The sequence below is a fragment of the Erithacus rubecula genome (assembly GCF_903797595.1).
Source record: "Erithacus rubecula genome assembly, chromosome: 29".
NCBI lineage: Eukaryota > Metazoa > Chordata > Aves > Passeriformes > Muscicapidae > Erithacus > Erithacus rubecula.
The window spans coordinates 2,034,663-2,178,841 of NC_136681.1; positions in this window are offsets into that span (position 1 = coordinate 2,034,663).

A 144,179-nucleotide genomic window follows, 5' to 3' on the forward strand; every position below is an offset into this window, starting at 1 on the left:
AACCAAGAAGGAACTAATTCTCTGTGGAATGGGGAAAAAATGGGAAGAAAAAGACATAAACCAACTTCCCACAGATTTTCAAACACTGTGGTGCTCAGTGAGGCTCTGATTCTCTGATGGAAAATCTTGTTTTCCAAAATAATTAAACTGGTAACCAGTTAATTGGTAACTACCCAAGCCAGGTTTGTTCTCCAGAAATGGCCACACCTTGCACAGAGGTTGGTGAGTTCTTACTCCAGGTACAAAAATGGGAATGGGGCTGCTCTAAATCTGCCCCCTAAGCCCAGTCTGTGAGGAAATCTCTGCTCCTGTACCATAGAGGGGGAGTCAGAAAGAACTAAACATGTTTGGACTCAGCAACTTTCAACATTTTTGGAGAAATTAAAACACTGAAGAAATTTCAAGGGTCTAAACCAAGTGGTAACAAGTAGTAAACGATTTTCAGTTCAACAACTTGAGGTTCAGCCTCTGTTTTCCCCCAGCCCTTGACTTTCACAGGGAATTTCAACGTGTCCATCATAAATCAGTTCTTTTCCAGAGCTGTGGTATATCCTGGGATATAAACAGCAGGAAAACAGAGCAGGGAGGGATTCCTGCCCTCTCTCAGGTGTCTGAGGGAAGCAGAGACAATCCCTGAGGATAAAGAGACCCAGAGGTGGCTCCATTTCTTAGCAGGGCAGATGGGGCTCCTGAAATCCCCATTTGGAATTAGGGATTCATGGCACAAAGTGAGAAACACGGAGCAGGGAGCCAAGAAACTGAAAAAGAATGTTACAATAAGTCTTAGTAAATGGATCTTCTTTTCTGGGAAAGACCTGAGAAAGGGCAAAAGTAGATTAAATTAAAAAAAGGAAAAAAAAAAATTGAAAAATAAGAAAAAAAGGAACATTCTCTAAGGGTTTTTTTCACCCAAGGGAAGGTTTCAAACCCAGTGCAGTTATTTGCTCAAATGAAATTAAAGACAAGCTTTAATAAAGTTGGACAGGAGCTCATTTCCCACTCCCAGCCTCCTGTGCCAAACTCAGGTTGCACTGAACAACACCCTGGCTTGTGAGGGAATATTTACAACCCTTCCTGGGTGGAAAACAGCCTTAGCAAGACATAAATTGCCTGGTTTGGAGATACAAAGAATAAATAGGGAGTGAGGAGTTCAATGTGTTTTTCTCTCAGCTGAGCTGTTTTGGATTTTTATTTGATCCTGGAAATTCCTCCCCCTCCAAGTTTCAACAGGTAAATTTTTGCTTTTCTAAGAGTTCCTTCCCAGGACAAAATCCACCTGTTGTGATGTCTTATTTTGGACACCTCATCCTTGTACCTGAAAGGATTCAAGGGAAAATCATCAATGAGCACTGGAACTGAGCCCTGTCAGCTGTCAGAGCTACAAGGCAGCTTTTTCCATATTTTTCCATATTTTCCCTATTTTTCCCTGCAATTCCTGCATGCCTGAACACTTTCACTTGGCTTTCACCCCTACTAAGAGAAAGCAGAGCATTGTAATAACCAGAAGGTAAATCAAGATATGACAAAACCCTTCTTCAAAAGACATGAGTGCACTTCAATTAACTCGTGGATTTTGCTGCACTAATTGTTCCCATTATGCTAATATCATAATTGCAGCCATTTTCTTACATAATCCTGCTGCTGCTCACAGAAAAGGAGAGGAAGGAATCTGAAATGTGCCCTGAGAAGTTTTCAAGGCAGAGAACAGGGGGTACAGTTAATTTGGGAGCATTTTTTGCCACAGTCAGTTGAAGCAACTCAAGTCATTAATTCTTTGTGAAGTTCAGGAAGCCAAGCTTTTAAATCTTAATTAAACAATGCTCCCCTCCCAAAACAGCCTGAATAGATGTTCTGAACAGACATTACAATGATTTTTTTTTTCTTTGCAATGGAATTGCTAATGGATTAATAAGTGGGAAGACTGCTTAATAGGAGAGTGCTGGTTATTAATAGGATTGGTAACAGCACAAGGTTTGGGAAGGAAGTCTGGTTAATGATCTCAGAGTGAGGTACAGGCAAAGAAACTGTGAACATCCTGCTGGGAGTGTCTCTCTTGTCCATTTTCCACTCTTTTTCCATACTCTCCTCTCCTCAACACAGGAACACCAATTTTACACAAATGCAGAGGTGATTTCATCAGCCTTTAACTGTTCCTCCTCTGTGCCCTCACTCTGCTTTAATGCAACAGTGCTGTGCCACCCTGGAGTTGTGACAAATATTGAAATTCTTGTCATGGTCACATCCTAGAGACATTTCCCAGTGGCATTTCTGCTCAGCTCTCTCAGTTTGCTGGGCTGGTTGAAAAGATCCTTTCCCAGTGGGCACCCGAGTCTTGCATCCTCCTGGAACAGCAGCTTTTGATAGATTTTCCCCTGAAAAATTCCACAGGAGGGCAAAAAGGGGGGGAAAAAGCCCCTAAAAACAAACAGGACAGAGATGAACTCTGCTTGAGAAGGATTAAATGTGACCTGAATTCATGGTGGGACCTGGGCAGGTTCTGTGCTGAGGGTGACAGCTCAGTGACTGCAGGAGTTGTTCACACAGATTTTCCTCTTAGGTCAACTTTTGATAACTCCATAAAATCTGTGCCAGCCCAGGAGCTCAAGAGTGAAAATCAACCCCCTAAATATTACCTGGAGTGAATCAGGGCACATCTGACTAGAGGGAAAATGTTCCTCCTGGCATCATCTGCCTGCCTCTGGTGCTAATAAACCATAATTCCAAACGACTTGTAAGCTGTGTAAATAATGAGTGACCTCCCATTAAGGGCTGCTAAATGAATGAGCTTCCTGCAGTTCCCACTGCAGGACCAGTGATGGAGAGTGGCTGATTGTGGTCTGTTCTGAGGGTGATTTACATCATCCTGGCTCTGTAAAGGGGAATTAAGTGAACATAAATGTGATCTATGCCCACTTTAAGAATCCCTTCCAGCCTGGGTGTTGAATAAAGGGAGCTTACTGTAAATAAGGCTGAGAAAAATGACATTCTGTTGCTGTTTTGGCAAGAGAATGAAGCTCAGTAATCCTCAGGGGGTGAGGGCTGGAGCAGAGGAATTTCAGCTCCTGGGCTGAGAAAGGGGACAGGATCCTCACAAGGTATTTGCACAATAAATTCAAGTCTCTTTGGCCAGGTGACTGAAAAGCAGCTCCTGGTGCCTTTCCTGCTTAGGAAAATGAAAGCTGGGAAATGTGAACCCAACACCAGGAAGGATTCTGGTAGCACTGAACTGCATTTCATGGCCAGAAAGTCATATCTGTGCAGTGGCAACAACAAAGCTCCCCTTGGCAAAAGCTGAGAAATAAAAGAAACTAAAAATTACCCCCAGTGACAATTAAGAAATTAAAGAAACAAAAAAATGCAAAATTTCTGACTGATTAAAAAAAAAAAAAAAAAAAAAAAAAAAAAAAGCAGAATACAGCATATTCCAAGATGGTTTTAATCCAATAAAGACCCAGCAGGTCCCCAGTTCAGGTTGTCAGACATTCCCAGAAACACCCAGACACAAACTGGGGCTGCACCAACCCAGACTCACAGCCCTGCCCCAGCTTTTTACCAAAGCAACTTTCCTGATGCCCAACTGCACCACAAACTCATCTCCAGGCTGCAAAAGAGAGCAGAAGAGAGCAGGTCACACACTGAGCAAATGACAGAATTCCCTGCAGGTGACAAAAAGCAGCTTGTCTATCAACAGCCTCTTTTCGTGCCTGACTTCCAGACATATTATCTTTGCAGAAAGTGAAACGTGGCTAATGAAAGAGGGGAAAGCAGAGCCTGTAAACAGCACAAAGCAGATCTCCCAGGCTGCCAGGCTTCAGTGGAGTGGAAGGAGTTGAGTGCTTGTGCTGTGGGCTCCAGGCTCTGCAGGGCAAGGACTCTCAGCCCAGGAGAGCTCACACTGCCAGAGCTGCTCTTGTCCTAAAATGCTCTTAAATCTTCTTCTCCCATTCCCTCCCACTGCTTCCTTCCCTCCCACACAGATCCCAGCTGCAGATCCAGGAGCTTGACAACAACCCCACCTGACTGGGGGCTTTGTTTGATGCCTCTCATTTTCCCTATGTGTCACAGCTCGTTTCCACAGCTGCTGCTCCCACACTTGGAAATTTATCCTGAAATAATCAGGATTTGTGTGAAGACAAAGCCCTGTGGTTTGGATAAAGCAGAGGACAAGGTGTTTACTCCAAAGGTGATTTGAATGCCCCTGGATCCCTGGAAGTGCCCAAGGCTGGATGGGGACACCTGGGACAGTGTGAGGTGTCCCTGCCCATGGCAGGAGTGATCTTTCAACCTAAATAATTCCAGGATTCCATGTGCAGATTTATATTGGTGTCTTGGGTTGCATTACAGGATGGGGCCAAAAATGTGAATTCTGTCCCCATCTGCTGCAGCCGGGTGTGGCAGTGACCCTGATGGGACATATTATCTGCTAATGGGCCATCTTTAAACCAGCTGGGCAATCATCTTTATCTTTCCCATGACCCACCCTTCATCCAGGAGGTATCACCTGTTAATGGGCCATTGTTAAAAACTGGGTGTGGCAGTGACCCTGATCTCCTGGCACACATTCTCTGCTAATGGGCCATCTTTAAATCAGTTGGGGAATCATCTTTATCTTTCCACACCCCAACCTCCCTCCAGGAGATATCTCCTGTTCATGGCCAGTGAGTCCCAGTGCATGACTGATAAAATTCCATCATCCCACTGGGAGATGCTCCACCCAGGGGGAGGAGCCAAACATTTCCTACCCAGATAAAAACTGAGATTTGGAACAGCAGAGCAGCCTTTCCCACTGGATTCCAGAGGAAAACCAGACCCTTCCACACCATCCCTGGAGCTTCAGAGGAAACTGCACCTTCTCCAGGAGCACTGCTCCAGCTGAGCCACATCTGCCCCTGCAGGAGGATGCAGCACCATGGAATGGGACTGTGCCACCACCCTGACTGACTGACGGGTGTCAGCTTGGATTCTGACTCTGGCAGTGTTTGGGATTGTTCTGTGTAATACTGCATTTCTATTGTAATTTCCCTAGTAAAGATCTGTTATTCCTAATTCCCATATCTTTGCTTGAGAGCCCCTTAATTTCAAAATTATAATAATAATTTGGAGGGAGGGAGTTTACATTCTCCATTTTAAAGAGAAACTTCTGCCTTTATTGGCAGACACCTGTCCTTCAAACCAGGATAACTGGATATTTAGGTTGGATATCAGGATAAGTTCTTCCCTGTGAGGGTGGTGAGACCCTGGCACAGGTAATTCCATAGATGCTCCACCCCTGGAATTGTCCAAGCCAGGCTGTACAGGGCTTGGGGCACCCTGAGACAGTGACCATGGCAGGGGTGGATGATTTTGAATCATCACTGGATGATTTTTAAGGTCCCTTCCAACCCAAACTACTCCATGATTTTTGTGTTTTGGGGGTGTTGGGACTCTGTGCACCAGAACAAGAACAAAGATCAAGCAGTAATTTTCAAAGAATATTTTTGCCAATATTAGGGAATCGCCGCCTCAGAGCAAAGATTCTGAAATACGGAGCAGTAGTTAAAATGTAAAAATGGAGAGATTTTAATCAAGATATGGAGGTGTCTCTCATGCCTGTTTTAAGGAGAAAAGCCACTTGAATGAGGATGAACAGATGGATATTGGGCAGCACTGAAAGACAGTAATGAATAACCTCAAAATTAAGAGCAGGAGAAAGTAGAGAAATCTTTGATGTTGTTTTCACCAGGTGAGAGTAGAAGAGTTTTGTGTTTTATGAGAAGGTGACTGTAACCCAAACCTCATGAGAAAAACTGGTGTCAGCAATGTGAGGTCAAATTTCAGAAGCTGCTGCTGATTTATCATCATTCCTTCCCAAAGGAGTGCAGATTTAGCACTGCAAAGTACACCTGGATTCTAAAAATACACCTGGAGTCCAAAAATACACCTAGGTTCTAAAATGTACATGGATTCTAAAAATGTACCTGAGTTCTGAAAATACACATCGATTCAAAAAACACATCTGGATTAAAAAAATATACCTGGATTCTGAAAATACTCATGGATTTCAAAAAACACACCTGGATTCTGAAAATACTCAAGGATTTAAAAAATACAACTGGATTCTGAAAATATGCCTGGCTTCAAAAAATACACCTGGATTCTGAAAATACACCTGGATTATAAAAATGCACTTGCATTCAAAAATATACCTGGATTATAAAAATATACCTGCATTGAAAAATACACCTGGATTATAAAAATATACCTGCATTGAAAAATACAGCCAGATTATAAAAATACACCTGGATTCCAAAACCACACCTGCATTCCAAAAATACCCCAGAATTCCAAACCCACAGCTGGATTCCCAAACCCCTCCTGCTCTGCACAGCTCCTCGTGGCTGCTGCTCTGTGCCTGAGTCAAAAGAGAGAGGAAACTTCTGCTGCTGCCAGTGAAATCTGGATGAAATCCTCACTAACAACAGGAACAAGAAGTTCATCTGAAGCCTTTCCTGTCAGTTCTGTTCCAGTCTCTCTTCAGTCACTCCAGGCTGCACATGCTTAGTTCTGTTGGAACTGAGCCTCAGGAAAGAGGACAATTTACCTTAAATTCACCTTAAATTTACCTTAACTTCACCTTAAATTCACCTTAAATGTACCTTAAGTTCACCTTAAATTTACTTTAAATTTCCCTTAAATTCACCTTAACTTCACCTTAAATTCCCCTTAAATTCACCTTAATTTCACCTTAACTTCACCTTAAATGTACCTTAAGTTCACCTTAAATTTACTTTAAATTTCCCTTAAATTCACCTTAACTTCACTTTAATTCCCCTTAAATTCACCTTAATTTCACCTTAACTTCAAATTTACCTTAAATTCACCTTAAATTCACCAAATGATTTCCCTCCACTAAAACAACTTTATGGTCGTGGAGCAGCTGTCCCACACAGCAATCCAGCCACCTCTGCCATATTCCATGGCCACCATTATTTATAAATAAATTCAGTAATTAAGATTCAGTTTGATGACCTTGAGCAGCCCCTGGGGGTTCACTTTTCCCTTTTTAAAATACACTTTGGGTATCTTGAATTACCCTTTAGGTAATGTGAGAGAATCATGACATTTACCAGGAAAAAAATCCTTAACTTGAGATTAACATCCAGAAACGATTAAGACTCATTTGATATTTAACAGCACTGCTTTACATTTAATATTTGAAACCAAACACCACCAATAAAACTTTAAAAAACCAGGAGAATCAACCCCTTCAGCCTTCCCTCCTAACTGCAAACAATAAATCACGGGCTGTTAAGGAGTTTTAAGCCATAAAACTGCAAATCAGGCGTTTTGTGCTGCAAATCGATTTCTATTGAGAGCTCTCCCTCCGTGCAACTCCATTTGGAGCTGCTGGGGGCTGCTAACAGAGTTTGCAGCATCAAACACGGATGGCAGGAGCTAATCTGGCTCTCTGGGGGCAGCCCTTGCATCTGCAGGAGAAATGGAATTTTGGGGTGGTTTTTATATTTTTTTAAATTTTTTTTCCTAAATGCAAAGCAGGTAAAATCGAAAGCAATTTGTGCAGAATTGAAGCTGCAAGTTAAAGTGCTGCTGCAATCCATCTCCAAAAGTTCAGCTCTGCTCTACTTGAATTTTTCTTTTTCATTTGTTTTTAGCATTTATTACAGCAGGGAATGATGATGCCTCAGGAAAGGGAGATTTAGTGCTTGTACAGGAACAGGAGCAGACCAGAACTAGGAGCACTTGTGCTGCCTGATGCCAAATAATATCTTTGCCTGATTCTGAAATGCACTGAAAATAAAAGCTCTGCATTCATGCACTACATTAGCACTGAAAAGGAGCCCCAGAGAACATCTCATTTCTACAGCGTGGATTATCAAGCTGCCAAGAAAGAACTACTGCAAACTGATTTTATGATGCTTGTTACTGGCTGATAAAATTTATGTTGTCACGCAGCAAACACAGATTCTTAATACTTGGATAAAATAGCAGTTGTCATAATGAAATCAGGCTGCCTGGGAGCCAAAATAAAACAGAAATGAAAGGGAGATGGTGCTTTAGACAATTTTGGGAGTTCAGTGGAGACAGAAAATATTAAGACAGACCTGAGCTTGTTCACCTTCTCATCACAGCCAAATTGGATTAGTGGGTGCCTGGTTGTTTGTTCCTTTGTTTGGTTCCTGTCTGCAGTGAAGGGACTGGTTCAGGATTGCCAGGAACGAGAAGTGATTGGAAAATTCTCATTCTGCATCCTCAGGGAGAGGATGCCAGCCCTGAGATGTGTGGGTTCTCTGGGTGAATTAAATTGCAGCAGTCACACAGTTGAAGTTAATTGCCTGACCCAGATCCTTTTCTGGGTTAGGATTGCACTGCTTATTCCAAGAAAAAAAATGCCACACAGATATTCCCAGTGGAGACACTGCAGGTACTGAACTTTCATCTGGAATTTCCTCAGACCCAGAACAATTTCAAACACTGGAATTTTATGATTTCTATGAAATCTCAGCCCCATAGGAGAATTGCACCACCAGCTGAGTGGGGACAAAATTTCCCCAAAATTCATTGTTTATAATGCAGAATGTGCCTAATTAATGTTCATATAATGACTTGTTTTCCTGAGGTGCAGCTTGGGTGCAAAGTTGTTTTAAGCCAAGCACACCAAGGATGCACAGACCCCTCACCATCCTCTCTGCTCATATGTGGGCCTCACATGCACATGAAGACATTTACTCACTCCATAAAGTTTATAAAGGCATCACTGAATAAAATTAAAGGTATATTTTCTTCCAACTGATCTTTTTAAAGTGGGTCATCATGTTGATTTAAGTAACTGCAATGGTGCCTGTGAATGTTTAATGAAAATAAAGGCCAGTGAGGAACAGGCAAAGACAATTTATTCTCCCATTCCCATTTCACTGAGGTTCTTACTCACAGCTGCAAAGCCACTTTCAGAAGTCATAATAAGATCATTTCCTCTCCTCCCCCCTTCCCCATCCCTTTTATTCTGGGAAGATTAAAAAGAATAAAAGAATCTGGTCATAAAAAGGGACAAGAATCACAGTGGCTCTAATCCCTGTCCAGCCTGCAGAGTGTGGCTCAAAGGAGTTTTGTCCCTGGAATTGTGACATTCCCAAGCAGGTCACAACTCTGAGAGGTGACCCCATCACCACCCTACAGAAACCAGCCTTGAACCACAGCAGTGACAAAGCAGAGGAGCAGTTTGGGTTCCCAAACTCTTTTTTGGAGCTCTGTGCCCCACATCCATCACCCTGGGGCACATCCCACACACTCCAGGTGCTTACACTGAGTTTATTCCTCAGCATCCCCCCAAAGAGAGGGGTTAAAGCCAAGGGAAATTTGCTTTATTAATTATTTATTACTTATATTGGCAAATCACTGATTTCCTCCCCCTTCAGGTGTGTGCACTGGGGAGTGACAGCAAAAAAGCATCAAATTTTACACCAAAGGCTCTGAATTAAAAGAGCAAAAAAAAAAAAAAAAAAAATGAAGATTTTGTGATGTGACTGCAAAGCTGGACAGGGCTGGGAGCAACCTGGGCTGCTGGAAGGTGTCCCATGGATGAGCTTTAATGTCCCTTCAATTCAAACCACTTGATGATTTTTTGATTAAACACCACCCCAAAACCTCAATATTTCCACCAGCCACACTGGTGAGAATTCTGAGAATTCAGATGGAATTCACACTGTGGTGAAGGAGAGATGTTAAACCCCACAATTACCTTTGGGCTCCTCCATTTGCAGTTATTTGAGCCTGATTTTTCCCATAAACATTAAACTGTGACAAACCAGTGTCACATGAGAGACCTTCAGTAAATCAAACCTATTTTTTCTGAGAGATCCATTAATAGTTGTTATTAAGCAGAGGAACATAAAGCAGCATTTGTTGAATCACAGCTCAAGTGGCCTTTTCATTATGGGCTTCATCTGCCACTGCTGACAGAAACAGGGGCCAGGATTGAGCTAAATTGGGTGTTATTGGCAGGGCTGAAATAAAAAAAAAAAAAAAAAAAAAAAAAGACTGATTTTTTATTAAAAAATAAAAATATAAAGTCTGTCCAGGACAAGATAATACCCAAGAACCATCATCCCTGAAAGACTAATGGCTTTCCACACTAAAGCATTGGTTCACATGTACAAAATTCCCATTTTTATCCACGTTGCCATTTTCCCAAGTGCAGAAAATGCCCAGGGAAGGAATTCCAAGGAAAAGAGCCAGAGCCCTTGCAGAGCTTAGAGGGGCAGCAGCTCCAGGTCTGTGAAATCCTGATTTGTTCATGGCTACAAACCCTTGAAAGAAACATCATTACATCTGGAGTTTGCTTTATGAGCCTTGAGTCAAGTTTGGATTGTTAGAGGGGTTTTATGGATGTCTCTGGCACGAGCAACAAACCTGGAATTTGGATTGCACTGGTGCTCACAAAAAAGCAGGAATTTACTGCTCTGTGTTCCCAGCACCTCATAAACTGACCTGGAATGGGTTTGAGGTTTAAAGGTGACAAATCCCAGGTTGGATCTGGAGCAGGAGGCTCAGGGCAGCTCAGAGCCCTCCCTGCTTGGCACTGAGTCCCCTCTGCAGGTTCACTGCCCAGCAAACCAGGAATTTATTTATTTTTATTTTATTTTCCTAAAGGAATTGATGCCCCACACACCGGGAGTCCATCACCTCAAAAACCTTCAAACAGCTTCTTGACAAACCCTTTGATTCAGAATTTAGGAAAATCAATCATTGCCACTTAGATTAAATCTCAATGCCACTTTTGGACATTGGACCCCCCTGTTGGTTCCTGAAGCTCCTATTCCAAATTGTGCCATTTCTGATGTTTATCTCTGGCAAGGAGCTCAAGTGACAGGAATTCTCCTCCCAGTGTGCCAAGTTATTTATTGGGTGGCCTCAGGGAAGGTCATCTTCTTTTTCTCACTGTTTTATTTATTTGCTCTATAAATGTTATATATAAAACATTATTGGCTTCCTTTGAGAAGTTTTTTGAGGTCTGGGAATGAAAAGCAAGTGCTGTTGTTATTCTCAGATGAGTTGTTCATCTGCTCCTGTCAGACAATTCTCTCCTTTTTGAGAGGAGTTCAGGAAAAACAAAACATTGGCATTTGCATGAGTGGCACTGGTGTTGAAAACACACATCATCCTTTGTGGTTATAAAAATATATACAAACATAAATAAATACCCTTTGTGTCCCACGGGGGTAACAAAAATCATCTCCAGTGGTGGATGGGGCTGGACCTGAAAGCTCCAGCAGATTTTCTATTGAGTTAAACCAACAAAGCAACACTGGCTCCTCTAACAGGGGCTCAGGCTGGAACAATCCCCAAAATCTGAGCCAAAAACAGCAGCAGAACTGCCCAGGAAAGCAGAGCTGGTGTGGGTCAGACCCACACTGGGCTCTCATCCCTCGCCCCACACTCCAGCTAAGAAATCTCTTTAGGGCTCCTTTACAAAAAGAACAGTTTGATTAAAAAAAAAAAAAAATTGAATAAACCCAGCACTGTCTGCTGCACAGACAGGTTCACACCCAGGTACCCTCCCTGGCACAGCCCTGGGCTGGTTTTTCCCTTTTAATTTCCCTCATGAACATGCTGAGTGTCCCAGCTCCACATTCCCACAGCACCAGTACAGCAAAATCCACCCTGGAAGGAAGGAGGAGATCAGGAATCACAGGAGGAGATCAGGAATTACAGAAAGAGATCAGGAATCACAGGAGGAGATCAGGAATTAAGGGGGAGATCAGGGAGCACTGGAGGAGATCAGGAATTACAAAAGATCAGGAAGGACAGGAGAAGGAGATCAGAGATTATAGGAGGGGGAGATCAGGAATTACAGGAGGAGATCAGGAATCACAGAAGGAGGAGATCAGAAATCACAGGGGGAAATCAGGAATTACAGGAGGGGAAAATCAGGGAGCACAGGAGGAGATCAGGAATCCCAGAAGGAGGAGATCAGGGAGCACTGGAGGAGATCAGGAATTACAGAAGGAGATCAGGAATTACAGGAGGATGAGATCAGGGAGCACTGGAGGAGATCAGAGAGCACAGAAGGAATTCAGGAAGGACAAGAGATCAGGAATCACAAAAGGAGGAGTTCAGGAATCACAGAAGGAGATCAGGAATCACAGAAGGAGGAGATCAGGAATCCCTGGAGGATCACCTCTCTCTCCAGACCCCTGTCTCCAAGCAGTTCTTGTCAGACACCCCAAGGATGCTGCTGAGCCTCCTCTCCCAGCTCTGTCCCTGTGCCACTCAGAGCAAGCAGCTTTTCCTCACACAGCCCAGCTCTGTTTTCCAGCTCTGTTTTCCAGCTCTGTTTTCCAGAGGCAGCACTGGGAAGGTGCAGCTGGAGCTGAGGAAGGATCCTGAACTCACCTGGCACAAAAATCCTGCAGGTGCCCCCTGATTTCTGCCCTTGGCTTTTCATTGCATTGAGTGCACGAAATTCACCAAAAAGCCATTTTTGACAAGATCAACTTTGGTCAATTATTAGAGCCTGACATCCTGGTGCTAATTAATCAGTGAGTGATTATCTCTCTTTGGGGTGTCAGGACAATGACTTCGTGTTGTATTTAATGAAAAAAGCTGGAGCTGCACAGCTACAGCCCCTGTCATGCTAGATTAGCTGTGTGTTAATTGGATTAAATTACCTAAAGTAAGTTATGAAATGTTTGACCAGTGCTGCTACACAGCAACAAAATGATGATTTTTCCTGCCTGTCAGAGCACTGCAGGATGAGAATTTGTGTTTTTTCTGAGCTGAAGCAAAAAAACTCCAAAGGAGAATAAACCAAGGTCCTTGTCACCTGCCCCCCTTCTCTTGGCAACTCAGAATTGGGAGGTTTTTTTCTCTCCCTCTCTAATTAATCCCTTAAAATATTCCCATATTAACCCCTTGCAGTCTCAACAAAACACCCAATCTTGTTTCCCACTGAGGGGAATTCCTGAAAGTGTTAATTTCTAAAATATTAATTATTTCTGTCAGAATGGTGTCCAAAGCCTCTCAAAGGTGTTTGACCCACCCACATTTGACTGGAACCAGCTCTAACCAACAAGATCAAGAGCTGCTCAATCAGAGCAGCAAAATGGGAACAAAAGTGTGATTTTAGGGTTTGTCTTTGAGAAAGTCCAACAAAAGAAAATGCCTGAAAAAGAGATTTTTTTCCTCTTTTTAAACAGACAGAGGATGCCTGGAGCAGAGGAAATTACTGGCTCCCCACCAGATCTGAGAGTCATGGGCTGAGGAATTCATTAATTTTATTTAATTCTATATAAATTTTCAATTTTAATTCCATTTTAATTTTATTGATTTTAAATTTGAATTTAAATTTAATTTAATTGATTTTTAAATTTAATTGTCTATTAATTCAATTTATTATTTATTTTGCTTTTATTCCTGGATATTTTGAGGCCACTCAAGGCTCAGACTTTCACATCCCAAAATCTTGGATTCAGTTCCAGCAGAGGATTATTCCAGGTGTGTTGCTGCCATTTTGAGCCCATCCTTGTCACAACAGGGGGATGAAAAACTGACAATTTATGTCTTAAACTGAAAAAGGGAGGAAGGGAGATGACAACAATTTTCCTTCCATGAGACAAATGTGCTCCAAGTGTGGAACTAAGCTTGGCTTTGAGGGTATTAACAACATGCTGGGATGTCCAACACTGTAAAAAACAGTTGGTTTAAGTGGCTGAAAAATGGTAAAAAATGTTCTTTATTTTGTCTGGCCATGGGGTGTGATCAGTGCCCAAGGTGGGCAGAAAACACCACAGAAAAAAAGGGATTTTCTGCTAATTCCTGTTCCCCATCCCACCCAGAAATTCAGAATGTCCCCAAATTTTTAATACTCCCAAAATGCAGCCACAACAGGCACTGCCAGTTCTGTCCAAAGGGAAGATTAGGATTTTAAAAATCAAACACATCAGCTTTAAATTATATTATTTCATTTCTTTAATAAGGAACAAACATTATATATTATACATTTTATACACCATTTATTTTCTGCACAGACTCTTTCATGCTTAGGAATGAGGAAACTTACAACAGAACCTTCAAATAAAACATTAAATTATGATGGGTAGGACAAGGAAATGAGGGTCCCTCAAGCCTGGAGTTCCCAGAGAAGGCAAATTATTAAAGCTGAGTACTTGGTTTTAAATAAATAAATAAATAAATAAAATAAATAAATAAATAAATAAATAAATAAATAAATAAAAAATATAAATAAACAAATAAAATAAAATTTGGTGGTTTTCTTCTTAGAAGAAATAGGGAAGAAAAAAAAAACCCTCTTTGTTTTCACCTTTTCAGGCCAAAAATTGGAACACAGCCTGTGTTTGAAAAGTCTTTCCAAACCTGCACAACAAGGCAAGTTAAATATCAACAACTTCCCTGCAGGAAATTCCCCATCACACAGGGGTTTCCTCTTTCCCAATTCCCTCTTTTAAAATTTCCCAAGGTGACAAAGTTCTCAAGGACAGCTGAATTTCACCCTCCAAGGCCTCTTGACTTCCCTGGGATTTTGCCTCAACACTTCAGGCTCCTTCCAAAGCAATTTTGTTTGCCCCAGCCCCAAATAAAGAATTTTTTTCAATCCCATTTCTGTCTATAAACAGAAATAAATAAAAAGTCTCCCACTGGCCAAAGTTGCCACTCAGAAAAACCCTCAGGAATTAATTTTCTTTCTCTTTAACTGCAAAGAACTCTAGGAACAGCAATATGACAATTTCTTTCCAATCTCTCCCTTCTCACATGGAATATTTTGGGGGGTTTGAGATGAAGTTTTTTTATTCTGCTGTAGAGATTTGTTTCATGAGCATTTTCAGAGTAAAGAGAGTTTCCTAAAGCCAAGTTCTCTCCCAGGACACCTCTGGCCTGGTTCTCCACTCATTCAGAATAACACAATTCCAGAAAAAGCTGTTCAGATTTTCTTGCTATTCCCAAGTATTCTCCTCTCTTCATAAAAAAATTAAAAAAAAAAAACCCTAACAACCAAAAAGCACAACAAAGAGAATTTTCCTAAAGGCATCAAAGTACACAAGAAAAGATTTCCACATTTTTGTGTGCAGGCTCAGAATTCCAAGGGGTGCAGGAAAATGAACATTTAGGGATTTGCAGATGCCTCCTGAGAACCAGGTGGTGAGGAACAGAAAATGCATCTTCAGAGGTAACTGAGATGGAAAAATAACAAAGGAGCTACAAATGATTGCAGGTTATTTCCTACAGAGCCTGGAGATTCTGGCTGCAGTTAAACAGCAGCTGGAAAATCAGCTCGCAGTAAATTCCATATCAATCATTGATGGGAATTATGGAATGGTTTGGGTGGTCAAGGACCCTAAAAAATTCCAGTGTCACCCCTGCCATGGGCAGGGACATCTCCCAATGCTCCAACCTGGGCTGGGACACTGCCAGGGATTGGGAAACCTCTGCAGAAATGCCACCAAAACAAATAAATCCTGAATTAAACCCAACATTTTCCCTCTGCCAATGCACCAAGTCACAGAAATTGGGCTGAAATAGAGTCACAGATCCCACCCAGGATCTGAAGGGGGATTCATCCAGGGCAAGGAGGGATTGGTTCAGTCTGGAAAAAGGGAACTTTAGGTTAAATACACAGAAAATAATTCCTCCCTGTGAGGAGGGAGGGTGGGAAGGGCTGGGATGGGATTCCCAGAGGAGCTGTGGCTGCCTTGGATCCCTGGAAATGTCCAAGACAGGTTTTGGACAGTGGAAGTGTCCCTGCCATGGCAGGGGTGGCACTGATGTGATTTAAAATCCCTTCCAACCCAAACCATTCCAGGATTCTGAGATTTTGGATTCTCACAAGAACTTTTTGTGTTCTGTGATCAATGTTCTCATGCTGAGAAATGCCTTTGTTACCTTTAAAACAAACACCAGGCATCAAATTAATATTCAAAGAACACAAAACCACTTCAAATTAATATTCAATGACAACAAAACCCCTCCAGAACTGTTGATATTTAGGCAGCAGGAGGGATTCTGTGTCCCCAGCTTTGGTTTCAGCAGGATCTGGGTCACCTTCATCTTCATCATCTTCTTCATCTTCATCTTCATCTTCATCTTCACTCCCTCACTGCCCAGAACAGAACAAAAATCATCTCAGCACAGGGAGGGAAATAAACTCATCCAGTGGTGGGGGCTGAAAATTGGGAATTCCTTAATCAAGGTTGTCCTTCTTGAGCTGCTGAGAAACACCCAAATTTTCTATTCCCCACCCTGACATTTAAGAGAATGAAAAGCCTCTAATCCCTTTCATAACTTCAGCAGCAGGGAAAAAAAAATTATCAGCAGACCTTGATAATCTGTCTAAAGGGTCTGCTGGAATTCCTGTGCAGGGAAAATGAAATATTCCAAGCATTCAAGGGAATGTGACATAAATTTGGCCTCTTTATTTTAAGTTTTTATTAAATAATGATCAATTACTGTGAAAAATCTGTGGAGGAGATGGATTCTTACACCAATCATATCACTGGGCAGGGAGTTGAAGTAAGACATGATTTGAAATATTAAATTTAATATTTGCATCTGGATTACACACGTTGAGTTTGGGCAGCTTTGAACTTTTTGAGGGTTTTTTTTTGAACAGTTTGAGGTTGGATTATTGGAAGAAAAGCAGGATCCACTCAATGGTTTAGGAAAATCAGGTACCCAGTCCTCAGGATCTTTTGGAAAATCCAAAAGTAAAGAAATTATCAGCTGAAGGATTTTGTGAGTGATGGGATTTAATTCCTTTTTCTCTGTTCTTATCAGGACAGGCTGAGCTCACACAGCTGCAAAGGCTCTGCAGAGAATAAAGGTTTGGGGAGGAAATAAAATTATAACATTTTTATTTATGAAAATTTTTATTTATCAAAGTAATGAAAAAGCACAGCATGGTCATTTCCCAGCCCTTTCCTCTTTGTTTTTTAAAACTGAGTTGCCCAAATTTTACAAACTGAGATGTTTTGGGTGATGGTGGTGTTGTTTTTTTTTTTTTTTTCTAATTAATAAAAAATATTTATTTCATACCATTTTTATGTTTGACTTTCCAATAGCACAAGCCTTCTTGCTGGAGAAAATTCCAATTTTTCCATAGAAAGGCAGAACCCTTGGGTGGAAAACCCAGGGATTTTGACTCTGCATTGCCATTTGCTGATTTTTTAATTTTTCTTCCCTTCTCCAAGATGCAAATTAACAAAATTAGGGCACATCCCTGTGTAATAATTTGTAGAAATCCCATTAAAAAGTTGAATTTGCTGGAGCAGAGCACCCCAATCTAATCCAGCTCCCCTTGGCTCAGGCTGTGATTCCTCAATCCTTTGCAAGGGATGGCCAGAGCAGGAACTCACTCAGAATCCCCGGAATATTTGGAATATTTATTAGTTATATATATATTTAATTATATATAATAATATATATTATATTATATATTTATTTATATATTTAATTGTATATATGTATTTATGTATTTATATGATATTTATATATTTAAAATAGAACATTTATTATTTATTCCAGAATCCCTGGAATATTTGGAATATTTATTAGTTATATATATATATATAATTTTACATAATAATATCTATTATATTATATATTTAATTATATATGTGTGTGTGTATATATGTATTTATTTATTTATAGAATATTTATGTATTTAAAATAGAACATTTATGATTTATCCCAGAATCCCTGGAAGAGTTGGAATATTTATTAGTTATATATATATATTTAATTATTATTAATAATATATATTAAATTATATATTTATTTATATATTTCATTATATATAATAATATATAGTATATTATAGTCTTATTTATATATTTAATTATATATATGTGTGTGTGTATATGCATTTATTTATTTATATAACATTTATATATTTAAAATTGAATATTTATGATTTATTCCAGAGTCCCTGGAATATTTACCAAGAAAAAAAATTACATTTTGAATTATAACCTTCACACTTAACTTTGGGGGTTTTTTTACCCCCCTGCACAGAAATAAACTGATTTTCTTTGAAATTTTGTAGAGTTTACACTGAAACTCCCACGTGAGAGAACAAAGCAAGCTGGAAATAAATTCCTTTATCAATCACACATTCCTTTATCACCAGATCACACACCAGAGAGGTGAAATAATTCAAAATAAACAAACAAAGGGAGTTTGTGCAGTGCCCTGCAAATTTCCATGGAAAATTTTGGGGGGAAAACTCCCGAATTTGTCCCAGTGCAGGGAAATGACACCTCCTGTCCCCATAAACCCCCAGTGATCCCAGAGGAGAAAAAACAGCCAATTATCCAAATAAATTGTGACTGGAACACAATTTATCGTTTTATTCTTGCCTGGAGGGGTTTTTGAAACTCTCCCTATGAAATTGTCTCGTAAATAATTCACTGGAAGTGATTTACTTTGGGAGGAACTTACAAGGGAGAGACTTTCAGAGCAGTGTGTTGTCAGAAGTTGTTTAAATTATTTAATCCTAAATTCCAAACAAATTGACTTAGATCAGGTTTCAATAGCAATTAGCAACAGCTGCTGATTCCTTTGGGTGTTCAGTTAAATGCATGGAAAGGAGGAAACAACATTATTTCCTCCTCCACTCCTAAAAAAAAACCACCAATAAAACAAAAATCCATCTCTTCACTCCTTAAATAGTTGTGGTACAATTAAAACTTCTGCAGTGGACACAGGAAAAAAAAAAAAAAAAAAAAAAAAAAAAAAAAAAAAAAAAAACACCAAAGTGTGGCTCTGTTTAATTAAAAAATAATCAAGGCAAAAGGAGAGAAACCAATCCTAAATCTGATCATTTCTCCTCTTCTGGGCAATGGGACAGCAGAATTGATTTTTAAGTTTTCTGAATTTCACCTTGGGAGAATTTAAACTGGAGAGACAGAAATTAAAGTGAGTTATGTTAAGCAGAGAGGTTAAAAAGTCCCAGCTGGCTCCAGATCTGTGGCTCAGTGCAGGCACTGCCCAGAGCATCCCTGGGTGTAAAATTGGGATGAGGCTTTGCTTTCCCTCAGCTGCTGAAGGGATGTGACCAATAAAATATTTCAGATTTGAAACTTCTGAATGCCAGCCTTAAAAATGCCCCTGAATGGTTTAAGAGAAAATAAAACATATATTCCAGGGACTAAATATCAGCTGTTTGAACATACTCTGGAATGCAGCCAGAAAAATGGAAAATACTTGAATAAATCTAATTTATGGTGCTTGTCTGACTGGATTCTCCTCTATCCTTTGCTGTTGTTTTCTTGCAGTTTTTCCTGTACAGATATTTTCCAAAAAACAGAAATATTTACAGAACCAGCATCTCCTGAAGCCACCTCAGCCTGGTGCAGAGCTTTGATATCAAACTGATATCAAAGCCTGGAGGTGCTGCAGGGTGATTTGGAATGCCCAAATTAAAGCCAGGTCTAAAGGAGCCCATTTTCACTGGCCACAAGCCACCTTTTCTCAGCATCCTGAACCCCTGGGGGCTCAGAGGAGACAAAGGGAGATCCCAAATTTCAGAAACTGGAGCCAGCAGGAATTGGCACAGAAGTGGGGTTTTTGGCTCATTCATACACACAAAATGCTTTTTCTTGAACTTTTTCTTCTTTAATTCAGAGAGTTAAACATGACAAAAATTCAGAAAAAAGCAGCAGAGCTCTGCTCGTTCCTTCTGGGGTTTCTGTGTCTCCACAGTGAAGGGAGGTTGGATCAATTCCATTCCAAACTGAGCTTGCCTTGCTCCTTTCCCTCCTTCCTTTTGGTTTTACAGACAGACCAGGAATGCTTAAATCAGATTTAACAGGGATGGATCCAGAGGGGGAACCAGGGCTGGGGCAGTTCCCTGCCGTGCTCATCGACAGCTGGCGGCTGGTGCCTTTTTGGAGGAGCAAACAATTATTTTTTTCAAGTGAATCCAGTGGGACAGACACTCCTCAAACCTTCCTGGAGGGAATTCCTTGGTCAGGATGGAGCAAAAGGAGCTTGGGAATGGTTTTATCCCTGCATTTGGGAATGTGCAGAGAGGATTTCCCCAATTATTCACGGCACTGTCAGCCTCGATTTCCACCTGGGACAGAAAAGAGGCAGCAGATGCTGTTAGTGAAGAAGAGCAGGGAAGGAATTAAAACAAGGAGCCAGAGCTGCTGAAACAAAGGTTTGCATGATCTGACTCAGGCAAAACAGAAATAATTAATCGAATTTTTCCCAGGAATATTAATCTATTTTTTCCCCTGCTCCAAGGGATAATCTCAACTCCTGATTTTTCCATCAAGCCCCTTTCAGAAGTTTTGTTGCAGCTTGAACTCTATCCTTTCTTTAAAAAAAAAAAAAACAAAAACCTTTGGCTGCATTCTTGTAAAATACTCCTGTAAAATTTCTTATAAAAAAAATGACAGGGGTAAATAGCAATTAATTAAAAATTAATTTAAATCTTGCTGGTAAATTGAATTTCTCCCAGCTGAGGTAGAACACAGTCGTGTCTCAACACTGCTTGTTTGGTTTTTTTTTTGTTTGTTTTTTTGTTTTGGTTTTTTTTTTGCCTCATTTCCTCGCCCTGTCCATGGTGCTGATGCAATCAGGGCAATCCTTTCTAAAGCCCCAAAACAGGGAGGGGGAACCTGCATCTGCATTTCCAGGGCTGGGATTCCACTCCTGAAGGGCAAATCTGCCCCCGCAGCCTTTAATAACGGGGAAACTCGGGCCTGGGGCTTTGGGAAATAATTCTGTGCTACTAATCCTAATCTTTAGATGGGATTAGATACAAACATTGCAGATTTTAATGCTGCAGTAATCACAAAAGTGGAACTTTTTATAGAAATAGTCTAAAGCTCTTATCAAATATATGCTCTATTATTTATACCCAAAGTCCCAAATCCATATTTTATGCAACTTCCAATTACTCTTCTAACAGAGCCCTTATTAATTTAAAAGCAGTGATACTTGATCACCTTTGAACCCAGCAGATGGCTCAGTTTTGGCAGCTGGAAACACACATTAACTCTTGCCAAGTTGGCCAAAAACACCTCAGAGGTTTTTTTAACCACACCACCCTCTTCAGAACTGGTTCCACGCTTAAAAAAAAAATATATAAATTATGAGGTGCTGAGGTGATGCCTGGAATAGAAGAAAGAGGCAGCTGAAGGTTTGAGAACAAAGCTCTGAAATTAGAAGGGTTTTGGTGGAACACGGAGAAGAAAAGGAAGAGATTAAGCAAGTGGAACAAGAGAAAAATATTGAATTCTGCCTTATAAATAAATAACAGGAGAAAAATGTAAGAGAGAGCAGGAGACAAAATTCACATTGTAAGGAACAGCAGGAGCAGCTCACACTGTGGAGTTCAAGGTGAAGTTGATTTTTTAAATATTCCAGGTCGACTCTTGAGCTTCCTGTTCAGTAGAATCAGGTGGAAAATCTTAAAATTTTCTCCTTTTTTTTTTTTTTTCTGTAATGCACAGCAAAAAATCATTTAAAAAAACTGACCCAAAACCACAGAAAAAAACCAAAACTACCTGAAGGAAAATACTCAACCCATAGAAAATCTGAATTAGCAGCAGCTGGTTAATATTGGATTTTGAAGACACACATGGGCAAGGAATTTTTGTGGCTCTGCATTCACCCTGGGAAAAAAAAAATTAAAGATACTTAAAAATACTGTCATTACATGTGAGAAAAGAGTTAAAATAAGTAATTGCTGATTAAGGCAAGAGGTGGAAAGGAGGAGCTCAAAGTTCCTTTCCCTGCACTGGTTTAAAAAAAAACCCAAAAAAACAAAAAACAAAAATTCAGCCAATTATTTATTGCAAAAAGGATTTAATTCAAAAACAGGAAACAATTCCTTGTTATGTTCATAGTCAGGAGCTTTAAACTGAATGAAAAATTCCAAAAAACTAAAAAAAAAAGGGAAGAAATCACATCCCATTTCCAAAAGTGGGATTTTTAACCCAAAACCCACACGAGAAAAAGCCACTTATGAAAATTCCCTGCTCTGGAAATTCAGGATACTTTCATAATTTTCTTTCCAATTGTCTCAAGTTTCCTCTTGTCTCTCTCTCAAAAGAAAAAAATAATGAAATCCCAGCTGAATTTTGACCAAGATTTAAGTGTGAAAATCCTCTTGGGTTGGAAGAGCTGCAGTTCCCAAAAAATGAATTAAATTCAATTTTCAGGTGTGTTAAAACCACACCTGGATTGTCTGGTTGAGAATTCTGAAGGATTCTCCATCACCCAAAAAATTCCTGGAGCCATCAAGAGGAGGGAACCCCTAAAAATGTCCCATTTAAGGATAATTTTGGGGTGCCAAAGTTACTAAAAAGGGCTGGTGTGAAGTTACCTTGGTTTGAAAAAAAAAATAAATTGTATTTTATCACGAATATTTCCAAATTTAGAAGAATTAAGGAAGAAATGTGTGGAGAGAATGGAAATCTATCCACAAACTGAAAAATTAAAAGTACCTTTACCTCTTATTTTGTCCTTTTTTATTGAAAATTAAAATAAAATCAACACCAAATCTCTTTGATTTCAACCTCTGGGTTGTATCTGTCAGCAAATAAATATAAATAAAATAAATAAAGGTCATTGCAGTGTGTGCAGATAATGCCAAGTTCAGCTGGTGAAAATATAAAAATAAATATAAATGAGCCCAGAGATTAAAAGAAAATCCTGTCTGAAAGGATTATTAGGAATAATTTGTTATGTTTTCCTCCTAATTACTGGAATTAATAACAATAATATCTCCTCCACTCCCAGGATTAATGGGAGATATTTCCTTTCTTGGTAAATCTTTTTTCCAGCCTAGAAGTTTTTTGGTTTTTTTTTTTTCAAAGCCCCATTTTTAAGAATTTGTTTCAAACATGGAAATGGATGAAGTGTTAAAAGTTTATAGCGAAAATGATGGATATAGAAATGTACAGAAATAATTAGAATATAGAGATATGTAGAAATAATCTACCTCTTTTTTGGTTTAACAGATGAATAATCATTTTTTAAAAAGAGAAGCCAGAAAGAAGAAACAAAACAAAATAAAATAAACTTTAAAAAGATTTCCAAATATTAACTTGAAGATGACTTGATATAAATAAATAACGAAATAAAACATCCATTAACTTTGTCACATCCTTAAAACAAATGTTACAGCAATGGTAATTGTGCAATTAAATTACCAAACTTTTCCATCTCCTTGATTCATTAATGCTCAAAATGCAAACCTGCTGCAGCAAATATGGAATTAATAAGGAATTGGGCTTATAAACCATATTTTTGTAATTTATTTGCCAGTTCATTAAGTAGAAACAATCAAAAAGCAGCACAAGGAGCTCTGGGGGATTTTTTTTTCTGTTTATCCAGGTAATTTCCCAAAAGTGATGGATTGCTTTGTGTTTGTTGGGGTGTTTGCTATTAGCAGAGGATATTAATATTAATATAAGATTATTACAGAAAAATATGAGCTGTATAATATAGAAATATATAGTGAAAAAAGATATAATTAACTATAATAATATATAGTATAGAATACATAATATATAATATATAATATAAATATATAAATAAATAAATAACAGGACATATATATTTTATTATATATATAATATATTATATATACTATATACAGCAAACAAACCTCCCCTGCCTGGACAACTGTTGATTTTAGAAAAAAATAATTAAAAAAAATTACAGAGAAGGTTCTGACCTCTGGAAAATGTCCTGCAAGATGGAACAAAGAGAATTCCAGGCTGGAAGGACCCTAAAGCTCATCCAGTCCCACCCATTGCCATGCCCTGGGTGGGATTCAGTTTTCCAAGGGTCAGCTGACAGATTTTTCTTGAAAAATTCATCCTGAGGATTGATGGATTTCAGCTGGAATTCCTCCATGCAGATGCTTTTATCAGTTTATTTCAGTGCCCCCAAATATCTCAAACTGGAATAAAAAGAGGTTATTCCCCTGGTTTTTATCCCTAGAGATTTAATAAGGATAAGAAAATTCAACTAACAAAATAATTCAAATTATCTGCTTGTGAATGTATGCAAGGAGAAATATCCCAAATGAAAAAGTTCAGGGCTGTCACAATCCTGGCTTTATGAATTCTGGGATTAGGGATATAAATGGGAAATTTTAGGATTTGGGACTGAAGGATCTTACAGTGGGTGATGCAGAATCAGAGCCACCAATGCCATGAGATAAAACCCAAATCTAAGAAAAAACTGGTGCTCAAAGTTCAGAATAATTTGAAATTCCTGCAGCAGTGAAAAAATCATGTCCTTTTTTAAAACTGCCCGAAAAGGTGATAAAAGTGATGGCAACACAACCAAAGCTTTGTGTATCTAAATTAAAGCTGCCTGATAGGAGAGTTCACAAGAATAAAGTTCTAATAAAAATTAGATTTAGATATTTAGATTAGAGAGATTTACACCAATAGAGTTGCAAACCAGCACTGCTCAATTCTCATTCCACACCCCACCCCCCAAAAAAAAGAAAAAAATCAGCACAATCCACAGAAGTAAAAATAAAATTGGTGGAAGGCCAAGGAAAGGTGTCAGAATTTGCCATTAGCAAAATCATTGCTCTTTCCAGGGAGCAGTTTTAAAAATAAACAGTTTAGAGCTTTGTTTTAAGAGGCAGATTTCAGCAGGAAAACTCTTCTCCCTGGATCCCTGCCACTCTGCTGGCTGCTTTAGGAAGTAATTTGAAATATTAATCCAGCAGTTTATCCTGGCCAGTTGTGCAGACACAGAGCTGAGTGTGCCAAGTTCAAGCTCCCAGGAGAGCTTTTGCTGAGCAGGACTGGGAAAGGGAAAAAAAAAAAATAAAATAAAAGCACAAAGAAAAATTGCTGCTTTGAAGGAAAAAGGGAGAGACAAAGGCAAAGAAAGATCTGAAGGGGCTTTTCTGTCTTGGCTCCATCTGGAGCTCTGAGTGTCCATTCCTGGCTTTAAGGCAGAAAAAAAAAATATTAACAGGTTACAGGATAAATCTTCAGCCACACTGCAGAGTTTTTATTCCAGAATTTTTCCTTCCCTTTGTTATTGATTCCTCCCTTCCCCAGCCAAATCTGAGTGTTTTGTGCATTTTCAGTTTTTTTGCTGTCTGCTGGAAATTCCATCATTCAGATAAATAAAGAGATGAGTGTTAACATCAACTGAGACTTCCAGAGAACTCCTTAAAAACTCCTGGATGTGAAGTTGTTCTCAGGAAAGCCCAGGTCAGGAGGGATTCACCGAGTCATTGAAATCCAAGGGATTTTAATCTGGATCCAGTGATGCCAAAATCATGGCTTGAAATTCCTGTTCCATCCTCTCTGCCCATCTCTAGGATTGCAAGTGCAGGATGCACTAAAAATGTTCAGGCTGCAGTAAAAATTCTGCCTTTGTGTAAATTTAACCATGAGCCCTGCACAGACAATTTTAACTTCCCACATTAACAGAATTGTGTCTTTGATTTTACACTTCAAAACCTCCTCTTTTTCTGTTCCTCAAGGGCTGGAGATTTTGGTTTTTAATTGCCTCTGGAATGGCACACTGTCATTTAACCCTCTTGTTCAGTCTAATTTTCCACCTTCTCTATTTTCACACACAATTGAGCTGACTTACAGCAAAATAGAATTTATTAAGCTGAAGACAATGTGGGTAATCAACATAATGCACTGTCTGCTAATCCCTGGTTACTCCATTTATTTTTTTACTGTTTATTCGACTTTTGGTCCACATTGTTGAGCAGAGAATATGGATTTTTTTTTTTCACTGAGGAGAGCCATTCAATTGGAAAATGTGTGTGATACTTTGGATGTTGTGTGCAGGAATTCCAGCACAGCCCTGGATAAAAGGACCATCCATCAAATCCAGGCAAGAACTTCCATTCTCAAGGCTCTGAAAATTCCTTTTTCAAGAGTCTGGACAAAAAAACCCCAAAGTGAGGTGCTGCCTAAATGCACCTAAAAAGTGTGATCAGAAGGATGGGATTATTTATTTTTTGAAGGAGATACAAATCCAGCTGTTTCCCTCTGAATTTAATTTCAGTTTTTTGCTATTTCTAATGGACTGGTCATTCTATTTAATTCCTGTTTCAGAGCCATGCCTCACTTAGGGAAATCCAGATTTTTCTGAGCAGAAAAACATCTCCATGGGCTCTGAGTTGAAGCAGAAGGAGCTTCCCCCTTCTCACATTCTCCATGGCAATGATGGGGGATCAGAAATGCTGGTGCAGATCAGCCTGTGGCTCCTGGGGGGCTTCAAGGAAACCTCAGATAGACCAAAAAAACCCCTCAAATATTGACAAGCAGGAAAACTGCACTGGCAAATCCCTTGTCTCACTGCTGAGACCAAAAAAAAATTACAAATAATTAAAATTAATCCTTTTATTTGTACAATTTATCTTACTTTTTCCAGCCTCTCTTGCTCTATAAAAAAAAAATCCCATTTTCCTCTTCCTGCCCAGCTTTGCTGCAACACCAAGGACCAGAGGGAAGCTCCAGGTGAATTTGCAGATCACAAATATCCTCTGGAAACTCCATTTAACAGGAGATTTAAAAAAAAAAAAAAACCAGGAAAATAATCCACTTGGTGCAGAACCTCCAGGAGGGTTTGAGCACTCAGAGCCCACTGGAAGTTTCTGGAATTAGAACCTGGAGGTGACCTTCACCCAGGAGATGAATAAAAAACAACATTTATTCTCTCTCCATTTTTTTAAAAAATTTTTTTTTACAGTCCTCCTGCCAGGTAAAAGGGTTGAAAAGGAACACAACAAGGACATGTTTTGCAAATTAAACATTAGTGATGCGTTTCTGGGGGGAAATAAACAACTTAGAGAATTCTCTTCAGCTTGAGCTCCCTATCAGCTAAATTGGATCTTGTCTGTGAGGGAGATAAAATCACCAATTGCCTATCTTTAATCTGGGATTTAATAACCCCATTTTTCTCCCAGCCTGATTGCATTTCTGCAGTTTGTCAGGCAGGAGGGTTTGGGTGGTTTTTGTGGGGAGCAGGGAGGGTTTTTTATTTACCTCCACAGCATCTTCCACCTCACCTGGAGCCAAGAGATGATGTTTAATGACCTTGCCACCCATGGAAACAAATCTGACACAGTGTGCAGGCTGCACATCAACCCTTTGCTGTTCTCTAACAAAAGCATTCGAGTGAAATTTTGTTTCATTTATCCACAGAACCATAAATCACAGACTGGTTTGGGTTGGAAAGGACCTGAAATATCATTTTGTTCCAAACCCCTGCCACGGGCAGGGATGAAATGCAACATATAACTTCAGGGGAGTTAGTTTTCTAGAAAAGAAACAATAAAATTTCTGTAGTTTCTGTGGTGTAATTTAAATTTGCTGCAGTTTAATCTAGTGAAAAAATAAAGTCACCCTGCAGGACAGAACTGTCCTGGCTGGGGTCTGCACACCCTCAGCTAAAAGCTGAATAAAGTGATTTAAAATCCAAAGGTTGGGATTCACCCATTAACCTCAAAGGGGTAATTTGGGCCAATGTTTTGCTTCTTCCACATATCTGAATTCCTAAATATTCCCTTTCCATTTTATTTTCCTAAAAGTGGCTGAAATCCTTATTTCAGTGCTGTTTTGGGCAGCTGTCACTTGTGACTCCTGTAATGCAGCAAATGTTCCTCACCAAGTAATTATTGTTTGAGAGAAAAAAAAAATCCATATGCAAAATTTCCTGTAAGAATTTATTGTCTTCCCTGTTATCCTGGAGAAAAGGAGATGCAGAGATGACGGGAGGGGTTTAGGCAAATTTAATCACACATTTATCCCATTTTCCCTTTGAATTTCCAGTGGAATTTACCCCATTTTCTCTCTGTTTTTATTGGGATAATTCAGCCCAGCTGGATTTCTCTGGGTCAGAACCCACTGGTTTGGAATGACAAAGATTTGGGTAGAAATGGCCTGGTACCAAAAAAAAAACAAAAAAAAGAAAGAATAAAAAGCATTTTCAGCTTTGTGAAATTGTGAAAATGCACAATGTAAGCACCCCTCCAAATGCCTTATAAATCTGCTTTATATAATGGAAATAATAATAATAATAATAATAATAATAATAATAATAATAATCATAATCATAATAATAATAATGGAAAACTCAGTTGATTCTTCTCCAGTTCCTGCAGTAAGGATTTCTTGGAAAAAACTGTCATTTTTTGACAAATACAATCTTTCTGCTTTGCTCTGTAATCCTGCTCTAGGCCTAGCAATAAAAAAAGAAAAAAAAAATCTTAATAGGCCCTTCACAGATAATATCTGAACTGGAATTACTTCTTTAAAGCCTGGGAACATTTTTCACATTAAAGCACTGATGTCACAAAAAGAAAACCCCAACAAAACAAACAAAAAAACCACACAAAAATTTCATTTGGTGCAATTTTTAAGTGTCTGTAACTTAAATGCAACTTATTTACCCTGAATCATCCCTTATCATGCAGTGAGCAGCAAAATATTTTTAATAAAATTGTTTAATAAAAAAAATAAAAATCAGATCCAGCCCTGCAGCTCAAGGAAGAAATTTCCCTGACATCCCATTCCTGCAAAGAAAATGAATCTTTGTGCTTGGAAATGCTCAGGTTTGTGAAAACCCAAAGAACTGAAAATTTACAGCAATCTGCCACTTGGTTTTCTGAGAATTCTTTAAAAAAAACCCCAAAAAACAACAAAGTGTCAGTCATTACAAATAATTATTGTGGAATTTATTATTTAAGATCTGCTTGTGTGATTGCTCAGTGTATATTCAGTGTATTCAGATAAAATATACATAAAATACACCCAAAATATATCCAATATACACCCAAAGTTCACCTAAAGTACATCCAAAATACACCTAAAACACACCTAAAACACACCTAAAATATATCCAAAATATACCCAAAATATACCCAAAATACACCCAAAATACACCCAAAATACAACTAAAATACAGTAAAATGCAGCCAAAATACACCTAAAATACACCCAAAACACACCCAAAATACACCCAAAATACACCTAAAATACACCTAAAATATACCCAAAATATACCCAAATTACACCCAAAATAGACAAAAATACAATTAAATACAGTTAAATGCAGCCATAATACACCTAAAATATACCCAAAACACATCCAAAATGCACCTAAAATATACTCAAAATATACCCAAAATACACCCAAATTACACCCAAACCTAAAATATACTCAAAATATACCCAAATTATATTCAAATTACACCCAAAATACACCTAAAATATACTCAAAATATACCCAAATTATATCCAAATTACACCCAAAATACATCCAAAATACACATAAAATGCACCCAAAATGCACCCAGTATACACATAAAATACAGCCAAAATACACCCAGAATACACCAAAAATACACCCAAAATTCACCTAAAATACACCCCAAATAAACCCAGATTACACCCAAAATACACCCAAAGATCTCTGAGGTTTTTTTATTCTGTTCCTGTCCCCACTCACCATTCATTTCTGGAGACATCATTGGGAATATCTGTGAAATCCTGCAAACATTTGCTGAGCTGGGTAAAAAGAAATTTAAAAAAAATAAAAATATTATAGGCATGTAACGAGCTGGGTGTGGAGTTTATTAATTAGGAGAAATCCCCCTTGGGAATTACTGTCAGATTTTGGGGCAGAAAGGGGAAAATTCCTTTATTTGTGTTGGTGTTTGACAGGAACCCAAACCTGGCAGGTTCTGGGAATCACCATGGGAATGGGGCTTGGGTTTTATTCCAATTTATTGATAATAATTTGATTTATTTATGGTATCCCAGCAACTGCAGGAGTGGGCAGGTTTTTCCCCTACAATCCTGGTCATGCAATGACCCAAAGGGGAAATCACCTTTAATCTAAAACTTTCTCAGTTCACCCTTCTTATATACTGAAAAAAATCACTTTGAATTAATTCATATTTCAAAGGAAAAGGCATCAATCTGTTATTCCAGTCATACATAATCCCCCTAAATCCAAATTAGTTCCTCTAAAAATCAGTTCAGACTCTATTTACCTTCTGCAAAGAGAATTCATACCACGTATTAAAAATAAATCATTTTCATTTCAATGACTTTAACCAAAACATCCCATACAGAAAGAAATCATTTCACTTCCACTGACTTCAGCCTTACATCCTGACCTCCCAAATTATTTAAAAAGAGGAATTTAGATGTTGCCCCAATTAATACTGCACCACTAATGAACTTCTGTGCAGGGAGAAGAGTGAGATGAGAGTTCTTTAAACCAAGGCAAGCAGCCTGAGAAGCAAAATCTCAGTCTGAGCCTCTTTGTTCCTCAGCTCTTCATGTGTGAAAGGAATAAAGAACTTGCCTGTGTCCCAGGGCTGTTGTCAGAGTAAGAACATTAAAGATTAAGAGTGGCTCTGATAGTTCAGTAATGGAGGACAATAGCTAAGATAGTATTTCATTTATTCAAAGCTCTACAGAAACTGCACAGCTCCAGAAATCCTGCAATCCACCCCTAAAAAAGCTAAAGCACTCCTAAATCATCCTAAATATATGACCAAGCAGGGGTTTGTGGCAGAGTGTAAAACAGCTTTGTTCTTAAGAGGAAAAGTGGCACTTTTATCATCCCTCCTCTTTTTATTCCCCCACTTTTATCCCTGTGCTGGTTTCCACTTTGCTTTGTCAGGGAAGTCAGTGCAGCTCAAACCTTGCTGGGTAAATAGGAAAAAATGTGTTTGCATAATTCTGCCTAAAATAAGATCCAGCCCTGGATGGCTGCTCACTGCAGATCCACATCAAAAAAACCAGGCAAAATCAACACCAAATATTGACCAGGGATGAGAGAAATATGGAACAGCAAGAACTCCCAAACTTTGGGAACTTCCATGTGAGCTCTGCATGTGCTCAATGCAAGGACAAAGTGAATTATGATATGAGTGTTTCACCGTTAATAAATATATCAGAAAAAAGCTTTAAATGCCTCTGCTCTGCTTGTGATTTAAATGGAGCTGGGTGTGAAATGAGACACAGAATAAGGTCAGGCAAATTAGCTCACAAGTCTTAAATAAAGCCTGGGCAGTTTCCTAATTCTGCTTCCAATGAAAAAGTCAATCCAAGAATTTCCTGCGTCACTCAGGGATTCAGCTCCTTGGGGTTCTCCACTTTGAGGGGTTTTGCTTTGCATAAATGTTTGAAGAATTATTAAAAAAAAACCCAACAAAACTGCTCCAAAAATTCCAGCACAATCCATCAGGAATTTGGTGACTGAAACCATCTCACCTCCATCCCTGCCAACCTTGTGTCCTCCTCCCAAAAAAACTCAACCAGAGATCACTGAAACCATGAAAAGCTGCTCAGGAGAAGGAATTTTTAATGCATTTAACCTGTTTTTTGTCAAACCACTTGGAGAGATAAAACATCCAGAATGGACATTTTGAATGCAAAATTAAAAATTAAAAAAAATAAAAAAAACCCCCAAAAACCACAAAGAAGCAAAAACACATTAAAGACAGGACACACTTCTTTTTCTTACTCTCCTCCTTTGGAGAAGGAAGAATGATCCACAATCCTTTAATCTGCTCTGCCTTCATTCCATGACATTTTTCTGAAGAAGAATGAGGAGCAGGCAGGGAATGAACCTGCACAGTTTACAGAATACACCCAAAATACACCCAAAACACACCCAAAATATACCCAAAATGCACTCAAAATGCAGCCAAAATATAACCAAAATGCACTCAAAATACACTCAAAATACACTCAAAATACACCCAAAATACACCTCAAATACACCCAAAATGCATCTAAAATACACCCAAAATACACCCCAAACACACTCAAAATACACCCAAAATATACCCAAAATGCATCTAAAATACACCCCAAATACACCCAAAATGCATCTAAAATACATCCAAAATACACATAAAATACATCTAAAATACACTCAAAATACACCCCAAATACACCCAAATTATACCCAAAATGCATCTAAAATACACCCAAAATACACCCCAAACACACTCAAAATACACCCAAAATATACCCAAAATACACTCAAAATACACCCAAAGTACACACAAAATGCATCTAAAATACACCCAAAGTACATCCAAAATACACCCAAAATACACCCAATATACACCCAAAATATACCCAAAATACACTCAAAATGCACCCCAAATACACACAAAATACACACAAAATGCATCTAAAATACACCCAAAGTACACCCAAAGTACACCCAAAATAAACCCAATGTACACCCAAAATAAACCCAATATACACCCAAAATATACCCAAAATACACTCAAAATGCACCCCAAATACACACAAAATACACACAAAATGCATCTAAAATACACCCAAAGTACACCCAAAGTACATCCAAAGTACATCCAAAATACACCCAAAATACACCCAATATACACCCAAAATACCCTCAGTTTCCCTGTTTCTCTGGATAAATATCCCAGTGTCCAAGGCAGCTCTCTCAAATTCCCAAACTCTCTTTTGTGCTGCTCTTCAAGGAAAAAAAAAAAAAAAAAAAAAAGTGCAAATCCCTTCTTTGGTTCCTTGGCTTTGTCTTCGTTACTTCCTTGGTTTGTGGTGGAAAGAGAATAAAAACTCAAACACCCACAAACTTTTCCCCAATTTTTTTTTCTGGTTTTTCTGTTTTTTTCTTTTCTGTTTCAGCTTTTTTCAAAGTGGAGAATCATTGGCAGCAGCATTTCTGCAGCTCCTCCTTCCCTAAACACCCTAAATCCTTCACTTTTCACTTTTATTTAAACCACTAACTCCATTTTTTTTTGTGCAAATTGGCTCTTTTAGAGTAGAGCACAAACCTGGAAGAGTGAAAATTCTATTTTTTTCCCATCCCAGTCAGGGACACTTGTACAAGGGAAGGCACTCCTGCATTTATCTCATTTTCTGCATTCACATGTGCTAAATGGAATTACAGACATAATTACACACTGTGTCAAAAATAACTCCAGCTAAGCACAACCACCTCTGCTTCCCCTAATTTTTTAATTTATTTTTTTTTTGCTCCTGTTAAGGATAGGCACAAAAATTTTGCAGGAATGCAAATGAAGAGCTTGTTTATTCCAAATGATCAATTAGGGTAATAACTAATACAGAGGCAAGTTAAATAATAATTAGCTATTATTATTGCTGCTGGGAAAATAATATTTCAAGTATATCTGGGGAAAAAAACACGGAACATCAACATGTTCAAAGTCACACCAGGAATTCCCCTGGGTCACAAACCAAACAAAAATTCCTTTCCCAAGAGTTGAAATTCACACCAGGAATTCCATTGGGTCACAAACCAAACAAAAATTCTTTTCCAAAGAGTTGAAATTCACACCAGGAATTCCATTGGGCCAAAAACCAAACAAAAATTCTTTTCCAAAGAGTTGAAATTCACCCCAGGAATTCCCCTGGGTCACAAACCAAACAAAAATTATTTTCCAAGAAGTTCAAACTCACCCCAGGAATTCCATTGGGTCACAAACCAAACAAAAATTCATTTCTAAGGAGTTCACACTCACACTAGGAATTCTCCTGGACCAAAAACCAAACAAAAATTCCATTCCAAGGAGTTCAAACTCACACCAGGATTCAATTGGGTCACAAACCAAACAAAAATTCCTTTCCAAGAAGTTAAAACTCACCCCAGAAATTCCCCTGCGTCACAAACCAAACAAAAATTCATTTCTGAGGATTTCACTGGTTCTGAGGTGCCATCCCAAGGGCTGTGACAGCTTTAAGAAGTAAAAAAGTGTCACAAAATTCACCTTTCCACCACTTGCAGACCCTTGGGAAGTCCAGGCTTCCAAACATTTTCTCCTTTCATGAAAACAATTCCTTGATTCCCCCTTGAAATTCCTGTGAGTATTTGGGTGTTTTAAAATATAAATTCTCTGGTGGATTGTGACTCCAATTAGTGGATTGGCTGATTTTCTCTAATTACAACAGTTTGTCACAGGGCTGTTTTCTCTAATTGGTCACCTCAGGAATATAAACTATAAAATATCAGTGGATTTACAGGAGTGTGTTTAGAAAACTCCCCTGAGCACTCTGGAGCTCTCCAAAAGTTCTCCAGCACTTTTCCCTTTTCCATGGAAAATCCTTTTCCCTTTTCCATGAAAATTCTCATCCCTCAGGCTCTGGGGTCCAGACACAACAATTCTGAGGCCAGGGGAAGGCACAGGAGTTAAAATATTTATTTTCAGCTCTGTCACCACCCCTGGGGGACTCATTTAGCCTTTGGCATCTCACTTAACTCCAGGGCAACATAATTAATTCAGATCTGTAATTACACATTCATTTTCATCAGGGGACTGCAAAAAGAATCCAGAATTTTGTTTATTGCCAGTAATTCCCAAACACCAGAGGTCACAGCAGTGCTTTCAGTCTGCTCAAGGCCAGCATTTTAAAATATATTCACTATAAAGGGAATTTGGAACACAAGGTGTGTTAAACGCACAGGAAACCCCCATTTTCATATCACACAGCACAGTATCACATGTTATTATTAAAATAATAAATAAATAAATAAATAAAATAATAAATAGCAAAATAATAATTTTTCCAAAGTCTCTTAGGGTGAGAATTGAAATTTGAAAATCGAAATTTTTTTGTGAAAACAAAGGTCAATCCTGCAACCTCCTCCCTGGGTGTCACCTTCTCCTGTTTTTTCAGGAACAGGAGCTCTGCATTTCCTCTTCCCTGGGTGTCACTTTTCCTTGTTTTTTCAGGATCAGGAGCTCTGGATTCTCTTCTCCCTGGTGAAAACCTTTTCCTGTTTTGTCAGGAATAGAAGCTCTGGAATTCCTTCTCCCTGGTGAAAACCTTTCCTTGTTTTGTCAATATCAGGAGCTCTGCATTTCCTCCTCCCTGCTGTTCTCTCCTGAAACAGCCAAACAATCTTGTAAAATGCTCCTGTTGCCCAAACACCCCCATTTTTTGCTCTATTTAATTTAACACGATTTCTCCTGTTCCTACAAGTTCCGGCCACTTAACTCCTGAGCTGTTTGTGAGGGCTGGAACAGGAAGGGGCCAAGTGCCATGGCAGTAAAATCCTTTAATTCCAACTCAGCAGAACACAGCCAGGACTCCACCTGCTGCACCAGCAGCTCCCTGTTCAGGAGATTTTAGGATCCTGAGAGAACAGAGAAATAGAACTTTAAAGAGCCAAGTGCCATAAGAACCTAAACACCCCACTGAGACTTGTGTGGGAGCCATATAAATAAATTCTGCACCTGCAAACAATGAAATTTCATTTTCTTCCCTCCCCCCCCCCCCCCCCAATCTTTGGATCTAAGTCTCAAATTTCATTTAATTTGGTGCCAATAAGCATCAGCCTATAATGGCAGGCTGTGGTCTTGAGAAAGAGACAGAAATGGCTCAGAGAGCAGATTTGCCCTCTCAGGGCTAGTTTATCTCTGCTTGGGCACCAGATTTTATCTATTTGGGGAAGCTCAGGGGAGAATTGGTTGCCATCCAAGCTCCCTGACAGAGTTTGTAGGAAGGTGGGGACCAGGCTCTGCTCCCAGGTAAAAGGTGGAAAACAAGAGGGAAAGGCCTCAGGTTGTGCCAGAGGAGGTTCAAGTTAGACATCAAAAACATCAGCAGGGATTTCTCCATGGAAAAGTTTCCAGGCCTTGGAACTGCCCAGGGAAATTTGGATTCCCCATCCCTGGAGTGTCCAAGGTCACACTCAGAGCTCTGGGCTGGGACAAGGTGGGGATTGGGCACAGCTGGGACTCGATGACCCTGCAGCTCCTTTCCACCCTCAGGGCTAAATCTCCTCTGCTCTCAGCAGAAATAATTCTGGTTTTGGAGGTGGAAAGTGGCTCTGTGGATTTTTCTGGCATTGGGATTTCCCAGCAGGAAGCACCTGAGGGGTTTGGGGTGGAGCACAGTCCCCCCCCAGGTACCAAGGACACCTGGCAGAGCTGACTGAGCTCCCTGCCTCGGGTCCTTTCTGATTTCTGACACTCAGCCAGGCTGAGCCTGTGCCAGGATCTCAAGTTTAAAGGATATCAGAAGAGACAATGTGTGACTCCAGCTGCAGTGGCTCCATTTCACAGACAGAACCTGGCACAGAACCAACCCAACCCAACCCAACCCAGCTCCCTGCTGCACCCAGGGACAGTGGCACAGCCAGGACAAGGCTCCAGGACAGCCAGCAAGGGGTTAAACCCCACATGAAGGCAGAGCTGAGCACACAGACAGCTGCAGGCTCAGAGCAATGAGCACAGCTCTGATCCCCAGCCTGGAGGAATTCCAGGATCCCTGCTCAGGGAGCACATTTTGATAATGAAGCTCCTCAGGGCAGGGATCACTGCTGCAAGAGGAAAAAGTGAAAGGTTGAAATGGTGAGAGGAGCTGGGCTGGAGCCTGTTTCCAGCTGGGATAACTCAGACACTGCCATTTGTGCATTTGGAATGAAAAGGGGAAATTCCTTCTCCTGCCCTCCACCAAATTGAGGTGCTGGAGTTGTTCAGACAAGGACAGTGCCTCAGCTCTGATGCAAACACACTTCAGTGCAAGGTTAAAGATTTCCAGTGCAGACAAAGAATTCTGGAATGCAGCTTAGGGAGAGAAGGGGCTGGAAATGGTTTTGTACACCACAAGAAAGCCAATTTGGAGCTTGAAGCAGAGGAGGAAATGATAAAGGTAATATACTTGACAAAGTTTCCCAGGGATACACACTGGAGAAATCCATCCAGACCATTTATTCCTCTGTGAGCAACTGGAAAGACTCATTACAGATTCTGCCTTTGTTGCTCTATAGAAATGAGAATGCTAATTGGTTTACTTGAAGTTTAATTGAAAATTAATAGAATTTCACCAGAGATTTGCAGCATAGGACTGGAGTTAAAATGACATTTGATTAAAGTCACACTAAAAGCATACTCAAGGACATTCTGAAGACAGCAGCAATGGCATTCCTTTTAAAATGGAAATAAACATTTATCATTAGTAGAAATCATTGAGAAAATCCACTGTTTTTAAGGACCATGGTAACTTACAGTGATATTTTTACCAGCAACTCTCTGTCCCTTCTTGTGTTTTCAAGGACTCCTCCAAGTGCTCCTGCACTGTCTTTATCCTATATTTAAGTCCAGATACACATTTCCCCAGAAATATTAACATGCAAGTTTAAGAATAGAATCCTGACCAGGATTATACAGGAAAATTCCAGGGGAATCCTGAACAAATCAAATAAAAGCTTTTATCTGCAGGTGACAGGAACATCAGGAAACAAGAGACATTCAGCTGTTGCTTTCCTTCAGAGAAATGAGGCCAGGCTTTTCCCACTGGCTGGAATCTTCATAAGGATTTGGGAAATAAATAAATACTGAACACTGTCTTAAAGCACCAGTTTTCCGCAATGGAATTGTCACAACAGAAGTTTTAAAGGATGAGAAATTTTTTTTTTTTTTTTTTGCCAACTGCAGGAAAAAATTTCTTCTTGGACATCATAAACCAGAGGTTTGAAATGAGTGCACCTCCGTGCAAATTAACTGCATCAACTGAATATTCATTTGATTGACTACAATTATATTTCCTTTATCATTACTATGGTAACTGTTTGGCTGGAATTTGATATTTACTTGAAACACGTTATCATTTCAATACTATCACAAAAGTAGGTCATTAAGCTGCCATCCCCACAAATGCATCTGCACACTTGCAAAACCTCCTGACTTAATTGCTTTCCTTTCCAGTCAAAGCTAAATCACCCCTCCAAGAAAATTTCTATTGATCTGAAGCACAGGGCCATTGTCCCCAGCACTGCCAGCAGAAAATAAAAGACATTTTCTCAAATTATCAGCTGCAGTTGTATCACTACAGAGCCTTTGATCAGGTCCAAAGAAAGAGAATAAAGATTTATTGGATATTTAACAGCGTGCTTTAACTTTGCCATTTCTGTTAATGACAAAACCAGATTTTGCTGGATGTTCAGTGGGTTTTTCTATCCCAGGAGAACACTGAGCACCCACATCTTCAAAAGAACTGGCACCAGGACAAACTGCCTGAGCTGTGCCAATTAAGGCACTGATGACAGTGTCACTCCCCAGGTCAGTAATGGCCAGGGCATGTTCTAGAATTCAATCTCTTTGTAACTCACATTTTAATATTTGAGAATCGTTAGTTTTTTACTGTCTGCGAGTTGCCAATGCTTCAGTGGCTTATAATACTTACAAATACTTAGACAAATTAAAGGATTAATTTCTACTCATTAAAATGCCCACACAGGGTTGTTGCACCCCAAGTGTTTACAATGAGCGATATGATAATTGTGTTTAAAATCTCTGCTTCCAGTTTCCAACTCAATTGCTGCTTTTGTATAATTTTTATTACTAATTAAAGGAACTCTATAAAATGCATCCCTTCATGATGCAGGCAGACACATCACCAAAGCTTTACCATTCATTTCTGCTGAGATTTTGTGGTTTTCAGCATCACAAAAAGTCTCTAAAATTCTCCATCAGAATAATGGCCTGGATAAAATGGGCCTCAGGTCTGTGTGGTCTCTTTTTACGACAAGTGAATTGAGCAAGGATGGAGTCAGAGAGCTCAAACACGAGTAATTCCATCAGAAAAGTGCATTTCTTTCCTGAGTTCTCCTCCCACCAGGAGGAATCCAGTCCCCAACAGGGGATTCTCTGATTGTCACCCAGGCTCCAAATGCAGCAGCTTTGGCACCAGCTCTCCCCAGCAAATACTTTCCTGGACCTGCAGCCCAGAAAATAAATTTCAGCAATAGAATTCCTGTCTTGTGTCTAAACCAACAGCTAATTTTTTGGCACAGGGATGCATCTTCTCTGTCATGTTCTAATGTAGCACAGAGCAGATTGGAACCCGCCTGGAAAACTGAAAATCTCAAGTCTTGGAAGAGGTAAAACCCCTTAAATTATACCCAATGAAGATATCAGAGATTTGTTATGTTTTACAGAAGTGGAACCTCATTCCCTGTTGAAAGACGAGATACCAGACTTTGGAATTGGTCTATCACCAAGAATTACAGCTGCAGCATTATCTGTACCAGGAAATGTTCCCATTCCTCCCATCACAACACCCCCTCCTCTGGTATCTCTCTGTAATTTGGCCTCCCAGAAATGACTTCCCAGAGAAAAATGAATCAGAGAGGTGTGATAGTGCTAAAACAATTCTCCAGAGTTTCCTGATGAAAAATGCCTGAGCATAAATCACTGAGAAACTGTGCAACCATCTCTGCTCACACAAAGGGAAAGTTCAGAATCAGAGTTCTGTGGCTGTGAGGATAAACAGGGACCAGAACTGAGCCAAGGTACAGGACAGAGCTGGGATTTGAACCTGGACACATCCCCCATCAAGGGATGAGTGATAGTGAAAACAGCCCCAGAAATAATTAAATTAATAATAATAACAATTTAGGAACAACACAAGCCCCCAGGAAAACTCCTCCAACACTGCCCATTCAGGAAGTAAAACATTTAGAGTTTGTGCGGATTTAAATCCTTGAGCTGCCATGGGAAATCCTATAAATAAGGGCAGCAAAAGAATTTCCGAAATGTTCCTCATTAATTCCCCCTAATTTCCCTTATTAGCTTTGATTTTCACACTTGTCCTTTTTCATGCCTTTCATGCAGCACATTTGGAAATTGAAGGCAATGCAAGCAAACAGCAGAATCAGTTCTCTCTCCCTCATTATTGTTTACAGTATTTGAGATTTCACTCTGATTTTCACAGCCCTTGCTGAATTTCAATCTCCTTTCTCCAAACAGCTTTATGGGGCTTTTTTCCCCATTCCCCAAATTATTTTGTTTTGTTCATGCTCCTTTCCCTTAGCTTTGCAAACCAACTAATCCTTTTCATTTCAAACTCATGTCATTATTAAAGCCTCTTATTTTGCTGTTGGGCTGCATCTGTTCCAGAGGCAGATTCCAGCCTTCTACTCAAGTTTTACACCTCATAGTTTAACCTGTTGGTCGTATTTTGGATATAATAAAATTGTCTGGGGTTTTTTCTTACTGCACCCTGGTGTCCTAACTCAGGCAAGGAACTCCTGAGTAATCATGTTTAATTTCAGAAGTGAAGGTCAAACTGCAGAGGATCCACTGCTCTCACCTCCATCAGAGTTCAAAAATAAGGGGAATCAGCTGTCACACAGCTCAAATCCCTTTTTTTTTTTTTTTTTTTTTATTTTATTTTTTATTTTTTTCTGGATCAGTGGAAGGAAAATCCAAGCACACCTCCTGGATGAGCAATGGCAAATGTTTAACTCAAGGAGTGCCATGGCAGCGAGGGCTGGAGCCAAGAATTAACACCCCAAAATTAGATACAGACACATTTAATTGAGATACAGAGACCTGGCTCAGGCTGGAACTCACACAAAAACATTCACTGGTGCCATAATCACTCCCCAATTTCAGGGCTTGGCAGCTCATTCCTTTGGGGAATCCCTGAGTGAAACATTTTTCCCTGTAAATATTTCATGAATCCCATCCCTGGGAAGTTCTCAGCAGCACTTGTATGCACGCAGTGTCTGAGTGGGGCTGTCCCAGAAGGCAGCTGCTGATCAGGGCGTGGAATAACCTGAGCTGAGCTGGAATCTTTGATCAAACATGAGGAGCCAGTGTTCAACAGTTGTAAGGGAAGGAGAGCAAGGAAGAGATGACACCAGCCCAGCCTTTTCATTGTCACTAAGTCCCTGTGGGAAAAAAAAAGGTTATTTGCCAGTAATTAGAGTATTACTTACTAAGAGAGATCAGTATTCTATATTTCTTTGTATTTCTTACTTTATTTCATTCTGTGTTGAACAAACCCCCACATTCACATCATTCCCTGACAAGCAGAGGAATCAAACACAGGTTTGGTTCTTAGACAGCCAAAGGTGCTGGTGGGGGAGCAGGGGCACTGCCACTTTGGGATGCTTCAGGATGTGCCACTGTGGGATGGCTCAGCTGCCCTAAAAACCACACAGCTCTGGTTCATGAGTGGGCTGTGAGGGAATGTGAACAGAGAGCTCAGAGAAGGAGGCTCAGAAGCTTCGTGTTTCTGAAAGGCTTTTTAGAAATATCCCAATTCTGGGATATTTCACAGGTGTGTACATCACACACAGGCTCATCCAGGTGAGGGATGGCTCAGGGGTTAAGATATTTCTTCATGGAAAGGGTGGCCAGGTCTTGGTGTTGGGGTTCTGTCTTGAGTTGCAATACAGGATATGACCAGAAATGTGAATTCTGTCCCCATCTGCTGAAACCAGCTGGGGCAGTGACCCTGATGGGACATATTCTCTGCCAATGGGCCATCTTTAAACCAGCTGGGCAATCATCTTTATCTTTCCCATGACCCACCCTTCATCCAGGAGGTATCACCTGTTAATGGGCCACTGTTAAAAACTGGGTGTGGCAGTGACCCTGATCTCCTGGCACATATTATCTGCTAATGGGCCATCTTTAAACCAGCTGGGACAATCATCTTTATCTTCCCACAGCCCATCCTCCCTCCAGGAGATATCTCCTGTTCATGGCCACTGAGTCCCAGTGCATGACTGATAAAATTACATCATCCCACTGGGAGATGCTCCACCCAGGGGGAGGAGCCAAACATTTCCCACCCTGATAAAAACTGAGATTTGGAACAGCAGAGCAGCCTTTCCCACTGGATTCCAGAGGAAAACCAGACCCTTCCACATCATCCCTGCACCTTCAGAGGAAACTGCACCTTCTCCAGGAGCACTGCTCCAGCTGAGCCACATCTGCCACTGCAGGAGGATGCAGCCACCATGGAATGGGACTGTGCCACCACCCTGACTGACTGACGGGTGCCAGCTTGGATTCTGACTCTGGCAGGGTTTGGGATTTGGGCCATCTTTAGTGCAGATTTCAGGACTTTTTTGGCCATTTTTTGTGCGCTTTTTTTGGGATTTTTGCATTTCTTAGTATGAATTTTCAATTCAGTACAAATTGTTCAGCTTGCTGTTTGTTATTTTCTAGTATTAATGATTTTTACTTCCAGAACAATTGGGTCAGGTTTTTTTCTGCATAAAATCACCAAGTTCAGTGCAGCCACCGACCTGATAGCCAGGCTAGGAGGGTTGGAGGTTTCACCTTGGAACTGCCCAGGGGGTTTGGAGTCCCCACCCCTGGAGGTGTCCAAGGATGGCCTGGAGGTGGCACTGGGAGCTCTGGGCTGGAGACAAGGTGGGGATTGGGCACAGGTTGGATTTGATGATCTGGGAGGGCATTTCCAACCTCAACAACTCTGAGATTCTGTGACATTTTACTTTCCAAATCATAAAGTGACACTGCCCAGCTGGGGAATCCCAGACACAGCACCACTCACATTCACCCCTTTGACCTCCTGATTCTCTCCCTGTTCAGGGAACAGGAGCCTTTTTCCACCCCCCCCAGACCCTGCAGACACAAACCCAGAGCAGCACTGGGGCTTTGTGCATAACACAAATCACTAACGAGCAGTAAAACGGACAGGAGCAGTAATTACACGAGCTAATGACTGCTCCAAGCTGGGCACTGCGTGTGCATTATCACAGTGATTCACTCCAGAACATCTTCACAACAACATTTCCTCTGGAATATGCCCCTGCAAGGTCAAGCAAAAACAAGAGCGCGGCGAGGAGGAAATCTTTGAGATGAGCACTCGGGGAACCATCAGCAATCCAGGCAGCACCAAACACTCTGTGGAGAACACAGGGTCCCCAGCCAAGTGCTCAGACAGAAACTGGTCAACCAGGAACATCTGAAACCAATTACTCCTCTCCCAAGGCATTGTAATGGAATGATTATGCAAGAGGATGGAGAGGGGAGAATTAAATGCGGTGGAGGCAGCGTGGGAGGACAGCAGCTCACTCAGTGATAAGATGTACTCTGTGCTTTTAATAAATAGCAACAAATTGCACATAACCAGTTAAAGTTGAGCGCTGAGGCAAGTGCTTTGCTGAACTGGGTCCAATAAACCTATTCTGATCCTTACCGCCTTCAAAAAAAAAAATAAAAAAGAAGAAATAAAAATAAAAATTTCAGTGAGCAGGAAGGTGCCAGGTTATTTCTTGTTATCTGACATATCTCAGAAAGGGAGCTTGTCACCAGCTCCTCAAATTGAGTCATCAGGCCTGAAATGCCTGGCTTAAAATACTCCTTTTTCTGCTCAGTAGCATGTGCACGTATGTGGTTCTGATGTAGGGTTTAATGCACGGTACAAAAGAATTTCTAACTGCAGCAGTGAAACACAAAGTTCTCAGGAGAGACACAGAGACCAAGGCTCCTCCTGGAGCTGCATTCAGGCTTGTTTCAGGTCTTGTTTTTATTATTATCCATAACCTTTTCACACAATCTGGCATGAAACAATTCTGACAAGTTTATTAAAGCCTTTTGTTGTTACACTTGACATTTATGAAGGGGAGATGATAAATAAGCGGAGGAATGACATGTTTGCCAGAAATGCAGACTCTGGTGAGAAAGGCTTCTCCCCAGCCTCCCTTTTTAATGAAATCTACCCTCTGCAGTCATTCCTGTCTCTCTAGGAGGGAAAAAAAAAATCCAGTTTTTCTGCACTTGAACAGGTAGTTTGATCCTGCTTTTGAATTCCAAACATCACGACTTCAGTTTCCAAGCCACTGAGGTCTTATGCAAGTGAAGATTATAATTTAAGCAACAACACAAAAGGCAGTGAGTTTTAGTGTAGTAAAATTATTAATGATGAAATAATTTTGACACCAACTGGGCTGGTTTGGGAGCTCACTACACTGCAGCCACTCCCAGGATCCCCAGAGAAAACACAGGAAAGAACATGAGAAATCTGCATTATTCCACGCACAGATCCAGGAATTATATGGAAAAATCTACTTACACTACTCCATGTCTCAAAATTTTTGATGCAGAAATAGTAAAAAGTAATTAGAATAAGAGTAGACATGTTTTGGGTCCTAAGGAGGAGCCATGGAGGCTCGTGCTGGGCATTGCTGAGTGATTTCCTTGTCATTATTGGGTTATTTAAAGGATGGAAGTGATCTGTGTCTGAAAATGGGCTTTGGGAAAATGGAAACTTCCTGTGGCACTTTCAGCCAGAAAAAAATTTAAAAATCATGGTCAGGCAGCAACAGCAAACACAGGCACCTCAGAATTCCCAGTACAGGGGCTCTGGAGTCCAGGAAAACTTTAATAAACTTCAAGTACAGGGATTTTCTTTGGGATAGAAGTTCTGATTTGGATTGTGTCGAACACTGTGAATTGGTCCCAAAAGCACCAATGTCAATAGCAGGGGAATGATCCAGCTGAGCAAGGGGCTGAGGTTGGTGCCACCTTTACTGGCCTTGGACAGTGCTGAGCACAGGCAAAAATTCAAATTAGACTCTGGAAGATCAGAATTGTATTGTTAAAAATACAGGAAATATTGAGGGTTTCTGTATTTAAAAGGATGTTGAAATTCTGTCACAAAGCAAAGACATTACAATATGTTTTTTTTCTGAGACTACTGAAAACTGACATGAATAGAAATATAATTATTGCTGGGAATCTTTAACCTTGTGCAGGAAAACAACATAAAAACACAGAGCAAATCCCAAATGTGACTTAACACAAAATTCTCCCCAGACCTTGCACCAAGGGAGGACTCAGTGTCAGCCAGCAAAGCCTAGCAAGGTGATTTTCTTTCATATCATGATTTAAAATGACAATAATTAAAATTATTTCAGTTAATGAGAATCAGTTTTAGTTTTATACAATTTAACTGTTTGGTTGTTAATCATTTTAAGAACTAAGCCTGCAGTATCTGCATTCTATTGGAGTTTTTTTTGAGCATAAAAATCTTACCATATTCTCAATTAAACCTGCATGGAGGCACCTTTGATCTCTACAATATTAAAGTACTAACTAGAAACACAATCAAAGTAAGATTAGAATTGTTATTACCCTGACAGTGCTAGAAATTATTCTGGCTGTTACAAATTAAACAGAAAAAAAAAAAAAAAAAAAGCAAAACACTGAACTCAGTGTGTCCCTTGTGGGACATTTTGCCTTTTCCTCCCAGGAACATTCCAGGGAGTTCTAAATAACCCCATGTACAACATGGCTGCTTTTAAATCAACCTTACAGAATGTCATAAAAGTTGATTCAGAAGACAAATTTGGCATCATTTGCAATCACACAGCACATCCCGAGGTCACATCAGCCTGTGCTGCTGAGAGATTCTGAATTTCATATGCAGATGCCAATGCCAGAGACTGGAATAATATTAAATAGTGAGGGAGTGTCATAAAAACACACCTAAAGAGATAAAAAATCCCTTTACAAGCAGCCAAACCGGGCAAGGAAGCAATCCCATCCCTTCTGCACATCCACAGGTGTTTGCAGGTACCTTCCAAAGATGGCCTTGAATTTTTTATTTAAAAAAATAAGAATAAAAAAAGGAGCAGTGGATGAGAGAAATCAAAGCAGCAGGTACTTAATTTGCACATCCCTTTGATGATCAAAGCCTTGCTCAGGGTGCACAGCAATTCTGATCTGACAAAGCCACGTCCTTGTCTAGAGCCCAAATCTCCAGCTCCAATCTCATGGTGGGAATGGGGCAGAAAAATCATAAAATCCTGGCAGAAAAACATAAAATCCTGGCAGAAAAAACATAAAATCCTGGCAGAAAAATCATAAATCCCGGCAGAAAATCATAAATCCTGGCAGAAAAATCATAAAATCCTGGCAGAAAATCATGAAATCCTGGCAGAAAATCATGAAATCCTGACAGAAAAACATAAAATCCTCCAAAGCTTTGGGGTACAAGGGACCTTAAACCATCTCCTTCCACCCAACAGAATTCTGACCAACAAAACTCCAAAAAGCTATTTGTTTTTTTTTTTTTTTAGGTTTCCCTTCTTGCAAGTTTTAACAATGGTGTTTAATACTTGGCTGGAGGTTTTAGGACAATAAATTTAGGCAAATCTCTGCTGATTCCAAGCAGAAAGATTCGACCTTTGCCAAGGCAACTCCTGGGAGAACAGGGATGATGTCTGTCATGGAATGAGTATTTCTGCTTTTTTATTCCAGCCTTTTCTGCCTCTTCCCTAGGCCTGGGAGATGAGTCATTAATCCGGTATTTAGATGATGTTCTGAGTAGCCTTGCTGAATTCCTTCTGTGTTTTTTGGGCTGTCAGGACGTGCACAAAGCCATTGAGAAGGCTCTGAGGACTCTGCTAATTATCTCCGAGCAAACAACGCTCCTCAGCTGGAGCAGCTCCGTGGAAAGCCTTTGGTATTTTTAGTACAAAGTCTCTGCTGCTTTTCAGAGGGTTTTAGAATATTGCTTTGCTTTGAATATTGAATTGTTGGAGGCTGAAATAAAGTGTTCTCAGCGGGGGTCAGGGCCACCTTTTCTGGTTCTGCAATCCCCCCGTGGTGTTTCACAGCCAGCTCTGAGCCTGGGCACAAATAAATCCATTCCCAAGCAGCCTTTTCTGAGATCAGAGTCCTAAAGGTAGAGGAGGAGGTGGGGGTGCTCTTAAAATCAATTAAAACCAATCATTGAAGAACAGCTACAGTTGCTGGTGCTCCAAACTTGGTTTTCCAAACTTTTGAAAAATCCATCTGCTGCTCCTCCTAAGGAGATCATCATGGCACGGGGTTGGGGAAGATGACAAATGAAATGGTAATTAGAAAATAAAATACTGAAAACATGTTTTAAAATGGAAAATAATGTCAAGCCAGTCAGGTTCAGTCCTTGAAAAGAAACATAATGCAAAGTAAATTAATAGGCATAATGAGATAAATGGATCCAATTGTCAGGTGAGCCCAAATTAGTTCCCAGTTGACTTAAAGAAATTTGGGGCTGTTAACCTTAAACTGAGAGAAATTTTCTATTTTAATTAGCTCATGCAACAGTTAAACAGCAGTGGCATTTGAGAGATCAGGTGAACATTTCTCATCTTTAACGTTTCTTTATTCTGAAATAATTTTGCTGGTGAGGTGAGGATTGACATCAGTTTCTTTACTGCAGCATCTCCAGCAACCACCAAAACAAAATTTCCCAAGTTCATGATCCTTTTCTGGAAGAACTCACCACTCACAAGGTCAGATGGATGCAAACCCCACACAGGGAATAAATGGAGCTGCAGAGGCAAAGCTCAAAACCTACTGGACTGGAAATGTTTTCAAAAGAAAAATTGAGGATTCTGAGTGTTTAAATGTGCAAGGGTGACTGTGGATTTGCACAGCTCCCAGCACTTCTTTGGGGACCACAGACACCTCCCAGCAGAGCTGAGGGAAGACAACCCCTTAATCTGTCTCACATTTCACAAATGATCCAGGTCATCCATGAGCCTGTTCCTCCCAGGTCCCTTTGAGCAGATCCACACAATAAATGTGCAGGACAGAAGCTGGATCAGATGAGATCCCACTGCTTTGGCATTTTCCAGTATCTCAACCTGCCCATTGCCCGTGGCACTGAGCCAGGCTCTGCTCCCTGTTTCACAGCAACCCCCAAACAGGATCTTGCAGCTCCAGGGCAGTTTTATGGCAGAGGATTTCTGTTTTTGCTAGAAATCCCTTTTCCTTTTGTGAGCTGTAATTCCCAGGAGTACAAACCAGCCAAGTTTGCCTTACAACCCCCCTTGCCAGGAGGCTGAAATTGTGATTCTCCATGGTGCCAGAGGAGCACAGGGACAGGCAGTGAGTGCCCCATCAAACTGGGAGTCCTGAGGCTTTCCATGAACCCCTGTCCTACCCCTGGGCTCCCTCCCCAGCAGCTCAGGGAGAAATAAACCCAGCTCAGACAAGTGATGCCCTCCCAGGGAGTCCTGACTGATTCTCTCCCGTGGGGCCAGGATGCCCTGTCCAATCTGCTCCTGACAGACAGCTTCAAACCACAGCTCCTCCTCCCTGCATGTGCCCACTTGTGTCAGGAAAATGACCTTGTGTCAGGAAAACCTCCATCTGCATCATATTTCTTTTTTCTTTTTTTTTTTTTTTTTTTCCCTGCTTGTTGCTTGCTCAGAATGAAGAGAGGTGCCCAAAATAGCACAGGATATTCATATTTACAGCTGCATAAACCACCCAGCATTTCTTCTGCTGAGCTGCTCTGTCCCATCTTATTCCTCTTCTGGCCCAGGAGATGAGGGTATTTCATTACCAGGTGAAATAATTCCCCTCTGCCAAATTGATCAAGTTCTTTGCCATCTCCAGAAGAAAGCAGTTCTATTAAACATGGATTATTAACAATAATAAATGCTTCAAAGCCCTGGGCACTGCTCACCAGCCACGGGGAAAGCATTATCATAAAACCCACATTCTTAAATTCGAAAGGAATAAAGCTTGGAGCCGGATTGGTGGCAATGGCAGGGATATCTATCAGGGAAGCCCATTATGATGAAGAGAAGCACTTAGAGCACAGAAGGGCTCTGACAAAAAGCAGTCAAAACGTTTTCATCAAGGATAATGGATCTGCTCTGCAAATCCCAGCTCACAAACACCCCAACACACACACACAAAAGCCTTTCTCCATTTTATTTGCATCTTGTTCAAGTGGTTACAAGGATGTTGAGTTAATTTTCTCCCTTTCTCCCCTTAGAGCACCATCTCACACAGAGAGCTCAGGGCCTTTATTCCTGAGCCTCAGGCACTCAGGGATCTCTGTCCCTGTTCCATCAGCTGCAGCCAGAGCAAAAAATCAGGATGATCCATGGGCTGTCCCAGCAGGACTCTGCCAGCACAGGAACCGTTGTTCTGCTGCTCTGCCAAAAGCCTCAGCTCACAAAGGAAGGGAAAAGGAGAAAAAAGGGATTCTGCCACACTCAGGTGAGAGCAGAGCTGCTCCAGTCCTGGGTCCCAGCACAGGGAGGATGGGGGAATGTTGGAGAGAATCCAGAGGAGGCACCAGGATGAGCAGAGGGATGGAGCAGCTCTGCAGGGAGGGTTGGGATTGTCCAGCCTGGAGAGGAGGAGCTTTGGGGTCACCTCATTGTGACCTTCCAGTGCCTGAAGGAGCTGACAAAGATGGAGAGAGACAATTTCCAAGAGATGGAGTGAGAGCACACAGGGAATGGCTTCAAACTGACATAGCCTTGGGTGAGCTGGGATGTTATTGGGAAGGAATTCCTCCCTGAGAGGGTGTGAGGGGCTGGGATGGGATTCCCAGAGGAGCTGTGGCTGCCCCTGGATCCCTGGCAGTGCCCAAGGCCAGGCTGGGATAACCTGGGACAGTGGGAGGTGTCCCTGCCATGGCAGGGGGAGCACTGGGTGGGATTTAAGCTTCTTCCAACCCAAACCATTCTGGAATTCTGTGATAATTCAGACATTTGAGTTAGAGTTGAACAGAAACCCCTTAGGCTCTGTCACCAAAGAACTTTACAGAAGCCTAAATGAGGATCTCATATTTTTCTAACTTTTTTTTTTTTTTTTTTTTTTGCCCTGCAATCCCCATCACAGAGACACCCTCAGCTTCAAGGTGCTGATTTGAGGAATAATTCTGGGAACTCCTCCCATATTCACAGAGGATCTGCCACCTGTGGCTCACCTGGGTGACATGGGGTGACACAGAGCAGAGCAGCAGAACCCAGAGAGGAGCAGAACCCAGAGAGGAGCAAAACCCAGAGAGAAACAAAACCCAGAGAGGAGCAAAATCCAGAGAGGAGCAGCTGCTTTTCCCAACCAGCTGGGCCCTTCAGCTTGTGCTCAGCAGATGCTGCTGCCCTTTAACTGATCCCTGCAAAAGGAATCCACAGGGAAACCCTCCTGAGATAGAGAAAATTTGGTTTCTTGTGCTAAACCTAGAAATCCTGAAGTATGGGATTGAAAAAAAAAAATGTAAGGGGGGAAAGAGCTGAAAGCCAAAGCAGCATCCATACCTACACAAATCCTGACAACTCCAAGATATCTGAACAGCACGGGAAACTAAAAACACAAACCAAAATAATGTCAACTATTTCTCTTTGTCTTTCTCTGAGCCTGAAAGGGAACAGAGATGAGTCAAGCTGCAACAGCTTCTTGGAAGAGCAAGTAATTGATTTATTTTTATAGCCTTGTTTTGTCCCCTTCCTTCCTCTAAGACACATAGGGCACATAGGGGAAAAAAAATTGGGGAAAGGGCAAAATAAGTCAGTCTGGCTGGTGAGAGCCAGAGGCAGAAAATTAAACCAGGCTGAAAAAAAACCCCACGAAGAGCCAGTGGCTGGGGAAGGGTCCCTGGACAGGGACTGTGTGGTTTGTGACAACTGTCCCTGCACTCTGCAGCTGTGGGAGCAGATGGGGAAATTCAGAGATTGAAAAGAAATGAACAATCTCACCAAGCTTTTTTCTTTTTTTTCTTTTTTTTTTTTTTTCTTTTAATAATTAGAAAGTAATAAAAATTCAGTTCTCAGCATTAATTCAGCAGTGGAAATGAGCTGCATGAGGGAGGGAGGTCCAGAGGCTTTTGAACCTGTGAACACCTTCAAAGGGTTTCCCAAAGTTTGGCTCCAGGCTGGGCTCAGCTGCAGGAACTCAGAACCCACAGGGAGAGTTTCCCTCTCAATATATTATTGCAAAAACAAATGGATTAGCTGAGGATTCAGGAGAGATCCTGGATCCACTGACTCATCCTCCAATTCCTGGATCCCAGGATCCATCAGCACAATTCTTGCTGCTCCAACACTTGTATTTCATCCCCATTAAACTACTCTAAATAAATCCATTCAAAATCCATGAAATTCAGGATTTGAGCTGCTGCTTTGAGGGAAACACAAACAGAGCTTTGGAAGAACCAACAGCTGAGCCCAGAGACCTTTTGTGCACATTTATCCTGGTGTTCCCTGAGTTTAATGGATCTCACACATTTTCACACTGGCTGTAGGTTTTTTAAAGGATTTCTGCATTTCATTTCCTTCCTTTCTTGTTTTAGCTGCCTTTCATGGCTCTTCTGCTTCCTAGAAAACTCTGAAGTCTGTACTTCATTAGCAAGAACAAACTTCCAGAAGGAAATATTCCTCTCAATTTGTGAGGGAAATCATCCCTTGAACCTTTCCCAAGACAAACTTTTGCTTATAGAAATGGGAGAAGGAAACAAAAAGAGTTCAGATTTGGGTTTCAAAGGCCTGCTTTCCACATGATAGAGCCTGGAATAAAAGCATATCAAACAAAACTGTGTTTGAGGGCTAAGCATGAAAGAAGCACAGACTGAGCACAAAACTCCTCCAGCCTCTCAGGACAGATCCTTAAACTCCAACTCTGCCTCACATCCTTGCCCCATTTATTACCTGTATTTTCAATATTCCAAGAGACACTTTAATCACCATGCTGTGCTTTAATTGTTATTAGCATTTAGATTATATGGTAATCTTGCAGCCAGAAGTCAATATTAAATTACTGCCCTTGCCTGCTGAAGAGTAGTATATAGAGAGAGAACAGAGCTGAAATGTGGTTTAAAGTTTCAGTTCAATTTTATGTCCTAATTACTCTAGAATGTTATGAAAGGCCTGTAACATCACACCATATATTGCTGTCATCCCAGAGGCAGCTTTATAGGAGCATTTCAGAGTTACTGAGCTTGTTACAGGGAGCATCACTGAAAGGAGAAACTGCCCCTTGTTCACAATCCCAGCTGGGTTTGGGGGTCCCATCCATCCCCAGCCTCTGGGTTTTGGAGCTAGGCTGGATTGTAAGAGATAGAGACAGGAGAAGAGCTTGGGGGTTGGTTCTCCAGCTGCTGTGGTTCCTTCCAGAATCCCAGAATGGGGTGGAAGGGATCAGCCAGTCCCAGGTGCTGTGCAGAACCAGATCCTGCCAGAATCCCAGAATGGGGTGGAAGGGATCAGGCAGTCCCAGGTGCTGTGCAGAGTCAGATCCTTCCAGAATCCCAGAATGGGGTGGAAGGGATCAGCCAGTCCCAGGTGCTGTGCAGAACCAGATCCTGCCAGAATCCCAGAATGGGGTGGAAGGGATCAGGCAGTCCCAGCTCCTGCCCGGGCAGGGTCACCTGGAGCAGGTGACACAGGCACACAGCCAGGTGGGGATGGGATTCTCTCCAACAGAGAGGGAATCTCTACATCCTCCCTGGGCAGCTTTTCCAGTGCTCTGCTACCCTCAACATAAAGAAATTCTTTCTTACACTGAGGTGGTATTTCCTTTTTTAATTCCTGACCTTACCCCTTATCCTGTCTCTGAGCATCACTGGGCAGAGCCTGGCACCCCCCTGACCCCTGCCACCCCAAACCCAGCCAGGGCAGCTCCAGAGCCTTGGGATCCAGCTCCCCCACCCTGCCCTAGTAAAGATCTGACTCCAAGCACAGGGTTTTATTTAATTTTCACCGGGGAATGGAGCACAAGTGCTGTCAAACCCAGCCAAGCACAAGTTCACCACCTGCCCTGCTGAGGAGCTCAGACATTCCTTGGGGATGACATCCAGCTCTGTTTTCCTGCCTGCACACAGCCCTGCATGAGATTGGAGCTGGCAAGGGTGAGCAATGGGCTGGGGGTTTGCTGTTTGCTGCCTGACTCAGAAACATCCCCTGGATTCCGTGCTGCTCCACGGCAGCACAGCACTGAGACAGCAAAACAGCTCAAAGCTGAGGATTGCACTGGAGGAAAGGGAAATCTCCACTTGCCTCGTGGTAAGATGGCCAGGTGTGATGGTTTTGAAAGCAAAACCAGTGAGAAACTCACCATCAGAAGTACAATTTAATAGGAAAAAAAAGGGAAAAAATAAAATACATGCAATAGCACAAAAGAAAAACCACTGACAGAGTCAGAATACAACCTGACACCCCCCTAGTTAGGATGGAGGTAGCAGTGCAGATGAAGTGGTTTTGTTGAATAAGTGATCCTGTAGAAATACTGACAGTGATCCTGGTAGCTCTTGCCCTCTGAAATCCAGTGGAAAAAGCTGCTCTGGTGCTGCAAATCTCAGTTTTTATCCGGGTAGGAAATGTTTGGCTCCTCCCCCTGGGTGGAGCATCTCCCAGTGGGATGATGGAATTTTATCAGTCATGCACTGGGACTCAGTGGCCATGAACAGGAGATATCTCCTGGAGGGAGGATGGGCTGTGGAAAGTTAAAGATGATTGCCCAGCTGGTTTTTAACATCTGGCCCATTAACAGGAGATATCTCCCACAGAGATAAGAATAACTGCCCACCTGGTTTAACAGATGGTGATAGAATCCAGATCTTTGGGCACATCTTTACCTTGTACCCTGGGACACCAGGGAACAAGAACAGAACTTGTGTGACAGCCTGCTGTGCACAAACATCTCCAGATATTCCAGATATTCCATATATTCCTACTCCTTCCTTGAGAACATGGCTTGGAGAGTTTTCCTCATGTGGACATTTCCTCCCTTCCATTGTCTGGACAGAACTGAGACACACATTCAGCTTTCTTTGCCACAGCCTAGCACAGAAATGTGACTCAGGAGACATCCAAACGTTTCTGTTCAGTTTGATTTTGAATAAATCCAGCAGTGCAAATGTGTCACTTCCTGTGGGTTAACACACACTGAGAGCTGGCACAGCTTCACCAGAGAAATGAAAATATCATCACTTTAACACTGAATCCTCCTATTTCTTTAGCTTAATATCTTTAGATATTAATATTTTGGATTTTGTACTCCACTTCTGCTCCAGGCCAAGCAGTCCACAACCACATTACTGTGCCTTCTCCCCAGTTCTACATTTACCCTCTATACTCATCCTGTATTATAAAATTATAAAAGGATTCCTGGAGATATCACATTAATTTATTTTATTTGGTGTTGCTACTTCTCCATGTTACAAAGAGCTTTTCAATTCCTGCTTGGGCAATGTCTCTTTCACCAATAGCTTTAGTATAAAATTCAAGGCAAGCCTGGGTTCAGGTTGCTTTGAAACCTGCTTAAACCTAAGCACATTCTACTCCCAATTATATCCTTTGATTATCTTGATTCTAATTTAACACTGATCAACAAAACTAAACCTTGCAATTTCTCTTTTTTTTTTCATTTGGAATTCTTCTCAGACCAACAGCAACAGACCAGGTGCCAAAACTACCATGAAATAATGCAAATTCTCAATATTTCCCAAAACCCAGCATGTGTTTTAAACCCTTCATATAAAGAACTACACTTAGATATTTCTTAATCATTTTACAGAGAGAAATCAGGGTAAAATTTGGAATTTTTTACTGGGGATGAAGGCCCTGGCATGAAGCTGTGGCTGCTGCATCCCTGCAAGTGTCCAAGGCCAGGACTGACACTTCTGTCATACTCAAAACAACCTCTGCAGATGAAATTCTGTTGTAAACGCTGCCTGATCCCAAATATTAATGGAATATACATCCAGCATAATTCTGGCTCAGGTTAATTTATTCTACACTACTAACACAGCATTCAAAATATAATAAAACCCCCTGGTATAATTGCTATTGCTGTAAACCCAAATGATTGGTGACAGCTTTACAGTCACCTGCTGCAGGAAGGGGATAAAGCCCATTATTAGCAGATGATGATCTAAAAGTACCTGTGGAAGAAAGAGATTTTTCTTACAGATATCCTGCTAAAGGCAGGGGAAAAGGGGCTCTTTGCATGGAGTTAGACAAATCCTGACCAGATTTTTTCCATGGGAAAATTGACCTCTCCCTGGGTCTGGAAATATCCATCACTGTCAAAGTTTGGGATATCTTTGGGTATGTGTGGCTTAGAAAAATGATAATATTCTTAATATCCATGTAATTATGTTATTTATGAAGAGGCTTTGCTCTCATTTGTACCAACCACACACCAGAATTATTCCCATCATTCTCTCCATGATACCCCTTTCAACTGCAGGTTTCTGGATGCCAGAAGGGTTTCATTATTTAAAACCTCTGAAAAATCAGGGAGCTGAGTGACCCCTGCTCCTCACCCCCAGAGGAACAGTCACATCACTGTATTTAAACAACTGGACACACTCATTTTTCAATGCAGCTTCTCTAAATCTAGTAGCCCCATCAAATCAAAACTAAAAAATGTTCCTCAGCCATGAGGCATTTTCCCTGCTGCCAGAGCCCAGTGCTGACCCAGAACTCAATTCCCTCCCTGTTCCTCAGCCAGGCACTGACCCAATCTGCCTCTGCCTCACTCCAGGAGAGCTGATGAGGCAGGAGGCCAAGGAAAAAACAGCTCCAGGTAACACAAATTCCCTCCAGTCAGTGGTTTTATGAGGATATTCATGTCCATGAAACTTCCAAAGTCAAGGCTGCAATGATAATTCTATAGCACAGGGTGTAGCATCCAAAGTTTGGCTTGATACTTTATTTATACACTGCATGGAATTAAATAAATAAATAAAAATTAGATAAATAAGTAAATAAACAATTAAATAAATAAGTACATAGATATATAGATGTATAGATATATATATAGATATATAGATGTAAAGATGTATAGATACTTAGATATATAGATATATAGATATATAGATATATAGATAGATATATAGATATATAGATATATAGATATATAGATATATAGATATATAGATATATAGATATATAGATATATAGGTAGATAAATATATGGATATACAGATATATAGATATATGGGTATATAGATATATAGATATATAGATATATAGATATATATCAAGAGGAAAAAGCAGAGCTCAAATTCCCTCAATAATTCTCTCCCATGATTATACACAGACATATTTTTTTTTAAATTAACCTTTGGGGATAAAAAAATAAAAATAATTATAAAACACTAAACAAGGTTTTCATTAGCTTTTAATTAAGTGCATTTACTAAAGCCTGAATTATAATTTTAGATATTAAGTACTTTAAACTGAAGATTTTTTTTTTTTTTTTTTGCAAATGTGAAACTTCAGTTATGTTTGTGATGGAACTGGGGGGTGAGAAGTGAGGGGGTTCCACATCCTGCATGCTCTCCTGGAGCAGCTCTGCTCCAAAAATTCCCCAAGAAATAAAAAGCTCCTGTGTGTGGATTGACAGGTAGGGAAGTGCCAGGCTGGTGGAGATGGCAATTATTAATTCTGCCAATTCCACAATCTGGAGATTTCCAAGTGTTTTGCAAACATGAGTAGATTCAGTTTCCTAATTGTTTGTAGTCTGTAATTAATTCCTCTCACCTTTGCACAGCCAGGGAAGATGAAGAGTTTCTGTCCTGCTGAGGGAAATGAATCCCTGGGGAGCCTGTCCCCATCTCAGCTGCCACCCCTGAATTTTGGCAGAGCCAGCTCCAGTGCACCAGGCCAGCAGGAGGATTTTGGGAGCCTCTTCCAGGCTCAGCTTGTGCCAGGAGAGGTTGAGGTTGGATTATCAGGAGAATATTTTCACTGGAAGAGTTGTTAAACATTGGAACAGAGTCCCAGGGAAGGGTGGAGTCCCCATCCCTGCTGGGGGCTCAGCATCAGGCAGATGTGGCACCTTTTGATACCATTTATGATATAATTTATATGATTATAATAAAATCATTGTATTATTTATGATTTCTGATATTATTTATTATATTATTAAAGATATATTTATAATATTATTGATCATATTATTTATTATATTATTTATTATATTGTTTATTATATGATTTGTGGGCACCCAGGGCTTGGCTGGAGGTTGGACTGGATGATCTTTGAGGTTCTTTCCAACCTGAATGATTTTGTGACTTCTGGAAAAAGGGGGATCTTTGTTGAGCACTGCATCACAGAGGATCCAAGCACTCAGAGCAATGGCACAAGCTCCAAGCCCCTCCTGTTCCCTCAGCACAGGATTTGTGCCTGCTGTCACCTTGTTCTGCCCTTTGCAAGGTGGAGAAATCCTCTCCAATATGCTTGGACACATCTGTTGCAAGTAAATGTGTTTTAAAAAAAATAAATAAGCCAACAAAATATATTAAAACAAGCATTAACAGTTGGGCTAAAATGCAGGCAAATCTAAAGTTAAGTCTGTAACTCCATCCTGTGGTTTGTGGGTATTACAGCACATTCTTTTAAATTCAGGGACACAAATATCTCTGTTCTACTCTCTGATTTGCCTGGGAATTGGAGAGCCATTCAAAATTTCCTTTGGAATGTCCTTCCTCATGCAGGTGAGCCTTGCCAAATTCTTCAGATCATTCCTCTGTGACTTCTTTGGGATATTGAAGGAGAAGAGGTTCAGCCTGAGCTTGTCCAACACCACAAGGTTCAGGTGGACACAGGTCCCCAGCCTGACTGAATCACCCCAGGTTCCTGATTTAATTTTACACATGGACCAGCTTAAGGAAGGGAATTCTCTCCACCAACTTCACAAAACCAATGGAAAAAATTCCAATCTGCTTTTAAGGAGATGCCATTTGGAAATGCAAACCCTGCCAGGGCTGTGTGCTCCACCCAGCCAGGTGGGAGAGAAACCTGGATCAGGATACTCAATTCCTGAGGGAATGGAGAATTTAGAAATCTGTCCTGATCTCACGTTGGCACTTTAATGTTTTATTTGCCTGCCATTCATCCATCCACCTCTTCCCAGTGTTTTGAGCTGGGCAGTGCTGGGAGCACACCCAGTGTCTGCTCAGGGAGGGAGCACAGAGCTCAACCTGGAGCCCTTCAAAGCCCTTCAAACCCCTCCTGCAGCTTGGCTGCTGCTCCTGTCATGAGCCTTGGGATATTTCTAAGCAATATTTGCCTTGAAGTCTCCCAGTAGCTGGAATATGAGGATGTGTAATTTTAAAAAACTGCAGAAAAAAAAGCAGCAGGGACCAGAGGAGTGGGACTGAGAGACAAGAGGCTCAAAAAATAGGCTAAAATAAAATAAATTCTTTCTAAATAGGTACTGCCACTAATCTCAACTTCTGCTTCAGGAAGGAAGGAAGGAAGGAAGGAAGGAGAAGGAGAGGGAGGGAAGGAGGGAGGGAAGGAGGGAGGAAGGAGGAAGGAAGGAAGGAAGGGAGGAAGGAGGAGGAAGGGAGGGAGGAAGGGAGGGAGGAAGGAGGGGGGAGGAAGGGAGGGAAGGAAGGAAGGAAGGGAAGGAAGGAGGAAGGAAGGAAGGAAGGAAGGAGGAAGGAAGGAAGGAAGGAAGGGAAGGAAGGAAGGAAGGAAGGAAGAAGGAAGGAAGGAAGGAAGGAAAAGGAAGGAAGGAAGGAGGAGGAAGGAAGAGGAAGGAAGGAAGGAAGGAAGGAAGGAAGGAAGGAAGGAAGGAAGGAGGAAGGAAGGAAGGAAGGAGGAAGGAAGGAGGAAGGAAGGAAAGGGAAGGAAGGAAGGAAGGAAGGAAGGAAGGAAGGAAGGAAGGAAGGAAGGAAAAGGAAGGAAGAGGGAAGAGAAGGAAGGAGGAGGAAGGAAGGAAGGGGAAGGAAGGAAGGAAGGAAGGAAGGAAGGAAGGAGGAAGGAAGGAAGGAAGAAGGAAGGAAGGAAGGAAGGAAAGGAATTGGAAGGAAGGAAGGCATGGAAGGAGGAAGGAAGGAAGGAAGCGAAAGGAACCAGGAAGGGAAGGAAGGAAAGGAAGGAAGGAAGGAAGGAAAGGAAGGAAGGAAGGGAAGGAAGGAAGGAAGGAAGGAAGGAAGGAAGGAAGGAAGGAAGGAAGGAAGGAAGGAAGGAAGGAAGGTATCAAGAGGAAAAAGCAGAGCTCAAATTCCCTCAGAATAACCCTCTCCCATATTTATACACAGACATATATTTTTTTTAATTGACCTTTGGGGATAAAAATAATTAAGAAATTATAAAACACTAAACAAGGTTTTCATTAACTTGAAATGGTTTGAAATGGAGAAAGGAAAGGTTTAGATGAGATTTTAGAATGAAATTCTCCCATGGGACATCTGTGGCTGCCCCTGGATCCTGGAAGTGTCCAAGGCCAGGTTGTCCAAGCTGGAATACCTGATCATTTTCCCAGTGCCTGTGCCTGTGCTGAGGACACCATTGGGAACAAAAACCTGCTAGTGAGGAGACAGAAAACTGCTGGTGAGAGGCATTAAAGAACCCCTCAGTCACTGACTGGACAGCTAAAGTGGATGAGGGAATGAAAATATCACCTCCCACCCCCTTTTATCTTCAGCCTCATTTGTCCAGTTCACTCATCCTCTTGTTTTGATGCCTGTTACAACCAGGTACACAAAGTCCAACTTAATTCATAATGATAAAAACAAAAGATAAAAAGGACTCCTGCTCACTACATGTTACATTCCAGTTTTTTTTTTTTTTTTTTTCTTCAGGCAGCTTCTCAGCATTATGATTTTTTCAGCTCTAAACAAAGCTGTTGCTGAAAAGATTCTGAGTGACAGTGGAAGGAAAGGAGCTTCATCACAGCTGTGTGTACCCACAGAAATTTTTAAGGCAGACAAGCAAAGGGAAAAGCAATAGTTATCCACCAAAACAAAGCAGTGCCTCTTGAAAGGAAACATCACAGCAAATAGCAGAGATTTTCACTCACCCAGACATTAAAAAGAAATCTTTTTTTTACTTGGCAGAAAAAAAAAGAGACAATCATGTGTCTTGATTTCCCAAGCACAAGGAGTTGATATTGAAAGAAGGGCTGTCAATTTAGCTGAAGACAAGAAATGTCCTTTTCTAGCAGTGTTTAACATGCACTCATGAATTCTGTATGAACACCAGAGTCCTTGCTGGCTGAGGCAGTGAGTGCACCTTCCCATTCAGTGCCAGCAATTCAAACATATTTTGAGCACCACCTTCCCTCATTCTAGAGAACAAAACACAGGTGAGTGACTTTACTGAGAGTCCATGAGAAACCTGGCAGCAAAACTGCTCAAAAGCAGCACCAATCTCCACCTGAAGGTGTTGGATTTAATTCCCAAACTTCAATGAAGAGCTGTGAAATCAGAGGAGCTTTCCAGAAATCTGAGATGTGGGATGGGAGAGAGGAGAGCAGGGACATTTGGGGGCATTGCCTTCCTTCACTTGCAGCTGGTTGATCCTGAAATCAGAGCAGGGAAAATCCCTGTTCTTCCACCTTTGCTGATGAGGCTGGGACTGAGAATTCCTGCATTGCTGGGAAGGAATTCCAAGCTTGGCTGCTCAATTTAATTCCTTATCAGATATGAAGTTATTTAAATCAACTCCCTGTGAGAAGGACACAACTTCCAACCAGGACATGGCCTGTCCTGGCCAAAAGGCCAAATCTGCTGATTAATTGAAACAGAAAATACTAAATTTGCTCATTAATTAAAATAGAGAACATAATGGTAAGATTATAATCCTAATATTACACATCTTGTTGTTTGGGTGGTTAGAGTTTATTTCTTTTTTTTTTTTTTTAATAAACCACAATCCTCAAACCAGTGAGTTTTCACCCTTCCTGTCAGAAGCCTGTTTGCAATGCACATTGAGCTTGCTCTAAAGAGAAGCAAAGTTCTCACATCCAGATTTGTCCATTTAAGCTCACATCAATCTCAGCTTTAATTTTTGCCTATTCCTGCTTTTCCCTGTACACACCCACGTGCTGCTGTGATAAGCCAAGGAAGCAGGAGCGTTCCAATCTCTTGTTAATCATTTCCTAAACCACGCTGAAACCTCTGCTCTGCATCTGTTTCTGTTTATCTCCTTCAGATACAAGTGCCTGGAATTGTAAACACTTTTCCAGACAAGGTTTTCCCAGAGTCACACACAGCAGTACCAGTTCTTCCTTATCTCACTTCTATCAAGATAAAAAATCAGTGACACCAGCTGTGGTGCTCTTGATCTATAACACAGACATTCCTCTACCCAAGAGCCAGAAACAAACCCCACTTTGCTGTGGTTTTTCCTGGTGTGTGTGTGCCCAATGCAATTCCCAGTGTTTCACCTCCTGCCCAGCTGCAGTGCTGAGGGAAGATGCTGCCACTCTTTACTCACAGTGAATTTGCACCAGGATTAGTAAAAAAACAACAGAAATCAGCAGACCTCAGCTGCTCATGGCACATGGGAGATGTGGAACCTCAGATGGGAAAAAACCAGTTGGGATTGATGTGTGTTCATGGAATCAGAGAATATCTGTGGGAAGGGACCCCAGGGATCTCTGATCCAACCCCTGCCCTGCATAGACCCCCCAAAATCCCACCCTGGGAGGGTTTTCCAAACACTCCTGGAGCTCTGGCTGCCTCAGAGCTGTGCCCAGCACCCTCTGGGGTAAAGAACCTTTCACAAAATCCAACCTAAACCTCTCCTGACAGAGCTCCAGCCTTTCCCTGGGTCCTGCCAGAGAGAAAAACATTTTGACCAGTCCCACTAAAATGATGCCAAAGCCTCCTCAGTACTCCTGTGACACCCAATTTCCCAAATCCATCCACATGGGCAACAACAGCAAAACCGCTCTTAACACTGCCAAGATTTTATTGTCAGACTCCAGGAAACAGGGATATCAAAAGTGGGAAAGCAGAGCATGCCACCACTCCAAATCCCTCTTTTACAGCAACATAAAGTGGTCACCTAATGCAGCACTATCATAAAATTAAATCACACTCACTTGTCATTGTGTACGGGCCCGACCGACAGATTAAAAACTACACAGCAAATATCATTTCCCCGAGTGGAGGGAGAAGAGGGGGGTGAAATATCTTTGTCTGCAGTGTCTGCTGAGTCCTGAGCCCTCGTGGTAATAAAGCAGCAGCCCCAGGAAGAGGATTTAGCAGTGCCTGCCCTCGGGGCACAGGCAGCACTTGGCCTCCCCCTGCCAAGGGAAACAGGATTTCAGCAGCCTGCCAAGGTTATCCTTCTTCTTCGGAGAAATCCTGGCAGGGGGAGAGCTTTCCAGGTTGGAAATTTAATAAATGTGCCAGTTGAGAGAAGAAAAAATAGTTTTTCCTGCTGTAGCCTGAGTTCAGGGAACAGCTCCTGCTGCAGCTGCACCCAATACCCACCAAAGGCTGCAGAGCATCCAGTGCACCCACAGGAACATTTCCACCAGGAATATTCCCACATGGAGCCAGCAGGACACTAAACAGCATCTCCAGCCCCTTGGAACAGGGGCTGTGTGTGCCCAAGGCAGCCAAAACACACCTGAGGGGTCTGTTCCCAAAACACACCTGAGGGGTCTGTTCCCAAAACAGGAATATTCTGAGTTTGGACTCAATTATCAAGCTCAGCTCTTGAATGAGTGACCCGTCTGGGGGTCAAATTCTGGAATTATCAGCATTCCATGTCCCCCACAGCAGGAGCCCATCTCCAAATCCCAAAACCAGTTCCAAAGCTCCCTGGAGGTGGCCAATCTGTTGGGATGTGTAAGCAGCAGTGGGAATAAAGGGATTGCCAAAATGATCAGGGCTGAGAGCAGGGAAAACTCTGCTCAGCTCAGCCCAAAGCTCCCTGAGCTGCAAAGTGACATCAGGGGCTTCTGACCCCTCCAGTCTGTAGGTTCAGCTCTTCCTGGGACTTTGCCAAAGGGATAAACACATGGAAAAGTGAGGAATTGGGCACAAGGATATCCCCCTCCAAAATCCTGCTTCGCCTTTCTGTGGGATCCCTGGGCTATGACAGCTGAAAAAAAACCCCCTAAATTGTGATTAAAACCTTACTAATTTCAGCACAGAGTCACCTTAAACCCCTTCCAGAAAGCAGCAGTGCCATAACTCAGAGACTCATCCTAAATAAAGGTGCAGGAATTCTGTGCCTTTCCCGCAAATCGTATTTCCTGCACTGGCTGTGTGCTGTGGCACACGCTGCTGGCTTTATTGATTAGAAGGTCTGTTAAGATTTATCAGACTTGATAATGCACTCTACTTGATTAGGATTTCCAGCTTCAGAGTCAATACAGGTTTCATGTGTGATGGAAAGCTCTTGGATTCGCTCTGTTCCATTTGGAAATTTGACAGGGAATTGTCTTAGGCGCAGTATCGGAGAATCAGAAGCACGGCACTTCAAAAATTAAAGAAGTAATTTTTTGAGAAATTAAAGAAATGCATTTTGAGCAGAAAGGCACCTCCACCTGTCAGTGCTACAGGAAGATGAGAATCCCACTCTGGGCAGAGGCAAGAAATGGGAAATTCAGACCTCTAGTACAGTGATTATTCCTACTTCAATATCCTGAGTCCTTCCCTCTGTACAGGATGAACTGCATCTAATATTCTACAGCCTCTTTGTAAAGGGATTTTTTTTCCTTGTAATGAAAAAAATCACCTTAATTAAGCAGCACCATGAATAGAAAGGCTTTTAACAAAACCCTCATGAAAAAGCTATACAATATAATCTAAAAGCTATACAATATAATACATGCCAATATTAATAGACATGTTTGTGTATTAACATTTATAAATTTGCTCCTTTTTAAAAGGATGCACCCGAGTGAGGCATCTTCATCTTGTGAATTCACCCACCCATCTCTGACAGCAAAGCTGATTTTTCTCTCTTTAGCACTTGTGGTCAACTGCATCAATATTTCTGTGCCCACATAATGCCAGAAAAAAATGATGGCATTTTAAAGCTTAAGCAGCTGCATTTCAGTCCAGCAGTTCTTTATCAGGTTCAAAGGAGAGGGAGATTTGTGGTGAGGCTCCATGCCTGCATTGATCCTCCCTCATTTCATCTGGGCTTGTGTCCTGGTTTGAAGGACAGATGTCTGCCAATAAAGGCAGAAGCTTCTCTTTGAAATGGAGAATGTAAACCCCCTCCCTCCAAACTATTATTATTATAATTTTGAATTTAAGGGGCTTTCAGGCAAAGATATGGGAATAGGAATAACAGTTCTTTACTAGGAAAATTAAAATAGAAATGCAGTATTACACAGAACAATCCCAAACCCTGCCAGAGTCAGAATCCAAGCTGACACAGTCAGTCAGTCAGTCAGGGTGGTGGCACAGTCCCATTCCATGGTGCTGCATCCTCCTGCATTGGCAGATGTGGCTCAGCTGGAGCAGTGCTCCTGGAGAAGGTGCAGTTTCCTCTGAAGGTGCAGGGATGATGTGGAAGGGTCTGGTTTTCCACTGGAATCCAGTGGGAAAGGCTGCTCTGCTCTTCCAAATCTCAGTTTTTATCTGGGTAGGAAAGGCTTGGCTCCTCCCCCTGGGTGGAGCATCTCCCAGTGGGATGATGGAATTTTATCAGTCATGCACTGCGACTCAGTGGCCATGAACAGGAGATATCTCCTGGAGGGAGGATGGGCTGTGGGAAGATAAAGATGATTGCCCAGCTGGTTTAAAGATGGCCCATTAGCAGAGAATGTGTGCCAGGAGATCAGGGTCACTGCCACACCCAGTTTTTAACAATGGCCCATTAACAGGAGATATCTCCCACAGGGATAGGAATCGCTGCCACACCCAGTTTTTAACAATGGCCCATTAACAGGTGATACCTCCTGGATGAAGGGTGGGTCATGGGAAAGATAAAGATGATTGCCCAGCTGGTTTAAAGATGGCCCATTAGCAGATAATATGTGCCAGGAGATCAGGGTCACTGCCCCACCCGGCTCCAACAGATGGGGACAGAATTCACATTTCTGGCCACATCCTGTATTGCAATCTAGCACAGCTTGGAACAACTCTGGCATATGAAAGGAATTTCTGAAATGCAATTCTGAGATGGACTAAAAGCACCCAAAAGAATGGAATCCATGGAAAAAACATGGCTTAAAATTCAGCTTTAGTATAAACACTCTTGGAAATTTTCTGTGCCATTGTCACACACGTTTACACCAGAAATTCAACCAACGTGGGGTTGGTTTGGGGTTTAAAATCTTTCCTCCTGCTGTACAAAGTAGCAGATACTCCATGGATGAGTTTTCTGGAGGTGCCCACCTGCCTAAATGTGGGAATTAATGTTCTTCAGGATTTTCCAAACCACCTCAGATTATAAAAATAATCTCACCAACTCAGATTATAAAAATAAAAATAATAAAAATATTTACAAACTACCTTCAGCAGAAAAAAACCCAACAAAACCGAAAAACTTTAGGCCAGGTTGGACAGGGCTTGGAGCAACCTGGTCTGGGGGAAGGTGCCCCCACACATGGGGAGGAGATTTAAGGAATTTAAAACCATCCTGGAATTCTGTGAATTTACATCCATGTTTTCCTTTAGATGCTTAAATACCTTTAAAAGGCCCAAAGTTGTGGAGGGATGGTCAGGCAAAGCTCAGTGTTCGGTTTAACACCTGAATATCAGTTCCTCTCCTTAGAAACTGAGCAATGTCCAAATTTTGGGGGGTAAATCACATATATGGGAATTACTAAGGAGTGCAGCATTAAAATCCTCCCATGCCTCATCTGCATAAAAATACAGCCCCAAACAAGATGTTTTCTTCAGTTTTGCTGTTTACATTTGCTGGCAACTTGGAGAATCTGAAGTGGGGTTTGATCTCCCTGATTCATTGCTCCAAATCTGGACCTCAGCGTTGCCTTTGAGTCATCCCATTTAAATTTAGCAACACCCAAATGCCTCATCCAAAATAAACATGAAGAGGCTTTAATCAAAGCTGAGCAGCAGAAGCTGTAGCTGTCCCACACTTGTTCTCTTCAAGAACTCTAATAATATTAATTTTCAAGTCTCAGGGATCCAAAAAAAAAAGTCCCTGTGAAGGATTTCTACCATAAAATGCTGAAAAAAACTTGGTGGTTCATCCCAAATTTCATTAGGGTTTATGGGAAATGCCAATGGGGCCATTCATGCCTTGAAATGTGTGATAGGGAGTAAATTTGTACTCAATGGGACTAAAACTTTTACAAGGTGAATTAAAAACTGTTTTTATTCAATCCCACTGCCCATGCTCCCGTTTTCCCACTAATCCAAATCTGCTGGGGCGATTTAAGTGGTTTTAGCACTTCCTGGACTGTTGTCAGCAGTTTTTAGGATTCCTACAGCAGTGAGGAATTTGGGGCCCACTTTGCTGATCACTGCCTATTTTCCTTCCTTAGAACACATCCTCTCCAACACAGGAATGCAGGAATTCACTCCAACAACTCCAATCCACGGGCAGCTCCCGCTGACAGAAGGAACCAAACACAGATTTTTCTCCTCTCTGCCCCAGTTTTCTGTCTCAGAAGTGCCCTTCCCATATTGTTTTCCTCCTTCTCTTGGAACCACACTGAAAATCCACCTCATCCTCCTGCTGTGTCCTGGAAGCACTGCCAGGATCTGAATTTTAGCATTCCTGACACTTCTCCGCACGTGAGCCCTTTTGGAAGAATGTCACGACTTCCAGCACACCTCAGGACAAGAATCCTGTCTAAAATGATGGAAAGCCAAGGAATTTTTAAATTATTTTTGTTCAAACTGAAAATCTGCTGCCAACCACAAGCCAAGGTGAAACTCTGGGGCACAGGGTGGGATTTTGGGGGTGTCCTGTGAGAGATTTGATCCTGATGGATCCTTCCTAACTCAACATATTCTGACTCTGTGAATTGACCACATCCATCCATCTGCAGACAAAATTAAAAGCTGGCAGGATGTTCCTTTTCCACTTTCACTGCCACTTATTTTTTTTCAGCACCTCTGCCCATCCATCCCTCTGTCTGAGGAGCCCCAGCTGGTTCAGACCCAGCAGGAAGGTGTCCTTGGTCCATATTTATTCCAGAGGGATCCCCCCAGGAGCAGAGGCACCAAAAAACAAGAGGAACAGCAGCTTTTGGCAAAGTGGAACTCTTGTAGGGAGCTGGATTGGCTCCTCCTCCTGTTGAAATTTGCCTTTTCCTCATCTAAAAAGGCAGAGAGACAGATGCACACTCCTAACAACCTGAGCTGAGCTCTTGGTACCATCCAAGAAGCAAGAAATTCATTTTTAATCATCACATTCTCTTCCTGAGCTGCCCACCCAGCCCAGAGCTCGAGCTGCAGGGCTGCCAAGGAGTGAGTTCCAAAGAACTGGAGTTCTTGTGGGCTAATTATTCCTCACTTCTGAACCCAAAGAGAAACACTGTTTCTTGCAATCTCATGTATTCAAATTAATTTGATTTACAGTCCTGGCTGGCTGATCAGCCAGCAATGGAAAATAAGATTCCTACACAAATAATGAATTGCTCAGTCATCCAATAAAGCAAAGAAACAAAACAGCCCCTTTTGCTCTCATATGAGCATAATTGCCATCCTTGCTCCAAATTAATGGCTTTTCCCAAGTATTCCAAAGGCCTTTGGGGAAGCTGCTTGAGATCCAAGTGATGAATATGATTTTTAGAATAAAAAATCTGAAATCTCCATGTCAAACACAGGTATAACCTGCCTGGAATGATTTAATGATGAGGGGGCTCATTCCCACACCCCCAGAGGGTGGAATTTTCTTAGGGAGAGCCTGGAAAAGCTCAGGGCAGCCCAGGAGTGCTGAATTCTGCAGTGTCCCCTCACACCAGAACAGGAACACAACCACCACTCTTGGAAAAACCAGCCCAGAAAAGAGGTTAAAGGGAAAGGGTGAATGTTTGTGTCTGCCTGGTGATGTTACCACTGAAACATTTCAAAATCTGCCACAACCTTTCCTAAAATAGAAGTTTAAACACACCCAAGTGTCACCACAACACAAAAACCTGACCCCGTGGATGTTTGAAGAGGGTTGTTCTACAAAATCAGTGTCACCTGCTGATATTTGCACAATTGCCAGCACATAAACCAGCTGAGGAACTCTTTTATTATTTTTTAAATTCATCTTGTGCAGCATTTATTCAAGAGGGCTCTGGGCTACTCGACCTGGCTCCCTGCATTCCCAGGGTGCAGATAAAGTGTCACTGTGATTTCCAAGGTGAGTTCTTGGCACAACACTGCCAATGAATTTGGGCCTGGGTGGCTGTTAAAAAAAGAAAAATGGGAATTAGCTCTTTTCCAGTTGCTCACCTTTCCAGCTTTCCCTTCAAACTAAATTGTAATAGATTTCTAGTTTGTATTTCTCAATTATTAATTAAATGCTTCATGAACACAAATCAAGACCAATTCTAGAACCATTATTTGAACTGTAAAATTTAATTCAAGACAAAATTTCCTTTATATATATTGGAAAAAAACCCAGTATTTAAGTTTGATAAGTTTGATTCTTAATGTTCAAATGTAGTTTCTGTATTTGATTTCAAGACCATCGTATTAAGAGTATGAATTCTGTATTACAGAATGATTTTGATTTCTGTTTTATTGTTTAACTTGAATTCTTTCAACATTCCAAGCAAATTTTTGGAAAACCTCCAGACATGCCCCTGAATCAAATGTATGAAGATAATCAGTTAAGTTGTGGATTTAATATTCCTTTGTTTTCTTTATTATTAATTTTCTCTCTTATTTTAGCAAGTCTCCTATGACCTGACCCTGGGAACACTTCCCAGCTCCCTCCATCTGTTGGAAAAACACACAAATGAAACCTGCCCTTGTCCTGGGATGGTGAGAGCATCCCTTCCATCCCTCAGGAAAATTCCATCCCTCACCCTGTTTGACATCACCCCACAAAAGCCACTTTTTGGAAAGGAAACATCTTCAAATCCCCACCTTGGTGGGCAATAAAGCAGCAATGTTTGGTCAGTCATGGGATGAAAACCTGTCCCAGGGCTGCAGGAATTGTTCCTTGCAGGATAATTTCCATATGTGCTTTAATCCCACAGCAGCACTCAGGCTTTAACTTCCTTAGGAGTGACTTTGTAATGGGTGATTACCACGAGCAGTAAATAGGGGAAACAGGCAGTTTTTATTTTCCCAAAGCAGAACTGTGGGAAATCCGTGGATATTTTATGCTTACTTAGGCAGTAATGATCCATTCTGAGCTCTCTCCATCCCTGGCTCTGCCCCTCAGGCAGATTTCAGTCCTTGCTGGGGCAAGACAGCTCCAAAGGCAGAGAAATGGAACAGTGGAAAAGTAACCTGTGGAAATGGAGATATTTTACAGAATTAAGTGACTTTAATTGAACATTTAATACAACATCAATGGGGTCTTCCACACCCAGAACCCACTTTCTTTTCTGGATCTGACTTCAGGTGTCTTTTTCCTCATGGCAGGTCCCTTCTCATTCAGCTCATCACAGAAGATAAGGCATGAGAAGAGTAATCCTCAAGAAAAATTAGAAGTTAAAATATATAAATAAACAAATAAATAAATAATAACAAGTAATATTAAATAAAAATAAAAATAAATTAAAATAATCGTCAAGAATAAAAAATAGATAAAACATAAAATTAAAAAATTAAAAACAAAAATATAATCCACAATAAAAATAAAAATAAATGGATAAGTAAATAAATAATGGAAAAAATCATCAAATAAATAAATAAAATAAATAATCCTCAGTAAAAATAATCCCACTGCCTGACAGCAGAGCAGACGTGGAGGGAGGAGTGCAGGCTCTGGGCAGTTTTAGTGACTAATGAAGGCTTTTTCTTGAACAAAAAGGCATTGATGTCACTGAAGGGTGTTCTTAATATTGATAACTCCTTCATGCCTCAGCTCCTCCATCAGCTGTGCTACTGCAAAGCCTGAAACAAGAACTGTGAGAAAGGGCAAAGCATCATAAACCACAATAAGAGGGAGCTTTCTTCTTAGCAAACCATATTTGAAAGAAAAATATCAAAAACCCCCAAAACAGGAGCATCAGCAATGCCAGGAACTTGCTATTTCAGGATTATTTTTAAAACAGTGCATCTGCCAGGAGACAGCATCATAAAACAACCAGATGGGTGCAAGAAACATCTTTAATATCTTCATTTTCTGGAAAGCTGCTGGTTTCACTTGATATTCTCTTGAGGTTCAATAAAGGTTTTATTCTCTTTTGCTTTTAAAAGAATGTGTCCAAGTGTGAACCATTTTGTGGCAGTGCTGAGGTCACTTTTTTGTTGGCTGTGACAAGAATTTGATGCCCAACATTTTCTGAAGCACCTGGAAGGAAGCTCCAGGCTCGTGGCTCAGGTGTTTCATTTCCAGTCACCCCAAAGTGTCCTATGCTCACATTTCCTCACTGTGCTGTGGACACTGCTGAAGGCTCATGGAAAAATTCAAATCGGATTTTTCCCAGGCTGTTGGCTTTCTCAGCTCCAGTCTGGACCTTTCCCAGTCTGGGGATTTTGCTCAGAGATAAACAAGAGAAGGAAGAAAGAATAACACAGATTAACACCTGGTGTTGATCACAGAGCCCTGTGAGTGTCTCCTGATGTTTTGCACAAAGCATGATTTCAAAGAGGTGTTGCCTTCTCAGACCAATAAGCCTTTTCTCTTTTGTTTTGCATGATCTATGTTACATAAATGTGATGGGTTTTCAATAAATTGCTTCTTATTGCTGCTTAAAAACAGAATTTTAGCAGCTTAGGGTAAATTTCACAGAATCACTGAATTACTGGGTTGGAAGAGACCTTTAAGATCATCGAGTCCAACCCAGCCCCAACACCTCAAGTAACCCACAGCACCCAGTGCCACATCCAGGCTTTATTCAAACACATCCAGGTATGGTGACTCCACCAAATTTTGTCCTGCTGTGCAGCCCCAGCTATGTTCCTAGTGCCCAAAAAGTGCCTTTTCCTCATCACCCTCACATTTCCAATCACTGAAGTGCAGCCTATTGAACTGTATGAAAGCCAAAGAGGTTTTGCTTCCTCCTGATGGGAAAGAAATAGGAAAAAATCCTATTGTGCTTTTGCTGATGTGGCAGTGCTTTGGCTTCTCCAGCTAAACAAAACCTGTGGTGTTAAATGGTTAAATGGGTGGCAGAGGGTGGGGGCACAGAGCTGGTGGCAGTGCCTGGCTCAAGGTTTATTTCTGGACCCTTCTATTTTATTTCTGGATCCAGGGGTGCATTAAATCTGTACCCACACAACAGAAGCTGAGGCAGAACAACACTGATGAAATAAAAGTGTCCCAGACCATGGAGTGACAACAGATCCCACAACATTTCCTTCTGTAACACCCAGGTACTGCCTGAAAGGAGCTCAGGGCCTTAATTCCTTTTAAAATCTGATTTTTCCCTTCAATCTCTCCTCGACAAAGCCCTGGAAATGCATCAGTGGGCAGAACCTGGGTGCTAAAGGTGCCAGACAATGAGACACCAGATCAAAGTCTCACTCAAAGGTGGATATTAACACTCAAAGGTGAATATTAACTCAGTTTTAGATCCTCAGCACAAAGCACTGGGACTCTGAAGCACTTTAAGTGGAGCAGAGATAGAAAAAAAAATAAACCAAAGAACTCTTTGGAGTTGCAGGTGAACAACTGGGCAGGAACTTTTTGAAGGGTTTTGAAGTGTTCAAATGAAAAATGCATTAAAGTGGGGAAAAAAAACCTCAACCAATCAACCCAATCAGGGTTTGCATGAGGGAAAAATTGTCCATGGGAATAATTCTGAGTCAGGCCCTTGGAGACTCTCCCAGGGCCACAGATCAGACCCAGATTCAGTTTTTATGGTGTTAGAATGAACAAAAGTGACACATAAACGTCACTATCATTATTTTTTATATTTTTAACAGCGTGCCAAGCTGAAAGAGAAGCTCTGTCCCAGCTCAGCCACAACAACAGAATTCTCCCCAGTGTTTTCCTTTCCAGGGATTAAACACAAAACATGCAAGGCAAGGAGGCAACGCCAGGCAAATGACATTTCAGCTAATTAGGAGGCTACAAGCAGCTAATCACACACGAGTCAGTCCCTTGGAAAAGTCCCCCTGAATGCCAAGGGTGAGCAAAGGAAATATTTACATTTTCTGAGGATGCACTTTGCCCCAAAGGGTAAACAAAGTGTAAACAGAGAGAATTGCTGGTGATTTCTTCCAGTTCTTCCTTCCTGGGAATGGAAAAATCAGGGGAATCAGCTCAGGACCGTGGGAAAAGCTGTCCAGAGCATCCCAGCCACAGGCACGGGGTAAATCCTGCTCCAAGTGCAAGTGCAGAGCTCCAATTAGCATTATCAGCATCCTAATCATAAACTCACCCATCAGCACTAAAATCCTGTCTTTTAACATTCCTTCACCTTTGGAAACTTCCTTTGTTTTCCATGAAACCAAATCCCCACCCAGAAGCCAGGAAGTGATGCTTAAACATTTATTTTCCTTTAAAAACATTTCATTTCTAACACGAGGACTTTTGAATTCATTCTGTTATCTCAATATATACATATATATATTTAAAGCAGCATTAGTTATATTCTAAATAGTTTTTACAAAATCCTCCATATCCTCCCAGATTCCAGTATTATCTAGTAAATTAATCCTCAGGCAATTATCTGACTTAAGGTTAATTGACACATGACTCTGTCTCATTTTCTACCCAGAAAATCAAGCTCCATGTGTTCCCCATGTCAAGGGTTTCCAGGACCAATCACCCATCCTCATTCCCATTCTTCCTCCCTCAAATATCCCATTATTAATATTTGTGTGTTTGAGAATCAGCTGATTTCATGCACAAATTCCTTCACACTTCATCTTGGAAATAATAATAATAATAATAATAATAATAATAATAATAATAATAATAATAATAATAATAATAATAGTAATAATGGAAAAATAAATAATCATGGATTGGTTTGGGTGGGAAGGGACCAGTCCAACCCTACCAAGGCAGGGACACTTTCCAGGTTGGTCCAGCCACAGGGCTTCTGGATAAGTGTAATTATTCAGGAATATTCTGTTAAAAGGGAAGGACTGGGCAGTCATTCCTAAAAAATCTACCAAATGCAAAGCCCAGCATCACCTGCACCCCAGAAAAGCTCATGGCAAGAATTCCTTGTCTAATTAACTCCAGAGAGAAATGGCAGGGAAAGAAACAGAAATGCAGAGTGCAGGATAGCCCTAAAAATGCAAGAAGGAAAGAAAGAATTTTTGAGAGATTAAGGAGCACAGGATGATGAGGATGAAGGTGAGGAGTGGCTGCAGAACTAAGGAGGGGTCTGACATACCAGCAGCTTTTTAGGCTGATCAGGTTATAATTTTAATTTCCATAAGTTTTTCCTCTTTGTAGGAAAATCTCCCAAGAGAGAGGCACAGACAGACCCTGGTGCCTGCCCAGGAGGGAAAAGCTTCTTCCTGATGCCCTTTGCTGATCACCTTGACACACAATTTCTGTGTGCCTGGGCACTGCTGCTGCTGGCCATAAATCCGTGGCAAATTTACTACCTGTGAGAGGCTGAACCCATTTTCTGGCACAAGATCTGCATCTCTCTCGTGTGTGCATGTGTATGAGCACAACCTATAGCTCCTCTGAATTATTTATAGACAAACAAGTAATTAAGATTTTTATTCTGCCCATTTCGAAGAGTGGAAGGAAAAAAAAAAAATCTGCTTTATTCTTTCATCAAGGAAGCTGCTGGCCAAGCTCATAACTCTGTCTGCACACTGTAAAGAATGGGGTAAGTGGTTTCTCATCAAACACACTTTGCATTTTATGGGATGCACTGAAAAACTAAGTGGCTTAGTGACTTCTGCCAATGTCACCAAATGAGAGAGCTCAGAACAGAGAGCATCCTCTCCTGAACCATCCTCCCTGAGGCTGTCCTGGAGCCATGGTGGAAGGAGAGGAGATTTCTGCCCAGCTCTGGGGCAGGGGACTGTGGAGTTCCTCAGAGTGACCAGCTCAACACACAGAAATTGTTTTGTTCTTGACTTTCACACTTTCCTTTTTAACCTCTCTGCATTTCCACTGCATTCACTGAATCCTTCCACAAGGTGACCATGGAGGGCAGGGTGTTTATGAGCACAAAAACTCTTGGATCTTGTTTCCAGCTCATTCATTTTCTCACTTTGTGACCCTGAAAATGACTTTTAATACAATAACAAATGACACCCTGGGCTGGGGGAAGGTGTCCCTGCTGTGGCAGGAATGAGATGGGTTTAAGGTTTCCTCCAACCCACACCACCCCAAAATCCTATAACCAATCCCAACTATTTTAAAAATAAGGAAAAAGAAATAATAATAAATATTATAAAATAGGGAATAAATAAATAAATATTATAAAATAGGGAATGCTTTGAAAATCAAACCTTGCAGCTCTGAGGTTGCACACAGCTGTGCCAACACAGAAACATTCACATCACCCTCAAAGAAAGGAAAAAAAGGAGAACAATGGAGCAGAACTAGATCACCAGGCAGCCCAAGATAAATTAATAAGGTGGTTGGAAGGTGGTTTTCTTCTTGAGATGAGTTCAAGTACAAAATGAGTGAGTCAGTTCTTTGCCCTTCAGATCACAACCTCCCTCTGGTGATTCTGAGTGTCAGAACAATTTTAGGAGTTAAAAAAATGAAGTGAGAGCCTTCAGCCATGGCACTGCCCATGCTCTCAGAGCAGCAGCACTGGTCTGTCACTGAGGTGTTTCTCCACTGAGATAGAATTGAGAAAAAAGTGATTTAGTGCCTGCCCAAATGCCAGCAGCAACACTTGCTAGAGAAAATGAGACATGCAAAGGGATACAGGTTCACCACAATATTTTTCCTTAAAATTTTTTTTAAAAATAAAAACCTCTATAGATACCACATCAGCCTACTGAATTATCATCAATAGCCCAGAAACAACTGGCTACAGAGATCAACTATCTGTAAGCCAGTGACACTCCTGCATCAGACCCCCAGGGCTGTCCTAAGAGTCAGGGTGATATTTTTGCTGTGCCAAATAATAAAAAGAAAATACTCAACATTTAACTAAGTGCCCTGTGCAGAGGAAAAAGTGATTTATAAGTGAGAGGGAAATGTGTTTCACTAATTCTGGTGAAGTGGAGCCGTGCTGCACTCGCTGGATTTGGGAGAACATCCCCCTCTCTCCTGGCCTGGGAGGTGTGCTGGGCAATATTTCTCTGCAGCACCATGAATTTAATCACATCAAAATGTCAGCAGAGAAAAATGGAGCACACAGAGGCCTTTTTCCCTTGTTGTTCAGCAGAAGAAATGGATGTTTCCTTAAAGAGGCAGAGGGGTGAGCTGCACAAGAGGTGTAACCTCTGATCTCACCTCTGGGCTCCATTTGGACTCCACTCCCCAGTGATATAAATCAGGATTTTTGTCACTTCAGCACAGCTGGTTGTGTTTGTTCTGGCACAGCCAGGATATTAAATGATGGCATTTGTACTCCAGTGAATCCCCAGGGTGGCTGAGGAGCCCCTTCTGCAGGGATGGAGCTTGGGAATCCTTCCATAAATCACAAAAAACCACTAACACCAATCATTGCTGACTCCTGGAACTGCATCCTGGCTTTTTCCCACCACCAAAATCTGATTTCCACAGGAAATAAGGAGTTTGGAGTGACACAGACACTGCCACACCTCCAGCAGTGCCTGGGGCAGTTGCCACCACCATTAATTCACACCCACTTCTTTCAAAGCTTTGGGGACAAAGCCAACAGCAGTGAGAAGGAGGAAACACCCAAGAAAACCATTCAGAAATTCATCCAGTTAAAGAATAAAACTCCTCAAGGCAAGCTGGAATTCCCATCCAGCAGATAAATTAATTTCCCAGTGTCTCCTTCCCCATTTAATGACCCCAACCTTAACCCAGCTCTTTAATGAGCTGCCCACCCCAAACCCCGGCAGGATCAGAGGCACTTGCTCCAAACAGAATGGTAATTAAAGTGAATTTATATTAATCCAGGAGAGCTAAAGGAAAGGACAATGATTTATGAGCAATATTGCTGGTATTTTCAAGAGGCATACAAAGCATTAAAAGGGAATATTTAAAACTATTAGTTAGGAAAGCAGCTGTAATTGGAGAAGGAATCCAAAATGTCTTTGGGGCATTTGGTTCCTCCTTCCAGGGAAAATAAACCCAGATAACTTTTGGGGAAAATAAAACCCAATTTTTGCAACCTTTTTAAATTTTTTTTTTATAGAAAGGGTGAAATTACTCCAGTAAAATATATCTACTTATTGTTCAAAGTGATTATAAAACATCACCAGCTCTAATTATTGGTTTCATGGGAAAAATTTGGTATTTTGACAAAATTCAGCCTTTATAACAATAACAGGTTAACCAAAAGTTCATTGCAAGTTTCACAAGTTATTCACAAATATCTAATTGATTAAAGGCAGTTTCTTAGAAGTTTTTTGAGTATTTTAAAAATAAATCTCCAAGTGTCTGTTGTCCTAGGTGTGAATTTAAGTGGTGTCCTCAAAGATTGAATTCCCTGGGATCTGAGTGAACTAGTTGGTGGCAAAGATTTTCCTCCACGACCAAAATTTAAAATTTAAATTTAAATTTAAAATTAAATTTAAATTTAAATTTAAAATTCTCTGATCTCACCTTCCCACAAGAACTCTGCTCAGGTCTTCCACCCTCCCCTCCACTGGATCTAGAAATCCAAAATCCAATTTTTTTTTTTTTTTTTTAACACCAAGTTTTTAATGTTGGGGTTTTATTCTCTTTAAAAAGAGAACCATAAGCTGGGAAATTAAATTACTTTCCTGAATACAGCCTAAAATATTCCAAGTCTATGGTTCTATTCATTAGACACTAAGCAAGCTGATGATCAAAGATGATGATGATGAGATTGGAGCATCTGTCAGATTAGGAGAGGGTGGGGCTGGCAGGACCCTCGAGAGGGCTCAGGGGATCCAAGGACCTGATGGGGAGTGAGGAGCACAAATCCTCATCTGAGAGAGCCCAGGAGCCAAAGGGAACAAGCTGAAACACACAAAATTCCATTTAAATTTGGGAAAAGCTTCCTTGCTGTGAGGTGCTCAGACACAGGAATGGGTTTTTTTCAGTGTGGAGTTTCCATCCTTGGAGCACTTGAAGCTCCAAGTGGATGTGGTCCTGTGCTGTTCTAGAGGTTCTAATTGCTGTTCTAATTACTCTGATGATGATGGGATTGGAGCATCTGTCAGATTAGGAGACAGTGGGGCTGACAGAACCCTCTAGAGATCTCAGAGGATCCCATCCCTGTGTCCAAGGACCAGCACAAATCTTCATCTGCTGCCCTGAGAGAGCCCAGGAGACAAAGGGAACAAGCTGAAACACACAAAATTCCATTTAAATTTGGGAAAAGCTTCCTTGCTGTGAGGTGCTCAGACACAGGAATGGGTTTTTCTCACAGGCTGTGGAGTTTTCAACCTTGGAGCACTTCAAGCTCCAAATGACTTTGGTCCTGTGCTGTTCTAGAGGTTCTAATTGCTGTTCTAATTGCTCCCCACTCTCTGTAATTAAGCTCAGCAAGAGCAATAACAATGCCTTCAGTGTTCATCCTTTCAGAATTGTCCTCTGCTCCCTTTAATCTGTCTGAACAGATGGACTCCTGCTCCTTCACCTTGCAAACTTTTTTTTTTTTTCCTGAGCTATTAAAGCCCCAGCAGAATTTAAGTGGGATAAATTGAAGGCAGGAAATGTTTAATAATTTCTGTCACTTGTTCCTTCACAAGGTTTTGAGGTTAATGAATAAAACATGTTCATAGGAGGCTGGGCACAGGGAATTCAACAGAAAACGTCCTGCTGACTTCAACACATCATGCCAGAGATGGAGATCCAATATTTACTTGCAGGGAATATTTATCTTCTGTGTGTCACATAGAGTCTCCAGGGTTTGCATTCATGAAGCCGGTTTATTGATTCTACAAATCAGTTTTTCTACTTTTCCAAAGTATATGCAATCCAAAGATTGTGGCTAAAAATAGCAACAATCACACGATTGGTGTTTCTAAGTAATATTACTTTATCAGAACTTTGCACAGGCATGTGCAGTCTTGCATGATTCATTCTCTTCATAGACTTGTCTATCAATTTCTGCACACGTTGCAACATGCATGGCAGATCATCAAAAGCAGCAATGCAGCTAAAACATGAATTCCTGTTTTCACTAAATGCCTAAGCCAGCCAGTAATGCCCCATCCCCCAAATATGTGCTCAACCCTCATCCAAAACTCTTAGTTTGCTGACACTGTCTCAAAGGACCTGGCAGGAATAGACTGGAAAATGGTCAGATAAATTCATGCAGCATCAGCTTTTGTCTTTACAGTCCTGGCAGTCCCACTGCTGTTCTTGTCTTGGTCACCAGGGCTGGATGGATGTTCAGGTAATTTTTCTTTTCTCTGTCTCTCATTCTCTTGGAGGTGATCAGTGTTTGTCCAGATGAGCAGGTAACTAATTTGTTAGTGATAAAACACATGCACACCTTCTCCCTAGGTTAGTAAATCAGCTAGGCCTTATCATTGGATATTCAATTAAAGATCTTTACATAAAATCTTTTAGAAATTTTCTCTGCACATGCAAATCTTCAAAGCAGTATTGCTCTGCTAGGGATCAATTTTGATTTGATTTGATTTGATTTCAAATTTTTTAGTGTAAATATTAGTGTAAGCATTCTTGAGGAGTCACACTCCCCTTTTTTTGTTTTTTAACAATATGTGTCTCTTGTTACAAACATGGAAGCAACACAAAAAACAAAACAATATGTGGCCAAACAATAAACTTACACTAAGCAGAAATAAATCAGATAATAAATACAATTAGCAGAACATGAGAAATAGAATGGTGATTTAAAACAATGCATTAACAATTCCTAAGTCTGCAGTAACTGGCAAACCTTTAGAGTGAGGGCTTGGACAACCATTCCTGGGGAAGATTTCCAAGTTCAAACGGAGTTCCAGTTATTTTAGGCCCAAATTTGGCAAGTCAAAATGGCCTGAGGACAGTTTGGGTGCAGAAAACTTGGGTTTGTTGGTTTATTGCTTGATCAGGTAGGGGCAGGAACTTACCCAGGCCTTAACTGGAATAGTCTCCCTAATATAATCTAAAAACTTATCAGTAATAGTAGTTAGAAAAGTTTCATAAAATGATACATGTCTTGTAGATAGCTATACAATGGTATGTAAATAATTGCAAAGCAGCTGGGTTTGTCATTTATCTTCAGCTAAGTAGTAATAAAGCAAAAAAAGCATTAAACAGCTTACAATTAATAACAGTCATAATACAGAATTGTTACTCATTCTTCAGTGCTACCTATGAAAAATAAAAGAGTGGAGATTGTTCTTATTTGAATTTCAGCTTTGCTTTTGCCAAAACTCTGGTGCAACAGCTCAGGCAGTTAATACAAAACTACCAAAAATACATGAATTTTCACGGGTTTATTCCTTGATACCTTTGAAACCTTTAAATAGAAGGAGGACTGCAGATTCCACTCTAATTTCAAAGAATAAGGACCCACATCCTGTGGTCCCAGACAAATTTAATCACAGCTCATCCAAAGGTACTCACACACCAAAAAATAACCTCCAAATGTGCTGAGACACCAGAAGAAATCTGTAAAATAGATCTGCACTAAACCCAGCTCAGTTTATGGGGCCTTAGCACTGGCTTTAATAGGATTTTGAGCAGGTTTAAACCTCAGTGTGACTCAGATCCCAGACTGGAGCAGATGCTAAATTGGCTCTGGGTGCATTGGCAGCCAGAATCCAGCCCTGATTGATGGGAAAAGCTCTTCCTGCCATGGTCACCACGGTTCAGGGTTTGAAAGGAAAAGAGGATGGAGAGGTCTGAGCACAGCACAGAGTCTTGGAGAGCTTTAACAATTCCCTGGCTCCCCGTTGGGGCTTCTGGTTTATTGTTAAGAAATTTTTTACTCACAACCAAAGAGAAAAAGTCACCTTTGATGAGGAATCTTGAGCTGTAAAATTCACTTATGGCAGAGAGGAACTCTGAGCACAGGCTGCCCAGGATTTAGGGTGCAGATGTGATGTCTGGGTTTTGTCTCCTCTCATGTTCATTAATTGCATATTTATGGACACCTTGTTTATCCAGAATGATTTTGAGACAATTCTCCAAACTGGTGACATAGAACTTGCAACCCATTATGTTCTCCCAGATATTTAATGCATCCAGCACTGGGGGAACCTTGAAGAAAGGTAAAGCACCCCCCAGATGTTGATTTTTTGTCACTCCAGATGTTGATTTTGGTCACCCACAACATGCTGGGGGCTCACACAGATTTTATAGACTTTGTGCCACATTCCAAAACACTTCTGTAACCAAAGAATCTCTGATGGAGGAATGACTGCACTGATGGAAATCAAGATTTTCCTCCAAAATTCAGAGAGTTCCCATCACCTGCAGCACTTGGTGAACCAGAGTTTAATCCCCCCACAATGAGCAAAGCTCAGATTTTCATTTACAAGATTTCTCTGTGCCACCAAAACACCCCTTCACTCATCCTCAGTATTTCAAGCTCCCCTTGGGATTATAAACTGTTCACAAATACCAGTGAGCCCCTTGGTAAATGTTCTTCCTGGATTTCACATCACTACCACAGCCCCACCTCAGTCTTTCTGTCATTTCTCATTGAGGTGAAATCTGCTGAAAACACACCCAGCAGAGACAATTAAAAATAGTGCATAAAGGGCATCCTTGGCACTCTGGAATGCTGTTGACAAAATGAAGACATTGCTCACAATTACTCTGGGGGTAATTTATGCAGCTGGTGGCTTCTGCCAGCACAGGCAATGCCAGCCCTGCTAATGAAACCAGGATCAATCTGACAGCAGAATGATGGCAGATTTTGAAAACAAGGACCAACAGTTTGCAGGTGGTTTAGGCAGCTATAAAATCTGATTTATAAGGGCTTTTTAATCCTTGTTTTAATTCACCTTGTGGGAATGGACCATCATAAAGCATCCTGCCACATTACAAGCACCGAGCTGTTTGAGATCCAGCATGGCTCGAATACAGGGAATTCTACAGATTTTATTGCCTTTTTTTTTTTTTTGTTTCTACTCCAACCTTGCTCCCTCCTCACTCTCACCCCGACCTCAGACACAGGTTTAATTCCCTGGCATCCTTATTTACATACTTTTAGATGAGGACTGAGGCAATAGAGGCAGAGCCAGGCTGGAACTGAGCTCTGGCCATTCCTCATCCTGCCCAGGTTGTAATTTATGCAGCTGCTGTTGCACATGGAGTCACGTCCATCTCCTTGCAGCACCATTCCTGCTCCAATGGGCAAAGCAGGGACACTCTGTGTCCTGTCTCCATAAAACCAGATGGCCCCAAAGGGGTCTCTGAACAGTCCTTTAAATGGGACACTTCTGTATGCACAGGAAGGGGCAGAATTAAAATATGAAGTACAGACAAAGAAAAAAAAAAATAAAAGGATGGATTTTAAAGGGATGGATTTTAAAGGGAAGGATTTTAAAGGGAAGAATTTTTAAGGGACAATGATTTCCCTGTAATGGCACAAGGCATCATGATTCCCAAGCAGAAATCCAGGGGCTCTGTTCCCTCTGAACTGAGCTGCAGTTTGCTGGAGGGTTCTGCCTCCTGCAGCATTTTTTGATTGATGCCACTGCTGCAGTCATTTCCCAGGAGATCCCATGGTGTCTCTCCTCCCCTGCAGACCCCAACCCCAAGGAGGGGGCTGCAGAATCAGACCTGAGTCCATCCTGCAGTGGGTTTGGTTTGCCAGTTCCAGGTTTCTTGGCCAATGCACCAATTCAATGTGGTGGGTTGAGTGCTGGCCAAATGCCAGTGCACCCACTAGAATTATTTATTCATTTTCTGCTGTGAGATAGGGATTAGGAGAAAGGCAAAAACAGGCTCAAAAGTTTAAAGGGTATAAAGAAAGCTTTATTAACAGAACTAAAAGGAAAATAACAAGAAATCAGAAAAATCTTCAGAACACTTTTCCTCTCCCCAACTCCTCTATCCTTTTCCACTGACAAGGTAAAGAGACAAACCTGATATTTTCAGTCAGTTCACCACCAATAAAATGATCTTTCTTCAGTTCAGTTAGGGAGAGGAGTTTCTCTTGCCATGCCACGGAAACCCTTCCACAAGAAACTGTTCTCTCATGGTTTTAATTTTTACAAATAGCAGCCACCTGGAAATCTACAATTATGAAATCCCTCCCACATTTGGTCATCTTTCCACAGCTACCACCATGGATCACCTCAATTTATTGGGGTGCAGTTTTAAGGATGAGCTATTCTAGCACAAAGTTTTCTTCATCCGTCTCTGGGAAACAGAGTTGTTCTTCTATCCTGGGGCAAGGTTTTCCATCTCTTTCATCTCTCTATTCAAGCTTCTCATCAAATCACAGCTACTTCAACATCTGCTTGCTTTAGCATTGGTGCCTGTGCTCATGGCTGTGGTTAGAACACAACACCCCCCAATGCATTCCATGAGTTACAGGAAAAAGAGTCTGATGTGTGATGGGTTTATCAATTATGTCTTCATCATGCCTTACAAGAGAATTTCAGTCCAAGACCAAGGTATTTCCTCATTCTCTGCCCATCTGGGATCTGGCTGTTCTTTTTTTCACCGATGTTGGTGTCTCTATGTTGTTCTCTTCCCATCATTTCTCTCTAATTTGGGAGAAGTGGCGCCTGCAGGTTTATCTATTTTAAAATGGAATTTTACAACACTGAAAGAGTTCATCTCCCCATTGCATTAGGAAATGGCCTTTTGCAGTTTTTCACATGATCTCTGCTGGGCAGTGGCCATGGGGGCTCAGAGCACTGATTTCAGCAGGTTCTGCACTCCTGAGTGGGCTCACGCTGTTTCTAGTGTGTGGTGTGGTCTCTCTGGCACTGAGATGGGATTTTTAGCCACAGGAATTTGGGTGGCAGCAGAATCTCAGCTGACCTGGCCAGACCACACAGCCCAGGGCCCAGCCCAGCCCCTGTGGGCTCCCAGTTACCTGTTGAAGAACTGGAAGCAAGACAGATTTTCCCAAAGTTTATTCATTTTTAAATGTGATTTCACAGAGGCATGTTGAGCTTTCTCAAGTGGTTTAAGAGGGTGTCAATATTCAAAACCAGCCGCCTGACTGGTTCTACCAGGCCCAAAGGAAGCTGCTGAAGTCCTGATAGTGCCTGGATAAAATTCTCAATCTCCTGAGCTCCCCTGAATGAGAAGGAATAAAGCATGGAGTCCACAGAGGTTGGCAGAATGAAGATAAAGTTCCTGATGAGAAAGGATTGAAAAGAAGCAACTGATAAGTACTGAAAACCTTTTTTTTGTGGGGCTATGAGGGGATTGTGACTTCACTAAAATTCCTTTAAACTGTGAAATACACTTGGGGAGGATGGGTGCTTGAGATGAAGACTTTCCTTGCCTCGGGAAATTGAGTCTCTGTTTTGGGACTGGAATATGAACAGAGACATTTGATAGAGAAGGAGATGAAGAGGATTTTGTTTTTCAGCAGCTTTTAAAAGTGGTATCCCATGTATGCATTGTAACCCATAACACGGCTCTGCAAGGACTGTGGGAATGAGAGGAAAAGTCATGGTTCTGTAGGTTCCAGGTAGATGCAGACTGTGAAGGTGAAGACACCCCCTAAGCCATAACTAAAAAAATGAACTTTTCTCTCTTAAATAAACTGACATGATTATTTGGGTGGATAACTGACTGAAGTGTTCTCTGTATGTTGTTGGTAAGGAATGTGGAATGAAGGAAGGAGGGAATAATCTAGGAATCTTATTCTGATTTTTTTTTTTTGTATTATTAATATTTTTTTCTTGAACCTTTTTAAGTTTTAAGCCTGTGTTGTCTTTATTCCTAAATCCTATCTCTAAAAAAAAATTAAATATAATAAAATTGGGAAACCCAAGTCACACCGTGACACTGGTGGATTTTTCCTTAACTAAAAACCAAACTATGTTAAACCACAACAGTCCTGTAACTCTTCATCTCCACAGGAATTCACCCATTTGGAAAAAAGGACAGAATATTGCACAAGGTGAATTTACTTAAAACACACAGAGGAGGGGATGTGTATAATCACTGTTCATTTGAGTGCTGCTTCCTTCACTTCTCAGATACAAATCAAGGAAAAACAGAGCACAGAGTCTCTCCAGGGCTGGTAGAAATGCTGGTTAAAAATCAGTTTCCATCTCATGGAGGGAAAGAATTGGAGTTTTAACTCAGCACACCATGGGTTTTTGAAATAGCAGCCCTGTCTGACCTCCAAGCCCAGCACCACCACAAATCAGTCTGGGTGGCAAAAAAATTTATTAGCACCATTTGTCATAAGCAGATTTTACCGAGTGACAGAGGTTTGCTGGGTGGAAGTGGGGAAAGGCTGAGTTACACTCAGAAATAGAAACTCAGCAGCCCTTCTGCACAGCAAGATATTGCAAAACAGTTCCAAAAATGCTCCTGAAATTCTGCTGTGGATGGAGGGAAGGGTTACATTCCTCATCCCTTGACTGATGGGAATATTCTCAGTGAGGTGCCAGGTTTCCCAACAGAAAGGAGATGTTGACAGAAAAGCAGGATGGCAGATGTCCCAGCTAGCTGAGCTCCAGGCCAGCAGGACATTATCTGTGATCCTAAAACATCCACGGGAGCACAGGGAGCAATCCTGGGTATCTGCCTGCCAGCCAAAGGGTTGGATCAGGATATAAACCTTCTGATCTGAAGAACCTGATTTTATTCTCATCTGTTCTGATACCATTATAGACACATTAAAAGTCATCTCATCTTTTTAGTACTGCAAAAAAAGTGGTGTAAAATAGGGTGGTGATAAATCAGGAGCAGTACTGGAACATTCCTGCTCTTTTAAAAGGCATTTCCTGTAATCTTGGTGCACAGAAAGTGGTGTAAAATAGGGTGGTGATAAATCAGGAGCAGTCCTGCAGCATTCCTGCTCTTTTAAAAGGTGTTTCCTGTAATCTTCATGCACAAGGCAGGATAAAAAGGATCTTGAGATGTTGTTTACAGCACCAAAATCCAGGGGCAGCCTCACATTGCAGGTCACCAATGCCAGGACTTTTATTACAACAGCTCCTCAAAAAGCATTAATAAATACTCAGAATGTTCATTTGCTAACATCACCAGGCTTTTCCAGAATTCCAAGAGCCTTCTCCCATCCCAAACAAAATTTTCAGGCCAACAGCCCTTATATTAGGCTGCTCTCAAGGAGGAGACCAAAGACCTCCAGGCACCAACATCTCCAAGGGCACAGCAGGAAGAAGTAGCTGCATTATTAAATAAATATTATTATTTAAGAAATGTGCATATACATTCCCTTCAGCCTGATGGGCATCAGGAACTCTCCAGCTACTCCTAGAAAACCAGCAGGCAGCAGCAGCCCTCAGCTTCCCTTCCTTTCCAGCCCTTCCTGATTAAATACCTGTTCAGAGAGTGAGGAGTCCCTGCTGAAACAAAGCAGCTGCAGCACCTGGGTTTTCCCCAGAGCTCTGCTGCCTCATCCAGCCAAATGCTGGTGAGGTTCTGTAGTTTGGGAAGTGCCTTTTGAACGGTTCCAGCTGCAGCAGCCCTTGGGTTTGAGTGCTTTGTACATCACCTCCCTTTATTACCCTTCAGGCAACCATTCCCCTCGTTTTATTCTTTAATTTATTGCATGTTTACCTGCTGGACCACACTGGGAACGTTGTTCCTTTTCCAATCAATTCTATCAGGGAAGATATTGTCAGTGGGACTCTATTAACAAATCTCTCACATTGCAGCCCTGCTCCCAGCAGTGCTCAGGGTGTGACTGCCACGCTTTCCTCAGAGCAAATTAGGCAGGAGAGAGGCTCAGATGCTGTGAGTGGCTCCTGCATAATTTATCACCACCAGGCAGGAAGAGTGATGGGGCAAAGCACTGGAGAAAATCAGATCCTTAACTGTGTTTGAGCACTTCCTAAATCTGGGCAGGGAAAAGATATTTTGCTTTGGTTGGATGGACAATTGCAAAGGTCAGTCACCCCCCTCCACACACACACCTGGAATTTTGTGTGTTATTCCAGATATGCACTACACAGAAGCCATAACAAGGTTGTGTTATTAGGAATAAATAAATAATATTCCTACCAGGAAAGGTTATTATTCTGCACAGAGAATAAATGAACCGTTTTGTCACCAGGAGGAGGAAGCAGGTGAAAAACTCATCTGGTGTAGGGCAGAGCTGATAGTTCTTTTTCATTAATATATTTTTTATTAGTTACTATGTAGTTATTTTTTAATGTATTACTACTGTACTAAATAGTTCCTGTTTTTCATTAGCAGCAATTCCCCACAGTCACCCCATTTGTCAGCTCTCATTAAATGCATCTCTGAAGAGGAGGAGCAGAACAGCTCTGATGTCCTCCAAGCCAAAGGGTCTCACATTCTTCATAAATTGGAAGGGATGTGATCCCTGCCATTCCCACAGATCTCATTTTAGCCCAAGGTGAGGAAATCAGGAGTGGACAAGCAAAGAGCATCTGTTGGTGCACCCCAGACAAGCAATAAGGAATTTTAGGTCCCTTCAGTTGCAGCTAATTAAACTGCAGATAATTAATGTGATATTTAGATCTGTGTGCACCCACAGCATTCAGCAGCTGAGAGGCCACAGGGCTTTGCTTGTGGTGCTCCAGGGACTCCCCAATTCCTTTGGGGTGTGATCTCTGTCCTGATCCCTGAGGCAATAGGAACAGAGGGACACTGGCCAGAGCCCTCAGATTTGTGTCCCCAAGTGAGCAAAGGAGAATTAAGGGATTAAAAACACATTCTTTTATTATGTTGAAGTGCTTAAGTACTTTAATTTTAGAAGCCAAAGTTCCCAAAAATTAGATGCACAAGGAAACCACGGCCATTGGAGAGTGGAAATTTCTCGATTTTTTGTCAAGACCCACAAGGAATCAAAAACTCATGGAAAGGGTTGGGTTGGAAGGAACTGTAAAGGTCGTTTAATTCCACCCCCTGCCATGGCAGGGACACCTCCCACTGTCCCAGCTGCTCCAGCCTGGCCTTGGGCACTGCCAGGGATCCAGTAGCAGCCACAGCTGCTCTGGGAATCCCAGCCCAGCCCCTCACCATCCTCACAGGGAGGAATTCCTTCCCTATATCACATCTATTCTTCTGTCAGCTTGAAAACATTCCCTCTGTCCTATCCCTGCATCCCTTGTAGTCCTTCTCCATCTCTCTTGTCCCCTTCAGGCACTCAAAGGCCACAATTAGGTAACCCTGAAGCTTCTCCCCTCCAGGCTGAAAAAACACGAGGCATTTTTACCTCCAGCTGTCAAAATAAAAGCAAAACTTACAGCATTTTGCACTTTTTTTCTGCCAACCAGAGCAACTCTTTGCTGTTTGCAGCTTTATAGTTAAAAAATAAATATCCCTTTTTCCTATTTGTTGCATCTACAAGTTCTGCTCTTCTCTGACACTCTGACAAGGCCCCACGATAAAAAAAAAAGAATCAAGGATGGGATCTCTGCAAGGTTTATAGCTCTGCCAAGTTTCATCAAAACAACTTACCCAGGGGACTGACTGGAGAAATAGAACAAAAAAAAAACAACCCTCACACATTTCTCAAAACCTGGACAGCACAAAATACATCCTCAAATACCCAGCCTGAGCCTGAATCTCAGCCAAGCATTCATTTTAGTGTAGAATTTATGTCAAAAGTCCAAACCTCAATTCAATAACCTTTAGCATGTATGTGATCTCTAAACTGCAGAAATGGTTCCTTGAGACTTCCTGGGAACAAACCAGGTCAACACTGGACTGGATTGTTAAATTTAATTTGTTAAAAAGGGGGTAGATCCTGTACTCTGTAACTCCCTTCTCTGGGTTTAAAAGCACTAAAAGTAATTCTTGTTTTACAAACATTCCTGTGCTCATGTAGGAAAATGAGGAAGAATAATTGGAGTACATGCAGTGGGCAGAGCTGGATCATGAACACAAAGGGATTGAGGCACTGCCATGATCCCAATGGTGACAGAGGTTTTTTTGTCCTGTTCTTGTCCCTGGTCCCCTCATCCAGCAGGAAATCCATGGCAGACTCCAGCAAAATGAAAACCTCATACCACCACACTCTTACTCATGGATTAATTAATTTCTCCTCCTTCCTAAATTCTTCTTAACCTAAATCCCCCCCAAAAAATCACTGACAAGGCTGCACCAAGCCCCTGTGCCCTGAACTGGACTGGAGGTTCAGCCTAAAATCTCCATTTTCAGCCACTCTGAGACACAACATGAAGCTGATATCGCTGGGAATGTTTTCATGGATTTTCCCACTCTCTGCTCCTGTCCTCTGCCCCCCTGGGCCACCTCAGGGCCAGGTCACCATGACCCCATGGCCCTTCATGTCCCTTTGTGTCCCCTGCATCCCTGGCACTGAGCACAGAGCAGATGATCCATGTCCAATTCCAGCTGAGATTCATGATGTGCCCTTGGAGGGAGCAGAGTTTCCCTTTGTCCATCTGGTTTTTAACAGGATTTGTACAATATTGTCCCTTTTCCCAGTGCCACTGATGCCTTGGGTTTTGGCTTTTATATTTTTCAGAATCTCTGCTGCTTGGTGTGTAACTGAAACTTCATGTTAGGTGTTAGTAAGGTGTTAGTTAGGTGTTAGTAAGTTCTCTTCACAGGGGAGTTGGACAAAACAATCCTAGCAAGAGAATCAAGGACAATTGATACCCAAAAATCAGAAACAAGGCAAGGGAGAGGGTCCAAACCAGGGGGCTGAGACGGATAATTGACCCCAATATATAAATAAAACAAAACTTTAAAAAGTGACCAGGATCCATCTGGGATTTGATTTGGGTGCAGCCCCAGCCAGGCTCTGGCACTGCCCAAGGTGAATCCTTTCAATAAATTCCTATTTTATCCCTTCTGCTCTGTCCAGTCTCTGTTCCAGCTCAGCCTTTCCAGGCAGCACCAGCACAGGTTGAGCCAGGCAAGGTCTCACTGGCAGAAACCATCCCACCCTAATTCCACCCAGGACAGATGTTGATGTGCTAATGTTTACAATGGACAGATGTTGCATGTGATTATATTTACCCAGGACAGATGTTGGGTGTTCCAGTGTTTTCCCAGGACAGATGTGGGGTGTTCCAGTGTTTCCCCAGTACAGATGTTGGGTGTGCCAGTGTTTCCCCAGGACAGATGTTGAATGTGTTAGTGTTTCCCTAGGACAGATGTTGGGTGTGCCAGTGTTTACCCAGGACAGATGTTGGATGTGTTAGTGTTTGCCCAGGACAGATGTTGGGTGTGCCAGTGTTTCCCCAGTACAGATGTTGTGTGTTCCAGTGTTTCCCCAGGACAGATGTTGGGTGTGCCAGTGTTTCCCCAGTACAGATGTTGTGTGTTCCAGTGTTTCCCCAGTACAGATGTTGGGTGTGCAGTGTTTCCCCAGTACAGATGTTGGGTGTTCCAGTGTTTCGCCAGTACAGATGTTGGGTGTGCTGTTGTTTCCCCAGTACAGATGTTGGGTGTTCCAGTGTTTGCCCAGGACAGATGTTGGGTGTGCAGTGTTTCCCCAGTACAGATGTTGGGTGTTCCAGTGTTTGCCCAGGACAGATGTTGGGTGTGCAGTGTTTCCCCAGTACAGATGTTGGGTGTTCCAGTGTTTGCCCAGGACAGATGTTGGGTGTTCCAGTGTTTCCCCAGTACAGATGTTGAGTGTGCCAGTGTTTACCCAGTACAGATGTTGGGTGTGCTGTTGTTTCCCCAGTACAGATGTTGGGTGTTCCAGTGTTTCCCCAGTACAGATGTTGGGTGTTCCAGTGTTTGCCCAGGACAGATGTTGGGTGGGCTGTTGTTTCCCCAGTACAGATGTTGGGTGTGCCAGTGTTTCCCCAGTACAGATGTTGGGTGTGCTGTTGTTTCCCCAGTACAGATGTTGGGTGTTCCAGTGTTTCCCCAGTACAGATGTTGGGTGTGCCAGTGTTTCCCCAGTACAGATGTTGGGTGTGCAGTGCTTCCCCAGTACAGATGTTGGGTGTTCCAGTGTTTCCCCAGTACAGATGTTGGGTGTGCTGTTGTTTCCCCAGTACAGATGTTGGGTGTTCCAGTGTTTGCCCAGGACAGATGTTGGGTGTGCAGTGTTTCCCCAGTACAGATGTTGGGTGTGCCAGTGTTTCCCCAGTACAGATGTTGGGTGTGCAGTGTTTCCCCAGGACAGATGTTGAATGTGTTAGTGTTTCCCCAGTACAGATGTTGGGTGTTCCAGTGTTTCCCCAGTACAGATGTTGGGTGTGCAGTGTTTCCCCAGTACAGATGTTGGGTGTGCTGTTGTTTCCCCAGTACAGATGTTGGGTGTGCAGTGTTTACCCAGTACAGATGTTGAGTGTTCCAGTGTTTCCCCAGTACAGATGTTGAGTGTTCCAGTGTTTGCCCTTTCCAAGCTGCAGGGAGAGCCCAGGCCCTGCTGAGCCTCTGCTGATTCTGGCAGAGAATTGTTGGAGACAATTGAATGGGAACAGGGTTTGTTTTATTTGGGGTGGATGGAGGGGGGCTGCAGTTGTCCTTAAAAATAAAACCTTCCTGCCTTCAGGAAAATAAAGAGAATAATAGGGAGAGTTTCCCACAACAGAGAACTGACTCAGCACAAATTTCATCTTGCTTTGTCATCCCAGAGAAGTTCCAAAGATTGTCCAGGGTGTGATTTTTATGAGGAACTTCTGTTTGGGGTGGGTGGGTTCATTGTTAAAGCACGTCAGTGACATCCAAAAATTGTTTCTTCAGCAGGCATCTCTCCAGCACAAGCATGGGGGACTCTCACATCCTTTTCCCTCTCCCTTTATGGGTTAAAATTGGAATTTTAACACCAATTAGGTACCTAACAGCTGCTCCCCTGTAAGCAGATTGGAGCAGACAGTTCCAGTCCTTGAATGATTGGAGGCAGAAGATGTTTCTCACTCCTGACGTGTCTGTGACTGCACAGTGCCCCCAGCCCCCCTGACTCATTCATCTCCTTTGTTTCCATCTCCACGACCTCATTAAGGGCTAAACTTTGGGGTTTATTTATAGCTGGAGTTAATTTATTGCATTAATGACTAAGACAGCAGGAGGCAGCTGAGCATCTCAGATGGAAAATTAAGAGATTCTGTTGTGACCTGCATTATAAAAAAGCTGCTCTTTGTGCCTCAGCCTGGAGACTCAACACCTTGGAGAAGGAGCTTCCACCCAGTTCCATTTAGTTTTATTTAAGGGTGATGAACATTCCAATTCCATGTCAGCACACGCCCAAGGAGTGAGGGAACATCTAAAAATTATACACCCAATCACAGTGCCCAAAGTGATGGGGTCACCTCTGAGTCCTAAAACAGAGGGAAAGAGTGGCTCTGCCTCACAAAAAAAATTATTTTTGGTTTCAGACAAGGTGGAAACAAAGTGTGGGTCACTCCCAGAGCTGTGGGTGGGGGACAGGGACTGGCAATCAAAGCCAGGGCACAGCAAAGGCACAGCCCTGCTGTCCTTGGGTGTCACAAATAACAACCTCGGCTCCTCTGTTGGGTGATTTGAAGTTATTTCTGCTCAAAGGTTTCTATCTTTATCAAACCTGATGCACAAACACCAGCCAGTTACTCCCAAGTGATCAAAACAAGGTTAGGTAAAAGAAAAATGTACAGAAATGTAAAATAATGGCATTTTAGACAAAAGCAAAACAAAAGAAAACAACAAATAAACCCAAAAAAACCACAAAATCACAAGTTCATAAATACTGTGTAACACATCTTTTTTTTGTCCTTTCCCCACACGCCCACCCTCATTTGAGACAAAGGATATCTGTCTAAAACATTTACTCAGAAAGAACTAATTAACTCTCTACTTTCATTAGTGAAAAATAATACCAGAGTGAGCTTGAGTGAGAATGATCTTAAACAATTAATGTTAATTGCTTGTGCTTGTATGAAAGACCTTGACAAATTCCCAGTAATAGTTTATCCTCCTTCCATGATCACTGAGTGCCCTCCCAGGGCTTTAGGAAGGGGATGATGTTAACCCTTAATTAGCCCCATTTGATGGCTAATTAATGGTGTATGTGAAGAAGGGGGGAAGAAAAAGTAATTGATAATTATGGTAAAGTACCCAGAAATTGCTTTACTTTTTTCTGAATTATTTTCATGCATTTAATCTTAATTAAAACAATCCCCTAAAAAAAATAAATCTTCAGCTACCAGAGGTTTTCTCAGCCAAGATATTAAAGAAAATATCACATTTATGTCTAGCATAAAGAATGAAAACCATTCTTGGACTAAATATTGAGATATTGAAGCAGCACACAGATAATATTTCAACTGAAAAATTCCTCATGGCCTTTCTGTTCCCTGCCTGCCTAAGCTGTGGTGGAGTCCTGGATGATCCCAGATATCCCCATGGCCAGGAAATGGAGAGGTGGGTAATTTCCCTTTCTCCTCTTGCTGAAGGCTGAGTTTCTCCCAGCTCCAGCTCCTAATTTCAAATAAAAATGCCAGGGTATGGGAAATCTTGAGATCCAGCAGCTGTTTGGGCAGGATTCTGTTTGGGAATCTCCTGCAGGAGCTTGGAATCCTCAAGGCTCAAAACCATGATGAGTTTTCCTCTGTGAAAGTAGAAGCTGAGATCTGAAGGACCTTTCCAAGTTCATGGCTGGATTCACAGCACGAACATCTGAAGTTGTTTGGGAATGTTTGTGGTTCAAACCCCATGAATTCAACCCTGGTTTGGAACATGCAATGGAGGATTCCTTCCCCAGTGACAGTAGGGAGGGAAAATGCACTCAAATCCAGCAGAGCAGGTGGGCAGGAGCCCCCAGCCCAGCAGGGCCATCACCCCCAGCTCAGAAATTCATCAAATCTCAGGACCAGGGAAAGGTTTGGGTTGGAAGGAGCTGTAAAGGTCATTTAATTCCACCCCTCTGCTCCAACCTGGCATTGGAACTTCCAGGGCTCCTCTGGGAATCCCATCCCAGCCCTCCCCACCCTCCCAGCCAGGAATTCCTTCCCAAAATCCCAAATAACCCTTTTCTGTCAGTGTGAAACTCTTCCCTCTGTCCTGTCCCTTCATCCCTTGTCCCAGGTCTCTCTCCATTTTTCCTGTCAGTTCCTTCAGGTCCTGGAAGGAGCAGTTGGGTCACCCTAAAGTTTCTCTTTTCCAGGCTGAATATTCCCATTTTCCCAGCCTTTCCACAGGGTGGATGGTCCTCAGTGACTGTGCAGTGCCCCAAATCTTAACCTATCTTAACTATCCTGTTTCATCTTTTTTTTTTTTGTTTGTTTGTTTGGTTGGTTTTTTTGTTTTTCGTTTTTTTTCCAGGGTTGGGATTAAATGCAAGAGATACAGAATTTCTTGTTCAGACTCAGATGTTGATTAATTCTTACCTATGTTACAATGAGTTCTAAAACTAAAAATTGAGCTCTCTCTCTTTCTCTCTACAAAGCCTTTTAAGGGAAAATTGTCCAGTTAAGAAATTACAACTAAATTATTTTTACTTTTAACCCAATAACCCACCATGACCTGCAATGTGGATTTTTCTATCCAATTAGACAAAAATCACCCAAACCCATGAAGAAGAAGGTGAAGCAAAAGGGAACTTCTGTCCTAAAACCTCCATCTGACTTTCTATAGACCACTATACTCTAAAACCTTAAATCCTAAATTTTCCACCATGTGATATTACACACTTCTGTTCAAACTGCACATCCATGATCCCAGTTCTATTATTTTGGAATTTTTCAACTTTTTTTTTCTCCACAGCCTCAGATCAAAAGTAGTGAGTTTTCTTCCAGCACAGAAAGTCCAAAATTCTCATTTTCCAGGGTTCCAACAGGGGAAAAAAGGGGATAACAACCCAAGTGCCTGCTGCTATCCTGATATTGCCACACTCAGAGAAAGAAAAGCTCCCCTCAGCCTTCTCCAGCACCATCTGTCCTGTGGGAATACAGAGCTCAACCTCCCTGACCCATGTCCCCTGCTAAAAGTAAAAGCACAGCCTGGAAGGTGATGGATTGTTCAATCTGCTCCCCTTCAATCCAGCCTGGTTCCATGGAAATTATTGCATATTATTGGAAATTGTTGCAATTATTGCACATCCTTGTTTAAAGGTATTCTCACTTTTTTTTCGTTCTCTTCAGGAGGAAGTGTTCAGTGTTCCACTCCCCAGTTAGGGAAATAAATGAGGAAAAAAAACCCAAACTTATTAATATTAATGATAAAAAGAAATAAAATCGTGGATCTTCTTTTATGTCCTTGAATATTCCTTGTCTTGGGATGCCTGAACCTCACAGGGGAAAGGAGCTGGGATGGGATATGGCAACTTAGAGGGAAAGAAACTCCAAACTGGCACATCTTGGCACCCACTGACAGCCTCACCTGCAAGATTTAGGGACCAAAACACAACCACAGCCTTTCTGTGGGATTTAAATCTTCTTCTTCTTGCCTCCAAAATATTGTGCAGAAAACCCTCTCAGAGCTTTGCTTTGCAAATCCTGATCCTCTGAGCAAAACAAAGCAGACCTGGGCACAGGTGTTGTGTGGGCACCTGACTGCAGGAAAGGAGAATGAAAAGGATTCCTGTGAAATGCAGCCCATTCCAAAAATAAAAAAAAAAAAAAAAAAACAAACCAAAAAACAGGAAAAAATGGGAGTATTCTTGCACGCCACAGTGTGAGACCACATGTGAAACAAAACCATCTGAAGGGTTTGCTGGGTTACAATAAAGGAACCTGGTGATTGTCTTAGCTTTGATCTGAGAGAAGCAGCCCACATAAATCATGGAAAAATGGCTTTGCTCATCTCAACAGCAAACCTTGCCAGCCTTTTTTTCTTTTTTTTTTTCTTCAGTAGAACAATTCACCAGCTGTAAACACATTAAAAAAGACTTCTTCCAATTCAAATAATTTTGTGAGCTCCCACCATCACATCCTTTTCTGTTTTATAGAGTCACAGAATATCTGAGGCTGGCAGGGACTTCACAGAGCCACCAGATCCACCCTCCTGCTCCAAGCAAGGATTTCCAGTTATTTCCAGCCCTCTGCTTTCTGAACAGCAATGAAACTCTTTTTCTAGTCCCTTTTCTTCTGCTGAGCTGCTGTCAGCTGCAGTGTCAGGCTAAAGACTCACACAGAGAGCTCAGAAACTGGGGGGGAGGCAGGGAATGAAAAAAGAATATTCTGTAGCTGCCAGTGGCAGTGTGTTGGGATAATTGAGCAGGGAAAACCCATTTTACTGGGCCATTTGTGCTCTCCAGCAATCAGCACTCTATTGTACACTGCTTTTTTTTTTTTTAATGTCACAGAAACTTGGAGCTCCCAGCCCCGATGATTCTGAGACTCCCTTTGAGCTGGGAGGAGAAAAAAAATGCCTAAAATGTGAGATTCAATTATTGGGGCTCACAAGGCAACCCCTGAGATGTGGGATGGAAAGGAGCTGGGTTTTAACTCCTGCTGGCACAGCAGGGCTGGACCTGCAGAAGGAATTTGGCTGTAATTACAGGAGACTCCTGCAGGAATTTCTTGAGTCTCCAAAGTGACATCTGCTCTGGGACATGAGAAAATGAAAGGATAATTTCCCCCACTGCTGCAACAGGTATCACAAAATGCTGATTTAGGGTAACCTTTCTAGAGGGGTTTAACTGATCCAGGAGCCAGAACATCTGTCTCTTAAATACCCCTCACTTCAGCCCATATTAACTGGTTATTCAACTGAAAAACAGCTAAACTGATTGATTTTGATTAAAATCTTAATTTATAAATGTTTTAATTGCTAAAATAGAAAGTCTGGGGTGTATTAATTGACTCTGAAGTGGCATCAGTCACTCTAAGTTAAATAAATGGATAAATAAATAACTGATAAATAAATTTCTGTAAACCTGAGCCCCTCTCTGCCTCAATTCCACATTTTTAAGCAAGCAGGAATGATATTCCCAGCACAAAAAGTCCATTCACTTCTTTCATGGACAGATATTTGTATATAACCTCGGGAAAACAAAATAAATTCATGAAATAGAGGCCATGCAAATGTAGGAAAAAATGCTGAGCAAGATATTTTTGTCCTGCTTCCACTTCGAAACAGTGAAGATATTTTTGGTCCAAATATATCATTCTGTTCCAACACATTGATTTATTCAATTTGGTGAAAATGGAATGGCCAGAACATAATTAATGGTTGAAACTCTTTCTGTTTAACAAATTGAAATACTTTGAATACTAACTAGCCATATGTAAAGCTCATCAATATTAATGAAACTTTCTGAAATGTATCATCTATTCTTCAAGGACAGAAATAAGTCTGGCCAGTTCTGTGCTGAGGCACAGAAATGATTGGGGAGGAATCCAAAGTTCCATTTCAAAACTGAATTTTCTGAAAATCTCAGACATTTTTCCACAGTGTGGATGGTCAAACACCTTCCAAAAGTGGCCTCCAGTCCTGAGCTGGAAATACAACACAAACTGAAATGTCTTAAAATTCCCAGGAAAACAGAGGAGGGAATCAGACTCTCAAATGAGATTGTAAAAAATGTTCATTATTCTGAAATAAGAGCAGGTAAATGTTGAAACCCAGTGCAGAACTGTCCAGAGTTGGAGTTCATAGTCCTAAACTTCTTTACTAGGAGAGGCTAAACCATGCAGAAGGCTGGATTTCAGTACCTTGGCACAACATTTACAAAACTGCAAAGGCTTTTTTTGCCAGGAAAACCCCAGAAAAGGAGAACACAGGGAATGGGGAAAGAGGAACCAAAGGAAAGGGAAAAGAGGAACACAGGGAAAGGGAAAAGAGGAGCACAAGGAATGGGAAAAGAGGAACAAAGGGAATGGGAAAAGAGGAGCACAAGGAATGGGAAAAGAGGAACACAAGGAAAGGGAAAAGAGGAACAAAAGGAAAGGGAAAAGAGGAACAAAAGGAAAGGGATAAGAGGAACAAAAGGAAAGGGAAAAGAGGAACAAGAGGAAAGGGTAAAGAGGAACAAAAGGAAAGGGATAAGAGGAACAAGAGGAAAGGGAAAAGAGGAACACAAGGAAAGGGAGAAGAGGAACAAAAGGAAAGGGAAAAGAGGAACAAAGGGAATGGGAAAAGAGGAGCACAAGGAATGGGAAAAGAGGAACACAAGGAAAGGGAAAAGAGGAACAAAAGGAAAGGGAAAAGAGGAACAAAAGGAAAGGGAAAAGAGGAACACAAGGAAAGGGAGAAGAGGAACAAGAGGGAAGGGAAAAGAGGAACACAAGGAAAGGGAGAAGAGGAACAAAAGGAATGGGAAAAGAGGAGCACAAGGAGTGGGAAAAGAGGAACAAGAGGAAAGGGTAAAGAGGAACAAAAGGAAAGGGATAAGAGGAACAAGAGGAAAGGGAAAAGAGGAACACAAGGAAAGGGAAAAGAGGTTGCAGGTCTGGGACAACAGGAGCCCAGTGCAGTCCTTGGACAGGGATCCTGTTCATGGCAAAGGCACATCATCAAATTTGCAATTTATTCAACTCTTCACAAAATAAAATAAAATAATCCAACACTGTTTGAATTTCTTGAGTGACAACTTCAGGTCATCCTGTGATGCCATGAACTGACTTTTCCAAGATTTATTAACCCAGCTTTGTCATTAAGTAATTGCCACTGGAAAGTTTGCTGTTGTTGGGGTTTATTCTTTTAATTTCTCTCTCATCTCAGCTGTTTATTGGATCCAATTTATGAAGGGTGAGAGGAACACGAGTCATTAAATCACCTGGAGCTGCTTCCTGTTTATGAGGCAATAACCATTTTCCTGGGCTAATAAATCCCAGGCCTGCAGCTGAACATTTATTAGCCCAAGCTACAGTTATTGTTGAGTTAATTGGAAGCACCCTGAAGTTGTTACTATAATGAAATTTCCAATGATTAAATATTGGGGAGAAATCATCTGTCTTAGAGTGTGTTTGGGGAGGTGGATAATGAGAAATTGAAGGGTTTGGGCAGTGCCACTGCAAGAATTCCAGCCCCAAGGAAAAGTGGGGGAATGTGGCTCATTCCAGGACCAATATTTGGTAGTGTTTGACATAGAAAGGCTCCCAACTTTTAAATTTTTTTTTTCCTCAGCAGACAAAACACTCATGAGCCAACTTTTCTTCTTTCTCCCTGCCTTGAACACCACCCAGCCCATCTGGTACTGACTTTTTGGGGTGAAATGGAGGGACAAGAATGGATCAATCCTGTGTTTGACCCATCCAGCCCAGAACCCCAGGATGGAACTGGAGATCAGCCCATCAGGTCATGCAGATAAACAGGTTGTTCTGACCTGACTGACTGCCAATATTCATAACCATGGGCTCTGAGTCAAGTGATTTGCAAACAGATTTTGGGGAGAAATCCCTGAAATTCCTGCAGGTCTGCAGCTCTCACAGCTCCTCTGGAGCTCCCCAAACCAGGCACATGAGGGCTGGGCACTGGAGAACACAAGAATTAAAGCTGAATTTGGAAAAATAAATCAGGATCTGGTTTGTGATGACTTCACACTGCTTGTCAGGGAAGCAGGAAGCTCCATCCACGTCTTCAATGCTTTTTTTCCTCCTCAAAATATGAGGAAGCAGCTTAACCTTGAAAATACCACTTAGCTCACACACACACACACGTGGTAATTAATTTTCTACAGAGGCTGAAATCACTTTGCCTAAAGCAAAATCCTTCTGACATTATTAAATGTCACAGTGCAGTTAAAGCACAATTATAAACTAATTCACAGAATAAATCTCATTAGTTTCCTGAGGCCTTCTGAATAAACTGAAAGGAAAACGTTGCCACAGTTGACTTTCATCTTTGCTTTCCTGAGCAGATACACAATCAAAAAAACATAACATTTTAATAATTACAGATGATTAAAAACAGGTAGTTTGGGCAAACAGGCAGGTGAAGCTGCTGCACACAGAGCAGTGGCAAAGTGCTCCTCCTTGAATTAATAAAATAAGATTTCAGTTAAAATCCCAGTCACAGGGGCACTTGAACTGCAAATCCCTTTGTCAGGCTGGTGCCAGCTCTGCTCAGAGGCTGCAAAACTGAATCAGTTCCCTGCAGGAATCCAGGCACACAAACTCCTCCATGGCTCACAAATTGAAACAAGCAGCGATTGGAAATGAAGGAATAGGAGTGTTTCACAGGTTACACCTACAAATGTGGAATTTTGGTAAGAATTCCTGGCTGGGATGGGATTCCCAGAGGATCTGTGGCTGTCCTGGATCCCTGGCAGTGCCCAAGGCCAGGCTGGAGCAGCTGGGACAGTGGGAGGTGTCCCTGCCCATCCAGGGGTGGGATGAGATGATCTGCAAGGTCCTTTCCAGCTCAAACCATTCTGGAATTCTATAATTTCAAGAAATCTTAGTGCTGTTTTTTTGTTTTGTTTGGGTTTTTTCTGGTGTGTTTATGTTTTGGTTTTAACTTGTAGGAAAATATATAAGAAAATAGTGAAGCCCTTTTGTTTTTAGTTGTTCCAAATTTCTTCACATTTCTCTAACATCCTGTAGCAAAGGATGCAGGGACTGGATGGTTTGAGTTTGCTGGGAGACAAAATCCCTGAGTTATTCCTATTATTCCTATTTCCTTGCTGGAATACAAAATCCCAGACTGATTCCTGTTTCCTTTCTCATTCTCTGTGCAGTTGTCAGCTCCATGTAAAGGCATCGAGGTCAGGATTTTCAGTGGGGAGAAGTGCTGGGCTGAATGCAGATTGTTATCTCCTCAGGAGATAAATTCAATTCTGCTGGAAAATTAGGATCTCTAAAAGTGGCCACAAAAGGCAAAAACTTGCCATGCTGAGGTGGTGACAAGGGATTTATTCTCCTTAAGTCTTGCAGACTGATCCTTAAAGCACTTTCATGAGCCATTGTGACAAAAAAAAAAAACCAAAAAACCACATTTACAGGAAAACTCAGAGTTGTAAGGACACACATTCTCCCTGCTGGATTCAATTTCAAAGGACTCATCTCCTCCTCCTCAGCTCAGATCCAGAGGCATTGCTGCATCTCTTTGTTTAAATAGGGATGAACCTTCTGGGCCTGGGAATTTGGCTTTGATTCAATTACTGCTCCAGGCTAAGCTGCTTATCCCCAGCTCAGCTCCAGTGAGATCAGGCTGCCCACAAAGCCCAGGTGACAATGGAGGCTTGGAGCACAAAATGTGGATCCAAAAACTTGGCTCAGTCCTCTGAAAAGACAAAGAACAATGAGCAGCAGAGGTGAGGACAATTCCTGTGGGATGGGATGCCAGGAGCAGAGGGTGGATGTGGCTCTGAGGGGAAAATGTCACTGCCCATGGTGGCATTTTTGGAATTGGTGATCATGGAGGTCAGTTTAAAAACCATTCCATGAGTGGGGCTCAGGAGGTGGGAGTTGGGATCCTGGTTGGTCAAAGAGAAATGATTAGCTCAGAGCTATTCCCTATTATATATTATTATCCCTAATTATTATTATAAATAAAATATATTTATTTTAAATACTATAATATTAAAATAAATATTTATTTGAAATTCTTTTAAACCCCAGATTGGCTTCCCTGCAGCAGTGACAATTTCCAGCAGCAGAGAATCCTCCTGAACCTGCAACTGCAGCTTCAGAGGAGTTTAAATTTCTAATTATGGGGTGATCATAAACAACTGGCACCTGAAAGCATAAGCCAAATAAAAAAGGTGGTAGAAGAGGTCAGTAAATAAAGAATATACAGAAGACTTATGCAACACAGTAAAGGGAATATTAAATGGAATAGTAACTTTTTTTTTTCTTTTCACCATGTTTATGGTGTTATTTATCTCAAATAGAATTCCTGTTCCAGGTTGGGTTTTGTGGGTTTCTTTCCCCTCACATTGGTCAAACTGAAAACAATCATGAAATGGAAAATAACTGCAGCATCTGTTTAAATAATAGTGGGGAGAAGGGGGAGAAGAAACAGAAACAAATCTCATTTATATTGAGGCTACATCCCACTTGCCAGCTTTTTATTCCTTGAGTATCCTAATATGTGGATAATTCTTTGAATACAAAACTGAATCTAAATATTTAAAATTTTGGTGGGTCCTTTTTTGGCTTTGAAAAATACTCTGCTCATCAGTTGGAGCAAATAAAAAACAACAATTTAGTGAGGACTTGACTTCTTCTATTTTTCTTCTTGCAAAGGTAAGAGGTGAAGAGTTGCTGAGAACATCCAGAACAAAAAATTCCAAGAACTCTGGCAAGAAGATGAACCAAATAATCCAAAATGAACTTTTGGGGAAAGAAATCTGTGCTGCTTTAGACACACACGAGTCCAGTCTGGGGTATCCCTGGGTTTTTGAGAACCTCAGTGAAGAACAGCAGAAAACTTTTCTCTGTGACATTCCCACTTATTCCTGGACTCAGTGAAATTGGGAATGTGGAATTCAGTCCCAGCAGGTGATGAGAGAGGCAATTCCTGCCTCAGCCAGGCTGAATTAATGCCCAATGCCAGGTGAGCTGGATTTAATCTCAGGGCTGCTCTGTGACCCCCAGGTTTAGTGATTTGAATTATTTGGGGATAATTCAGCCCTTCCAGCATTGCTCCAGCTCCAGTTTAATTCACTGGGACTCTTGGAATTATCTTGAAGTTGGTGGAGAGTTCTTATGAATCAAACTCTAATTGTTTAAATGACTCTTTAAAAAACAAAAACAGGAAAAAATGTACTTGTCAAAAGAGAGGGAGGCAAGTGCAGGCTCTGAAGTTGCTAAAACAAGGGGGGAAAATGCATTTATTTGGATTCTATTCCTGCTGAGACAATTATCTTTGGGAATCTTGTGGGAAGGAGTCCCTGGGAGCTGAAACACTTCCTGCAGCAGTGGCTTATTAAAGAATTTCTCTGCTGTCCCTGGAATATCTGCAGGTTCCATGAAGATTTTTCTACACCAATGAAGCACCAGCCAGCAGGAGGGCTGGTAAAGATGCCCAGATCTCATTCTAATCCTTTATAATCCCTTCAGAAATCCTGTTTACAAGGCTGCCCCACTCCTGCAGCTCTGCAGGGCTGTTCCCAAACCTCCTGCATGGAAGAATCCAAAGGTTTGGGTTGTTTTCTATGCACTGATCCCCAGCCCCCAAGAGCTGGGACAGGGTTTGTTTCCCCAAACTTGATAAATTGACACATTTACAACCCAAATTAGACTTGGCTGGGCCATTCCAGCTGAAGGAGGGGATGGGAATGAGCTGAGGAGGTTCTGGAAGCTGTGCTGACCCTCCTGGAATTTCAGAATTGAATCCTGGAATTGAATCTAACTTCAAAGTCTCAGGGTTTTCTGTGCTCCTTCCACCCAAAAAACAACTGGGAGGATCTGGGAAAAATCAACTTTCAGAGAATGGGACCCATTCTTGGAAATTTTTCTTGTGTTTTAAGGACCTACAGACCAGGAAAACCAGTAAATCTCCAGTAAATCTCCAGTACAGCTCCATCTTTTCTCCAGCCCACTTATCCCACACAAAAGCTGCTTCTGGGAGTTACCTGTGCACAGTTTGTACTTTTTAAACAAAAAACGCATGAATAAAATTAAAATAGTGTTGGTGCAAAGGTAATTCTTGCTGGTTTGGCTGTTCTTGTGTGGAAATGAAAGACTCACACCAGGATAAACAATTTCTCAGAGTGGGAAAGATCTTTAAGGTCATCACATACAACTGTTAACCCAGCAAGGTACCAGGGTGGCCTAATTTGTCCTCTGACTCATATAAATGTGTCTTCATGAGAGACAAAAGTAAGACAGAAATAATAATACTTTCTCTCAGTCTGAAATGCACAAAACAAGGAAGGATCTGGAAAATAATTCAGGATTTCTCTGGAAAATAAAAAGGATTCTGTGTGTTACAGAGAAAGTAAAAACTTGCCTTGAGCTGCAAAATTGCAAGGAAGAAATTTGGTTAAGCTGCAGTCCAACTTTAGAAGTTTTAATTTTTGTTTATTTGGGGGTTTGTTGTTTTTGGTTTTGGGTTTTTTTGTTTGTTTGTTTTTGTTGGTTTGTTTCTTTGTTTTTGTTTCCGCTCTAAATTTCAAGTCTGGTGGGGAAGCAGCTCGATGACTTTTGATCCAGGATAAGAAGAAGGGAAAATGGGATTATCCAGAAATCACCAGCCCAGTGCACAGCCTGAGCACACATCTGGACCTATTCCATTTTTCAAGCATGTTGTGATTTAAAAACACCGGGCTGGCACACAGGCTTCCTCAGCAGCTGGAAATGCAGCTCTGCTGCTCTAGCTGCACACAAATGTTATTTCTAAACGTGTTTTTCACCCAAACCTGGCTGGGGGCTGTCCCAGGCCAGCAGCAGGTCCTGGCAGCTTTTACCTGCTGTGGGCAGAAATGGATCCTTGTGTTTTTTGCACTGACACAATCCCTGCTTGACTGAGATCAGCCCTGGAGCTGCTGAGCACGTCTTGACTCCCTGAATTTGCTGGGAAACAGCAGCTACAGAAAGTCAATGATATTTGTGTTCCTCAGGAGGAAAGGTGCTGTCAGAATCAAGGGCTGGAAATGCTCATCAGGGTGAGACAATCCAGCATTTCTACATCTGTAAATCTGTTTTCATGGAAAACCAAGAACCAGCACAGCCAATTCAGCACTTTACAAGTGAGGGGAAGGAAAAAAAAACACCAACAGAAAATGTTCTGAGCTTTCAAAAGGTGTTTTTTTGTTCTCCCAGACAGCCTCAGTGGCAGCCAAGGATGTGCACCCCAGGCAGCTGTGCATCCCAGCCTGGAGCAGATTGCATGTTTTCGAGCTGCTGCTTCCCATCTGATTGAATATTCAGATTTGTTGGCACACACCAGCAGCTGAAAACGAGGGGCCTTCCAGAAACTCAGCATTTCGAGTCATCAGAGGCTGTTCATGTGCAGCAGGACAGAAAGAAGCATATGGGGGTGGCAGAGCAGAGCTCAGAGTCCTGTCCCTCTCTGCACAGCCCTGAAGCACAGCTGGAAAACATCTGGAGAGAAGGGGCTGGAGAAAGGGAAACACACTGAGGGTTTGGAAATGGGAAACACAATAAGGGTTTGGAAAAGGGGAAATGCACCAAGGGTTTAGAAAATGGGAATTACAATAAGGGTTTGGAAAATGGGAAATACAATAAGGGTTTGGAGAAGGGGAACACACCAAGGCTTGGAAATGGGAAATGCAACAAGGGTTTGGAAAAAGGAAACACATCAAGGATTTGAGAAGAGGAAACACACCAAGGGTTTGGAAATGGGAAACACACCAAGAGTTTGGAAAAAGGAAACACAATAAGGGTTTGGAGAAGGGGAACACACCAAGGGTTTGGAAATGGGGAACACACCAAGGCTTGGAAATGGGAAATGCAACAAGGGTTTGGAAAAAGGAAACACATCAAGGTTTGAGAAGGGGAAACACACCAAGGGTTGGAAATGGGGAACACACCAAGGGTTTGGAAAAAGAGGAACACACCAAGGGTTTGGAAAATGGGAAACACAATAAGGGTTTAGAAAAGGGCAAGACACCCAAGGATTGAGAAAGGGAAATACAACAAGGGTTTGAGAAGGGGAAACACACCAAGGGTTTGGGAAAAGAGGAACACACCAAGGGTTGGAGAATGGGGAAGACACCAAGGATTTGAGAAAGGGAACATACCAAGGGTGGAACCATACCAAGGGTTTGGAAAAAGGGAACCATATCAAGATTTGAAAAGGGGCAACATACCAAGGGTTTGGAATAGGGGAACACACCAAGGGTTTGGAATAGGGGAACACACCAAGGGTTTGGAAAAGGAAAGGCACCAAGAGTTTGGAAATGGGAACACACCAAGGGTTTGAAAAAGGGAACACACTAAATGTTTGGTAAAGGGAATACTGAGGATTTCTTGGTTCTGAGTGCTGGGATGGAGCACATGCCCCACATGTCTCAGGCTCTGAACTTTGTGCAGCTGAGCTGCTCACAGCAAGGGTAAAACTCCTCATGCTCAAATTCCCCCGATTCCAAAGGCATGACATCAGCCCTGAGGTGGAATTTGGATTTAAAGGTTATCCCAAACGCTGCCATATGTAACTCAGGACTCTCCATGAGCAGGGAGGATGGGATCACTTTGATTCAGGGTGACATTTCTCACCACACTCCAGTAATTAGATTAAGTTTTGGGATACAGCTGTCTCGTGCAATTGGAAATTCTCCCTAAGCTGTCATTTACAGGAGGCACTCTTCCATATTTCCCATGTGGTCCTTCATGCCTGTAATTTGAATACATTATGCTCCTGAAGTTCCTTTCAGCTGCAGAGTGCTTTGGGAATTATTGCTCTGATCATGCAAAGCCTCTCGTGGTCCTAACGAGCTGTCAAGATTCTGGAGCCAGCACTGAAAGGAAGGTCAATAGTGGGAACAAGGAGACACAAAGATGAGGAACAGATTTTCATGCTGGCAGAAAGAGGAGAAAAATGAGAAAAAACAGACATGCTCCCTCCTGTTTTTTGGGGGGTTTTTTGTGCTATAAAATGTGGCTTTGATTTGTCAAAACACCAAGGGAAGATCTAAAGGTGCTTTTGGCCCCAAAAGTGATGGTTTTACAACAATAAAACATCATGTCTGTGTTCTCAAGGAGAAAATGGAGTGTCCAGGAGGGGAGATGCTCTGTTTGCAAAGTGGGAAGGACACTGGAAGGAGGCAGGAACACCCAGGACTGTTCTGGGGTTTACTCAGATTTTACCAAATGTCCAGGTAAAGACCAAGCCTGGGTGGTGTCACCAAGGTGCCACAGCCAGGGACAGCAGAGACCTGAAACCTAAGGGACCCCAATATCTCATCCCCCTGCACAGAAACCAGGCTGTGCACACATTGATAAATTATAAAATAATCCATTAATTCATTTCCGTCTTCATTAATTTCCCATCTTCATTAATTTCTCTTCATCCTCTTGGAATAAATGAAAAGTTTCTGCTGCCAGCAAATTCTGATGTCGGATTTTGAATGGAATATCTCATCTCATGCCAGGCAGAGCTTCCCCAACAGCTCTTAAAGACTTAAAAATACTTGTAATTTCTGGTTACTCATTGGTCTGTGATGCCACGAGGATATTTCTGCACTTTTAGGAATGGTGGGCAGAAAAATGTCAAAGACATGGAGAAATTAGGGCTGCATCCTTTTGTCTTTCAAGAAAGACAGAAAAGAAACCCAGAGAAACAAATCTCTGTATTTTAAGAAACCCAGAGAGAGAATTTCATGCAATATTCACAGGTGAGAGTTTTAAATTTTTGAAAAATCTGGGTCTAGTTGGTTTGTTGATATTATACAGAAAGCTCTGGCTTCCTCTCCTAAATCCAGTGCAAATTTAGTGCCTAGATCCTAAACCAAACCCATCTTTTGGCATTGAGTATGATCAGAATTAGGGTGTTCTCATCTTTATTAATGACAAGCTCCAGAGGATGGAAAATGTACCTTCCTCTGGATTTCCTGCAGTTCATGAAACTTAAGGATCAAAACCCAACACAGAAACAGGAATGGATGGAAATGAAACTATCAAATAGGAGAGATCAAAAAAGGGAAATGATCTGACCTATCCAAACAAAATCGAGATGTTTGAAGTGTAACTCTCACCTTGAAAGAAATGGTCAAAAAAAAAAAAAAAAACACACCAAAAAATCACACACAAAAAACCCCATTATTATTGATTTTAGGGTGGAGGATTGCAGGGAAATGTTTGAACAAGTTTAAACAAGTCAGACACAGAACACAGAGCTGAATCTGCTCTGCAGTGACCCTGTGGTACAAGAGGGGCTCTGTGCAGTTCATATTTATGTTTTTAGGATAACAAATGGCAAAGAGAGCCAGAAGATAATTAGCAGAGTGATTGGTTTCCTGATTTTCCCCTGCACAGTGCCAGGTTGAAGTGCTGATTTTCCAGGATGTCCCTGAGTCCCAACAGTAAAGGAGGGTAGGAATGGGAAAGAATAAATCTCCAAATTTATTCCCAAATATCTCAAACCCAGCAGCACAGAAAGACTGAGATGTTCAGCATCATCACTCTGAGTTTTGTTTCATCCATGAAAATTTCTGCAAAAGCTGAATGAGCATCACCAAAATACAGATTTGCACATTGAAAATTCACAGAAGTTTCACGGCCATGTGAAGTTCCTGGCTCTGTGTAAGGAGCCCATGTTGGCAAATGCTTATGAGTGATTAATTTTCACACTTCAGGGGATTACAGGTTTGGTTTTTTTTTTTCTTCATAACATTCTTCACCACCTCAAACCTTGTGAAGTTATTTATAGCAATGGAAAGAGGACACGTGGGTTTTATCCTGAAATATTGCACTGCAATGGCTTCTCATGAATCTGTGAAGCTGTGCTCTTCCCATCAATTATTTAAACAGTGTTTCTGCTATTTGAGATTTTTATTTTTTTTTCATTGACTGCCAATTAACATTAACTTACTGTGTTGATACCATTTTTTTGTCAGGAGGGCAGCAGGGAATTTTTAGCAGGGCAGAAATGGCATCAGTTCTTCTGGTTTGTTTATGGCAGCTTTGCAAAAAGGAAATATTCCAGAATCATGGAAGGGTTTGAGATGGAAGGAACCTTAAATTTCATCCCATTCCCTGGGCAGGGACACCTCCACCAGCCCAGGCTGCTCACAGCAATATTAAATAACAAATAATCTATGTATTCCATAAATAGTTTTATGAATATATTTATTTTTATAATGATGGAGCAGCTCATTAAAGACCATTTAAACCTTAAAGCCCTTAAGTCTAATTGCCTTGTACATGGCAAATATTCCATGTATATAGAACCAATAAATTCATGTTTAATATTTCCAAGTTAAAGGTTTAAATTTAAACATATGTTGTTTTTTCAGCACCTTGCTACTGGCCTCAAATCTTCTTCACAGAAGAATCTGAAGAATTGACACAAATGGTATCAATTAAATTTCCACCATTTCCATCATCCCCCCCCCAAAAAAAACCATTTCCCTGTTTTCCAAAACATCCCTCACATTTACCTGAGCAGAGAAGAACCTGCAGAATGTCAGGCAATAAAACAATTCCTTAATATTACCCTAATAACAGCAGATACTTGATACAGTTATTTATAATATAAATGACTCCTACAGGGAGTGTGAATATTTAATTTAGAACATCCCCATGTACAAACACAGGAGATCCCAATCATGAAGTGCCAATGTAGGAGGATATTTAACTGCAATTAGCAGCAGCCATGTTTGTGGGTTTTTTCCTTAATTTCTGTTTATTTCCAAGATATTAGAGCCTAATTTATGTCTAATATGTGAAATCTGGTTTTGAGTGAGGTTTAAAGAGCAAAAAAATCCCAAAGTAAATCATCCAGATTATTCACAATGTCTGGAAGGAAATTACATGGCAGAAATATTCTTCACAATTTCCAGAAAAGGAATTCTTCTGTTTTCCAGAAATGGGATATCAGTTTCATTAGAAGTAATTGTGTTTATTTCTTCTAAATAGAAAGAATTTGGTGAAAACGAGGGTGAAAAAAGTCAGGGAAAAGCCCCTTTCCCCAGTTTTCTAAGTGATGATTCAGAGGATAATATTGCTTGATTAGATAGAAAATTAACTGCAAGATAAAGCAAATCACCACATAAAAAGAAAAGTTAAATTTTATACTCAGACTTTTTAAAATTCAAACACTAAAATGCGAAGTTTATAAAATTAATACAGAGAACATCTTACATATGCCTGCTATCAACTGCTTCAAAAGCATTTATTGGGGTACAAAAAAAATGAAAAATATGAACTTTGGATCCAGACCTTTCTATCAGCAGCTCAAACTCCAGGTGGGTGAGTTTTTGGGAGCCTGCTGTGTAATTAACGAGCTCAGGAGGCTCCCTGCCCCAAATCCCCAAATCAGGGCCCAGATCTCTTTCCCTCTCCTTAATTTTCCCCTCTAAGTTTCCATTTATTTGAATGATTTATAGTTTTACATTTATATAAAATGATTCTATGATACCCCTCCCTTTTATCCAGGTCAGGATATGCCTTAATCCAAATTTTCTGGAGCAGAAATGCTGCACTGAGGCACTGCTGCTCACCTGAAATCACCTTTTATGGAGGTGCAGAGCATTTATAGAGGTGCAAGAAGTCTGGTCAACAGGTTTTATCTCCCTTCCATGCCCCCTTTTATTGGAGGTGTTTATTTATCTAAGTTACACACACACACATAACCTACTGCAGCACAGATCTCTCAGCAGATTCACACTGCAAAAACAGAACAATTCTATCAAGCTGGTTGCAATTCAAAGGAGAAAAATATTTCCTAAATATCAGGTTTTAACCCAGCTTAGCAGACAAATGGGCTGTTCATTTTGGGCTGTGTGTTGGAACAGAGAAATGGAATAAATGTGTCCAAGGCTCTCCCTCACAAGGCTCCAGGGGTGACAGAATTGCACTGATTTATGATAAGGAGGACTTGACCCACAGGCTGGGCTTGGTTTTCACTGCATGGGATGGACTTTGAGAATTCTTCATCTTGCAGCACGGCTAAAACTGAAAAAACCCCACAAATCTCTATGAGTTTTCAGTATATCAACAAAGTCCACCTCTCATTTCGCACTTTACAGGTGAGATTTTAAAATTCCAATCCCTTTTTGAGCTGGTCAGAGAAGCTGTGGCTATCTATGGATCCCTGGGAGTGGCCAAGGCCAGCCTGGGACAGTGGGAGGTGCCCATGCCCATGGCAGGGGTGGCACCCAAACCATTCCATGATTTTATGATTCCTTTCTGTGTTGGGTTGATGTGGCCAGAAATGTGAATTCTGTCCCCATCTGCTGCAGCCGGGTGTGTCAGTGACCCTGATCTCCTGGCACATATTATCTGCTAATGGGCCATCTTTAAACCAGCTGGGCAATCATCTTTATCTTTCCCATGACCCACCCTTCATCCAGGAGGTATCACCTGTTAATGGGCCATTGTTAAAAACTGGGTGTGGCAGCGATTCTTATCCCTGTGGGAGATATCTCCTGTTAATGGGCCATTGTTAAAAACTGGGTGTGGCAGTGACCCTGATCTCCTGGCACACATTATCTGCTAATGGGCCATCTTTAAACCAGCTGGGACAATCATCTTTATCTTCCCACAGCCCATCCTCCCTCCAGGAGATATCTCCTGTTCATGGCCAGTGAGTCCCAGTGCATGACTGATAAAATTACATCATCCCACTGGGAGATGCTCCACCCAGGGGGAGGAGCCAAACATTTCCTACCCAGATAAAAACTGAGATTTGGAACAGCAGAGCAGCCTTTCCCACTGGATCCCAGAGGAAAACCAGACCCTTCCACATCGTCCCTGCACCTTCAGAGGAAACTGCACCTTCTCCAGGAGCACTGCTCCAGCTGAACCACATCTGCCCCTGCAGGAGGATGCAGCACCATGGAATGGGACTGTGCCACCACCCTGACTGACTGACGGGTGTCAGCTTGGATTGTGACTCTGGCAGAATTTGGGATTGTTCTTTGTAACACTGAATTTCTATTTTAATTTTCCTAGTGAAGAACTGTTATTCCTATTTCCCAATCTTTGCTTGAGAGCCCCTTAATTTCAAAATTATAATAATTTGGAAGAAGGAGAATTTACATTTTCCATTTCAAAGAGAAGCTTCTGCCTTTATTGGCAGACATTGGTCCCTCAAAACAAGACACTTTCCTAGTGGAAGGTGTTCCTGCCCATGCCAGGAGTGGCACCCAAACCCTTCCATGATTTTATGATTCCTTTCCTAACACTGTACTTTTGGATGGTGGATGATCAATCACCAATTCCTTCTGAAGAAACATGCTTTAGGCAGAAGTTTTGAGCAGTAGAGTTCAGGAATTCTTGAGTGGTTCTAGTGCACATTTTCAAACCACAATATCTGCCCTGACCTCAAAATGCCAGATCTGGGACACCTGTCCCACCCTGACACTTGGTTTGCTGCAGTGGATAACCAAGGGTTTAGTGGATGGAAACCCAAAACTAGGAGATAAATCTCACCTCTAATTAAAACAGGTCTCAAGCATATCTAAAACCTTGAAAGACAGCAATGCCTGAGACTTTCACTGCCTTGAATTTGGCTCACATTCCCCAAATCTTGGAGTTATTTCAGAGCTGGTACTTAATGGGAATTATTTCTCCCTCCAGAGCAATGTGGTCGTGACTCTCCAAGTTTCTGATTTGCATTTAGACTGCAAGGAGAAGAATTTCCTTTGCAGCAACCATCTCCCAGCCCTTCACCATGTGAATATTTCCACCCTAATTAATGTCACTTAACGTAAAATATTATTCCTTGTTCTGCAGAGTGGCTGTAAATTATTTACTTGTAAAACATGTTGACTTTTCATGAGTTGTTTGTACAGTAAGAACTGCACCATCTAAACTGGAGGAGGAGAGAGGAATCAATCATTTGTAATAATACCCAATAGGAGGTTTACCACATGTTATATCAATTTTTATGGCCGACACAAATAGCTGCAGCCATTACTTTGGATTTTTATTTTCTGAAGGGAATTTGAAATTCACTGTTACCTTCTGCTTCTCTCATGCTGCCCTGGAAATAACACAATTTAAAGGTGTTTGGAGTGTTTTTTACCCACTAATTAAGGCAGTGCATTAATAAAACACCAGTTTAGAATATTCATTAAGCACACAGTCTATACGAGGGAAAAAGCTGATTTGTGTGTAAGTTAATGAGCCCAGAATCAACCAACAACACAACATCAAGTAAATGAAATGGGGTTTAAAAAAAAAAATTACATTTAAACTTACTGCTCATTCACTCTCCTCCATATTTTTAACATGCAGTGAAGTTTTCAATATATTGATTATTTTCAGTGCATTAATTACTTCTTTTACTTGGTGCTACTTAGTTTTGGTATTGAAAGGTGCCTTTGGTGGCTTAACAAAAACCACCCTTGATTCAAAGATACAGAAATAAAACCCAGAGGTTTCCTGGCTTGGTGTTTTGCCCTTGGGGTTTTCTGTCCCCCAGATTTTCCTGCTGCTGCTGTGGAAGTTCTGGTCAGTGTGGGATGAGCACAAAGCCATCCCAGAAATGCAGTGGGGTGAGGGATTTCCCAGAGCAGCAGGGCCCTGCTGGGCAGTGATGGAGCTGAGCTGTGAGGCTGGCACTCACTCTGGGCAGCACTGACCATCACAACAACTAAAACATCCCAAGCTCTGGTGCCTGGATCTGTCTGACAGGTTGGGAACATGGAGATTTTCTGGCATAAGCAAAATTCCATCTCTGCTGAAGTCATGGGGCAGGACAGAAGTGTGGAGTAAAGCAAAGAGGGACAAGTTTCACCACACCAAAAAATTCTGCCAAAGCACTGTTTGTGTAAGAAGAAGGAATGGAGGAATCAGAAAAGGAAGCAATAAAAATAAAAAACTTGACTTGCAAAGCTGGATTGTCCTCTCCCTCTTCAAGCTTGCCAAAGCAATGAAAATCTCTCCCTGTGACATGGTTGTCCTCTGAGAGCCACCAGTGACTGCAGGAGGGCTCTGTTTAGTCACCATCACCCTCCAGAGCTCCTGTTCCCATCCTACCTGTCCTGTTCCCATCCCACCTGTCCTTTTCCCACTCTACCTGTCCTGCCCAAAATAGGGCACAGTAAAGTAACTCTGTGAAATCTCTGCCTCCAAAGCTCCTGTTCCCACCCAACCTGTCCTGTTCCCATCCCACCTGTCCTGTTCAAGCTCCAAAATGGGGCACAGTAAAGTAACTCTGAAATCACTGCACTTCTAGGGAAAAAGGGTCCTCTGGAGGCTGATCCCACTGGGGATGTCCCAGCTGTGTGTTCCTGCTGTGCTTTAATAAAAGTAATTCATAGCCCAGGTTAAAACAACAACCATTCTGTGTTTTCTATTCTGCAGTTAAGGTGGAAACTTCCACAGCAGATTTTCACCTCAATTCCAACCTGAAGCAGAACTCAGGGGCATCAGGGCAGACAAACCAAGGAGCAACTTGTGTCTCTCACCCCAAATTCCCACTTTCCATCCCATTATTCTGCTGCCCATCAGAGGCTCCATTCCTGCAAGTCCAGGAGCAAAGAAAAGAGCAGCAAAGAAACTTTTTCCCTCGCCTCTTTCTGCAGCAGAGGAGCAGGTAAGAGGGAATTCTGCTGTGCACTGAGTTGATGACATTTAGCATGCAGAGGAGCAGGAATTTATCAGCCAGCTCATCAGCTCGGTGTCAAAATGTTTGTCATCAAAGTTAAACACAAACCAGAGGCACAAAAGTGCAGCTGGAGATGAATCACCAATACTTTCTGTGCTCTGATCAATACTTCTGCTGGGGTGAAATATGAGAGCAGCAAAGACTGATGTTGAAACTGTAATTGAAGCACGAGAACTCCAACAAAACCTTTCCGCTTGGAATATTTTAGAAGGCTCCTCAAATTCCCACTATAGGTAAACCTATTTTCTCCCTGACAATTGGCATAAATTTAAAAGAGGTTTTTATCTCCATCGATGCTTAAGGCATCATTTGATCCAAATTTCCCTGACATTTTCCCCTTTTCCAGCATGATTTTAGAGGCCTTAAGTGACTGCAGTGTGACCAGCATGGAATCAGGAGTGTGCCTGATAAATAATAGCTCTGTTCTCAAAAATTAATGAACAATGTCCCTATAAATACACAATCTCTCCAGAATGACACTGGATTGTGATTTTCCCACTCTCACTCCCTGCATTCTTACATGAATTTACATAGGATGATAAATTATTTAGAAATCCATTTCAACTACAGAAAATCCAGTTTACCCATTACTTATAAAAAGCCATTACAGCTACTTAAGTTTTCTATTACAGCCAATTTAATTTATTACAAAATAGCAAGTCCATAAGATTTTGATCTATCATGGGTACCGAGAGATAATGGAACACTGGAGGGTATTATGACCATGAAACATGAAGAAGAAGGGAAAGAAGTCATTCCATTTATAGTGTAAAGTAAACATCTGAGATAATAAACTAGCCAATGGAACCAGGCTGAGAATTGGAAATGGAACAGAAGAAGAAGAAGAGGTTTAAAAATCCCATTTTAAAGGCTTATTGGTTATTTATGTAGATGCTACAAGTTATAAAAGGAAGAAAAACAGTCTTGTGATAAAAGCTGCTTATTGGAACTAAATCTGAATTCCCACCCTGACTGCTCTGAGATGAGACTGTGGAACTTCTGTCAAGGTCCTGTGCTAAAACTCCCCAGCCATAAAATGAGAAGAATATTTCTCTTTTTTTTTGCCCAACTTCCCCTTCTCTGGCCATTTTCTTTGGCACAAAGGCGATTGATGCCTTCCACAAAGATAAAATAACACCCCCTGGTCTTTGGAGAAGAGTTTTTCATCGTTATTTGCACTTCTATGAGTTGTTCTTTAGTTTCTTCTAGAGATTAACACACGAGAGTTGACCTCAGTTTGCTGTCACACTCTTTAGAGCATTTTTTAAAAATTCTCAAGTATTTTCAGGAGATTTAGGGATGTGGCATTTCTGTGGCACCCTGGCAAATTGTCTTCCCTTTCTGTGGGATGAGACATAAATATAGAAAGGGGTGAGGTTGGGTGGAAGGGTTAAAAACACCACAAAGCTCTGCAGATTTCCTTCTCCACTGATTTTCTGTGTAAAGTTTTTCAGGTCCTGTATTTGATTTTGCTGCTCTGCTGTATCAGTTTCCCGGACCTCAGAAAAAAAAAAAAAAAAAAAAAAAAAAATCTGAGTTCGTTTGTGTCACCCAACACCAGCAATTGCCAAGTTAGAGGAATAATGTTATTTTAATCAAAGCACCAAAGCAGATTGAAGCCAACAGCTGTAACAATGAAAGGAAGCTGAAAACCATTATCCAATTTAGCAGGCATCAGTGAGCAGCTACAACTCGGAGCTGCACTCCTGCAGCTTGGCTCTAACTCCTGGTAAAGAATTCACTGCTTCATTGCTGATGATCCAAAAAGGGCAAATTGCTTTTTCCTTTCCTTTAAAAATCACAAGCTGGAAAAGGAAATGAGGCAAGAAGTCAAAGGCAGCATCTGAATGAGTCCTGTGGCATCACTGAGGAACATCCTGTAAATCTGTTCCTCCTGATGGTTTTTCACAAAACACAAAGCTCTGCTGATGGTGGGTAATGCTTCGTGCTGGAGCTGAAATGAAATAAAAAATTTATCTTGATCTTCAGATCTTTATCTTTAGGAGTTAATTCTGTTACTGTCTAGACTTTCAGGGGGAAAAAAAAAATTGTTGTTCTTAAATTCAGGCTTTGAATTAGTCCTGGAGGAAAATGGGAATATTCACTCTCTTCAAATTAAAATGCTTGCATGACTGGAATATTGCAGTTAGTATTTTATGATTTAATAGTGTTGCCTTTCAATTGTTACCTGGACACAGGAGCCTTTTCACTTGGTGGCTGCATTGCACCAGGAGCTCTGCAAACACAAATAGACCAAAAATACAGACACAGAAGTAATTTCTGCAGGGTTTTCCCCCCAGCATCATGCAGTTAAAAAATGTTTCCAGTGTTTCAAGCCCTACTGGAACATCTGAGAATCCTTCCTGTATTCCATCAACAGGAGCAATGTTGTGTTCAATTCCCACAGCAGTGAAAGGATGATGGGATTTCACTGGAATCCCTTTTGCTTCTGCACCAGAACCCACAACCAAATATCCACCAAACGTGGCACCAACAGCTGCACAAGAGCTGCCAGAAACAGATAATCCTCAAATACCTGATTTTCAAATATTCCAGAGGAAACATCCATCAGATGAAATTTTCCTGGAAGGAAAATCCACGACCATGAATCTGGCTGGTGACTCAGTGCAGGCTGTGCAAGGTGGAGTATTGATGAGGGTTCCCTCCTCTGATGCCCAGTTTTAATTCAGATAAGCTGATGTGAGCATCTCCTTGACAAGCAATCCACAGGGAATCAATATATATAAAAAAAAATTCATTCTTTATGCAGTCCAGCTCAGCAGAGGAGATTAATTTTGCTTTTCCACCTGCCAAGGAAGTTGCCATCATTCCAGGCTAATGCTGATGTCATTATCTGAAATCTGGCCCTTCAGACCTTTTTCTTATATCATTGAAAATAATTAATCACTGTGTTTGCTCACAGATGGCAACTTGCCAGAGCAGGCAAAGAAATTAAAGGCCAAAAGGTCATTACCTAATAGTTTAGATACTGTAAAATATCCATTTGTTTTATTTTGTGCCCCAGCAGATTTTATTTTGTTTTTCTTTTTTGCCCAGCTGATTTTTTAATTGCGGTTTACATGGCCAGATTGGAGGCAGAAATTTGGGATCTGACAAGCTGCAATTTTTCTCTCCAAATGTCCTTAAAATACCTGACAGGTATTTTGATTTTTTAAAAATTTAACAAATATTTTTATTAAAGGCAGCCAGTAAAACAGAGCTATTTACAGTGCTCAGTGTGATTTTTTTGCTGACACTTTGGGGATGGCCTTTTCCAGAGGTCCAGCAGAGCAAGATCTGAAGGAGTCAGCCGTGAAAATCATGAATATTCCACAAGCAGAGTAAAATAATTATTTATTCTTTTTAAACAGTCTTGGGAGTCTGCTGGGAAACCTCTTAAATGAGTCCTAAACTCTATCAATGCCACTAGAAAGAATCTTCTCTCCAGATCCCTATTTGTTTAAAGTGATCACAACCATCATCTCCTGAAACTTGGATTTCCAAAGGAGCATTTCCCATGTGTTAAACCCCCAACATCTCCTCTGCAGGAGTCTCAGCACTCACCATCAAAACAAGACACTGAAGTGAAAATTTTAGGTCCCTAAAACTTTCTTTGCATGGTGATTGGAGGGAAAAAACTCCAGACACCTGAAAAGAGAAAATCTGCCAGAGAGAACCTCACAAAACCCCCTCAGCAGCTCCATTTCCGATTTCCAGCAGAGGTTGGACCAGCTGCTGATTTTAGGAAGCACACGTTGGGATGCTGCAACAAAAGCAGCTGATTGTACCTTTGAAAAAAACACCACTTAGAAGGGAGAGAGAAAAGGGTTTGAATGCTCCGAGCCCAGAGCTGAATCCATCATGAATTAACTTAAAAGAGAGAAAAATCCGCTTATTGCAAAGTTGCCAACTTTAATCTCCCTGAATTGCTTTGAAATACATCTTTACAGTGAAATACAGGGGTTTGTGTGCAGTAATTTCTGCACTGGGGGGGATCCTCCTTTCTTTGCTTTTTTCTGCTTTTTTGTCAATTGAACTCATTTTTAGCAATTTGCTGCTGTCTCATGATCACTGAATAAAGGGCACCCAATGACCCTTGCTGAGAAACCACAATTCCCAGGAATTAAGTGCAAAAGGTTTCTAAATTGGCTAAGCTCTTCTCATCCACCAATAGCTTGAATTTCTTGAATTGAAAGGAAGGGCCAGCACACAACAAACTTCTTGAAACATCCAGGGTTCACTCAGGATCATGGAATGGTTTGGATTGGAAAGGATTTTAAATCCCATCCAGTCCCACCCCTGCTCTGGGCAGGGACAGTTTCCACTGGCCCAGGCTGCTCCAAGCCTTTTCCTTTTCCTTTTCCTTTTCCTTTTCCTTTTCCTTTTCCTTTTCCTTTTCCTTTTCCTTTTCCTTTTCCTTTTCCTTTTCCTTTTCCTTTTCCTTTTCCTTTTCCTTTCCTTCCCCCTCTCTATTTTCACAAAAATAATAATAATATTTTTTAAAAAATTAACAGTTTGTCTACCACTGCACCAAAAATATCTTCCTCCACAGAAAATCTTCACACAGACAGGTTGGTGCTGGAACCATTCATGGAAATAGCTACAAGAATTTATTTATTTTAACTAAAGGTAAGGAAAATAACTACAAAAGTTTCCTGGTTTTATTGCTTGTGACACTATTGGCTGCATTCTCCATGGGAATTTTCATTTAAAAAATAAAAGCATAGATTAACAATAAAAAATTCTCCAACAGCGAGAAGTGGCTGAAAAGTAATTTTGCCTAGAGCCTGTATCTTATTGATATTCTAAAATGCCATTTGAAGCTCTCAAAACATGTATGGAAAACACATGGAAATGGTTTATCTGCTCTGGAGAAAGTGAACCCAAATAGAACAAAAGATTTTGATAATTTATGCAGTTATATTCTCATTCTTAAAAGAGTTTTTTTGAACTGCCTGACACACAGAAGTATTAAAATTCAGGCTTTCCTTGGCAGTACATTAAATCTGATTTATCCCAGTGTTTTGGGAGCATTTTTGGAAGCAGGGGTGGGGATTTTTCCATCCAAAGGCTTTCCCTGCCTGTGATTCCTCATCCTGAGTGGGATGAGGGTGGCCCCTCAGGTATTTCTCAACTCCCTCCTACAAGAAAGGACTAAAATTCCAACATGCAGCTGCTCTTTCTTAAAGAAAGAGCATTTCCTAAAGCTTCCCACATGGTCTCCATCCTTTCCTCTGCTTTAGTGGAGAAACTGAGGCAATGAATATTTGTTGACCTGATTGCCTCTAAATTGGCAGCAGGAAGTCAACAACTCCTGTTTTGCAGTTCCAATTCCCAAATTAATCCTTTTTCTGTTAAGCCCTGTATGAATTCCAAACCTGGTTTAAAAACTCTTAATTTATTTAAACTATGAAAACCCCACTTATTTAAGCATTTAATACTTTGGTTACTCTCAAAGCGAGGGAAGAGAAACCCAGGACAGGAAAATTTTGGACTTCTTTTTGATGTTTAAATGTCAGACTCTGAGATCTTTTTTTCCATTTCAATTCTGCAAACCTCCTTTTGCTCAGGCTCTGATTTTGCCTTTGGGAAGGTGCAAGTTGCCATGGCAATCCCCATCTCCAGGCAAAGCACCACACAGCACCAGGGGCACAGCCCAGCACACATTCCCTGTGGGGTTCCAGGATGGGTTTGAAGTGTGTTAACACATCCAGGTATTAACTGGGCTCAGTCTTAAAGGTAGAACAAGATTGTCCTGGTTTGAAGGACAGGTGTCTGCTCTGAAAAGCAGGAGTTTCTCTTTGAAATGGAGAATGTAAACCCCCTTCCTCTGAATTATTATAATTTTGAAATTAAGGGGCTCTCAGGCAAAGGTATGGGAATTAGGAATAACAGTTCTTTACTAGGAAAATTAAAATAGAAATACAGTGTTACACAAAACAATCCCAAAAAACTGCCAGAGTCAGAATCCAAGCTGACACCCGTCAGTCAGTCAGGGTGGTGGCACAGTCCCATTCCATGGTGGCTGCATCCTCCTGCAGGGGCAGATGTGGCTCAGCTGGAGCAGTGCTCCTGGAGAAGGTGCAGTTTCCTCTGAAGGTGCAGGGATGATGTGGAAGGGTCTGGTTTCCCTCTGGAATCCAGTGGGAAAGGCTGCTCTGCTGTTCCAAATCTCAGTTTTTATCTGGGTAGGAAATGTTTGGCTCCTCCCCCTGGGTGGAGCATCTCCCAGTGGGATGATGGAATTTTATCAGTCATGCACTGGGACTCAATGGCCATGAACAGGAGATATCTCCTGGAGGGAGGATGGGCTGTGGGAAGATAAAGATGATTGCCCAGCTGGTTTAAAGATGGCCCATTAGCAGGAGATATTTCCTACAGAGATAAAGAACACTGCCCCAGCTGGTTTAACTGGTGATGAAATCCAGACTTTTGGTCATATCCTGTATTGCAACTTAAGAAAAAGATAAAGGAGCAGCCCAAAAAAAAAAAAAAAAAAAAAAAAAAAATTGAAACCAGGAGTGGAAAAGAGCTGGAAGGAGAAGAAAAGCTGCTCTTGGTGTTTGAGACCTCTTGCAAAGTAAAACTTGGGTTCCTGAGCTGAAGTTCAGCTCCAGCAGGGGATCAGCTCAGCTCTCCATGAACCTTTTCTGTTCCCTGTGGGGCCCAGAGTAAAGAATCCTTCAGTGAATTATGGAGCAGCTGATCCTCCCCAGCTCCTGTTCTGCAAACCTTCCCCTGCTTTGCATCTCTCTTACAAGAAATCTGGGTTTAGGGGATTACCCACTCCCCAAAAAAGTGTTGCTTTTTTGTGCTTGGGTTTTCCTCCCATCCTGAAGCTCTTCTGCTTTTTCCCTTCTCTCCTTTACCTCCACAGGGATCCCACCCTCTATCCTGATCTCCTTCCTACCCCTTGTCCCACTCTTCCCCTGATCCAGCACACCTCCTTCCCCCCTACACAGTCCACATATATTTCAATTCTCTCAATAATTAAATCGTAATAATACAAAAAATATTAAAATCTGACCACACTTGTTTCTTTTGCTCACGCCTCATTTCCATTTCTTTTGGAAATTCCTGCAGATGGTTTGTTCCTGCTCTCCCAGATCAGCTGTGTGGAGAGGAACTGCTCCTGCTGTCCTTTTCTCCTCCCTGTACATCCTGTCCCTGGGGAAGCTCATTCAGAAGCACCAGCTCAGCTCTGCTGACAGCTTGCAGATCTGCCTCTCCCCCTAATGAAAATTACATCAGCTCTAACGATTAAATCTCTTTGGGGATGGAATTTTCAGAACTGGTTATTTGCTTGGAGAAAGATTAGCAGGTATTTGCCTGCCCATCACCATCCCTAGGTATAAATTACTGACATTTGTTTGAAATCAATGATTGGTTGAGTGCTGAACATGAAGCATAACCCCACCTGTGACATGATTCATGACTTAATCACCAGTCCTAGAAATACAGACTAATTCTTTTTTATAAAGAATATATTGCTTATCTTTTGTGCATTCCAAGTGTACAGACTCCATAAAAGAAAAAAATAAAAAAGCACACGAGGCTCCCCTGCATATTGTCCATGAATTTGAGCAAATCTAATCTCTTTCCAAGTGCTATTTCTCTTCCTAAACAAGGCTGACATTTATTTGCTTAAACATCCTTTCAGTTAACAGGTACCTGTCCAGTATTTGATCACAACTATAAATAAAAGAGAGGTAACATAGTGCTGGCAAACACCAATAAATCTGCCATTGACTCCCAGATGAAATCCACACAGAAAATTGAACATTTTTCCTCTCCATATGCAAAGTCTGGTGGGATAAAGCAAGTAGGAGGCAAAGGAGTTAACAGAAGTTACAAAAATGAGAAAGAAAGTGTAAGATTGAAGCTTGGATGGGAATATTTGGAAATCTTTCTCCTGAAGTGCAGCAGAAATGCACCCCTGGGCTGAGCAGTGAGAAGGGATCTGTTATCCCAGAACTGGGAAAGGGTGGGTGATGGAGGAGCAATGATCCTCCTGGAACACCAAGAGTTACCCACAGATTCCCAGGTGGTTCCTACCTGAGAGTGCCCAAACAGCAGAGACACTGCCAGGAAAATGCCCCTGGGTGTTGACAGCCCAGCTCAGTGTTTGTAGGAATGGCAAAGGCATTGTTGTTTAATCTTCCTGTGGACCTTCCCAAAGAGGGAGGTTACACGAAGACATCTCAATATTCCTCATCCCAGTTTCTCCCAAAGTGCTCCCTGCACTCGGAGTCCACACCATCACAGTTGAAGAGGGTTTTTTGGAGAGGGGCTCAAATGAATGGTCACTGAATGATTGAAATCATGTCCTGGCTGCCACAGGGCACCAATGGCAGGGTTTGGAAACTGTGCCATTAATGACTGAGGTGTGGACTCAGCCCTGCAAGGAATCTGACTCATTTATTCAAAGACACGAGCTGGTTTTAAGCACAGTGTTTGCAAATATGGCAATTCCCACTGGGTGACCTATCACACATTGTCACACTGTCCCAATGTCCCTGTAAGGGGTGACCATGCTCAGTTCACTGTCTGTGAGCTCTGGCAGCCTCCTCTGCCCTGGCCCTTCCTGTCCCCATGCTCAGACACAGACAGAACCTCTCTGTGCCACCACTCTGTGCCATGTGTGCCACTCAATGCCACCTCTCTGTGCCTCTCTGTGCCACCATGTGCCACTCTGTGCCATGTGTGCCACTCTGTGCCATGTGTGCCACTCTGTGCCACCTCTCTGTGCCATGTGTGCCACTCTGTGTCATGTGTGCCACTCTGTGCCATGTGTGCCACTCTGTGCCACCTCTCTGTGCCATGTGTGCCTCCCTGTGCCACCATGTGCCACTCTATGCTGCCATGTCTTTCTGCAGGCTCATCCCATAGCTCAGCTCCCTTCCATTTCTTCCCACAGCATCCACTGAGAGAGAACTTGGACAGAGCTCTGAATTGTCCCTAAAGAGAGTCAGGTCCATGAAGTTAATTACAGCCAGTCCCTTGAGCTCAGTTTGGTTGCACTGGCAATATCATGGCAGGAAGAATTCACAGCTCACTTGGCTGTTCCATCAGCAGAGCCAGGGCAAACAGCCTCTGTCCTGTATTTAATTGTGCAGGGACATTTGCATGCCTGGAATTCCCACCCAGCTGCCATGATTTCAGATCAAACAGCACTGAGCCAAATTCTCTCTGTGTAATATTCCACCGCCCTGGTGATGCAACCAGTTCATACATCATCCTACTTATTTTCACTGCTAATCTAAAGGAGATTTTTATTAACACCATGTGGATATTCAGCCCAGAAGTGGAGGAGAATGACTGTGCTGCTGAAAGGGAGCAGAGCAGAGTCTCCCTCTAGAGCAAGTGTTGGGTCAGATTTGTGAACCTTCCTGGTGCAGCCTCTCCGTGGGATTCCTGGCTGCTTTCACACACATTTTCAGATGAAACAGCACTCCAGGCATTTGAAACAGGATAAAAAACATACCCATGAGAAACAGTCCTTCTCACCATCATTTAAAAGCCCCAGAATAAACAAGCCAGAACAGGTTGGTGTTCCACAGCAGCTACAGGTGAGAGCACCTCCTGAGCTGGGGAAGCAATGGGAGAAGTGTTCAACATTAACTCAGAAGGAATCAGCAGCAGATTTAATACATCTCTCATTTCTCTGTGGAACCTGTCAGTACAACTGTGGTGGGGACACACACAGGATGCATTTCCTCATCCTTTGGGGGACCTCCACAAGCAAGAGTTTTGTTGCAGAGCAACCCTTGCACAGCACTAAAATCTGCTGCAGCCTCCCCTTTCCCCCTCCCTCAGCAGCTGTTCCCTCTCCAGAGCAGCACATCAATATCTGCACCAGTCCCTGCCTGCAGGGGTGCCTTTATTGTCTCAACATCAATCAACTTCCCACTCACCAAAATTAAAGCAGCTCCTTCCTTTACATTTCTATTTTCTCAGCCACTCTGTCCCCTGCTGTTCCTCCTGTGCATCCCTGGGCTCCAGGAGATGATTTTTTTGCAGATTTTCTGGGCTCCAGGAGGTGATTAATCACAGCCAGTTCTTCATCCCCTCCTCTAAACCTCGGGACCTGCATCCACCAGGGTGAGGAGCCTTTTCCTCAGGCAGCTCTTCACCAGATCAATTGCTGCTTTCTTTGATCACCAATCACCCCCAGATTGCACAAATCACTGGTTTCACACAACTTTCATCTGCTTCAATGCAGCAAAACCTCCCTCTCTTTGGGTGTTTGTCTCTATTTTATTTTGTTTCTCTATTTTCTGTTTTATTTCTTGGTGCCTTGTTTTGTTTCACACAGCTCAGTATCTCACAGAAGGCTCAAACCAGACCATGGAGTTTACAACTTTTCCTTTGCTTCCAGGGGACACTTATTCACTGGAAACCTTTCAGCACTTGTTGCAGTTGTGCCAAAAAAACTGGAAAATTATAAATACCAGGAGATTAAATCTATCTTTCACATCTAAGGGATTCAGTCTTTTGATACCTCCTGAAGTCCTGTGCTTTAAATTGTTAATTCACAGCTCCAAAACCTAAATGCTGAAATATCCCCCTAATAAAATATCCTGAAGCAAAGGGGTGGAACTGAAATGGTGCTGTTAAACTTTATCACACCCCAGGTGCTTCGTGACTCACATGGATTCTGAGTGTCACAAATTTACAGGACATGTCACACATTTATTCTACTTTGTCACTCAGCTCCTGCCAGGTGCCACTTAGGCCCTTCTGTGTGTCACATTTTTATTGCCACTTGTTTGGCTTCATTTCATAACCATTCAGGGGCCTAATCTACTGCATGTGGCACAGCAACACAAACACAAATTATGAAGGATTTTTTTTTTCTCCCTACCTGACAAACATTTGAGCTCCAGAAACCTCTCCACACTTTAAATCACTCCATCTTAAAAATGGATTATCAAGGGTAAGTGCAGGTGACTTTGACTCTGTAAAAAACAATCATGTGGCTCTTGCAGGGAAGCAGAAGAGCAAAGCTGGAGAAAGTGCAGCTGTAATTTAATGTATCAAAAAGGCACCATTTTTGTATTTCTGTTCTAAAAATGCAAGCCCCATATTTGATGAAATAATGTATATTTTAAATATACATTTTTAATAATACATAAAATAATAAAATTATTATTATTAATAATAATAAAAATTTAAAACCTACAAAATTTAAATGAAACCATGTTTATACATTATCAAAGGACCTACAAAACCCCCTAACTAGTACAAGGCATAATTGGCACCCAGAACTTAATTACTTTGTTCCTCAGGTGGCTGGTTCTGGAAAGGCAGTGACAGAATCCAGGCCACAAATCAGTTCCATTGCTAACCCCTGACAAGTCTCACCTGCATGAGCTGGCTTGATACATTTTTATTTATTTATTAAGTGCTTACACGTTTCCTGATTTCAAAATCAATTCTTCATTATTTCCCTGCCTGGGCAATACAAATGTGTGACTGCTGAGTAGTTCCCAAGATTTAAGAGGTGGAATGAAGACCTGGATTAGCAGCCTTAATGAAGTTTTGGGCTCTTGGAAATAAATCAAAGCAGCTTTTTGAAATATTTTCTGTGTACAACAAGCTCCAGGTTTGATGGAGAAGGTGAGGGATAATTCCAGGGATAACTCTTGGCTACCAACAGAGGTGAGGTGAGCCCTAAATCCCCAAAATCCCCTCAGACATTCTGCAAATAACTCCAAGTCTCCCCTGAAGCTGCTCCTGCCTCTCCCACTCCATCCCTGCCCATAATTTACAGTTCTAGGCAGGTCACCAATCCAGGCTGAGCCTGAGCAGGGAAAATTCCAGTTCCAGGCAGGCTGAGAGATCAATTCCAAGCAGGACCAGCACTCCAGGCACTTGTTAAAGCAGCCAGAAGCTGCAGCAGCAATTTTGGATTGCCTCCCTCTCAATGTGCTCCTGCAGAAGAGCTCGTTCTGATAATTCAATTATAACAAAGAGGCGGCAGACACTTGTGAAATTTACATTTTTATATCAAAGATGACATTTGATAGTGACAATCCAAGTGGTTTGGAATCTGTCTGTGCAGCACTAATGACCCTGGCAGTAATCAACACCTCGAGCTGTGACCCCTGCCAGGCTCTTTGCAAAGCTGAGGGGACGTTTCTGTGCCTGCTTTATTCAATAAATTGCCTAAAATATCCATATTTCTATATTCCTTCAGTTGCCTGCGTGGGTTTATCAAACTTTTCTGATTTTATACCTTTGTGGTGAAGAGAGGGTTTGCAGGAGGATTTAGTGGGGCTCCCATGAAAAGAGAGCTTGGAACATCTGCAGATGCACAACACAGAGCTTATTAATAATATTTCTGCAGCCAAAGGCTACAGACAAAATTAGAGACCCAAATAATGAGCATTTTGTGCATTTGTAAGGATGCTATAGAACCATTTTGAGATATTATGCGCTTTTTTTTTTTGCCAAATTAGTTATCTGCATCATTGAGCAAAGGCATAAATACAAAAATTTAAAAGAAAAACTCTCCACATGCAGATCCTTATCTAAGTACATATTTCTCTTTTGGAAAACTGCTTGAGAACAAAAAAAATAAAAAAATTAAAAGATCAGAATAATCCTATGATATTTTATTTATTTTATTTTATTTTTAACCTGCTCCCAGTCTCCATTCCTCCTGCCTGGAGATGAATTACTGAAAGTAATAAAAATTTCAGCCACAGCTGTGGATTTTTGGTGTGGTTCAGGCACCTCCCAAGGGACCCTCAATTAGCTGTAATTAAGCAGAATAAGCAAAGGGCAGATTCCAGAGCAGGTCAGGGCATAAGTGGGGAATGAAAGGACTGTGAGTATCTGATTCACTAAATATCTGTGAATATTTGGTGAATCCAAAATAAATCTGCTCGAGCCCTGCTGAATTCCACTGGCAGGGAAATGGGAGAAATGGAAAGAATATGTATTAAAAAAAAAAAAGTAGAAAAAGCCCCAAAACTAAACCCCTAAATTTGAGTAAAATTTGGACTAATTTTAGTGACAATTTAATTACTGCTGATATTTATGTTGGGATGGGGGACAACTTTATTTTTATATTAACCTTGATAACTTGATTAACTTGATGTGGAGAGCAGGAGAGAGGAAATCAATGAAACAACCCAAAGATGTGTTTTTCCATCTTTTCTCACTCTTGGATCCTCCTCCTTGGCTGTTTCTGCCCACACTGGACACTGAATTTGGAGAAAGGAAACAGGAGGATATGAAATGACAACAATTTTCTGTTCAGTTGTTTCTGCTGAATATCATTGCTTCATCAGGAGCTGAGCTCAGGGCTCTACCAGCCATCCAAGTTTATCACTTTCCACCCAATTTCCTAGGAAATAACAGCAGAAGAGCAGGGGAATGCCCTGAGAATTGTCTAAATAAACATAATAAAACCATAAACATGCACATATATAAATGATATTAATTATATAAATATAAACCATATACCAATATTGTATATTATTATTACATAGTATTGATATTATCATATAATGTCAATGTAAATAATATAGATTCTCTATAGATATAGGCATAGATATAGATAATATAAATAAATATAAATATAAATATAAGTATAAATATAAATATAAATATAAATCCCAGGGCACCACCCCTGGCAGATCTTTTCTGGATTTTTTCCAACTCCTACCACCACAGCTCAAATTCTCCTGAGCTTCAATCAACCTCAGCTGGGCAGAATCAATAAAATCAAACATTTGCAGCCACCAGGGCTGATGATTCCCTGTATTTCTGTATTTCTGTGTGATCTGGAATTCAGCCTTGCCTCCCAGGAAATCCAGGGTGTTCCCCAAGGGTTGGTGTTCTCCTTTTTGTGTGATGCTGCACACTCAGGCATTTGTCAGTGTTATTTTTATTGACACCAATTGGGCCTTTATTACATTTTCTGAGATTCATTATGTGCAGTAATTAATACACCAGGCTACCATTCACATCAGCATCTGTTTAACATTTGGGGAGGAAGTGAAATAAAAATACAAAGGGAGAGCACCAAACAAAAAAACAAAACCCACACCAAGGGAGGAAACCACAAGGGAGACACCAAAATACCTCCCAGACAAATGAGAACTCTTGACTTGGCAAAAAGAAAAGCCAGAAAGACTTTTACACAAAAAAAAAAAAAAAAAAAATTAATTATTTGTGTAAAGATTTGGCACAAAGAATTTTAGTTTGGTTCTCATAAACTACGTGCAGAGTTTTTGTTTTTGCACTTTTAGCCATGTAGTTACTGCACCCCAAATTTGGGACACGTAATTATCTGAATCTCTATTAACATGTGCAGATTCTGCTGGTTTTGAGGTAACTCTTGAGAAATTGTTCAATCTGTTTTTTCTGGCTGCTCTGACTGCAGTTCCTCATCTTCCCTTCTGATTCTGCCCTTCTATCCCATGCATACATTTCCAGGGATGAGGAAATGCCTTTTAATATTCCCCATGAATCCAGCATGAAAAGCTTGCTGAAATTAAGACTATTCAAGAAAGCACTGGCACTTTAATTGTTCTTTAAATTGTTCTTAATTACCATGGGAAACTTGTGTGAAACCAGAACCACTTGTCCTGGCCCTTCAAAAGATTTCATTATGCACAAGTTCTCTCCAGAAGCCAAACAAAGACATTCAAGAACCCCAATGTTTTCTTGATGGCAGAAGAAATCATTATGTAATAGTTTATTTGTCTTTTTTTTTTTTTTTTTTTTTTTTTAAATCTTAAGCCTTTGACTGTCTTCTCTCACTGAGATTAAAATTCACATTTCACTGATACATCCTGCCTGTGTTCAATGCCAATTTGGGTTGATTTTTTAGGAGCTGGCTGAGATTTCCCTGTGATAAAACCTCTTTCCCTTCCATGCCAAAAAGACATTTATCCTCCCTAACTCTTGGATGCCCCAATCTCACTTTGGGTTCATTGAGTTTCCATGGAGAGATGGGAGGAATATTTCCCTTATTTCACCCAGGGACAGCAGTGAGAGGATCCTGTGGATATTTGGGTTTTTGAGACCATGACCAAGCTGGTTCTGGCACATAAGGGGAGGTTGGAGAGGGATTTTTCACAAGGAAAATTCACAATTTTTCAGCTACAGCTACACATGACCCTGGTTAAATCCAGCATATCCTGAGCCAGGCTCACCCCAGATCCCCAAAATATGTGGATTCTCATCCTTTCAAAAACCTCCATTGAATGATTTATAAAATAAAAAAATAAAAAAAATCCTTCAAGATTTGGAACACGTTAAGACAATTTTCACAAAACTGTTGCCTAGGCTGAAAATAAGTGACCAGATCCCTCAGTTTAAGGATGTGCTAAATACCCTGGAAACCCCAACTTTTCAATGGAAATAATCTTTGCAAGGAAAATCAGCAGAAAGAAACTGGAATCTTATTTCACTATTTTAAAATAAAAACAAACAGCCAAAACCAGCCTTATTTTCTGCTGTAGGTGATGCAGAGTGACATAAGTGCTGTGGATTTAAAGAGTTCCTGCAGTCAGAAAATTCAGTATTCAATGAGCCATCCCTTAATCAAACACACCTCAGATTTATTTTGTGCATTCATACCCACAGGACAATTCAGCCACAAAGAACAGCTTCCAAAATTTCCACTAAAATTTCCACCTGCTCCTTCTCACAGTGACATTCCCCAGGAGAATTTGCTGTGTCACCAAAAATTTTGGCAAGAGGTGGATGCTGGACAAACCAGCCCTGTGGCTTTCCAGGGATTATCACAAGGAATTTCTCTCTGCTGTGCTGCCAAAACCTGAGCTGGGATCACACTCAGCAGCCAAATCAAAGGACTGAAACCCTGAGATAACATTCAGGGAGAGCTTTTGACCCAAATGGGATTTGTTTTGCAAGGTGAGGATTTGCTCACACTCCTTTCACTTTTGGAGAAGAAAAAGTCCTGGTTTGAAGGACAGGTGTCTGCTGAGAAAGGCAGGATTCTCTCTTTAAAATGCAAACCTCTTCCTTCCAAATTATTATAATTTTGAAATTAAGGAGCTCAAGACTCAAGACTTATTTAACAAAATAATTAACTAAAATAAACAATATCCAGGTCCAAACCTGTAGGTGCATTACACTCACAGTTCATTTGATATTTTTCACAGCTTTTTTTTCAAGTCTTCAGGCATTTTATGCCCATTCTGGAGCAGAGCTGAGCTCTTTGGAAACTTTGATTCATTCAAACTTTGATTCATTCTTCATTTTCCATATTTTCCCCATTTTTCTTGTCAGTCAGAACCAAAACCAGGTAAGAGCAGCACATCAGTTGCAGTAATACAGAACAAGAACTTCCCAGCCTTACAGCCTGTTCAGAAATAAAGAGATGTTTCTTCTCCCTAACAGCAAGATTAAACTCAGAAGGCTCAGAAATGGAATTTCAAGGTACCCTATTAATTTCCCAAAGAGTTTTCTGGCTGTTTTTTTTTTTCTCCTCCAAAACAAATCCAAGGTGTCTGAGGCTGCACTGAAGGGATTGCTCATCACATAACCAAGCTTGTTTCCCATCACCTGGGTCCTGATTACTGCAAACCACATCCATTCCCAGGGCTGCAGCACTTCCCCAGGACAAAATCAGCCATCAAAAGCTGGAAATAGAATCCAGGACTGTCAGAGGCAGCCTGGAAAGAAACCTGAGCACAGTGGACACTGTAATCACCTGAAATGGAGAGGGAGAAAGGCTGAAAGGCTTCTCCACTTTCTGGCTAAGAATGAAAAGCACAAAGAGAGACTTTTACAGCCTGTGAGGAATGAGGAGAGAAGAAATGAGGAGCAATTTTGGCAAGCAGGGGAACAATGACAAGGCTCCCCTGTGATTTTTAAGGTGCTGTCCCTGCCAGCTTGGGAGCCACGAGAGTCCTCTCAGTGTACTCTGATTTATTTGCTGCCTATTAATCTCTAATAATCACATTTACACTTTCTCCATCCCCTTATCTGTGGATAGAAATTCTCTTCAACCTGGATGCTTTGGGACACTAATGGATGGATGTCACCAGAGCAGGCAGACTGCTGGCACTGAGCTAAAAAGCAACCAGAAATCTGAAATATGAAATCAAAGGTCTCTTTATACAGCTTTCTTTGAAAAAAAAAAATAGGAGGAAATGCTGAGATACCCCCAGACAGCCCCATCTCTGCTCACACAATTTCTGTGAGGGGAAGAAAAATCCCCTGTTGTGCCAGATTATTCAGATGGTCCCTGGGGATTCTCCTCAGCTGAGGCTCAAAAAGCTGAATCACAGAAACTGGGCAGTGACTCCAGATGTCTGAACTTTGTGTGATAAACTCCATCAGGGTTTCAGACTTGAATTTATTTACTGTGGCCTTCCAGAGAGTGCACAGCATTAAATAACAATTAATATTAATGCTCTATTAGCATAAAAACTATCAGTACTCCCTAATTACTGCAATTCTAATAATTAGCCATCTAATCTATCATTAGTGGTGGGCACAAATAGCATGAGCAGGTCAGAGCTCAGTTCTGTTCTGCCTGCAGGAGCTGACCCAGGACAGGTGAAAGCAGAATTTTTGAGTCTCCTGGCTCCAAGTAATGCCCTGATCCCTCTTCCAGCAGTTCTACAAGAGGGAAGGGCACAATGCTGGAAATACAGAAATTCCCCTCTCTAATTTTCAGGTTTAATAAACACCTGCAGCTCCTGATGATTTAGGCACCTCTCAAAGCCAAAACACTCCTAGATCATCCCACTCCTCACCCTCCTTCCCTCCTTCCTTTCCAACTCCCATAAATAACTAAACTTTCTCCCGTTTAAAAAGGATTTTAATTCTTTCCCCCCCATCTCCCAAATCTCTCTGGGATATTTGTCCTGGCAGCCCTGCAGTGATGCATGGCTTATATACATCACCCAAACAACAGCCCATAAATGATGGATCCCAGCCATGGATTATCCACTGACAGCACCACTGGAGGGATGCTGGCAGGAAAATTGCAAGGGTGCCACCAGAGCTGCACTCTGGCCACAGCCAGGATTAATTTGGGGATGTGGGAACAAGCACAGAGGGGAAATGGGGCGTGTTTGCAGTGCCCTGAACAATGACACTGCTTGGCATGGTAATGGAATTACAATGCCTGGGTTTCCTTGGAAAATCCATCACCTGCTCTGTGCCTGTGCTGGGAGATAAAATAACTCACTCACCACTGGCAGCCACTTGGAGTTTAATGGTTTGCATTCCACTGGCTGATTTTTACAATATATCTGGAATAAACTAATGGCCAGAGCTGCAGGTTTAGAGCTGCAGAAGGCTCCAAGATTACACTTGCATACACAGAGATAAAATGATAGCCTGATTCTTATCTCACTCATTTAATAGCTGCTGCATTTGTTTAATGCTTTAAGCTGTTTTCCCAGAGTTACACCACTTGTAAGGATGCAATTAGTGCTTTCATTTGGAGGGTTTATGTCACTGCAGGGGTGAAAAATCCCTGATTTCCTCCAACCCATCTTCCACCTACACCCAGCTGTGCCAGATTTTCAACTCAGGGGCTCAGAATTAGGAATAGGTGCATTGTACAAATCAATCCAGAAACATTGGAGGGGATTGTGGGGTTTTTCCAGGGACATGCACTCCATGGATCCCAAGGCTTTCCTGCTCAATTCCTTTGCTCCCTTTCAACAGCAGGAAATCCCCTTGGTGTCACCAGAGTTCCACACTCCCATTTTCTGGTTGTGTCAGCACCTATTCTGCTCCTGACCAATCTGGTTTTATGGGGGTTTTCTTCATGGCAGCCTCTAATACCTCCCTGCCCTTGAAAATTGCAATTTTCCAGGCTGTGCTGCCAGTTTTTGGAAAGCACAAGGAGCTCAGGTCACCTGCATGTCCTGCCAGGAGTGTTCCAGGGTGGAACAGATGACAAACAGTCAGGATGGTCTCAGCTCAGTCTGTGAGCAGCAGGAAGAGAAAACAAAATGCCCAAGGCCACGACAGTCAGAGCACAAAATGATGGATGGAAGCAAAAATTATCTTCTGACTTCTGATCACTATTTTTGGGGAGGGAAAAAAACACAGATGAAAATAAATTCAAATGGTAATGAAGAAGTTTGGGTCTTCACTCCAGCCCCTCTGAGGGGCATTGGTGACACAGAAACAGGGAGCAGGGTGTGGAATTCTGTTGATCTGAACCCCAGATCATTGAAGTTTATCATTAAAATCATTAACAATGGTGGTGTTGTAATAATAATCAGCTGGGACTCAATTTCTCCATGCAGGAAAAAGCCCATTCTTTATTCACATAACTAGTTTTTATAGTTTTTACAGACCTTGTGCTGAATTCTATTGTTTACAAGTTTTCTTGCTGTTCAGTTCATTCCTTAGAAGTGTTTTGTATATGTGCTAACACTCAGGTGTTTACATTTTTCCTTTGTGGATTCTCATGGGACAGATTTCTTGTTTCTCCAGGTGTTTTCTCTAACAGGAATATTTTGTTGTGTTAATAGACTTTGCATTCCCCTGATTTTTCCTTATGAAAACTCACAAGCTACTGCTAGCTGATCTAGGGTAGCATGGCCAAAACCATATTTTATAATACAATATCTCTGTTTCTTCTATAATATCTCTATCTGTCTGCACCATGGTGTTAAACTGATCCTCTCCTGCTTCCTTCATGCCTGACTTTTTATTTATGCACAGCAAAGAGTGGCATTGCTTCCCCTCAGAGAATAAAACCAGGGCTAAACCCCTCTGTGAGCTTGGCTCAACTCTTCCATTGCCTTCAGTCATCTCTCTTTGAACTCCTGGATTTTCCTGATAAGTTGCTCAGATAAAAACAAATTCTTGACTTTTAAGCAGCTGAGAGGAAAAGCCCATCACTCTATGTTGGTTTCAGTTTTTGAAAATGAAGATGGGATTTAATTCCATTATGCAGTGATAGGTTTCACTTCCAGTTTCATCCCTCAAATAATCCCCAATCACTTTACAAGCACAATATAAAGGCACAGTGCTAAAGGGATTTGGTCTATTCTAATTATTTTAACATCCATTTTTATACAATACACTTCCAATTTTGTAACCTAGTTTTTCTCTTTCTTCCCCACTCCTTTTTGAACTTCCATCATAAGCTATTATTCAATTTACACACTTTTAAATGTCTTCTCTTTTTGGGCGATTATTTTTCCAAAGGAAGATGGTGAAACTACTCACAGATAAAAATTTTGTTCAATTCAGACACTAAATAAAAATTTACTGGCAATTTTGTATTAGATCTCAAAATTTGATTAAAACATCAGGCAAAAATCTTAATGAGAACTTCTGAGTACTGAGCACCTGAGCCCTAAGTCCATTTTTTATATCCTCAGCTAAAATGGTGAAGGAAATACTTTATTTCTTCCAGATAGAGCCCAAATCTGCAGTCTCAGAAAAAAGGCCCTGTACAGCTCTGGCATTGTAGATCTCTGATTTGTTTTAGATATTTGGACATTTTTTAATTCAAATGTCCCCCAGTTCAGGCATCTATCTGTTCACTCCCTCCTGGGATACTAAATTCTTTGCAGATCCTGTCATTGACTCAAAAAATAATATTTCATCTTCATTAATTAAGGAAAGCTTCTACAAGCATTTCAGAGATTTGGACAGTGCTGTATTTTAATTGCATGTTAATTTTTTCCAGGAAAAGTCAGCAGAATACAAAATTTTAACATTTTAAATGAACATGTACATTATTAAGCTTGCACAGAAACCAGGGGATGATCTTTTGGCTGAGGTACTCCTGGAGAAGGTGCAGTTTCCTCTGAAGGTCCAGGGATGATGTGGAAGGGTCTGGTTTTCCTCTGGAATCCAGTGGGAAAGGCTGCTCTGCTGTTCCAAATCTCAGTTTTTATCCAGGTAGGAAATGTTTGGCTCCTCCCCTGGGTGGAGCATCTCCCAGTGGGATGATGGAATTTTATCAGTCATGCACTGGGACTCAATGGCCATGAACAGGAGATATCTCCTGGAGGGAGGATGGGCTGTGGGAAGATAAAGATGATTGCCCAGCTGGTTTAAAGATGGCCCATTAGCAGGAGATATCTCCACAGAGATAAAGAACACTGCCCAGCTGGTTTAACAGCTGGTGACAGAATCCAGACTTTTGGTCACATCCTCTATTGCAACACAGGACAAAATGTGTGTGACACACATTAGTCACAGCCTGGTGGGGCCACGTCCTCCCTGCCTCCTCCAGCCCAGCCCAAGAAAACAAAAGGCAGCAGCAAGATGAAGCCTTGACACTGGAGGCAATAACTGTGCCCAGGATGGTTGTTGCAGTCAGCTGCAAAGAATTGTTTGACCTGACAGCTCAATCAGGTTGTCACAGTGTGGTGCTGGAAACAGGGCTGGGATTCAGCAGCTTCTGTTCATCACTTTCAAACGTGAGTGACCCGACAGCTTCAGGGCAGAGAAATGAGAGACAAAATGGTTCAGTCACAGGAAAACGAGTTCAGGAGGGCAGGGAAACAACAGAGCTCAGCTTCACACTCAAGTCTTGCATCCTCTGAGGGTGCCAGTTAAACTGGGGGGAGAAATTGTCATTGCCTCAGGTATCCTGAGTGAGGCACAGGTGTGGTATTGTCCACAGCTAGAACACAGCAGCACTCAGGTGTGACACACCTGCACAGGTGTGGTACTGCCAACAGCCAGACATCACAGCAGCACTCAAGTATCACACACCTGCACAGGTGAGCTACTGCCCACAGCCAGCCCTCCAAACAACACTCAGGTGTGACACACCTGCACAGGTGTGGTACTGCCAACAGCCAGACATCACAGCAGCACTCAGGTATCACACACCTGCACAGGTGTGGCACTGCCCACAGCCTGAACATCACAGCAGCACTCAGGTATCACACACCTGCACAGGTGTGGCACTGCCCACAGCCTGAACATCACAGCCACACCCAGGTGTGACACACCTGCACAGGTGAGCTACTGCCCACAGCCAGAACATCACAGCAGCACTCAGGTATCACACACCTGCACAGGTGTGCTACTGCCCACAGCCAGAACATCACAGCCACACCCAGATGTGACACACCTGCACAGGTGTGCTACTGCCCACAGCCTGAACATCACAGCAGCACTCAGGTGTGACACACCTGCACAGGTGTGCTACTGCCCACAGCCAGCCCTCCAAACAACACTCTGGTGTGACACACCTGCACAGGTGTGGTACTGCCCACAGCCACCTGCTCCATGGTTCCCATGCCACAACAGATCCACTGAACACCTGGATTCCCCTGGCTGCCAACCTGAACTGAATATGAATTTATCAAACCCTCCCACCAGTCCACCAGCACTGCTGCAGAGAATAATTGACATTTCTTAACACTAACAGAAAAAAAACCCAATCAAATTACTGTTTAACACTGCCTAATTCCATGGGGGAATTACATAAAGATGGGTACATCTGACATCCATTTTATTAATCAGACTATTTTTAGTAGATAAACCAGTCAAGAAAACAGCAGGAGTTTAATAAAGGGTACATTAGCAGAACAATTATGGAGTGGTTGCAGAAGCCTGTTCCCTCTGATAGGGAGCAGTAGGAAGCACTGTTCAGCTGGAACACAATCTTGCAATGCAGTATTTAAGTAAATAATACATTTCATGGTGAGTTAAGCTGTAGGTTATATTCTGCAAAAGGGTCTTTGAAAAAGTCAGGGAATGTCTGATGTATTTCCATTTTCCATCCAGCCTTTCAATATCACATTTACCAGTCAAGGACCTTAAAATCATAAAGGGTTTTATCATCTTCCTCCTGTGTAGGGAATTATTAATATACATACTTGGCAGGCAGAGGTACAGTTTAGATTTTATGATTTATCCAAGTACAGCCAGGATCAGAGCCTAGAAGGCCAAAGCTCCCCTCATTTTGTGGGAACAACTCCTGCTCTACACACACAGCCTGAAATGCCCAAGATGATGCTTTCCAAGAGAATAAAAATACAAAAACACATCAGGTATTTCCTCAGTGGCAAAGCAGAGCATTACACAGCCCTGCCAGAGAGTCTATTTCAATATGAGGCCCCTTTTTAACTACTAAAGGACTGACAGAACCTGTGGAAATACTGAGCATATGACAGCCAGCCTGGATAATTTATATTTCAGACACTCGTGGAAACAAGATTCTTTCATCTTCCAGCAGCCACCAGGGTGGAAGTTTCAGTAATTCTGGTGTTATTCCAGCAGCCCCTATAGATAATGGATATTCTCTCATTGCCACCAGTTTATCCTGGATCAGTCCCTACAAACTCAAGGGTTTGCAGATGTCTGCAAGAGATGGGGCAAAAGGAGCCTCTCTGGCTGTGACACTGCTCCCTTTGGTCTGTACATTTTAGGAACCACTCCCTGTAATTCCTGAGCTAGAAAAAACAGAAATTTTATGATGTGTTGGCTGCTGAGTTTTTCCAAATTAACTCACAGGCACTGCACTTGCCCTGGACACTGGGCAGTGACAGAGCTGTCACACAGGATGGGACAGAGCACTTGTGTCATGGTTGGAAAGACAGGTGTCTGCTAAGAAAGGCAGGAGCCTCTCTCTGAAATGGAGAATGTAAACCCCCTCCCTCTGAATTGTTATAATTCCATAATTCCATACAGTCCATAGACAGTTTGAGCAAGCAGGCCAGGCTTTGGGGAGAGAAAAGCTTTTCCCTTCTAAAGCAAACTGTGAAATTGAATCTGAAATTTAATTCTGGTTGGGTTAATCCACACAGCTGCTTATGCAAAATTTGCATTTCCACACATTTCTGTGTAACACACCTGTGTATTTTTGGGTTTTTTTTAATGGCACTGTTCACATGGAGGGTTTGAGATTAGAACAGCTGTGAAAGGCACTTCACAGTACCAAAATGAGACACATTTCACCTCTCCATTCCCCCTTAATTTACAGAAATTAAACTCAGTTAGCAGCTGTGGATTTCTATGAGTCCAGAAGATCTGCAGAGGTGATCAAATCACCCCAGAAAAACAGCCTTGACAGGAGCAGCTTCTTTTAAAATGTCGGAATGAAGTACAAGGGAGCTGTGGCAAGAGGGGCAGTGGAGCAGTGACAGGGTGATGGATGAGGGAAAAACCCTCTACAGTGATCACTTTGATAATGGGGGATCTCAGAGTGCTGGGCACCAGCAGAAAATGATGTTAATTCAAAGCAGAGCACAACCTTGTGGGGAGCAGGGTGACAGCTCTGCACCTCCTGCCTGTCACCAGAAATACAGATAAAGGCTCAGCCTTGCTCTGTGCTGGGGCTCTCAGCAGAGTTTAAACCCTCAAAAAAAAAAAAATCCCCTCAAAAGAGAGAAAATGATCATTGCTGTTTCTAAAATGCAATAATTAGGTTCATGCTACCCAAACATGTATCAATCTTAAATACAGGCTGCATAAAGAAAAGGCAAACCACAAGACGATCTGATTTAATTAAGATTCCAGGCGTAGTCCCACACTTATTTTTATTCATGCTGAAGACACTTTGCTGAAGACCTTCCCTGCTGCCAGGATTTCCAGGGCTGCATCTTCTGTTCAAGGCAAAGCCCAAGTTTTGTATGCAGGCTGCTGCCAAGGAGGGGGAGAATATTTGTTAATCAAATGCAATCACTATTATCAGAGTAATTTGAAAACATGGGGGAAACACAAGATAATTCAACTGGATTTGCAGCTTATCTGCTCTAGAAAAATAGAATCAACTTAATTTTAGAGCAAGGGATGCAATGAAAGAAGTGGCTTTTCCAAGCTTATGCAGCAATTCCTTCACAGACAAAAAAATTGAATTTAAAACTTCTTTGCAGAGCCTGGCTCAGGGTGCTCTTCCCAATTTCCACTCATTTTTGACAAGTCAGTTTTGCTGAGCTCCACTCCCAAGCAGGCAATGAAAAAAAAAATCTCTCTTATTTGGACAGTAAGAATAAGAAACATCATAATAATGTGGCTTTTAATCTAACTCATCAGTTTAACAGCCAATATTGCTTTTGAGTCTTTGCCAGCCCAGGGGAGCCAGTGGTGTCCCTGTCACTGGACTTTGTCAGGGGTTTTCTTTATCAGAACTTTTTTATGAGTTGCTGGGACTAATGAGTTTAACATGGCCCACAAACACAGCTCTAAAAAGGCTGGGAAAATAAAAAGAGTTTCACAATTTGCAAATTTTCTCAGGTGAATGCAAATTGTGAAAGTGAAGACACAAGGAAACTTTATTTTTGTCTTATAAAAAATCCCTATAGCCAAGCCAAGAAAAAACTCCTCTCTCCAAAGTGAACTAAAATAATTATTTCAGCACAAAAATGACTAAAATGTCTCTGTATGTTGTTAAGAAATATAAAAGATGGGAGGGGGAAGGAAAGAGTAATCTGAAAATCTTATTTCAAATTTCTTATTTCTCTGTGTTGTTAATAATTCTTTTTACCCTTTTAACTTTTAGACCTACGTTGTTTTTACTCCTCACCCATATCACAACAGAAATTAAATTTATTAAAATTGAAAATTAAACCAAGACAGCAAGTTTTCATCATTCCATGAAGGGATGAATCAGTTTGGATCCAACCCTCTGGAGCAACAGGAGTGATTGCAGAGGAAGGGAAATCAATATTATTGAAAGGCAATTAAGAGCATCATTAGAGCCAGAACTGCCTGGAGAGAGGGGGTCAGGAGCTCTTTTTAATGCCATGAAAAGCAAAATCTGAACATTCCAAATTCTTCAAAGCAGCTGCTTGTCCCAAACCTTCCCTCAGCCCTTGGAGGGGACTCAAGGTGTAGATTTTACAAAATATCTTAGCAGGATTTTTAAAAGTATTTCTGATTTGTAACTCACTCTAGTGATGAGTTAGGGGAAAATTAATTAATTGACCCAAAATAAAAGACAAAAAGAGCATTTTCTGATCAGGTGTGGTCAGGTTTCATGGCAGGGAAGATGTGTGAGTGCTCCCAAGAGAAAAAGTGGGAGGGAGAAGAGGATATGGGTAAATGAAAATGAAAATTACATGAATTGTAAATTGAAATTCTGGGGAAAGCAGATTGCTGAGAGAGGCACAGAAACCAAAGGGATTGGGAATCAAGAGTGTAGGAGAAATGGAGAAATTAAAAAATCTGAGTAATAAACAATAAACATCCCAACCTTTCAGGGTGATGGAAGAGGGAACATTGATTTTATTGCCACTACTCACCCTGGTATCCAGGAATCCAACACTGGTTTGAATGAAACTGAATCCTAAGAAGAGACTGGATTATTAAAAGCATAAATTGGTTTGTAGAAATTAAAAATTTTGGACTGAAAAGCCACCAACACAAATCTAAATTAATCAACTGTTTCTTTTCCTTCTGCAGATTCTGGCCCATTCACTGTACATGTTTGGTTCTTGAAATAATCTGCTCTTCAACATAATTAAATCACTTTTAAACCCACTAATGATGGAAATCAACATAGAATCAGCAGTGATATTTAAATTGTTTTAACTTGTTGAATATTTTCCTTTGAATTAGGGATATGTCATCCAACATCTTATTTGTTTTTTCTTTCCAGGAAAGAGGACATTGCATTTGAGCCATGGTGATTGTGAAGACAAAATAGATTATTTTTTAATAATCATAATAAAAAGGACTATAAACATGTGAGTAATCAGAAATCTATAATTTAGCAGAAAAAAAAATTGTCATTTAAGAGAGACAATGGCAGAGAAAGAAAGCCAAGGTGGGAATGTGCCTCACACTGGTTTATATGGATTAAAATTTATATAAAGAAATTAAAACTCTGGAGGATTTTTTGATGTAACAAAAGCTTTGATGACATTTTTTAAAAACAGGCTGTTTACCTTGAAACATTCGTATTATATCACATTTAGTTATTGCATGCATTTGTGTTTGAAAATATCCTCTGAGGAAATAAATGGAGTTTCTCCAAGATGGAGCTGCTTTTAATAAACAAAATCCTGCTGTGCAATGAGCAGGACCACAAATATTTATAATTAGGCCATACACTGAAATAATTAAACACTTGAATTTTCAATTCACAGAGTTTAAAAGTGGCTCCCTATTTTATTACAGATGCACCTCAGAAATGGAGCTGCTGGGAAAACAGTTCTGCCTTGTGAAAAAATAAATGTTGGAAGAGAGTTTATTTCTCCCCACAGTGGTAAAAGAATACAGTTTGTTTTTTGTTTGTTTTTTTTTTTAATAAGGGCTTAATGGGCTAAGAGAGACAAATGCTGCTATTAAATAAATACATTTCTAGGATATAGATATACAGGATAAATATATCCTTGGTAATGTCTGAAGTCTCCACTGCCCTGCATATCCTGGGTACACTGAGGCACTCAGGAAAAAATTGGAAATGTTGGAAAATTCCATGTGAATCCTGTGAACACAGGATGGAGTTAGAAATGGAGTTTGATCTGGGATTTATGAATGAGGTTGGTTTTCCACAAGCTTGGGGAGATGCAATTACCGTTTAGAAGTTGTTTTACTTTTCTTCCACCAGCTCCAGCCATAATGAGGCCACATTAAAAACTCAGTAAAAGCAGGTTTGAGCAGTTGTTCTGTCCAATTTGGCTGGTTTGGGCTCCTCTTGGTGTAAAACAGCAGGGACAAGTCTCTCCTTTCAGTGAGAGACTTCAGTGAGGCTCTGAATGAGGATCAGAGTCTCTGGAGAAGGAAAAAAAGATTTTCAGTCCAACCAGTGCCATGGGCAGGGACCTTCAATAATGCCAGGATGCTCCAGCCTGGCCTTGGGCACTTCCAGGGATCCAGGGGCAGCCACAGCTGCTCTGGCCCTCTCCTTCCTTGTAAAAAAGCAAAAGGATTCTCACTAAACAGCAGATTGTTGTTATAAATCTGCCTTTCCCAACCAGCAGCTTTATAAAAGCAATCCCAACACATCCCAACAATCCAGTGTTGGGAATCTGGGCTGGAAATGTGGGATAACAGGATGGAATATTTGTTTTGGTGTCATTGACTCCCAGGCACGTCAGATGTGGGGTTCCTAAAGCCAGGGCATCTTTTCATTTCTCTGTCATGGCTCTCAGCAGGCAGGTTTTTAATTTAATTTAATTCCATTCCCCAGCTCTCACCTTTGGATGGAAAGAAACCATTATTTATGGCAGAGCTTTGAATAATCCCACGGGGAGAGGTGGCAGAACAACTCAGCAACTTCCCAGCCCAGTAAAATACTCTGAGCAGTGACACCTCTGTGGCAGAATAACCTCAACCCTCCTCCCCACCCTGCCCACAATGGAGCTACAAAAAGCCCATTGTGCATGACTGCCTTTGAGAAGGGCATGGCTTGAGGGGACTAAAAGGTGCAGAACTTCTCTGTATTCACAGGGTGAACCAGTTATTTGGAGATAAAAAGGAAAATCTGCAGTTATTCACCCACATATCTTCTGTGCTACAGAAATAACAGCTCTGATGCTCTTCCCAGTTCAGTATTCAAAGGATAAACATGTGGAAAAGCTCTGGAGGATCAGGCAGTGAGCTGGGAGCTGGACAGGCAGCAGGGCAGTCACTGATGGGTTTTATGTGCAGGAAGGTGCTGAACCAGGAGAGCCCCTTTGTCCTGCTCCAGAGTGGCAAATTTGACTAATAATAATCTGATTTACCACCTACTGTCTGTGCTTCTGAAAGGTGATTTAACAAATATCCTTCTCAAGGCTTCGTTTTAGCATCAGTCCACAGGTGTCTCTACACAAAATCCAAAATCCCAGAACAATTTGGGTTGGAAGAGACTTTAAATCCCATCCACTGGCAGGGACAGTTTCCAGTATCCCAGATGGCTCCAAATCCCACCCAGCCTGGCCTTGGACACTTCCAGGGATCCACAGAATTCCATCCCACCCTCACAAGGATAAATTTGCCCTAATTTCCCATCCAACCCTGCCCAATCTGGCAGCAGGAATCCATATATTGAGGGGAATAACCAACAGGAGTGGCTGCTTTTCTCATGGAATAGATCAGTTTGGGTTTTAGAGCCATTTTTTAATCATTCCCCAGTTGAGAGCTGGCACTGCAGCATTTTAAGCTGGTTCCACAACTAACTCTGGCAGATTTAGAGTGGAGATATCAACCAGGCTTTAGTTATAGAATTGTTAATGCACTGCTACAGTAGCCCCAGAAACACACAATGATTTTTATTGAAACACACATATTTCTCCCAGACAGTTCATGACATTTTATCAGATTTGTTTCTGTATAGAAAATTTTCATATTATAACCAAGCCATTTTACCGTTGCTGTGGTAACTACAGAACCAGATAAAAAGGTAACCACAGAATAAATGCAATTGCTGTGTAAAACCCAGAGCCAAGCTTTCTTTACCAGCTGAACAAAGAAAACGTGGGGCTAGAAATATAAAGGAATTAAAATTCCACAGCAGAAACAATTGGACACCAAAATTAAAACTCAGCCTTTCAATTCACTGTCCAGCATCAGCTGCCTTTCTTCCACTTGATTTTCACTGCAATGCTCTTACCAAGCTGTTTCCATTTTTGAAGTCATCACCTGTTTTTTCTTGCTCAGAGACCTCAGCTCCTCTCAGTCTGAGATTCACAGCCACAAACCAAATGGTTGGTGATGCAGATGAGATGGATTATTTGGATACTACTGTGCTTGAAGGAAAATCTTTCCACTGCAGAATGATTTTCTGTGGCTCAGTTGCATTTCAAAAAGTTCCTGGCACTCATTGTGTATTTTCACTTCCAAATCTCAAAACGCTGCAGGGGGATGGGATGGGATGGGATGGGATGGGATGGGATGGGATAATGGGATGGGATAATGGGATGGGATAATGGGATGGGATGGGATGGGAGCTCCAGGTTTCATCAAGGCTTTTTCCATCACCTTTAGTTAGAGGCAATATTTTCCCAGAGTTGCAAATTCAAATAGCAAGAAACTCTCAGTTTATCCTAAATCCAGTGAAGGACAGTAGTCCAGTGCATCATCTGCTATAATTCTAAAATGTGTCCAGTCAAAAAAATCTCAGTTCTTCTTAAAGAAACTGGCCCCAAACAAGTCTGGACTGGCAGGATGAGGTTGACTATTGGAATAACAGCTCCAGGATAAGCTGGGGCACCAGAACTGCTCTGAACCAGCATTAGGAAGACCCTGCATGAAGAGAATCCTGAACTCAAACCTGCCAGCCTTGAGCTCTCAACCCAGGGTCTGAAAGGGACAGACCAGGGTGGGGAAAGGAAGGGTCAAAACACACAGGGTCTTTCTCCAAGGGTAGGTGGGATCTCAGCATGAGGAAAGGGCCAGGGGTGAGTTTTCAGGAGCACTGGAATTATAACAAACCCAGCTGCTCACTCAAAAATGCTCCAATCAGACTGAGAAGCCAGTTCAGAATCACACACCTGCCCTCAACTCAGCAAAATTTATCCCATGGCATTAAGCTTGAGGAGGGAAAGGGAATCAAGGGGAAATAACATTCATAACTCAGTGTTTTAACTGATTCAATAATGGTGATTATGTGCAGAGGATTGCTTCTCAGAGTGTGTGACAATAAATATTGCATTAAAAAAATCTGAGATTGCTCCCCACCTTCGAAACGAGATGGTGCCTATGGTTATACACCAATATCTGCACAATAAAGCCCTCAATAAAAATAATGTTACAAGCAGAATTCGGCCACATCTTTCTCCAAAATTGTCACTTGTCCCCTCATTTCTGCGAGATCTCCTTGGCAAGGTTTGCCCACAGTAATTAACAGGAGCTAATTGCACAGGGACTAAAATAATGCATGAGGAACTGGGGGTGAGACCTGGGAAAGGTCATGGACTCTCTCATTATCTCTTTGCTCCCTTCTGTGTCCCTGCTCTGCCCTTTCCCATGCTGAGGAAAAGGCTCAGGATGTCATCCCAGCCCCTCTCCTGTCGGGATCACTAGTGCAGGCAGCAGAACAAACACCCCTCACAGTCAGGGAAACCAAAGGAAAAGGGGACACAGCAGAATGATGCCAAAACAGATTCCCAGAAAATGATAAACTGGAATAGTGGAAGCAGTGGGATGTAGCAGACGAAGGCAGCGTGCCTCTTGCTGGGAATGGTTCTAATGTGGAGTCTCCTCCTGGGAAAGATGCTGGAAACCAGAGAGGTTGAAGGTCTGAGGCTGCCACAGGCAGTGAGACTTTGCCTGAGGGCACAACATGTAAGAAATCATTAATGGCTCGTTCTCACTTTGCCTTCTGCCTTGCTCACCATCAACTAGATTGACACTGGAATATTTTCAGGTCTGATTTCTCCTGGACTTTACCAGTGCCTGCAAACCCTCTCCAGGGACTCAGCTATCTAGAACAGAAGTATTAATTAGTTTTTCTTGATCTTTTCACCCAAAGACTGCAAAATAAAAATAATAGAACCTTTAATAATAGAATTTTTCCTTTTTCATCTTCGGTGATGCAGTCATGCTCCTCAAGCAGAACCTCACCCAGCACCTCTGTGATTAATCCCGTGCCCTGGAGGGAGAAAATCTCACTGGTTCTGACAAACAGAAGCAAAATGCTATCATTGGTAAAATGATGTTTGTCCTTCTGGGATGGCAGCATCCCTCCTGGCTCACACAGGCACTTCAGGAGCTGGTGCTGCTGCATTTGGGGCTTATAAATAGGAGGAGAAACTCCCCTGAGTCTGAAATAACCCTGCCATCAGAGAGGTGTCCTGATGGGAGGGTCCAAAGCAATATTCTGGGAGAGAAAACTTTCTCCAGTGATTAATCTCTTG